General features: G+C 32.7%; 1 non-coding gene across 1 annotated transcript; it reads left to right on the forward strand.

Moving 5' to 3' along the window:
- The first annotated feature begins 54080 nt into the window (after nt 1-54080).
- LOC139865207 (small nucleolar RNA R71) lies at nt 54081-54187 on the forward strand. Its single transcript, XR_011764725.1, has one exon. It is a non-coding gene; the product is annotated as a small nucleolar RNA R71 (small nucleolar RNA).
- The last annotated feature ends 89992 nt before the right edge of the window (nt 54188-144179 follow it).

Here is a 144179-nt window from a genome sequence, read left to right on the forward strand (position 1 = left end):
ATAATATTAATACTTATTTTAGTAATAAAATGGTAAAGATTATAATTTAAATATTGATAATATTAATTATAAGTAAGTTAATGATACTAATGTTTGTGAATGATACTAATACTCATATTAATCATAAAATCTATTATTTCTTAATAATAATATTAATCATAATAATAATAATGATAACAATACTTAAATGATAAAATTATTAATGATAAACTCATTATGAATACTTAATTATAATAATAATCATAATAATCTTAGTAATAATAATAATAATAATAATACTAATACTAATAATAATAATAATATATTTATCGTAATTATATTAAATTTACATATACATAATAATCGTACTTGTAATCATTTTATAATCTTAATTTAGTTATTATTATCTTTAACATTCATACCAAATTATATCTGTAAATAAAATCTATAATAGCTTATATCATAATCATATTAATAATAATAATACTTATATTAATAAAAATGATATTTCTAAAATTTTTATAATAATACTTTTAATGATAATGATAAGGATAACAATAATAATAAAAATAATTATTTATAATAATAATAATAATAATAATAGAAATAAAAATAAAACTTTATATACCTTTTAAAAAGCTTTTTCAAAAAGAATTGCCCGAGACCGGGCTCGAACCCTCGACCTCTCGCCCACCCAAAACATCCCCTAACCGTTCGTCCATCATTGTTTTTCTGATATTAACCTCAACTTAAATTTACAAAACCCGTTAGTGTTTTATTCCTTCTTCATCCTCTTCAAAACTCAAAGCAATCAGAGGTAGTTTAAATCCAAAACAACAACTTATAGTTTTGTTTTAATTCCAAATTGAAACCAAAACAATCAGTGATTGATTGAATTGAAAAAAAATATATATAAATAAAAGAAGTGAAACAGACCCGTCAAGAACCCATGAAACTCCAAACTTGATTTTAAGATTCAGACACGTTTAGATGATAACTATAATACGAAATGTGTTCTAAACTCTAAATAGAAGCTTAATAAATCATTAATTTCAACTGAAACAACCTATAAATCTTTAATTTAATCTTTGAACAATCGTTTGACTTTTTACTCGAAAACTTTGACTCTAAAACTGGAATTCGTTAGAAAGAATTGGGAGTTGAGATTTTGCATATAGTTTGAGTAAAAGGATCCTAACAAGACTGCATTAACACAATTTGAAATGGGTTTCGAATTAGAGGTGTGGATAAAAAGTTATAAGAACAGGGAACGGTTTACTCTTTTTGTTTTAATTATTTGTTTTTTTGTTTGATTTCCTTTTCTACATTGCAGCATCAATTATATAGAGTGTAAGTGTTATTAGACAGCCATAAGATTCGATTAGCAATTTGTTTTGTAGTTAAACTAAATCGACAGATTGTACAATCAATACAGGAGATGAAGAAAAACACGAGCAGATATAATTTTCTATTTATTTCGTACAATTCAAAGATCTTAAAATCAAATAAATAATTTGAATATGATTGTGATATCTAACAGAATACGTAGTATCTATATAAATATGTATATAACCGTATATATAAATAGTTGTATATATAATTGTATTATATTTATGTATATCTCATTTTATATAACTATTTATATATTTGTTTATATATATATATATATATATATATATATATATATATATATATATATATTTGTATTTATATAAATCTATATTTGTATAACTATATTTATTTATCTGTTATATATTTATATCAGTCCTTATAAAGTATATAATCAATATTAATATCCATTATATATATAAGTAATAATAATTCTAATAATACTAATAATACAATATTTTATTACTACTACTAATATTAATATTTAATATCATTAATAATAATAATAATAAAAATAATAATGATAATATTATTAATGATAATAATAAAAATAATGATTTTTAATGATAATAATATCTAATGATAATACAAATAATAATTATGATATAACAAGTTACCAGTTTCAACTTTTATATTTATATATAATACATATATTAATATTGGTATTAACATTAATAATAACAATGAAAGTAATACTAATAATATTGATATAACAGCTTATGCTTATCAAATCTCATATATATATATATATATATATATATATATATATATATATATATATATATATATATATATATATATATATATATATATACTAATCTAATAATATTAATAATACTAATATCTTTATTAATAATGTAAGTGATATTTATTAATATAATAACTATATTTTAACTTGTAATTAAATTTAATATATATATATATTACACATTATTAATTATGTAATACTTATATTATATAATAACTTATTTAATATTTATATAGTTTATATATATTACAATATAATATTTATTGTATACATGAATCATATATATATAGACTCATTTTTATAACAACTTGATTATTTTGTATACTACTTTACATATTCAATTCTAATGATAAATTTGTATTTTATTATTTCAAAACATTATATATACTTTATATATATATATATATATATATATATATACACATATTTATTTACACATAATTGTTCGTGAATCGTCGAGAGCAGTCGAAGGGTAAATGAATACATGAACACAGTTCAAGGTTTTTGAGATTTCAATATTATAGACTTTGCTTATTGTGTCGGAAACATATAAAGATTAAGTTTAAATTTAGTCGGAAATTTTCGGGTTGTCACAGTACCTACCCGTTAAAGAAATTTCGTCCCCGAAATTTGATCTAGGTCGTCATGGATAACAATAAGAATGTTTTCATGACGTATGAGTTGTATAATAGAGTTTTATCATCATCGAGTAATTTAGACAAAACAATTCGATTTTGTGAGGAGTACGAGTGAAGTTATCATAAAAGTGTGAAACGAATAAATGTAGATTCGTCATATCTTTTGACGTATATAGGATTGATTTCTGGAGTTCAAGGGATTTAGAGAAAATCTTCGTAATAAGATGTGATTCATCGGTAATTAAGGAAATTAGATCATCTTTGGTTAAATGCGGTAATCTATCTTGATTGCTCTGTCGGATATTTCACTATAAATCCACTCTCTTCATTTCCTTGTTTCCACACTCCTATCTTCTATACTTTCTTTCTTAATTCATACTTCTAAAACATTTGTCAGTATGCTCCATCCGGTTTTAATTCTGGATATATTCCTAACTTTCATATCCGTCATTCTTCTTTTTCATCTGCCGTCGGAGGAATCTATTTACTTCTACTATACTTTTGGGTTTATAGTGTTTTTAGTTCTCCCGTATCTTTATATTGCTATTTGTATTAATATCCACGATTTATAACCTCCGTGTTGTTATTGGGCTTTATATTTTCTCTTATATTTTGGAGCTCTTTGCCTTTTTATTCTCTTCTCGACCTCTAGTAAGGCAAGTAATGGTCCAAAATTCGTAGGTATAGAGTTTCGAATGACTATAATATTCTATGCAGAGAGGAACGTATTAGCATGATTAGATTTGTCAAATTACCAGAATATCCGGGAAAGATAGAACTATCAGGAAGATATGTTCTTGATATGCTTAGAGATTAGGTAGAATGTAAGAGTTGTGTAAAATGGCACATGATGACGTTATGATCTATGAATCATCACGTTTCATTAGAAATTAAGCATGACTTACTGTAATATAATCACGTTGATCAAGTGTCATTATATTATACTAACTCATGCTTCAATTCCCAACACTACTTCAAAAACATTCATAATTTAAACTCGAAGGTTTACAGAATATAGAAACTATACAGTTTCCTTTATGATGTAATACTGATAACGCGAGAAAATAGATGATTTCGGATAAGAATATTTATGAAGATATCTTCAGAAATATTGAGGATATTAATATTGAAAGATACGATAATATCTTAGAATTTTAGAATCAAATTGTGATAAAGAAATTTATTCACGATGATTTAGAGCGATTAAGGAGCAAGATATTCGCTAAAGATTTCATCAGAAACAGAATCATCAGGATTCTTTATGTACAAGTTTAGTCCTTGTGATTTGTGCAGAGTTTCAAAATGCTAGATCATAATTCTAAGAGATAAATGTTATATGTATATATAACTTTTGATGTAGAAACGCTGTGAAATTCAAAATACTGATTGCTGATTTCCCGATACTTGGTATGGCAATTCTCGTTACAAGATATGGATGAGTATATGCTAAGGATTCGATAAAGATAATGATTTTTCGGAAAATTAAGGATCAACAAAATTGTTGGTAAGTTTACTGCTAATGTAGTGGGACATAAACAGTTCTCCGATAACGATGATGAAGGGACAAACGTATATATCAAAGTTATAATAAGACTTATTCGAATGAAAAATTGAAGTTAATTTGTTGGAGCTGTGACAAAATTGGCTAATTTGAAAAAGAATTGCAATGTTATTTTTGGTAATAACAACGCCAAAGGAGCTAGCACAGATACTGTTAAACGTTTACTCAGTTTCTGAGTGTTTTTCAGGTGCATAACTATATGCATCAATCTTTTCTTCCGTAGATGAAATGCGGTTGATTCGTCCTCTCGATTGAGGTGTTTTCAAGATTCATGAAAGGTTTGAACACAAATTATAATCGTCAAGATACAAATGAGGTTTAAGAAGAAATCAAGTGGCAAACTTGAAGAAAGGTTTAGTTTCATATGTTATAATCAATATTTTAATTCATTTTAATTGTACAATGTCATTAATCCATAGTTAGGAGTCCACAATTAGTAGTTCAACAATTCATATATAGTTTAATATATAATATTTGAATTAATTAATACATGTCGTGACCCGTTATATACATGTCTCAGACTCGATCACAACTCAAAGTATATATATTATTGTAGAATCAACCTCAACCCTGTATAACTAACTCGAACATTACTGTATATCGAGTGTCTATGGTTATTCCAAATAATATATATAGATGCGTCGATATGATATGTCAAATCCTTGTATACGTGTCCCGATATTTAAAGTGCGTAAAATAAATAACAGAAATTAAATGACGATAAATAAATTTGCGAGAATTAAAATTGTGATAATTAAATTGCGATAAATAAATTGCGATAAATAAATGTAATAAGGGATTAACAGTTAGCTAGGAACAGTTAGCTAGGATTTTGTTAACTTGGATTCTTAACAAGATCTATCATAGTTAATTTGTTTGTTTCTAACAAATTTTATTTTTGTCAATTGTTTTCTTCATTATGCCACTTGTAGGATTCTGATAGGTCAAAATCCAAATATGAAATTGAATGAAAATGGTTATTCTGCGGTGAACGGATACGTATGTTGGTGGATGTAAGTAGGATAGTAAATGAATATTGAATCAGATTCGAAGAATGTACAATGTAACTTATTAATGTGAAATCTAAATATTCCTAGGGTATTACCTACCCGTTAAAATATTTTCACCATTAACAGTTTGTACGAAAGAATTTTTAATTACAATCTTTATGAAAATATACTTACATATATATTTTCTTCAGATGTAATCATAGATTTAATGAGTTAATATAATATTAAACTCATTTGATTTACCGTTAGAACTAGAATACATAATCTCTAAAACATTAGAGATTACATAATCGCCATGAAGAACGAAGATAATTGATGTAGAACGATACGTAGAACGATGATTATACTCGAGGTACAGAATGAGATGTTGAGGCTTGGATTGTTAATGGTACTGGTGCTGTTTATTGATGGTACTGTTGGTGCCGATGATGTTGCTGAAGCTGGTAAATTTTGCACCATATTCTCCAAATTGATTACTCGAGTGCGAAGTTCGTTGACTTCTTCTATTATTCCGGGATGATTGTCGGTCAGAACGAGCGGATGAATAAGGTTTAGAATTTTAGATAGAATATAATCGTGGTGAGATATTCGGGAAATGAGGGTGAAAATGGTGTTTCGGATTAGTTCACCGGTAAGTGCTTCAGGTTTTTCACTGAGAGGGCAATAAGGTGGATGGAAGGGATCGCCTTCTTCTTGTCTCCAATGATTAAGTAGGCTACGAACCCATCCCCAATTCATCCAGAATAGATGATGGCTAATTGGTTGATCCATTCCGGTCACACTGCTTTTGGAGCTCGAGTGAGATTCCATTTCAGAATCTGAGGGACTTGAACTAATGACGAATTCCATTTCGTATGATTGAATAAAGGATTTTTCGATATGAAATTATTTTCCGGCTATCGGGTGGTATTCTAATTACGTAGAATATCTATATATATATATAGAGCAAAAGATTTCGTAGATTACGGAGGAATTTACGGAATATGTCAGGCAAAGTTTACAGTAACAGATATGCTAAGATATGAATTAGCAGATTCGCTAAGATATGAATTTTGTCTATACACTATTCATGCAATCAATGTAATAAGATGTGTCTAGACTAAGAATGATAAGCAGGCAATTTCCAACAAAAATGATAAGTAAAACTTTTAACATGCAGACACAGTCGAAGTCCAGACTCACTAATGCATCTAAAGAACTATCAGTTAGACACACTAATGCAAGACCTGGTTCGCTAAGACCACCGCTCTGATACCACATGTAAATAGTGGGGATGCATCCCACTCAGTGCCTTCCCAGCTAACATCCTGGTGACAACTGAGCGTACCTCAGACACTGATTTTACAGTCCTGCCTCTCGGCAAAGCCAACCATATTCGGAACGCGAGGAGTAAGAGCCAATGCTTCGTCACAGGTAACACTATGAGAACCTCCTCTATAATTAAGCCGATGACACAGCTTAAACCAGCTCTGATACCACATGAGATGACCCGTCCTAATCTATAAGGACGAATACAATAACATAGGGTTACATTGCGAGGTATTTGATGAAAGGACCCGTTCATATACATTATAAACGATTCACAATAGTTGATTACATTGTGAGGTATTTGACCTCTATATGATACATTTTACAAACATTGCATTCGTTTTTAAAAGACAAACTTTCTTTACATCGAAAATTGACAGGCATGCATACCATTTCATAATATCCACTATCCAACTATAAATTGATTTAATAATAATCTTTGATGAACTCAATGACTCGAATGCAACGTTCTTTGAAATATGCTATGAAAGACTCCAAGTAATATCTTTCAAATGAGCAAATGCACAGCGGAAGATTTCTTTAACACCTGAGAATAAACATGCTTTAAAGTGTCAACCAAAAGGTTGGTGAGTTCATTAGTTTATCATAATCATTTTTTTCAATCATTTTAATAGACCACAAGAATTTCATTTTCAGTTCTCATAAATATACGTCCCATGCATAGAGACAAAAATAATCATTCATATGGTGAACACCTGGTAACCGACATTAACTAGATACATATAAGAATATCCCCTATCATTCCGGGATCCTCCTTCGGACATGATATAAATTTCGAAGTACTAAAGCATCCGGTACTTTGGATGGGGTTTGTTAGGCCCAATAGATCTATCTTTAAGATTCGCATCAATTAGGGTATCTGTTCCCTAATTCTTAGATTACCAGACTTAATAAAAAGGAGCATATTCGATTTCGATAATTCAACCATAGGATGTAGTTTCACGTACTTGTGTCTATTTCGTAAAATATTTATAAAAGTTGCGCATGTATTCTCAGCCCAAAAATATAAAGGGTAAAAAGACAAATGAAACTCACCATACTGTATTTCGTAGTAAAAATGCATATAACGTCATTGAACAAGTGTAAGGTTGGCCTCGGATTCACGAACCTAAATTAATTATATATATTTATATATTGGTCAATATTTGTCTAACAAATTAGGTCAAGTCATAGTGTACCAAAATCCTAATGCTCGAGACTAATATGCAAAAGTCAACAAAAGTAAATTTGACTCAAAATAATTTCCAAAAATCTATACATAATTAATATATAGTTTAAATATCGTCATTTTATATTTTTAAATATTTTTAAAAGATTTATTAGAGTAAATAATATAATTTATTTATTAATAAATAAAATTTTATATTAAATTTATATAATAAAATATATTTTTATATATATTAAGTAATAAAATTTATAGGGTTCATTTAATATCATAAAGATAATATGATAGGTATTATTAAAGTAAGTTATTACACGTAGTAAAATATGTTTGTATCACATATTTATTTGATAAAATAATATCTATAATGATAGTAAGTAAAAGTTGTATTATTTTGTAATAATAATTATTATTATAAAAATATCAATATTTATAATTACTAAGATGACATTATGATAAAACGATAATTCTAATTATGATAACTTAATATTTACGATAATTTTTAATATTATCTTTAAAATAATAATTCTATTTAAAATAATAATAATAATAATGATATTTTATAGTAACAATGACATTTCTATTAAAATGATAATTTTTGTTAAAATGATAGTTTTAATACTAACGATACTTTTAATAATAATAGTAATGATAAAAATAATAAGAACGATAATTTTATCTAAATTAATATCTTATAATATTTTAATTTCATCATGATACTCTTACTCATTATTTCCTAATCGTTTTGTTTAATAGCTTTTAATCGTCTTTTATATCGTGTTCATAATAATGATAATAATAGTAATCAAAATATTTAGGTGTTACAATTATTTGTTTTAATTACACTAATATTAATAATGATAATTACTATAATATTATTAACGATAATACTAATAATTATCTTAATGATAATATAGTAATAATAATAATAACAATAACAATAACCATTTTTAAATAATGATATATATATATATATATATATATATATATATATATATATATATATATATATATAATAATGATAATAATAATAATACTAATAATAATAATAATAATGATAATTGGATAATAATAATAATAATACTAATTATAACTTTAACGATAATAACGATAGTAATAAAAAAAATAATTTTAATGATAAATCCCTTTTATTGATAAAGATAATAATAATGATAATAATAAGATAAAACTAGAACGACGATAAAAACGACGATAATAATAATCATTTTTAATAAAAATATCTAAAATTCAATTGATTATAACTTCTAATCCGTTCATCGAAACCATTCGATATCTAAAGGAAAAGTTCTTAATTTTTCGCTAGCTTTCCAAGGACATGCATATCTTATACCTTATCTCAACCGCAAGTGTAACTAATTCAAGATTCAACCTAACCTGTCTAAGGGCAATATCAAAAGTACAAGCATGCATAATCCTAAATACTCGAGCACTAGTCAGGGATACACTATTAGTATGTAAAAGTTAAATTATGAGTACTCACGTATCAATATTGAGATTCAATATTGCAGGAAAGGTACGTAGACGCAACGGAAATGATAAACACTATATTGACCTCACAAGCATACCCATGAACCATACTCAATCACCTCCATAGCTATAACCCATAATTTCCTTAATCCTATCCTACTCGAAAAATAATTTCGAAATCACTCGGACAGCACTCCGTCGTAATATTTTATGTATACTAATAATATCTTGAAATAATACGGAGTAAATATATATATGTAAATCGATTGAGAGAGTTTAGAGAAAAATATTTTCAAGTTTCTATGAAATAATGAAAGCTATTGAATTCTATTTATAATAGATTTTTGAATTATTAAAGTGAATTATTAAAGTATGAATTATTAAAGTGAATTATTAAAGTATGAATTATTAAAGTGAATTATTAAAGTATGAATTATTAAAGTGAATTATTAAAGTATGAATTATTAAAGTATGAATTATTAAAGTGAATTATTAAAGTTAAAGTAAAGTAAAAATAAAGTAAAGGTAAAGTTTAAGTATAGTAAAAGTATAAAACTATGTACGTATTATATGCGTATAAATATATATAATATTAATTTAAATCGTTATATATATTTAATAAAATAAAATATAAATATCGTTATCTTTATCATACTAGTTAAATAATGAGTTGTCAAAAGTGGTTCTAGATATTTATAAAAGTTATATACGTTTTAATAATAAAGTTCTTTTTAAACTGAAAATGTTTTTGTACGTTTGAAACTAAATAGATCAATCGAGTCTTTATGAGATTCAATCTTCCACTATCCATTGTCTAGTTCTCAATGATTGACAATTTGTTCTTATTTATAAATTACTTTACCATTTTCCGAATATTGTTAAAATGGAAAGATTTCTCAAATCAACGTGGGCCTTTCAACAGAGACTTGTAATCATAATTTAATATATCTGATAATTCAATCATTTGATCTTATCTTCTAATTCCATTGATAAACATTTTGAAACAGATACAATCATATAAAGTATTTAATCTAATATTTTGTTTACATTTCAAGTTATAATATATATACACATATACATATATAATCATATTCGTTTAATGGTTCGTGAATCGTTGGAACTTGGTCGAGGTTGAATGAATGTATGAACATAGTTTAAAATTCTTGAAATTTAACTTAACAAATATTGCTTATTGTGTCGGAAACATATAAAGATTAAAGTTTAAATTTGGTTGGAAATTTCCGGGTTGTCACAGTACCTACCCGTTAAAGAAATTTCGTCCCGAAATTTAAGTGGAAAGGTCGTGAATGATAATAAGTATGTTTTCATGATACATACGGGCTGAAAATTAGAGTTTTATCATCAGCGAATAATTTGGATAAACAATCCATTTATATGAAGAGTACGAATGAAGCTAACATAGAAGAGTGAAATGAGTAAGTGTAGATTCATCTTATCATTTGACGTAGATATGATTGATTCCCAGATTTCAAGGGATTTGAAGAAAATCTTCTTAATAAGATTTGACTCTCCGGTAATCAAGGGAATTATGATCCGCTTTAAATGCGATCGTCCATTTTAATTATTCTGTCGGAGATTTTCTTATAAATTCACCTCCTTCGTTTCCTTACAACTCACACCTTCTGTTGATGCATTTTATGCAAGTCCCTAGACATCTACCCACGTCAATTGCAGGTACAACAGTTACAGGCCACCATGATTGCTCATTATTATCCTATCCGTGTTTGTATGTGGTTACAGGAACTGCAGGAACGAGATTTAGATGTTTGACTATGTTAGACTTAGTTAGACGTACGAGTGAAGCCTCACTAGTACGGCTGACAGGCTCATACGCACGGTTGATGCTGAGCTAAGTCACAATTACAACCTAAATGAGAAGACACGAGTGAGTGATCACCCGTACAACTGATGGAGCCAACTCGTACGTGTGATGAATGAATCGTATGGGTAAGTCAACAGCAGGGGTATATAAAGTCTTATGTTCTTCATTTTAGGTTAAGCCTCTTATTTGTTACACACACACAGATCTAGTGAGCTCCTTCGATTCTCTCTCAGTCCAAATCACCCAGGTGGTGAATAATAGCTCTAGGTGTTGATCTAATCACACTTGATTTAGTTGTGGTTTGACTAAATTAATCAAAAAAAAACTTAACCTATTCACTAGAGGGTTTGATTCACTTATTCTGCCATTGTGTGAGTTAAATCTGTTGATTTCTAAGTTCCTAGTCATGTTTCATCACCTTCTATTCTTTCCCCCTCAACTCATATTTTAAAGTATTCATCAATATGCTCCATCCAGCTCTGATTCTCGATATACTTCTAACTTTCATATCGGTCATTCTTCTTTTTCATCTACCGCCGGAAGAATCTATTTACTTCTACTATACTCTTGGGTTTATAGTGTTTCTAGTTCTCCCGTGTGTTTATATTGCTATATGCATCGATATATGGTTTATAATTTCTGGTTTGTCGTTGGGCTTTATATGTTCCCTTATATTTCAAAGTCTCTGCTTCTGTCTTCTATAATCATTATTATTCACAGTTAATGCTCTCTTTTATTTGCTGCAATTTATACCCCAATTTCTATTTCGGAGTTTTGTCCTTTCGTTTCTTCTTCTTGCGATTAAGCACCGCTTGTAATGGTCCAGAATCACAGATATGAATTTCGGAATGAACATTGTTAATGTTCTAGGAAGGAAATTGTGATGGCACGATCTTGACTTGTCAAATTACTAGAATACCTTGGAAAAGGCCGAATCATCAAGAAATATTTTCTTGATATTTTAGAGGTTAAATAGAATACAAGAGTCGTATAACATGGCACATGATGATGTTATGATCTGTGAATCATCACATTCCATTTAGAAACTCAGCATGACTTACTGTAATATAATCACATTGATCAAGTGTCATTATATTATACTAATTCATGCTTCAGTTCTCAACACTACTTCAAAATATTCCTATTTTAAACTTGAATCTTTCAGAATTTAGAAACTAAAATAGTTTCTTTTATGATGTAATACAGATAGCGCGAAGAGGTAAATGATTTCAAATAAGAAAAATTAAGAAAATATCTTCAGAAATATGGAGGATATTTATAATGAAAGATATGATGATATTTTAGAATTTCTAATATCAGAGGATGATGAAGAATATTGTCCGCAGGGGTTTAGAGTCAGGAGCAAGGTATTCGTTAATGACTTCAGCAGCTACTGAATCATTTGGATCCTTTGAAGTCAGGTTCAGTCTTTGAAATTTTTCCACAGCCTCCTTCCTACTTTGCTCAATCCATTTTCCAGTTCTAAAACTTCTCTTTTTCTGCGCTTTGCCAGCACACTTCATCATTATCATCCAGCTTTTACCATTTAAAGTCGTTTATAGTTTTTGCTGCTTCATCAGCATTTTTTCCATTTTCAAAGAACCAATTCGTAGTTCGGAGTGTTTTTCAGAAACTTCACATTCAAATTAAGTCCAAAAGATAGACGTTATATATACACATATAACTGTTGGCGCAGACATGCTGCAAGATTTCAAAATACTGATTGCTAATTCCCAATGATTCGTATGGAAATTCTCATTACAAGATGCGAATGAGAAAATGATGGGGTTTTAATGAATAATTATGATGACTTTTTGGAGAGGCTAAAGTCAAAGGGTAATGAAGTTGTTGGTACATCTGCTAATAATATGGTGGAATGTAAAAGGTTCCCTGGTAACGATGGTGTATATCTCAAGGTTATAATAAGGTTAGTCTGACTGAAAAGTCGAAGTTGACTTGCTGGAGCTGTGACAAAACTGGCTACTTTGAATAGGAGTCGCAAAGTTATTTTTGCTAATAAATGCCAAAGAATCTGACGCGGATACGTTGTTTAAACTTTTACTTTGGTTTCAAGAGTTTTTCAGGTACATAACTGTGGGTAACATGTGGTTGGATCATCATCTCGATTGCTCATCATTCGAAGTGTCTTCAAAAATTTTCGAAGGGTTTGAACACAGATTGTAATCGTTAATATACATTTGATGTTCTAACACAGTTTTGAAGTCAAAATATAGATTGTGAAAGATGTAAGGATCTAAGAGTGATGATTTTGGTCATATCTCAAGTTAAATTTTGAGATTTCAAAATCAGAATATGTAATTAAATTTTGAATGAGTATGGTTGTTTTGATTTCTATAAAAGAATGTATATTGTTGTGAAAGTAGGGAGTATAATGGATGATTTGCTGAATCAGATTCAAAGAATGTAACATATTAATTGTGAATTTATATATCTCTCGGATATTACCTACCCGTTAAAAAAAATTTTCACAATTAATATTTTGTACAAAAGAATTTTATTACAGTCTTTATGAAAATATATATATGTATATTTTCTTCAGATGTAACATAGATTTAATGAGTTAATGTTAAATTAAACTCATTTGATTTACAGTTGAAACTAGAATTGAATAATCCCTAAAGGCTTTAAAAAGTACATAACTTTTACGCAGTATTTCTTTAATGACATTGAAATTATGAATCAATACTTCGTTATTTGTTGATGTATGGTGTTCGGTTCGTGGAATTCTTGTGAATTTCGCAAAGTACGAATGATGTTATCTGAAAAGTTTCGGGTACATTAATGATGAAAGTGTAAAATCAAATATATACTTGATTTATTATGAATTGGAATTTGTTGAATTGCGACAGAGATTGTAGTTAACGCTGGTTAAGTTGCGGCCGAAGGACGTACATTATTGCATATTTGTAATATGAATTGACCGAGTAGTTAAGATTCACACACAATAGCTTAGCACTGAAAGATTTATTTCAATATATATATATATATATATATATATATATATATATATATATATATATATATATACATATAATTTCTTCAGAGGAAATGAGTTAATTCTTCATAACTCGTTGATACAATATAAACGTTATTGATTCGTAATGATGTACACAGTGATTCTTGAACTGACGGAGTTTGTGATGTTATCGGTGTTGTTGATTCGGATGTTGACTGTACTGACGATGCTGGTAACGCTGACGGTACTATTGATGTTGTTGTTAAAGCAAGTTTAGCTTGTTAATCACACACCATTTTTGTCAGGGTTTCTACTCTTCCTTCCATCATTTTGGTTCGCTTAACTGATTTATGGTTAGGGCTGGATTAGATAATCTCTAAGACTTTAGAGATTACATAATCGCCGTGGAATGTTTCTCCAATGAAGTTATGAATTAATACTTCGTCAGTTATTGTTGTTGGTACTCCTTGGTATCTATGGTGCGTATGACGTTGATGCTCGTGGGACAGATTGTGAAGTTGAGGTTTACGACGCGGTTGTGGTTGGAGGTGGTAATGGTACTGTTGGCGTTGATGATGGTGGTGCTGGTTATGCTGCTGATGCTGCTGCTGGTGTTTGTAATCTCTGCACCATATTCTCCAAAGCCACTACCCGAGCTTGAAGCTCGTTGACTTCTTCTATTACACCGGGGTGATTGTCGGTTTGGACGAGCGGATAAATAAAATCTAAAATTTGATGTAATATATAATCGTGACGAGATACTCTGGAAATGAGCGAGAAAATGGTGTTTCAGACAGGTTCGCCGGTAAGTGCTTCACGTTCTTCATCAAGAGGGCAATGTGGTGGATGGAAGGGATCACCTTCTTCTTGTCTCCAATGATTGAGGAGGCTACGAACCCATCCCCAATTCATCCAGAATAGGTGATGACTGATTGGTTGATCTATTCCGGTCACACTGCTTTCGGAGCTTGAATGGGATTCCATTTCGGAATCTGAGTGACTTGAACTGATGACGAATTCCATTTCGTACGATTGGATAAAGGATTTTTTTTTTCGATATGAAATGATTTTGGCTAAAGGATGGTATTCTAATTACATAGAATATATATATATATATATATATATATATATATATATATATATATATATATATATATATATATATATATATATATATATATAGATCAAAAGATTTCGTAGATTACGGAGGATTTTGCGGGATATGTCAGGCAAAGTTTAAAGTAACAGATATGATAAGATATGATTTAGCAGATATGCTAAGATATGAATTTTTGTCTATACACTATTCATGCAATCAATGCAGCAAGACGTGTCTTAGACTAAAAATGATAAGCAGGTAATTTCCTGAGGATGATAAGTAGTTAATTTTCGACACAAAATGATAAGCAAAACTTTTGACATGCAGACACGGTCGAAGTCCAGACTCACTAATGCATCCTATCGACTTATCAGTTAGACACACTAATGCAGACCTGGTTCGCTAAGACCACCGCTCTGATACCAACTGAAAGGACCCGTTCATATACATTATAAACGATTCACAATAGTTGATTACATTGCGAGGTATTTGACCTCTATATGATACATTTTACAAACATTGCATTCGTTTTTAAAAGACAAACTTTCTTTACATCGAAAATTGACAGGCATGCATACCATTTCATAATATCCACTATCCAACTATAAATTGATTTAATAATAATCTTTGATGAACTCAATGACTCGAATGCAACGTTCTTCAAAATATGCTATGAAAGACTCCAAGTAATATCTTTAAAATGAGCAAATGCACAGCGAAAGATTTCTTTAACACCTGAGAATAAACATGCTTTAAAGTGTCAACCAAAAGGTTGGTGAGTTCATTAGTTTATCATAATCATTTATTTTCATCATTTTAATGGACCACAAGAATTTCATTTTCAGTTCTCATAAATATACGTCCCATGCATAGAGACAAAAATAATCATTCATATGGTGAACACTTGGTAACCGACATTAACTAGATACATATAAGAATATCCCCTATCATTCCGGGATCCTCCTTCGGACATGATATAAATTTCGAAGTACTAAAGCATCCGGTACTTTGGATGGGGTTTGTTAGGCCCAATAGATCTATCTTTAGGATTCGCGTCAATTAGGGTGTCTGTTCCCTAATTCTTAGATTCCTAGACTTAATAAAAAGGGGCATATTCGATTTCGATAATTCAACCATAGAATGTAGTTTCACGTACTTGTGTCTATTTCGTAAAACATTTATAAAAGTTGCGCATGTATTCTCAGCCCAAAAATATAAAGGGTAAAAAGGCAAATGAAACTCACCATACTGTATTTCGTAGTAAAAATACATATAACATCATTGAACAAGTGCAAGGTTGGCCTCGGATTCACGAACCTAAATTAATTATATATATTTATATGTTGGTCAATATTTGTCTAACAAATTAGGTCAAGTCATAGTGTACCACAAACCTAATGCTCGAGACTAATATACAAAAGTCAACAAAAGTAAATTTGACTCAAAATAATTTCCAAAAATCTATACATGATTAATATATAGTTTAAATATCGTCGTTTTACATTTTTGAATATTTTTAAAAGATTTATTAGAGTAAATAATATAATTTATTTATTAATAAATAAAATTTTATATTAAATTTATATAATAAAATATACTTTTATATATATTAAGTAATAAAATTTATAGGGTTCATTTAATATCATAAAGATAATATGATAGGTATTATTAAAGTAAGTTATTACACGTAGTAAAATATGTTTGTATCACATATTTATTTGATAAAATAATATCTATAATGATAGTAAGTAAAAGTTGTATTATTTTGTAATAATAATTATTATTATAAAAATATCAATATTTATAATTACTAAGATGACATTATGATAAAACGATAATTCTAATTATGATAACTTTAATATTTACGATAATTTTTAATATTATCTTTAAAATAATAATTCTATTTAAAATAATAATAATAATGATATTTTATAGTAACAATGACATTTCTATTAAAATGATAATTTTTATTAAAATGATAGTTTTAATACTAACGATACTTTTAATAATAATAGTAATGATAAAAATAATAAGAACGATAATTTTATCTAAATTAATATCTTATAATATTTTAATTTCATCATGATACTCTTACTCATTATTTCCTAATCGTTTCGTTTAATAGCTTTTAATCGTCTTTTATATCGTGTTCATAATAATGATAATAACAGTAATCAAAATATTTAAGTGTTACAATTATTTGTTTTAATTACACTAATATTAATAATGATAATTACTATAATATTATTAACGATAATACTAATAATTATCTTAATGGTAATATAGTAATAATAATAATAACAATAACAATAACCATTTTTAGATAATGATATATATATATATATATATATATATATATATATATATATATATATATATATATATATATATATATATATATTAATAATGATAATAATAATAATAATAATAATAATAATAATAATAATAATGATAATTGGATAATAATAATAATAATAATACAAATTATAACTTTAACGATAATAACGATAGTAATAAAAAAAACAATTTTTAATGATAAATCCCTTTTATTGATAAAGATAATAATAATGAAAATAATAAGATAAAACTAGAACGACGATAAAAACGACGATAATAATAATCATTTTTAATAAAAATATCGAAAATTCAATTGATTATAACTTCTAATCCGTTCATCGAAACCATTCGATATCTAAAGGAAAAGTTCTTAATTTTTCGCTAGCTTTCCAAGGACATGCATATCTTATACCTTATCTCAACCGCAAGTGTAACTAATTCAAGATTCAACCTAACCTGTCTAAGGGCAATATCAAAAGTACAAGCATGCATAATCCTAAATACTCGAGCACTAGTCAGGGATACACTATTAGTATGTAAAAGTTAAATTATGAGTACTCACGTATCAATATTGAGATTCAATATTGCAGGAAAGGTATGTAGACGCAACGGAAATGATAAACACTATATTGACCTCACGAGCATACCCATGAACCATACTCAATCACCTCCATAGCTATAACCCATAATTTCCTTAATCCTATCATACTCGAAAAACAATTTCGAAATCACTCGGACAGCACTCCGTCGTAATATTTTATGTATACTAATAATATCTTGAAATAATACGGAGTAAATATATATATGTAAATCGACTGAGAGAGTTTAGAGAAAAATATTTTCAAGTTTCTATGAAATAATGAAACCTATTGAATTCTATTTATAATAGATTTTTGAATTATTAAAGTGAATTATTAAAGTATGAATTATTAAAGTGAATTATTAAAGTATGAATTATTAAAGTGAATTATTAAAGTATGAATTATTAAAGTGAATTATTAAAGTATGAATTATTAAAGTATGAATTATTAAAGTGAATTATTAAAGTTAAAGTAAAGTAAAAATAAAGTAAAGGTAAAGTTTAAGTATAGTAAAAGTATAAAACTATGTACGTATTATACGCGTATAAATATATATAATATTAATTTAAATCGTTATATATATTTAATAAAATAAAATATAAATATCGTTATCTTTATCATATTAGTTAAGTAATGAGTTGTCAAAAGTGGTTCTAGATATTTATAAAATTTATATACGTTTTAATAATAAAGTTCTTTTTAAACTGAAAACATTTTTGTACGTTTGAAACTAAATAGATCAATCGAGTCTTTATGAGATTCAATCTTCCACTATCCTTTGTCTAGTTCTCAATGATTAACAATTTGTTCTTATTTATAAATTACTTTACCATTTTCCGAATATTGTTAAAATGGAAAGATTTCTCAAATCAACGTGGGCCTTTCAACAGAGACTTGTAATCATAATTTAATATATCTGATAATTCAATCATTTGATCTTATCTTCTAATTCCATTGATAAACATTTTGAAATAGATACAATCATATAAAGTATTTAATCTAATATTTTGTTTACGTTTCAAGTTATAATATATATACACATATACATATATAATCATATTCGTTTAATGGTTCGTGAATTGTTGGAACTTGGTCGAGGTTGAATGAATGTATGAACATAGTTTAAAATTCTTGAAATTTAACTTAACAAATATTGCTTATTGTGTCGGAAACATATAAAGAATAAAGTTTAAATTTGGTTGGAAATTTCCGGGTTGTCACATTTGACCTCTATATGATACATTTTACAAACATTGCATTCATTTTTTAAAACACAAAATTTCATCACATCGAAAGTTGACAGGCATGCATACCATTTCATAATATATCCAACCATAATTGACTTAATAATAATCTTGATGAACTCAACGACTCGAATGCAACATCTTTTGAAATATGTCATGAATGACTCCAAGTAATATCCTTAAAATGAGCAAATGCACAGCGGAAGATTTATTTCATACCTGAGAATAAACATGCTTTAAAGTGTCAACCAAAAGGTTTGTAAGTTCATAGGTTTATCATAAACAATCATTTTCATTATTTTAATAGACCACAATATTTTCATTTCTATTTCTCATAAACATCATCTCATATCAGGCATTTGGCACTGCATAGAGATAAAAATCATTCATATGGTGAACACCTGGTAACCGACATTAACAAGATGCATATAGAATATCCCCAAAACATAATCCTCTCGTCTGTATAATAATAAATCGAAGTACTAAAGCATCCGTACCTCGGATTGGGTTTGTTAGGCCCATAGATCTATCTTTAGGATTCGCGTCAATTAGGGGTACTGTTTCCTAATTCTTAGGCTACCAAGCAAAAGGGGCATATTCGGCTTCGATCATTCAACCATAGAATGTAGTTTCGATTACTTGTGTCTATTTTGTAAAACATTTATAAAAATGCATGTATTCTCAGTCTCAAAAATATATATTGCAAAAGCATTTAAAAAGGGAGCAAATGAAACTCACAATACTGTATTTCGTAGTAAAAATACATATGATGTCATTGAACAAGTGCAAGGTTAACCTCGAATTCACGAACCTATATCATTCATATATGTATAAAAACATATTCTTGTAATCGAATAAATCTATGTATTTTTATTAATGATGTAATTGTTATATTTAATAATTTATAAATTTTATTATTTATTTATATATTTTCATTTTGTACATAATAATTTTAATATAGTTAAGTTATGTATAATAAATATATCTTTATATATAATCTTCAATTTTTATAATTATTATCTTAACCTAGTCTTTTAAATTTTTATTTTTATATTTATAATTATATTAATAATAATAATATAAATATTACTGATAATAATAATGATTACAAAAAGGTAATTTTTGTAATAATAAAATTAATGATAATAACTTCTAATAATTAAAAATTCATATTAATGATAATATTTATAATAATAATATTAATACTTATTTTAGTAATAAAATGGTAAAGATTATAATTTAAATATTGATAATATTAATTATAAGTAAGTTAATAATACTAATGTTTGTGAATGATACTAATACTCATATTAATCATAAATTCTATTATTTCTTAATAATAATATTAATCATAATAATAATAATGATACCAATACTTAAATGATAAAATTATTAATGATAAACTCATTATCAATACTTAATTATAATAATAATCATAATCTTAGTAATAATAATAATAATAATACTAATACTAATAATAATAATATATTTATCGTAATTATATTAAATTTACATATACATAATAATCATACTTGTAATCAATTTATAATCGTAATTTAGTTATTATTATCTTTAACATTCATACCAAATTATATTTGTAAATAAAATCTATAATAGCTTATATCATAATCATATTAATAATAACAATACTTATATTAATAAAAAAGATAATTCTAAAATTTTTATAATAATACTTTTAATGATAATGATAAGGATAACAACAATAATAACAATAACTATTTACAATAATAATAATAGCAATAAAAATAAAAGTTTATATACCCTTTAAAAAGCCTTTTCAAAAAGAATTACCCGAGACTGGGCTCGAACCCTAGACCTCTCGCCCACCCAAAAAATCCCCTAACTGTTCGTAACCTCAACTTAAATTTATAAAACCCATTACTGTTTTATTCCTTCTTCATCCTCTTCAAAACTCAAATCGATCAGAGGTAGTTTAAATCCAAAACAACAACTTATAGTTTTGTTTTAATTCCAAATTGAAACTGAAACAATCAGTGATTGATTGAATTGAAAAAAAAATATATAAATAAAAGAAGTGAAACAGACCCGTCAAGAACCCATGAAACTCCAAACTTGATTTTAAGATTCAGACACGTTTAGATGATAACTATAAAACGAAATGTGTTCTAAATTCTAAATAGAAGCTTAATAAATCATTAATTTCAACTGAAACAAACTATAAATCTTTAATTCGATCTTTGAACAATCGTTTAACTTTTTACTCGAAAACTTTGACACTAAAATTGGAATTCGTTAGAAAGAATTGGGAGTTGAGATTTTGCATATAGTTTGAGTAAAAGGATCCTAACAAGACTGCATTAACACAATTTGAAATGGGTTTCGAATTAGAGGTGTGGATAAAAAGTTATAAGAACAGGGACAGTTTACTCTTTTTGTTTTAATTTTCTGTTTTCTGTTTGATTTCCTTTTCTACATTGCAGCATCAATTATATAGAGTGTAAGTGTTATTAGACAGCCATAAGATTCGATTAGCAATTTGTTTTGTAGTTAAACTAAATCGACAGATTGTACAATCAATACAGGAGATGAAGAAAAACACGAGTAGATATAATTTTCTATTTATTACGTACAATTCAAAGATCCTAAAATCAGATAAATAATTTGAATGTGATTGTGATATCTAACAGAATACGTACTATCTGTATAAATATGTATACAACCGTATATATAAATAGCTATATATATATAATTGTATTATATTTATGTACATCTGATTTTATATATCTATTTATATATTTGTTTATATATATATATATATATATATATATATATATATATATATATATGTATGTATGTATTTATATAAATCTGTATTTGTATAACTGTATTTATTTATTTATCTGTTATATATTTATATCAGTACTTATAAAGTATATAATCAATATTAGTAACCATTATATATATAAGTAATAATAATTCTAATAATACTAATAATACAATAATTTTATTACTACTACTAATATTAATATCATTAATAATAATAATAATAAAAATAATAATGATAATATTATTAATGATAATAATAAAAATAATGATTTTTAATGATAATAATATCTAATGATAATACAAATAATAATACGATATAACAAGTTACCAGTTTCAACTTTTATATTTATATATAATACATATATTAATATTGTTATTAACATTAATATTAATAATAATGAAAGTAATACTAATAATATCGATATAACAGCTTATGCTTATCAAATCTCATATATATATATATATATATATATATATATATATATATATATATATATATATATATATATATATATATATATATATATATATATATTATATACTAATCTAATAATATTAATAATACTAATATCTTTATTAATAACGTAAGTGATATTTATTAATATAATAACTATATTTTAACTTGTAATTAAATATATATATATATATATATATATATATATATATATATATATTATACATTATTAATTATGTAATACTTATATTATATAATAACTTATTTAATATTTATATAGTTTATATATATTACAATATAATATTTATTGTATACAGGAATCATATATATATAGACTCATTTTTATAACAACTTGATTATTTTGTATACTATTTTACATATTCAATTCTAATGATAAATTTGTATTTTATTATTTCAAAACATTATATATATATATATATATATATATATATATATATATATATATATATATATATATATAAATATATATATATATATATATATATATATATATATATATATATATATATATATATATATATGTGTGTGTGTGTGTGTGTATGTGTGTATATGTATATATATATATGTATATATATATATATACATATTTATTTACACATAATTGTCCGTGAATCGTCGAGAGCAGTCGAAGGGTAAATGAATACATGAACACAGTTCAAAGTTTTTGAGATTTCAATATTACAGACTTTGCTTATCGTGTCGGAAACATATAAAGATTAAGTTTAAATTTAGTTGGAAATTTTCGGGTTGTCACACACGATAACCCCATAAACGCTTCACCACCAACAATATCAATTTTACCATCCAACCAATCCTTCGCCCTACCCTGCAACAAGCTAGTAGCGAGTCTTGTCCTCTTCTTGGGAGGGCATTCAATAGTGCGAAAACACCCTTCGACATCTGAGATCCATGTTGTGCTTATCAGAGGATCCGATTTCCCGTCATACATCGGGGGTTTAGTGCTCATGAAGCTCTTAAGACAACGCACCATTTCACTACTACTTCAAAATTCGGAATACTTCCTATCCATTTCTTCTCGTAACGCACCCATTTGCTCTACCACGATGGCCGCAACTTTAGTGTTAAACTCATCGATGTTCGTCTCGATCCCGTTTCTCGTCACCATTCTAAAGAATGCAAAACGATTAGATCATGAACGTATAAAACCACACGCACAACACCGCCCCATCTTGCTCAATATTCGTCGTACATCACTTGTTAGACATGATTTGTACTCGTAACAATGGTAGCTAGTCATTATTACGTGCACACGCCGTCTCAACTCATTAGTACAATGACTATCTCGCTCAATGATATAAACCAATACAAACAAAATTCTACGCGATATAAACACACGCAAGAATTACATCACAATACAAGCCACAATCCTAGTTAGTTCACCTACACGCTAAGGTACTAACCAAGTTCGGTCCGACCCGAAATCCTACAAGTCCCACATAAAACGCATACACAATAAAGTCTAAGTCTAGGCACCTATCTCAAGTCGCCTAAATCCCTTAGACCATGCTCTGATACTACTTGAAACAACCAAATCCATATTTAAACCGGCCCATGTTTTTTTAATACATTAATATCGTTAACATTTAGGTCCCAATTAGGTTTCCAAAAACATCTTTAATACAATAGTAAGTTTAATAAACTTTAAAACATTTATTACATAAGTTGAAACACAAACGGGCATACAACCCGAGACCTGTTTGACATAACCAAAAGATACTAGTAAGTTTTCCAACAAAAGACCGAGCATGGTGATTGGGAACGCTACTCAATCCTAATCAAAAGTCTAGAGCACAATTATAACGACCCGCCAAAATCCCTATTGACGCAGTACGTTATTCACCGGTGTCATTGTGAGGTATTGACCTCTATATGATATGTTTTGTAAACATTGCATTCTTTTGAAAAGGCACACCATAAATGAATATCTAAATCCAAGGTTTTCGACATCTAAGGATTTCTACATATAGACAATCACCGTAAATAATAGTTTACAATAATACACCCGTTGACAATGCAGTTAAAATAAGATACATGGTGATGATTTTGTGAATGCAAAGTTTTCTTGAATAAAGCATGTATGACTCCATGCACATAACTTGTATAACGTATAAGCAAACAGCGGAAGACTTCTAGGGACCTAAGAATAAACATGCTAAAAGTGTCAACACAAAGGTTAGTGAGTTCATAGTTTTAATATTGCGCATAATCTGTATATAAAGGTGGACCACAAGATTTCTGTTGTTTCATCCAAAACGTTTATCAAAATATTCTACGAAATTGAGCACCCTGGTAACTAAACTTAATGTATATATAATAAGTACCCCTGTTTTATCATACATGCAACCAACATGTACAATACACGCAAACCAAGGTGTACTAAACTCAAATAGCATACGTCCGCTTTATAGTTCAGGATAGGGTCTCTATACCTGAAACGGACGGGGATTTCAAGCCCTATGGATCCATATACAACTATTCGCGCCCACCAGTTCTTATAACCGGCAGCTACTAGTTACCAAAGCTAATGGATTTTCTGTTCAAACTCAGTGTAGAATTAAATATGTACTTGTGTCCATTGCGTTTAAAATAAAGTGTATGTATTCTCAGCCCAAAAATATAGATTGCAAAAGCAATTAAAAAGGGATCTATAAACTCACCTGAAATGCATAAAGCAAATCACATAGATGTGACCAAAACTCAGAATGCAAGTAATCGTAGACCTCAACCTAAAGAACATATGTTGGTCAATAAATTTCTAACAAGCTAGATTAGGTCATAGGGTTCGTATAGTCCTATTGCTCAAGTCCGACTCATAAATTTAGCAAAATTTAGCAAAAGTCAACAAAAGTCAACAAAAGTCCAAGTAAGTCAATTGTAAGTCAAACACAGCCAACATAGTCAACACAAGTCAACAATCTAATAATATTACTTAAGTTGGTCAAGTAGTCAAACATTGGTCAAATTTAAGTTATCCATTTCTATATAGCAAAATAATATTTTTTTACATATACGTATTTTTTAGGTATTTTGCAGCTGATTTCGGGTCCTACCAACTTCAAAATAATACATTTGGTCTTGACCAATGGAAAGTATATCATCCCAGCTTTCTTTAGCCAGTTTATTTGACAAAAACAGATTTACGGTTGAAAAGTTATGACGTTCTGAAAACTGACTCAGGAAACTTAAATGTTGTTAACAACTTTTTTTTTAAACTAGAAACGCAGCAGAAAGATCCCATTTTCACGTTCGTTTTAAACATGTTTAGACTCAACAGAAACATAGATATAATATATCATTTTAAAGCTTGTCGTAAAGACTTTCAATACTAACTAATAGTTTTAATCCAAACTTAACCGATTTCAACTTACGAGTCCTCAAAGTAGGCTCGAGAGTCATTTTGACAATTTTGTTAAAATACTAAAATTTTTCCATTGAAAACTCAAATTCTAAACCCTAATACTTGAGCATGTAAAAATCATGTCACAAGTCCAAAATGATATTTTAGACGTGTTACATACTTTTGTTTCTCAAAATTTCGCATATAGGTCAAAGTAGACGCGTATGACCCAAATGGGTCATAAATACCCATTTTGACCAAAACATGGGAAAACTCATTTTTAAAACATTACAACCTTTAAACTTACTTAAATTGATATATCAGACATGTCCACGGTGCCCGTTACCCATTTTGACACTTTAAACCCATTTGGTCAAACAAAGTCAACTACACATAATATTTGATTTAAACAACGCAGTCAAATTGTAGAATTTTTATAAAAATAAGTACATGTCCATTTGACTTGAAATACACGCCAAAATCTCCGTAACTCAAAGTCCTAAAACATATCTGGAGATCAAACTCTAATCCTAAGAGAAAAATTGCAGCAGTCTCAAATGCGCCCGATAGTTTTTCAGAAAATGTTTAGCGCGCGCCAGTTATGTAAATTCTACCATTTATTCTAGAAAGATGAAAACGACGAACGGCCAATTAGAGATGGCCACAAACATCTCAAAAAATCATTGTTAAATAAATCTAAGCAATTCATATATCCGATTCATATAGTTTTACAAAATACTATGGACTTCCTGATTTGGACAGAATCTAGACATGTTGTTTTGTAACACATATAACGCATAGCAAAAAATGGTTTCAGAAGCTAACATACAAATGACATATATGAAACAACATGTAAATAACAACATACTAGAAGCACAAGTCCTAAGTCCATCTATAAATCAAGTTATGTCATTCGGTGCAAATTTTTGGACAGATTCAATTCGTTTCAGGAGGTCATATTTGAACGCATATAACCGAACATCTAGGAACAATTAGCATGCATATGCATAATCTACATGAAAAGTGAAGTACTAATCATATACTTTTCAAAAATATTCAGCTCATAATCCAGAAATCAATTAAATGGCCTTTTTCATCTATTTAAAACGTTGATCAACAAAAGTCGGGTCTAATAATCAATTAAGCATAACGGGAGTTTTAAAAATCCAATTAAAATGATATTTGAGTCTACCTTGGGTGCTTTTCACTTATCTTTCCAACCATGTAACATACATAAACCAATTCATCACCAATCAATAACAGTTTTCAGATTAATGCATAAAACACAACGATAAGTCAATTGATCATAACTTGAGCTATACATAACGAAAACATACGATTCAAAAGAGCAAACTTATTAATTTTTCACAAGAATTTCATTTATAAACATTTCATAAACTGAAAATATCATGTTCATATCAGTAGCATATTAATGAAAAACGTGATCATTCATAAAAACGAGTTAAAACTTCAATTAAGCATAACATGAGCATACGGTAATGAAAATTCGAAATTCTAAAGCCCAAACTTATTAGTTTTTCAAGAGGGTTCTGATTATCTCATAATATTATACATTCAACAAGTTCAAGTGTCAGACCTCATACAAAACAAATTCGTAATTCATCAAAAAGTAATCAAACGATCAAATTAACGAATACTATCATGCATACATACAAGGACTTGAGCACTAGACACTATATCTACCCTAAAATGTAACAAAAATATGAAAACCCAAAAATAAGAGTTTTTGAAACTTACCCTAATCAAGAAATTGTTGGTATAGATGTGTAGAGCTCTTCGAGAGGAGTCTGAATATGTAAACGATTTTATGATTATTGAAGGTGTTCTTGAGGTTCGAAGATCGATGATGATGATGAATCGTATATGGGTGTTCTTGTGGTTTGAAGTGTCTGTGTGTGTGATGAAAAATGAAATGAAATGAATTGGATCAGGATACAATATAGATAAGATAGAGTCACGGGTTTAAGTTAGGTAAACACGGATATTAGTGTGTAGTCACGGGTATAGATATATCACGGGTGTAATAATTAAATAAACACGGGTTATAATTCTTAGTAGTCATGGGTTTAATAGTAAAAAGTATAGATATAATATATAGTCACATGTGATAAATATATTTTTTTCCCGTTAGCTAAAACTCGATGTATTTTATCTTAACATGTTTCACTAATTAATAAATTTTATATTTATAAAAAATACATCTATATATATTACTTGAAACCTTTTATATTTAATTTCAATAAATTATTAAAATTATATTTAAATATCATTTTTATATTTAAATTATATAATAAATTATTATAATGTTTATAAATCATGTGTTACGTAATTTATAGGAGTAGTTGGCAAGTGAATCACGAATTTTGTATCTATTATCCAATATATAATAATATAATAATAAACTGAATTATTAGTTTGAATTATTAAGCCAAATTATTAATTTGAATTATTAACTCAATTATTAGTTTGAACTATTAGTGTATAAAACTATGTACATCTAGAAACGATCGTATAATACGCTTATAAATACTTGTTGAATAAAAATATAAGTATTATCATCCTACTCAATTAAAATGATTTTTAAAACTCAATTATTATATAACATAATTTATTTAAATTAATAATCATACATTTTGTTGTCTTAAAATATATTTTTCTCGTTTTCACTAATCGTAGTGTTTTCAAAAAAAAAAAAAAAAAATGTAGCCAATATTAATAGTAATATTTTTAAACAAAAAAACAATTTACATATAAATTTGTTGATTTTAAGTAACGGTTGTTAAGTTTTTAATGGAAAGTTAATGGAAAAAGTCGGGTTATTACAACAATCTTATAAAGCAACCCGCAAGCACTAGTCCCCATGCTTACCCAAGCCGTCAACTCGCGAACCTATAAAAATGTAAACAACGAGAGGGTAAGCTATGAAAGCTTAGTGAGTATAAACATACTATATACATACATATGCATAAAATGAATACGCACAACAAAACACATAAAGTACATACATACCGCAATCCAAGTATAACTAGCAAGCGATACCTAACATACCACCGAGCCAAATCCGCAAGATTAGCTACAGCATATAATAAGTATATATACGCATATACAATAGATAACCAAGACACCAAGGTTAACCCCTTAACCTCATACATATGAAGGTTGGCCGAACTACCCGGACCTTAGTGAATTCGCACTACCCGAGATTCACTTCCTTCACCTCTTCAACGACCGAGGTTGGCCGAACTACCCGAGCCTTAGTGAATTCGCACTACCCGAGATTCACCACCTCATCACTAAGATGACCGAACTACCCGAGTCATCATGAATCCGCACTACCCGAGATTCATCTCCTCAATATCATCAACAACGACGGGGTTGGCCCGACATGCCAACGTGAATCCATATACGCCAAAAATTCACTACCCCAAGGGTGGTAACCCAAAACGCATAAGCGTACAACATGGACTCGAACTCCAAGAGTCCATTCTCCCATCACATGTAGAGTGACTCCGAGCAAGGATCACTCTACCAACCCGCACCCATCCTATGCATATATACGCATATAATATATTTACACTCACCTTGAAGTCTTGATGGATGCCAAACCAAAATTTGCAATCGCCAATGGAATGTACCTATTCCATTATCACATAACAAATAACATAATTAGGGTGGATTTACAAACAAACCCAAATTGACAACTAGTGCAATTTCAACCCAATTGCACTTCCAAGCTCAAACCACGCCCAAACTAACCAATAATCACTAGCACAAGTGAGAATGATCCTAATACGCCAATTAAACCAATCGTAAGTGTTAAACACTTATCTTGCCCAGTTGACACTTAAACCCTAATTTTGACCCATTTCAAAATTAGTCAACCCAAATACACCCAAATAGGTTCCAACACTTCCATAATCACTAACACTAGTGATTATAAACCACTTACAAGTGTTAAACATGGTTAAATCATCAACCAATCCAAAACCCGCCAAGTATCAAAAATAACAAGTTTCCATAAACCCTCTTCATCATCTAAATGGGTTTTAGAACTAACAATCTCAAAACCCTAACTTGAATATCAAATCATAAAGATGAAATTCGGAGTTGAGACTTACCAATACCACCAAAATGATGCCGTTGACGAGTAGAACAACTTTAACACTTGAGACTTGACCCGAATCAACCTTCTTCTTCTCCGAATGGAGCTCTCTCTCGCTCTCTCTCTAAACTCTCTTCCTCTCTCTAGGGTTTGAAGATGAGAGTGTTTGTGTGTGAAAATGAAGATGAGATAAGGTTTGGAACTGATTTGGGGTATAAAACTAGTCCACAATGCGAAATTACCAAAACTCCCTCAAAATACCCTTTAAAACGAGTTATTTTGGTCAGTTCTGCGATACTGTCACATTTCACGATAGTCTATCGCATCACGCGACAACCAAGACGCGACACACACCACTCAAACACGGTAGGTTAATCAGGAGCTGGGATTTTCATTGCGTCGCGTTTCAACCTTCCCCGTCGCGTTACGCGACCAACCCAAACGCGATACAACCTATTAAAACACGACAGGTTACCTGATCGTATCCAAATTCCACTGTTAATAACATCCAAAGTCAAACGTGGTCACTTAAATGCGTCCTAAAGATTTAAACACCTACCTTGGACTCCGTATGATGCCCAGAGCGACATGTTTAGAAAAAAGGGGTGTTACAAAATTTCTACAAATCGTTGCACTCTGGACTGTTCATCAGGTATCCACTGATGTACGAACCTTAACTTGTCCGTAAACTAATCAAATGCTTCATCGACTGTCATGTCTTCAGTCATCGTCATTTGCATGAACTCTTGCTTCAATCGATTGATATCAAATGCAGTGCAGTACTGTTCCTGGACCTTTACAGCAAATTGTTCTCACGTGACCTGATTGAGTTGCTCTTCGGACAACGGAGCAGTAATCGTATCCCACCAAACCATAGCTCGATTCTTTAACAGTCGGCTGACATAAGTTACCCACAATTCTGGTTCACATTGACAGGCTTTCAGTGCCCGTTCAACTTCCCTTAGCCAATTCATTGTCACAATCGGATCGCGATGACTCGAATACTCAGAGGGCTTGCAGTCCATAAACTGCTTGAAAGTACACTTTTTCTTCTCCTTCACCACTTGCTGAAACAAAGGAGTTTCAAATGGATTCGTTGTTGCGTACTGATATTGAAGAGGGTATTGGTATTGTTGGGAAGATTGATATGGCATTTGAGGTTAAACTTGAGGTTGAGACTGAGGCGGTTGAGAAGTACTACCCGATGGCCCAGATATATACTGAGTACCAGTAAACCCTGGAGGTATCGGTGGATCATTAGCTTCGGATACCACAGTTGAATGCCTGATGTGGGCCTCCAATTCCTTTACCCTTTCTCGTGTTTCCTGTAACTGGCTTTCTAACTAATGAACATACTCATCTGGATAACTTTTTGTACTATGTTCCACTGATGGCACTCTAAATATTCCGGGTCCGGGAGTCACAGGGGCATCGTTATTTTTGGTCTAGTCAGTCATACCTATCCGCAAATACATCATCTCACAAAAGCTTAGTTGATAACCTGTTATCACCTATCACTAAGCACAATCACCTAGGCACATATCTCTACATTCACTTATTCTCCACTCGGATGTTTGACACGACACATTCATAAGTTTAGGAGTACGTCACTTACACAGTGAGCATACTTCCAAACCTATGCTCTGATACCAACTTGTAACACCGTACTTTTTACATACATTTTTTTTGGACACACAGCGGAATATTTCATAATTTACACATCATATATTAATTACATAATCATATGATTACACAATTCACTGGTGTTACGTTATTAATACAAACCGTTTGAAATATATATTATTTATTACAAAACATCAGAGTACAGGGTGTCAAACATCTGCAGCTGCCCAACAATACCCACCAAAAGCTGTTAATATACACCTGCAGGGAAAAAAACTGTGGGGGAATTAGCATGACGCTAAGTGAATGGAAATATCTAGGTGGACATCACTACAAGCATCAAGCACAGCTTTAAGGCACTGGTCACTAATCACTTAAAGCCGTACACAAGAGGACCGGCAACCCATAGTTGATCAAGCTAGAATATACCGATAGTCCACACTACTGAATCACTGGTATAGTTTTCCAGACGTGACGCACTCGTCATTTATACTATACCACTAATCAGTAACACTTGGACCCAATACTATCACCCTAAATACACAAGGTAAATAGCATTGACTCTTACGTCGAAATTCACCATCGACGTTCACTGGTGCGCACATAATCACATATAGTCACAATACTGGTCACAGACTCATTACACAGTCTAATTATAAGCATGGAATGGATCACTATACTTGTCACTATATAATCACATCCATAAAGATAATCCCACTCACCTGGAAGCACAAGCACTCAGTTGTCTTATATCACTGAGTCTTTTCCGTTCCTTTATCACCTGAGAATATCATATCTCAAGTTAGCACATATCCAATCAATAATATTATCAATTCATACTCTAAACAACATCATATAGCCTAATATATCAATATATGACAAGTTTACATGGTTCCCTATTCATCTGCAACTATTACACGCGTATAAAACGAGGCATAAATGTCATTCCATCATTTTGACAAAAATTAAAGTTTGAATCAGTGTTTTAAAACTTTACCATTGGAAAGTAGACCTCATTACATTTCCAACGGTAGTATATTCATCAAAAACGGAGTTACAGTTTGCAAGTTACGGCCAAAACAAGTTTTCCAAAATGCTGACAGACTGCAACTGGGCGGGAGCACCTGCAACCTCCCGGTTGCACCCAAAATGGTCCAGATACACCCTGTAACCGTACAGATGCATCCTGCAACCGTACGGGAGCTGTTCATCAGCACCAGGTCGCTATTTTCGCCATTTTAAGCTCCAAATCTCGTTTTTGCACTGTTTTGACTCTAAAAATCACTTAGAGAACATACATAACTCATATACAAACGTTTTCTAACATCTATGGGTGTTTATAACACCTCAAAATACCATTTTGATTTCAAAACCCATTTTCTATAAAACTTGAACAAAATCATCAAATTCAATTCGATTTGGACATGAAATCGTCTGTAATTACCTTGTTTAAGCTACTGAAATCACAAGGAATGATTTCCCAACTTCAATTTGACACAAAAACGAGAATCAAAGATTAGGGTTTGTGAGAATTGGTGTGTGTATGTTCGGTGTGTAGTTATTTCCAAAAATGGAAATAAAGAAGAAATATAAACATATAAGGCAGGTGGGTTTCCTTCATGTGAGGGAAACCTACACTGTGTACCACACTGGTATTTACCAGTTATCTGAAATACGAAATTCTTAATAACTCATTCATTTTGAGTCCAATTCAAAAAAGGAAATATGTTCTGTGACCCTTGTCATAAAGCGGATATTATCCCATACACAATAATTATAAAACACATAATTATTAAAATCACTATATTAGCACAGAAGGGTAAATAGGTCATTACCTACTAGGGCCAAAGCTAGGCTATTACATATGTTAAATCAAATGATTATGACATGTGGAGAATCATCAAGGGAGGAAACCTTATTTCTCAAGAATCTTCAAACATGGTGAAATCAACATTCCAAAGTGATGAAGTAGTGAACAAAGTGTTAAAGCAAATTGATGCTATATCACAACTTCATAGAGATCTTCCTAGTGAAGAAAGGGTTAGAATGCTTTTATGTGAAAGTGCAAAGGAATATTGGGATACACTATGTCCTTAAGATGAAGGAGCCTTTAGTTGCATGATGAAGAATGAGTTTGAGGAAAAGGTAATAAGACTTGAATGTCTTGGTAGAAATTGGTTGGTTGATTAAGATGGAGATGAAATGAAGACTTTTTTTTCATGGGTTCAAGATACTCTCCAAGTCAAGATGCTCGTAGTGAAGATGAGGTTGATTCGTGTTATCAAGAAGAAGAAGTCGAAAGCTCAAGCGTTCAAAGCGATGAGGTACATGTATTCTATCCTTCTAATTATGAAAATTTGCTAGATGAGTACAAAGGGGTAAAATCTGTGTATACTAGAAGTTGTGACAAAGTAAAATTGTTGGAAAAAGAATTACAAAAGCTAAATCAACCTAACAAAATTTGAAGTGATGAAAACATATTTGAAAAGATCTTTAAATGACAAAAATTGTTTTAAAGATGAAATTGTTTTAAAAACTAGTTACAATTCTAGTAAACACAATCAAAGTACTCTAAGTCCAAGGTTAATCATTAAGAAAGTTGAAAACCTAGGAAGGAATAACAAATCTAGCAAATCTATAGGAGGGATAAGTCAAAGGTTGGGTAATCTTAGGATAAATGAGAATCAATGATCAAACATTAAGAAAAGAGGATTGTGCATTTAAAAACTTAAAGTGTTTTAAGTCAATGTGTCACGATTTCAAAATTGCACATCCTCTAAATAATTAAAAGGATTTCTCAATAAGATTATGCTTAACTTAGGAATAAATGCCTACTTGAATAGATTGCATGCTAGTTGTAGGACAATGTGTCTTATGTGTATTATATATATATATATATATATATATATATATATATATATATATATATATATATATATATATATATATATATATATATATACACACACACACACACACACACACACACACACATATACACACATGCCTACATATGTGTCATTGTTGATGAAACATCGGTTGGACATGATCATATAATGTTAAGCAAAGAAAACTTGTCCTCAAATATTCTATTAAATGACAAAATGGCCAAAACGCGCTCGACATGAAGAAATGGACAAAAGGTCACTATTCCAAGCTGCACGGTTGAACCACGGTAGACCGCAGGATAATCCGCAGTCAAAATTCACGGCTTAACCCACGGTCGACCGCAGATCGACCGCACGTGTTCTGACGAGCTTTTTAATCTAATTCTTGACTCCTTTCCTCATTCTATTCAAAATCATTTTTCTTTCCCTCTTATCCACGGCTCAAGATCTCTAACCGCACACATACGAATTTACTCATTCTCATCCTGAATCTTCAATCTCGGTAAGATTAATCTATGAATTCTCTTCATTCAATTGTGTTGGTATGATGAATTCTTCAAACATTGCTTGAAGAAACCCTAATTAGACAATTCTACTCAAATTGATGCTAATAATCAAATTATGCTCTTGAAATCTTCTAAAACCTTGAAATCATGATTAACAATGCATCAATTTAAGATTGTGAATTCTAAGGTTCATCATACAACTAGATTAGGTTTTCATAAGTTCATTGTTCACATGATTTAATCACATTGTCACTAATGAATGTAGAAATTGGTAACATCAAAACACTTGTGTTGATTTACACGAATCCATGTGAACATTATGAAAACCACTAATAATCTAAAGTGCAAATGCATTGTCACTAAAAGAGGGTGAAAATGTGAAGAACGTTAACATCAAAACACTAGGTATTGATGATAACCAAGTTCGCACATCATTGTCATATATAAATATTGTGAAAACATGTGTTCATGTATTTGCAAACGCATTCTAACCAAAAGAGGGTAAGAATGTGAAGAAAGTTAACACTAGAACACACTTGTGCTTATGTTAGCTAAGTTTGCAAAAGCTTTAATTACACAATTGAGTCATTTGTACAATCACTTTGATTTAAATTAAAGTGTTATTGCACAGGAAATGGCAAGGACCAAAGATGCGGAATCAAGAGGAAAGAAAGCTTACGATCCTCCAAGGATGCTAAATGTCAAGATCAAATACAATGTGCAATTCCTTAGCGATAGGAAGATTGCTAAAGGAAGAAAAGTTACCTATGCTCAACTACCTGATTTTATGACGGCTTTCTCCGCACTTATGTGGGAGTCTTTTCTTACTCTTGATGGACTAATCTATCCTACCCTCATCCAGGAATTCTACACCAATTTTACCTTCGAGAATGGCATAATCTCCTTCTATCTCCTCAATAAAAATTACTGCTTCTCCCTCAAGGACTTCAGTGAAATAATGACAGTTCCATCAGTGGGTGAAGAATTCTACAGCCGTTATCATGACATCAGCAATCTTCCAAACTTTCTCTCAAATGCAGGGGAAGTAATTGATCTATTGTGTAAAGAAGAAGTCCCACAAGAAGAAATTGTCCTAAAGGGTGTGTTGGGAAGACATCTAAAGTCCAAGTACGATCTATGGAGTAGTGTTATTGGTTTCAATGTGTATTGTAAAGGAGGAAATTGAAGGGACCCGTCCTAATCCATCTAGACGAAGTCCATATCGATTATAAACGATACACAACAGTTGATTACATCGCGAGGTACTTGACCTCTATATGTTACATTTTACAAACATTGCATTCGTTTTGAAAAGACAATCTTTCATTTCATCTAAAGTTGGCAGACATGGATACCATTTCATAATATATCCAACTATAATTGACTTAATAATGATCTTAGATAAACTCAACTACTTGAATGCAACGTCGTTTGAAATATGTCATGAATGACTCCAAGTAATATCTTTAGAATGATCAAATGCACAGCGGAATATTTCTTTCGTACCTGAGAATAAACATGCTTTCAAGTGTCAACCAAAAGGTTGGTGAGTTCATTAGTTTAGCATAAATAATCATTTCATAATGTTAATAGACCACAAGATTTCATATTTCCATTTCTCATAAATAAACGTCCCATGCATAGAGACAAAAATATCATTCATATGGATTGAACACCTGGTAACCGACATTAACAATATGCATATAGAATATCCCCATCATTCCGGGATCCTCCTTCAGACATGATATAAATTTCGAAGTACTAAAGCATCCGGTACTTTGGATGGGGCTTGTTGGGCCCGATAGATCTATCTTTAGGATTCGCGTCAATTAGGGTGTCTGTTCCCTAATTCTTAGATTACCAGACTAAATAAAAAGGGGCATATTCGATTTTGATAATTCAACCATAGAATGTAGTTTAACGTACTTGTGTCTATTTTGTAAATCATTTATAAAAATTGCGCATGTATTCTCAGTCCCAAAAATGTAATGAGTAAAAAGGGAGCAAATGAACTCACCTAATGTATTTTGTAGTAAAAATACATATGACTATATTGAACAATGCAGGGTTGGCCTCGGATTCACGAACCTATATCATTTGTATATTTATTAATATTAATAGTTGTAATTGAACACATATATATATATATAAATGTATTAGTTATATCATTTTTATGTTAATATATATATATATATATATATATATATATATATATATATATATATATATATATATATATATATATATATATATATATATATATATATATATATATATATATATATATATTTTATATGTTCATTTTAAATATATATAAATATATTAAATTTTGTTATGTTATATGTGTTAAATATATATATTTATGTATGTATTAATTTGTTTATCAAAACAGTAGTTCTATTATACTAAGTTAATATTAGTAAAAATACATAATGATAATAACATTAATAATATGCATATGTTAATAATAATCCTATTAGTGATAATAACAATGATATTAATAATAGTACTTGTAACAATATTAATGTTACTATTTATGGTAGTTATGATATTAATGATTTAATAATAATAATAATAATTTTATTAAAAATGATAATATTAATAAAGATATTGTTAATAATGATACATTTGTTTAATAATAATAATAATAATACTAAAAGTTACAAAAGTGATACTAGTGCTAATATTAATGAGTAAAATGATAACTTGTATTATATTCCATAATAATAATAATAACCCTAATCATAATAATATTAATACATATATTAGTAACAATATCTATATTTCATAAATGATACAATTTAACAATAATTAACTTATTAATAATACTTATAGTAATAATAAAGATAATACTAATAATTTCTAATTAATAATGCTAATAATAATAATAATAATAATAACACTAATACTTCATAGTAATATTAGTAATAACAATCATGAATGTGTAATAATAACAATAATAATCATAATAACAATAACAATACTAGTAATAATAATAATAATAATAATAATAATAATAATAATAATAATAATAATAATAATAATAATAATAATAATAATAATAATAATAATAATAATAATAATAATAATAATAAAGAAAGAAAGACTACCTCATATATAGCAGGCTTTAAAAAGAAAGGAAAGGCACCAGCAGGAATCGAACCTAAGACCTCTCGATTACCCAAACAACACACAACCACTTGTCCATCTAATTTTCTGAATATAATCCCATCCTAATTTAGTTAACCCGTAAATTTTCCCTTAGACCCAATCAATTTAAAATAAGCCCAACCATGTATCTGCTTATTCTCGGCCCAAGTAACAATTCACAGCCCAACAGCAATACCCAAGCCCCATTACGATTTTAATTGGCCCAATCTAATAAGTATGTAAATGGCCTGATATTGCTGTTTAATAAAAAGGAAAAAAAACTGCAGCAGGCTGGGATTGAACTCAGGACCTTTTATTCCCCAACCATCCTCTAAACCATCTGATCTGTTTCGTTTTTCTAAAATTAGTATACCTAATATTTATTTAACTATTAACTGTTTTTATCTTCTTCTTCACAAACAAGACCCAGAACTATTCATCATCATCAAAAATCATCTTCTACTTCATAATCAACACCTTCCTCATCACTCGGTTTCTTCCTTCTTTGTCTTCATAATCATATTCACAGAATCATTATCAACCCACTTCATGTTTATAATCATTCGCTCACTATTCATCGTCACCTTCATCATTTCATGTTACCGTTAATCACCATTATTATTTCTCGTTACTTCATTATCAAAGTTCATCATTCATCGTAAAACATAATCTATAGCAGCAGTAAATCAATGAGGGAAAAGAAAAAAAAATAATAATAATAATCAGCGACGGCAGGTTTTTTTTTTTTTTTCCGATGGTGGTTATGGCTTAATGGTGTTGGTGGTGTTGTTCTTCAGTAACTGCAGTAGCAACAAGAATATTCAGGAGGCTCGACGAGGTTGTTGGTGTCGGCCAAAACAGTAGCGACAGTAAAAAAAATAAAAAGGGTTCAAGGTGGTTTTTCGAATAGGAATACAGTAGCAACAAACCAACAACAACAATATCATTGAATCTCTATCGTGACTGTTTAACAAATCCCAAATGTTTATGTAGCAGTGGTTATCGGATAAAAACAAATAGCTGCAAGTATAGGTGTGTGGTTGTTTTTTGTGGCGGTTTATTTCGGTCAATTCAACAGCAATAACATATTAACGATGGGATGGGAATAAGGTTCAGTGCTAATTGGGTTTGACTCGAATAGAATGTGATCATGGGTTGTGGTGGTTGTTATGGTGGTTCAGTGATGTGGTCTCCAATGGGAGAGATAGTAGCTCGATAGTGTTCTTGGGTGGTAATAAGAGAGTAAAGGATGGATGGGGTGGTAAAAGGTGATGATGTTTTGGTGATCAATGATGTTTATAATGGTGATGGATGTTTTCATGAAGTAAACAAAAGAAGAAGAAGGCTGGAGTATATCTATATATCTCTATCTAGTATGCCTTTATAATGTATATATAAATCATGGAAAGTTTTGAACAGTGTGATAACATTGGATTCCTTCATATTGAAAAACCAATACAATTACATTCGTCGATATTTCCTGTAACACAATTCAAAAGTGGGACACAAACAAGAAGATAAACATTATAATAATAAATATAGTATCATTCTAAAACAAAAACATGTGATTCTTAAAGACACAGTAATCTCAAATGATATTTCCAATTGTCATGGGTACATAACTATTACACTGTCGACAGTTTTCGCGGACTGTATTTCGTGCGAAATCAGTGTCGGGTAAAAGTGTTCAGAAAAAAATCCCATATCTTTAAATTAACTATATTTATTTATTTTGATCATTATGGTATAAAATTCGATCATTAATTTAGTAAATAAAAATTACATCAACTGTCCCTCTCATTTATGGGTGAAATATAAAAAGTGTTAAAATTTGTTAATTGGCTTCTAAATATATTTTTAATAAGCCTAAACTTTATATAACTCACTTTCGGATTACCATTTATTTTAAAATCACATAAGTTCCTTCTTAACTCATTTACAATTCATTTAATAACAATTGAGCGTTACCATATTCGAAATCACAAAATATATATTTAATATACTTTATTTATGTACATAGATTAATTATCATAATATCATATTTTTATTTTATTTTATATACTTAGCTTTAATAACAACCACATATAATACTTCAAATATTATTTCAAATTATTATTTATATATACAAACAAACATATCTATTTACAATTAATTGTTCGTGAATCGTCGAGAGCAGTCGAAGGTCAATTGAATATATGAAACAGTTCAAACTTTTTGAGACTCAACCTTACAGACTTTTCTTATCGTGTCGAGATCATATAATAATAAAGTTTAAATTTGGTCGAAAATTCTCGGGTCATCACAGAAATCATTCCAACATTCATGCCACTCAGCTTGCTTTGCTATGGTGTCTAGAAAAGAAGAAACCTGTCAACACTGCATTTCTCATGGCCTCAAGAATGAGCAATCTCATCACCGAAACCACTCGAGGACTCCCCTATGGAATGCATCTCAACAAAATGTTCGAGCACCTTGAAATCACTCACCCTAATTCTCATCGACCCACTCTTGATCCCATTAAGAGGTTGGGAATCTCGAAAACACCATCTACGAAAAAGAGGAAAAATGACGATGAAGTAGGACCGAGTGAGTCAAGCAAATGGACAATTGAAATCTTGGACAGTGATGAGGAAGCAACAACAGATCCCATGAGAAACTTGGATTTTGATGGAAAGCTTGATCACATCTACAAAAATCAAATCAAGAGCACGAAGAAACAATCCACCGTGAAGAAGCTATTGAAGGGGATGTTGAGGTAACTTACTTATAGACCAAGTGGAAACGTTGATGATGAGAGTGATTGAGAGAATTGATGTGTGTTAAAAACATGGTTTAATTATGAGGGTAATTTGTACTATCTTTGTTTGAACAATGTCTTGAATGTATGATGTTTTCATTTTTAAAATCTGCCCACAGACCCCACACGGTCGAATCACGGTCGACCGTGGTAAGAACCGCATGGTCTTTGACTTTTCTCTTTGATGTTTTTCATTAAATATAGAACAACTTCCAATGAATGTTGTATCTTTGCCTACAATGACCAAATACAATCATAATTAATTTTGTTGAGAATTCTTGGATGAATCAATCACCCAAGATGATGAAAAGTCATTCATATCTCCATTCCTTTTAAAGTAATATTGATGTTATGCGAGGCGTATATGAAATAGCTTATATTTTACTAGGAAATACTATTAAATATGATACAATTTTACACAAGATATTTATTTATTTATAGAATGGATATACCTAAACCTTGCTACAACACTTATAGGCAGTGTACCTAATCGTACAGTAGTGTAGTTTTTAGTAAGTCCGGTTCGTTCCACAGGGAAATCTTTTGAACAAAGCTTAACGCTATATTAGTTTTAATTAATAAAAATACAAATATATATAAGTAATATTATTATTATAAAAAGGGGGGTTTTTACCGTTTAATGACCGGTTTGTCGATTTTTAAAACTTTTAGTCGCAGTTAAAACCTAATGTAAAATATTAAATAAATAAAAGACTTAATTTAAAGCGTAAAGTAAATAACGATAATGAAATTACGATAAACAAAAGTGCGATAAAATAACTTGCGATAATTAAATAGTACGATAATTAAAAGTGCAATTAAATACAATGACAATAAATAAAAGTGCGATAATTAGAAGTGCAATTAAATATGAAAATAAAGGAATTATGCTTATTTAAACTTCCATAATCATGATGTTTGACGTGTTGATTTTAGTTTATTCCCATGGGTTAATTGTTCTTTGTCCTGGATTATTCAATATGTCAGTCTGGTTTTTGTCCATAACAGTCCATCAGTCATAAATATAAAGTGCGACTGTCCTCGTTAAATTATCCTTATACCCGAAGTTAAATATTCCAACTAATTGGGGACTTAAACTGTAACAAGGTCTTAATACTTTGTTTAATAATTACACCAGGATATCGACTGCGTGTAATCCAAGGTTTTAATACTTTGTTATCAATTATGCCAAGTGTCCTTGTACATAATTTCACCCCTGTTTTAATAATTCCATAGACTATTAATCCATTCCCGTGTCCGGTTAAATGAACGATTATTCGTACATATAAATATCCCGCCCATCGTGTCCGATCGAGTGTATATGGTTATTTATAGGGACGTCCAATTGTAAATCTTTATATTAAAATTAACAAACTATCATTTAGTTAAACAAATATAAAGCCCATTAATAGCCCATAGTCTAATTTCCACAAGTGTCGTTCTTTTGTCCAAACCCCAATTATGGTACAAAGCCCAATTACCCAATTTTAATATTTTTAGTCAAACATCACGATTACTTCGGCATTAAATAAGCATAATAATAACTTAGCTACGAGACATTAATGAAAATAACATAAACATAACTTACAGTGGGTGTTATTAGCGTAGTGGTACACGGACAGAGTTTCGACTTACAAAACCTTAAAACATTCGACTAATCGATCCTTATTATTATCACTAACTTAAAATTAAAATTACAAATTGAGATTACGATTTGGAGTGATACTTGATACATAAAAATGGGGAAAGAAAAATATCTATAAAATATAAAAGGTATATATAAATTGTCGAAATGCATGTTCTTTTATAGGCAGAGAGTGCTCCGCGAGTGCGGCCTTTTTGGGCTTTCAAACTCCGCGAGTCCGGAGGTCGTGATTCCAGCTCATCCAAGTTTGGATCTTAGTTTGCCGACGGATTTTATTATAAATATAATATAAATATATAATTTATATAATTAATTATATATTATATTATATTTATATACATAATTAATTTATAATTTCCGATCCGTTGCGTCGTACGTTGAAAGCTGTTCATGTCTCGGTTCCGGATTTTCGAACGTCCTTTCGTATAATTTAATATCTTGTACTTTGCATTTTGCGGCTTGTACTCTTGTAATTTTGAGACGTTTCTCATCAATAATTGGAACCACTTTGATTGTACTTTGTACTTTTGAGCTTTTTGGTCGTTTGCGTCTTCAATTCATCGCATCTGCCTTTTGTCTTCACTTTTTATTATTTAAACGAATATCACTAGTAAATAGAACAATTGCAACTAAAAGCTTGTCTTTCTTGAGGGATAATGCTATGAAATATATGTTCGTTTTTAGCATTATCAAATATTCCCACACTTGAGCGTTGCTTGTCCTCAAGCAGTATAGTCTTGAAATATACTAGAATCACTTCTTTATTCTTCACACTTTGTACATCAGTGATTTCTATACGGCGGTATAAACAATGGTAGTAACGATGTGGTTTACAGTCCCACATGACTATAAAAGTTTAGATCCATTAAGGAAATTGAATCTTTATGAAAACATTTGATCTTTTGAAAATTAAATCTAGCTTTTACCCTAGATAAGTTTTCCGGGATAACCCTTCACCGGTGTTTGCAAATTCTTTTTGTGGGTTTGGTGGGTTTCATATTTGAAATTTTTAGCTCAAAACTTATGATTTTGTGTCACCCACTTGCTAACCTTGTATTGGGAAAGCAACACGTCCAGTATACTTGCTCCGTATATTACCTTTCGGTAAACTACCGTTCGGTTGTAAAGAAAAGCGTTGAACAAGCAACTGTTAAGGCAATGTCCCCTGACATGCTTTTAATTATGGTCTATAACATATCAGATGCAATTACTATCCTTTGTAGGAGCAATAGTAAAGCTCACCCTTATAATTTTTCGGTCTGGCACAAGGTCCTGTCTTTGACCATGCTATGCAACCACCGTTCTTACGGTTGACACCCGATTTAGTTCAGGTGACCTAATGAATTCCAGGTGAATTCCTAGGATTTTACGTTCAATGGTAATGAACGCATTGAAAATGGGTTTTCAAAAAACAAATCGGTTTATAATTTTGATCAAAATATTTTCTCGTTCAAGCTCGAGTTTAGATATCATCGAATTCCATGAGTTTGTAATTCTCAATCTTTAAGGTCCATCTCTAGGATTGAGTAATATCAGGCTTAAAAGCTAATTTTTGATATTTTAAGGAGATTATCCTTTCTGGGGATCTGATTCATTAGTCTTATCCAGTTAATTTGCACGGCGTCCTCCCCATTTTACAAGACAGATCCTCTCATGGTTAGGATAAGTCTGACCACTTGGCGACCCTGTTTTATGCTGAGGTCCGTGGATTTCCTGCTGATTTTAGTGATGATTTTTCTAGATTTTTCGTCAACCTACAGCTGGTCTGGACGACAACTTCATGACCTAAATCAAGAAGAGCGTTTCTTTTTCGGAAGACTTTACTTCCTTTTAATGATGGAATTGATTCATCGTGTAGATCCATCTTTCTTTCAAATATATTACAGTAAATCGGGTAAAACTGATTAAAATCGTCCAAAACAAAAGTATCTTCAGTTATTTGTTACAAAAATATGTGACTTATGTTTTAAATAACTTGGATAATTTTCCCACACTTGGCTTTTATTTTCTTTTATTTGCTTTTTTATTGTCCTCTATTCCATTTTAAATGAATTTTAACATTTTGGTTTGTTTCTCAATTTATGTCGTTTCCGAGGTAACAATAATTTCAGTGTTAACACCTAGTTTTATCGTTCATAAATATGTATAAACATGATTTCGAATTCATTTAATGGAAAATTTTGAAAAATTTTACTAGAAGTGGGTAGTCAGTATATAAGACTAGGGCTGTTCTTTGTTATCAGAGAGCACTAGATTCTAATACAACTACTGCGTTACTAGTATTTTTAATGGTAACCAAGTGTATAAGTTAAAAATATCCGAAAGAATTTAACCCCTTCCCACACTTAAGATCTTGCAATGTCCTCATTTGCAAGAAATCAGTAACAATTTAAATTATTGAGGGTGATTAGCGTAGAAAAATAATTAAATTTTACCAAAATTTCCAAACATATTGGCGTTTGTTTGCTGAATGATAAATGGTGCACATCATTTGTTCATTCCGTCTGTTGGTACATCACATTTGTTTTTTCGTTTCGTCGTCAAAATTAATAGCTTTTGCCGAACTTAATGCCAGTCTTTGAAAATGCGCTGTTTTACCCTGTTTTGTACATGAGATAAACTACAAACACATATATACATATTTTTGAAGTTGGGTTTTCACACCACATTCAAAAATTATTAAAATCTAATAAAGTTAGAAAATTATAAAAGCTATTATAATAATAAAATAAGAAATAAGAAATAAGAAAATTAAGAATTAGCAACATTACAATAAAATAAACAAAAATAGAAAATTACGGATGAGGAGGATGGTTCCAGTATGGGTCCCAAGCGTATCCATAGATGCTGTAAAATGCTTGGGCCGGGTCATATGTAGGATATGGTGGTCGGCTCTCTAATGTCCAAGGAGCAAATTCGGGCATAACGGTAGGAATGTAGTTTCTACCTACGTGTGTACAATGACTTATGATTTGGCTTTGATGATACTGCCAATCTTGAAATGCTTTTTGTCTAGCCATTTCATACTCGTGTCGAGACATAAAAATTTGCATTTTCGTCATTGGATTACCCCCTCCCGGTTGACCTTGCTGTTGATCTCTCTCAACCTGTGGATGCCTGCCATCATAATGTGCTGCCGCGTTGTTTCGTTTTTTTTATGACCTTAGCACCAAGATAAACACGCAAATCTATTCTATCGCGAGGTTCTGGTTCTGCCATTAATATTCCCCCCGACTTCTATCCACACCGAGATATTCAGCAATTAAAGTAATAAATATACCACCTCCTATTATGCTACCACGCCTCATACCCCTAACCATAGTCAATAAATAATAACCCAAAAAAGGTATACTTACAGTGCTCTGTGGGTCTCGAATACACATGTGGTAAAACAAATGCTGTTCATTTACCTTTTCCTTATTCTTACCTCGTCGTGTAATCGAATTGGCTAAAAACCTATGGATTACTCTCAATTCAGCTCTATCAATATCAAGATAAGAGTATAATCCCCCCTGGAATCGGCGATGGCTAGTCATCATACTCCATACGTCATTCGTATCAAAATTCTCATCCACCCTCCTACCATAAACTATTAACCTCTGACAATCATAAGATGCTAGCTCCTTGGGCGTATATATACATAAAGCCCGAGCCATATCTAGTAAAGACATATGGCGCATCTCCCCTCCTAATAAAAATCTAAGAAAACTACGATCGGTTAAAGTATCTACCCGATCATTTATTTCAATAGTACATAATAACTTTATACACCATTCTCTATACACAGGTCTACGCATGTTGAATAAACGTACCCAATCACTAAAAGTAGAATTACCATACCTTTGAGTAAGTAATTCCCTGATTGGCTCGGCCAATTCCACTACCTCTAATGGTTCCCAATCTATAACTCTGGGTACCTCAACATTATTAGACACATGGTTGTGCAGGTTCTTTTGATATTTTGGATAGTCTATCCAATATCTATCAAATCTCAAATTCGGATGTAAATCTGCCTCATGAATGTTTGATTATGAAATAATTTGGTGAGGCATATCTTGTTGGTATTGGTTATTAATTTCCTGTTGATCTGCATCTTCCGGAGGAGCATTGCGAGCCTGGGATGAAGATTCACCCCTTTCAGTCTGCAAAATATATCAAACACAATTTTTGTGCATCTAAATATGCATTAGTTTTAGCAAAGTCATAAATCTTAAACAATTACAATGACATGTTTAATCCATATTAAACTCTATACACATTTTCAAAATATTAACAATTCTACACTTTTACAAATATACTTTTACAAAAATGTATACAAAGTTCCTTCGCATTTATCTTTTAAAACATGTCAAAAACAATCATTATAACAATTAAATAAGTTCCTCATGGCATTCATATCAATTAAATCAAGTTCATGCAATTTTGGTTCAAAAAGTCCACTTTAATCTTCATAAATCATGTTTAGGATCAAAGTTTTGATCATTTAGCAACCTAAACATATTACACTACTTAATTTAGCATAAACTAACAACAAAATTCGGCCATAACCTGTTTATATCAAAAAGCCCTAATTTTGCTCAAGAACACAAACCCTAGATTATTCAAAAATTGAAGTTCAAAGCTTCTAATCATGTTAAATAGCATCAATCTAGGTTATACAAGCATAATACACAAACAATTGAAGCATTATTACACTAGAAAGCATCAAAATCGAATTAGGTATAAAATTGTTCAAGAACACTAAAAATTCGGATTAAATGGTGTTTAGGTGTAGAAATTTACCGATTTTCTTGAGTAATTCCTTGATAATAGTCTCCTCATTGTGATTTTATGAAAGATTTGATGAAAAATGGTGAAAAATCACGAATTTGGGCAATTTTTTTGTGTGTGTTTTTCGCAGAAAATGGGTGAGGGTGGTGTACAAACTGGTCTGTTCGACCAGTTATATTTTTTTTCTGGATTTTATAAGCTCCGCGAGTGCGGTGGTGGTCCCACTAAAACCTCCGCGAGTCGCGGCTATTTTATTTTTTTTTATTTTTTTTATATAAAACCTTATACTAACAAAACATAAATTAAATTTAAAATTTTGTTTTTCTTTTTATTTAGGACGAGGTTGTTTCGGAACGATGTCCTAGTCCGTCCCTAGACAAAATTTTAAAATTTCATCATTTCAAAACATTGTTTTAAAAGCAAAGATTTTTGAGTTTTTTTAAATGTTTTTGGCATACTTTAGTTCAATAAGATTAAAAATAATAATAATAAAATTTCTCGTCCCTCCCTCGGGTAAAGCAATTTCGGTTCAACGACCTAGTCTTCAAATCACGACGAATTTTAAAAATCATATTTTTAACTTAGCAAAATAAAGTAAATTTTTGTTTTTAAATTTACACCAAACTTAAATTTAAAATGCATAAAATTAAAAATTCATATTAAAAATTCACACCAAACTTAAATTTTATTTTTGTTTTCATACATTTATATTAAAAATATTAATTTTTCAAATATTTACAATTTTAAATATATATTAATTTTAACAAGTTTACAATATTATTTTAATATTAATTTTAAACACAAAGTAAAAATAAAATTAAAAATCTTTTTGGTCTTTTATCCCACTTTAATCAATCAAATATTATCAAAAATATACGCCCCTCTTTTCGGTAAAGTAATTTCACTTCAAATACCTAATTTAACTCATGATGAATTTTTGAAATATTTTGGGTTGATTGATTAAAGATATTTATACATTAAGAATAAACGGTAAATTTCGCAGTGATGTAATAAATTTTTGTATGATATCAATAATTTCGGTCGCAAGACCTAATTTTATCGAATACCAATTTAATAATTTATAGCGAACAAATTAGCGTTTATTATCAAAAGGTTAAAAATAAAAATAAAAATAAAAACTGTACAAACTTACCTGTGAGATAGTATTCTTAGTGATATGCTCTAGCCCACTCATAAGATAGTCGGACTAATTGATTTTCCATAGCTACATAGGCGTAACCTCGAGCATTTAGTGTTTTTTCTTCTAAACATATGAACGGTCCATCTCTGCATAAAGTAACAAATTCGGTGTTTGAATAGGTTTGATTATTTGAACATTTACCTTCGTGTAACCATTTTCCGCATTTGTGACATCTTTCAAGGTGTCGTGCTCTTCTTTTTGCTGCGGATTTTGATTTTCCTTTACCAAATTGTAACTTATTATTTTCGCATCTGGATTCTTTTCTTACTCCGTCCAATTTACCTCTGATTAATGATACTATTTCACTTGGAAGCGTGTCATTATTACGTTTAGTGATCAAAGCGTGTAGAAATAGACCATGGTTTAGTTCACAGGAAGTCTTCATTTCGTCAAACCTAAAAAAATAAAAATTCAGAATGGGGGGAAGAAGACTAGTTCTTTAGGGTCTGCTAGGGAAAGACCATTCGGGTTCCATTTTCGAGAACTACACGAAAACAGAAAATATAACTCTAACAGAAATACATATTATCCTTTAAAAGACTTGATTCTCCCCACACTTAGTTAGCTGTGGTATCGAAATTGTGATTAACTTCGTTGTCAACTTCTATCGGACTATCTATGTAATGTTTAACTCTGTGACCATTAACCTTAAATTCAATCCCATTTGAATTTATTAATTCTACAGTTTCGTATGGGAAAACTCTTTTGACTATGAATGGTCCAGACCATCTTGATTTCAATTTTCCAGGAAATAGCTTGAATCGTGAATTGAAAAGAAGAACTCTGTCTCCTTCCTTAAATTCTTTTGAACTTCTGATTCTTTTATCATGCCATTTCTTCGTTCTTTCTTTATAGATTAACGAATTTTCGTATGCTTCATGTCTCAATTCTTCTAATTCGTTTAATTGACTTAACCGTAGACGTCCAGCTTCATGTAAATCAAGATTACATGTCTTCAAAGCCCAAAATGCTTTGTGTTCAATTTCTACTGGAAGATGACATGCTTTTATGGAAACGAGTTTAAAAGGTGTGGTTCCAATTGGAGTTTTGTAGGCTGTTCTAAAAGCCCAGAGTGCATCCTCCAATTTTAAGGACCATTCCTTCGGATTTGATCCTGCGGTTTTCTCTCCAGAATGCGTTTTAAAGCTCGGTTGGTATTTTCAACTTGTCCACTTGTTTGTGGATGATATGCGGTGGAGATTTTATGAGTTACTCCATATCTTTTGAGAACTTTCTCAAGTTGATTATTACAAAAATGAGTTCCCCGATCACTTATTAAAGCTTTCGGTGTTCCAAACCTTGCAAAAAGACGTTTTAAAAAGTTGACTACAACTCGTGCATCGTTAGTTGGGAGAGCTTGTGCTTCCGCCCATTTAGATACATAATCAATGGCTACGAGAATATATAGATTATTATGAGATTTTGGAAATGGACCCATAAATTCAATACCCTAAATGTCAAATACTTCACATACTTGAATGACATTTTGTGGCATTTCATCACGTTGACTTATTTTTCCGGCCCTTTGACAAGCATAACAGGATTTGCAAAGAAGGTGTGCGTCTTTGAAAATTGTAGGCCAATAGAATCCAGCATCATAAACTTTTCTTGCTGTGAGCTGAGGCCCATAATGCCCTCATGTTGGTCCTGTGTGACAATGGTTTAAGATTTTACTAGCTTCATCTCCGAATACACATCGGCGTATTATTCCATCGGGACAACTTTTAAACAAATGTGGATCTTCCTAGAAATAGTGTTTTATATCACTAAAGAATTTCTTTCGTTTTTGGTACGACAATCCTTTTTCAAGGAATCCACATACTAAGTAGTTTGCATAGTCTGCAAACTATGGAATTTCATTATAATCTATCTTCAATAGATATTCATCAGGAAAGTTGTCTTGTATGGCTGATTCATTTAGAACTTCTAATTCAAGATTTTCAAGACGAGAAAGATGATCAGCGGCGAGATTTTCTGCTCCCTTTTTGTCTCGGATTTCAATATCGAACTCTTGTAAGAGTAAGATCCAACGGATTAATCTTGATTTGGCATCTTGTTTCGAAAATAGGTATCTAAGAGCAGAATGGTCGGTATAGACCACCGTTTTAGCTAGAACGATATATGAACGAAATTTGTCAAAAGCAAAGACAATAGCAAGGAGTTCTTTTTCAGTAGTTTTGTAATTTGTTTATGCTCCTTGTAATGTCTTACTAGCATAATAAATAGGTTGAAATCGTTTTTCAATCCTTTGTCCTAAAACGGCTCCCATTGCAAAATCACTTGCATCGCACATAAGTTCAAACGGTAAATTCCAATTTGGTGTTATCATGATCGGCGCATTAGTGAGTTTTTCTTTAAGAATATTAAAAGATTTGATACATTCATCTGAAAAGATGAATGGAGCATCCTTTTCTAGGAGTTTATTCATAAGAGTGGCAATTTTAGAAAAATCTTTTATGAAACGTCGGTAAAAACAGGCATGCCCTAGAAAACTCCTAACTCCTCTAACATTGGTGGGATGTGGAAGTTTAGCAATTACATCTACTTTAGCTCTATCCACTTCAATTCCTTCCTTTGAAATTTTATGTCCAAGAATGATGCCTTCTTTAACCATGAAATGGCATTTCTCCCAATTAAGAACTAGATTTGATTGTTCACATCTAATAAGCATTCGTTCAAGATTAACTAAACATGATTCAAAAGTATCACCGAAGACTGAAAAGTCATCCATGAAAACTTCCATGCATTCTTCTATCATGTCGTGAAAAATCGTCATCATGCACCTTTAAAAGGTTGCAGGGGCTTTGCAAAGTCCAAATGGCATGCGTTTGTAAGCAAAAGTACCATAAGGGCACGTGAATGTGGTTTTCTCTTGGTCTTCGCGTGCTATTGGAATTTGAAAATATCCGGAAAAACCATCAAGAAAACAATAGTAACTGTTTCCGACTAATCTTTCCAACATTTGATCAATGAAAGGTAAGGGAAAGTGATCTTTTCTGGTGGCGTCATTTAATTTTCTATAATCTATACAAACACGCCATCCTGTTACAGTCCTAGTAGGAATAACCTCATTTTTCTCATTTGTGAAGACAGTCATACCACCTTTCTTAGGCAGGCATTGAACTGGGCTTACCCATGGACTATCAAAAATTGGATAAATTAAACCTGCATCAAGCAGTTTTATAATTTCTTTCTTAACAACATCTTGCATATTAGGATTTAGTCTTCGTTGGCGTTGCACATACGTTTTATGACCTTCTTCCATAAGGATTTTATGTGTGCAATACGAAGGACTTATTCCTTTAATATCATGAATTTTCCATGCAATAGCTGGTTTATGAGCTTTTAGCACAGAAATGAGTTGAGGATTTTCATTTTCAGTAAGAGAAGACAATATTATTACAGGTAATTTAGATTCACCATGTAAATAAGCATATTCCAAATGGTTTGGAAGTGGCTTTAACTCTAATGTTGGTGGTTCTTCTATCGATGATTTATATCGATATCTGTCTTCTTCTTTTAGCATTTGAATTTCTTCTGTTGTTGGTTCATATCCATTAGCCATAAGTGTAGCTAACATATCAGTTTCATCAATTGGTTTAGTTCCTTCTCCTAAAGAACATTCTCCTGTTCCTTGTAATTCTGGAAATTCTTCTAACAATTCTGCATGTGAATCTATAGTTTCAATATAATAGCATGTATCATCTGCAGATTGCGGTTGTTGCATTGCTCTATCAACTGAAAAGGTAACACTCTTGTCCTCTATACTTAGGGTTAGTTTCTTACCAAACACGTCTATCATTGCTTTAGCCGTGTTTAAGAATGGTCTTCCTAATATGAGAGGAACTTGAGAATCTTCTTCCATGTCCAGAACAACAAAATCTACTGGAAATACTAAAGTACCAACTTTAACTAGCATGTTCTCCATTATCCCTCTAGGATATTTTACTGATCTATCGGCTAGTTTTATGCTTATTCGTGTTGGTTTCAATTCTCCAAGGTCTAGTTTAGCGTAGAGTGAATACGGCATTAAATTTATACTAGCACCTAAGTCTGCCAATGCTTCTATTGAACTAAGACTACCCAGAAAACATGGAATTGTGAAACTTCCTGGATCAGATAATTTTTCTGGTATCTTATTCAACAGCACTGCAGAACAATTAGCATTCATAGTAACAGCCGAGAGTTCTTCCATTTTCTTTCTATTTGTGATTAGATCTTTCAGAAATTTAGCATATCTAGGCATTCCTGAAATCACATCAATGAAAGGAAGATTTACATTTATCTATTTAAACATATCCAAGAATTTGGATTACTCAACTTCGAGTCTTTCTTTTCTCATTTTACTCGGGTAAGGAAGTGGTGGTTGGTATGGTTTAACATAAGGTTTAGCCTTAACTGTGTTATCTTCATTAACCTTTTCAACTACCGGTTCTTTTTCCTTATCTTGCTCAGATTATGGTTCTTGTGGAGTAGGAATAGCTTCATCAGAAATTACAGGTATTTCAGGTGGTTTAAGTGTAATACCACTTCTTGTGGTAATGGCTTTAGCTGTTTCATTCCGGGGGTTAGCATTTGTATCACTAGGTAAACTTCCCGGTTTTCTTTCACCTATTAACCTTGCTAGGTTGCTCACTTCTTGTTCTAGATTTTGAATAGAACCTTGTTGATTTCTAAATGCTTGAGCATTTTGTTCATTGGTTTATTTCTGAGATGTGAAAAACTGTGTTTGAGATTCAACTAGCTTCGTCATCATATCTTCTAAATTTAGCTTTTTATCATCGGTTTGTGGTGGTTTGTTTTGAAAATTAGTTCTTTGCTGATTGTAAGTATTATTGGATACTTGTTGATTACTAGGACCTTGTTGATTGTTGTATGGAACATTTCGGTTATAATTCTGGTTTTGATTGTAAATTGGTCTTGGCGGTTGATAATTATTCTGATAATTATTTCCAGGCCTTTGGTTTATGTATGAAACATTCTCTCTTTGTTCCATTGTTAGTTCAATACTGAGACAATCTTTGGTCAAATGTGGTCCTCCACACTGCTCACAACTAATTCGTATTGAGTGAATATCCTTAGTCATCTTTTCCATTCGTCTCTCGACAGCATCTATCTTTGCAGAAATGGAATCTAAGTCATGGCTAGAATCGACTCTAGCTGCTTTATATGATCTAACGATATCTTTTTCTTGGTGCCACTCATGTGAGTGGGAAGCAGTGTTATCAATAATTTTATAAGCATCAGTTGCTGTTTTCTTCATAATGGAACCACCAGCTGCTATATCGATGTCTTTTCTTGTAGTGATGTCGCATCCTTGGTAGAATATTTGTACTATTTGACAGGTGTCTAAACCATGTTGCGGACATCCTCTCAATAACTTTCCAAATCTGGTCCATGCTTCATATAGAGTTTCATTTGGCTTCTGTGTGAACGTAACAATTTCTCCTTGAAGTCTTACGGCTTTAGATGCCGGAAAGAATTGTTTAAGAAATTTTTCAACTAAAACGTCCATGTATCAATCGCCCCTTCAGGTAATGATTCCAACCAATCTTTGGCTTCTCCCTTTAAAGTCCAGGGAAATAACATGAGATATATCTGTTCATCCTCAACTTCTCGAATTTTAAATAGAGTGCAGATCCTATTAAAGGTACGAAAATGTTCGTTTGGATCTTCCTTCGGCGCACCACTAAATTGGCATTGATTAGTCACCATGTGTAGAATTTGTCCTTTGATTTCATAATCTGGCGCATTAATGTCTGGTTGAGTAATTGCGTGACCTTGGCCAGTGCGTTTAGCTCTCATTCGGTCTTCCATACTTAAAGGTTCCAGATTTTCCATGATTGAATTTGTTGAATCTGAATCACTAGAGGATTCTGATTTAATGGTTGGTTCCTCAACAATCTCTGTTTGAATGATTGGTGGTTCCGGACGAAAGATTAATGGTTCAGGATCTATGAATTGTCCCTGAATATTTTCCGGATTCTCAATTGTGAGGTCGGGTTCAAAAAATGGATTATCGGAAATTTGAATTGGAGTACTTGGTCGACTGGATGACGATTCTAAAGAAAAATCAACGGCGACAATATTTGCTAGATGTCTTGATCGAGTTACAGGTGGTGAACGTTTTGCTCGGTGCATTCACTGAATATCCTATTAGTTTTTAAAAAGAAAGAAAAATTATATAAGTTATCAAATTAATAGATTTTTCTGATTTTGCCCACGTTTTGAATAGCCAAAAGATGCAGCAGAGGGGCAGGATTCGTTTGGTCTCAATATAATTGAGTACTGTTTGGCTCCAATAACCCGGTCCACGTACAAATCCAACTATTACTACGAACTAGAAAATTTTGATGTCTATCAATTTAACCACTTAAAACAATTTTTCGTTTGAAATTTAAAGAAATATTAGATAAGAAATAGAGAAAATTGTAAGTCCTAAAAACAAGAATGGCGAGAAATAAGAGAGAAAAAGAGCGCGTCGAAAAACGTCAAAAAATAAAAAATTGAAAAATAATAGGCGTTGAAAAATAAAAATAAGAAAGTAGCGCGTCGAAACATAAAAAGGCACTAAAAACTAAAAATTAAAAGTTGCGTCTAAAAATATTAAAGCTTAAAAGAAATACTATATCCCAAATGGCAATAACTTAAAAAGGAACTAAAAACGGCGTCGCAAAATTCTAAAGCACCTAGATCTTAGTCTAAAGAAAAAGCACTTAAGGGATTTTACGGCAAAGCCTAAAAATCTAGAAATAAAAATAACTATGGCAAATACTATATTTAAAACTAAGTACGAACGATAAAAAAAATACAAATTATGCTAAAACAAATAAAAAGATACAAAATATAAAAATAAACTTAAAGTTTATAAAATTATAATTTTTATAAAAATATTATTTTTATATTATTTATTTTATAAAAGTATTAATTTTATAAATTAATAAAACTAATTAAACTAAATAAACAAATTAATTAAAACTAAAACAAATTAATTAAATATTTAAAACCTAATTAGGGTTAATAATAATTATTATTATTAATAAAACCCTAAACTGTAATTAATGCGTACTATGTTGACCTGTCAGAGGACCTCCGCGAGTGCGGTTAGTCCCAGTTCAAAAGCTCCGCGAGTCGTGGAGGGTTCAGTTTCAGCTGAGAAAAGTTCGATTTTTATGCAGAATCAGATTTTTTGTTTTTTTTTTTTTACTTTTTCTGTTTTTCTGTTTTATAAAATATAAAAAAATATAAATATAACTTAAATAAAAATTTTATTTTAAAACTAAAATAAAAATACTTATTTACTTTATAAATATTATAAACTCTTAAAAATATAAATATATTATTTTTTTTTTCTTTTTGTATTTTTATATTTTTATTATTTTTAAAACTTATATTTTTATAAAAAGAACTTAACAAAAACTTTTATAAAAACTTTTTTTTCTTATTTTTAGCGTTGTGCTTTCGGCGTTTAAGTTCCCCGGCAGCGGCGCCAAAAATATACTTGATGTTATGCGAGGCGTATATGAAATAGCTTATATTTTACTAGGAAATACTATTAAATATGATACAATTTTACACAAGATATTTATTTATTTATAGAATGGATATACCTAAACCTTGCTACAACACTTATAGGCAGTGTACCTAATCGTACAGTAGTGTAGTTTTTAGTAAGTCCGGTTCGTTCTACAGGGAAATCTTTTGAACAAAGCTTAACGCTATATTAGTTTCAATTAATAAAAATACAAATATATATAAGTAATATTATTATTATAAAAATGGGGGTTTTTACCATTTAATGACCCGTTTGTCGATTTTTAAAACTTTTAGTCGCAGTTAAAACCTAATGTAAAATATTAAATAAATAAAAGACTTAATTTAAAGCGTAAAGTAAATAACGATAATGAAATTGTGATAAATAAAAGTGCGATAAAATAACTTGCGATAATTAAATAGTACGATAATTAAAAGTGCAATTAAATACAATGACAATAAATAAAAGTGCGATAATTAGAAGTGCAATTAAATATGAAAATAAAGGAATTATGCTTATTTAAACTTCCATAATCATGATGTTCGACGTGTTGATTTTAGTTTATTCCCATGGGTTAATTGTTCTTTGTCCTGGATTATTCAATATGTCCGTCTGGTTTTTGTTCATAACAGTCCATCAGTCATAAATATAAAGTGCGAGTGTCCTCGTCAAATTATCTTTATACCCGAAGTTAAATATTCTAACTAATTGGGGACTTAAACTGTAACAAGGTCTTAATACTTTGTTTAATAATTACACCAGGATATCGACTGTGTGTAATCCAAGGTTTTAATACTTTGTTATCAATTATGCCAAGTTTCCTTGTACATAATTTCACCCCTGTTTTAATAATTTCATAGACTATTAATCCATTCCCGTGTCCGGTTAAATGAACGATAATTCGTACATATAAATATCCCGCCCATCGTGTCTGATCGAGTGTATATGGTTATTTATAGGGACGTCCAATTGTAAATCTTTATATAAAAATTAGCAAACTATCATTTAGTTAAACAAATATAAAGCCCATTAATAGGCCATAGTCTAATTTCCACAAGTGTCGTTCTTTTGTCCAAACCCCAATTATGGTACAAAACCCAATTACCCAATTTTAATATTTTTAGTCAAACATCACGATTACTTCGGCATTAAATAAGCATAATAATAACTTAGCTACGAGACATTAATGAAAATAACATAAACATAACTTACAGTGGGTGTTATTAGCGTAGTGGTACACGGACAGAGTTTCGACTTACAAAACCTTAAAACATTCGAGTAATCGATCCTTATTATTATCACTAACTTAAAATTAAAATTACAAATTGAGATTACGATTTGGAGTGATACTTGATACATAAAAATGGGAAAAGAAAAATATCTATAAAATATAAAAGGTATATATAAATCGTCGAAATGCATGTTCTTTTATAGGCAGAGAGTGCTCCGCGAGTGCGGCCTTTTTGGGCTTTCAAACTCCGCGAGTGCGGAGGTCGTGATTCCATCTCTTCCAAATTTGGATCTTAGTCTGCCGATGGATTTTATTATAAATATAATATAAATATATAATTTATATAATTAATTATATATTATATTATATTTATATACATAATTAATTTATAATTTCCGATCCGTTGCGTCATACGTTGAAAGCTGGTTCATGTCTCGGTTTCGGATTTTCGAACGTCCTTTCGGATAATTTAATATCTTGTACTTTGCGTTTTACGGCTTGTACTCTTGTAATTTTGAGACGTTTCTCATCAATAATTGGAACCACTTTGATTGTACTTTGTACTTTTGAGCTTTTTGGTCGTTTGCATCTTCAATTTATCGCATCTGTCTTTTGTCTTCACCTTTTATTATTTAAACGAATATCACTAGTAAATAGAACAATTGCAACTAAAAGCTTGTCTTTCTTGAGGGATAATGCTATGAAATATATGTTCGTTTTTAGCATTATCAAATATCACCAAAGAACTTCATGCACCCCAATGCAATGAGTTCCTCTAAACCATTCCTATTCTCCAACTCTAAGCATCACTCAAATTTGAAAGTCTCTTGAGTCTTCAATAAAGCCTCTAATGACATGAAGAAAATATTTTGTAATGACTCAAGACTCATATAAGAAGAATGTGAAGTATTCTTCTATGACTATTCTACTACTCAAAAGGAGTTTGTTAAAGTAGGATTGGAGTCATTTCTCATTCTTGAGACTCATGTCTTTCCCTCACTTGTCAAAGAATTCTACTCAAACTTTGAATTCACCTCTAATCGTATAGTGAAATTTAAAATGTTTGATCAAGAATATCTTTTGACACTTAAACAATTTAGGAAGATTCTCAAAGTGCCTTCTAGAGGTGTGGAATTCTATACTACCCAAAATTGTATACAACTCCTACCTCGCTTCATTCCATGAATGGCACTCACGTCTCTCTTTCTCAATCCAAATCTCAAACTAAGTACAATTTGTAAGGGGGCCTTCTTGACAGTGATTTTCGAATTGAACATGAGTCATGGAAGGCAATCATTCTCCACAACATCTTCTTTCGCAAAGATGATGATAATCACCTATCCGTGATTGAATTAGGACTTATGTAGTGTCTAAAGCAGTCAATACCAGTCAGCATTGCCTTCCTAATGGCTTCCTGAATGAATGATCTGAAGCAAGATCCATCTCAACCACTTCCCTATAGGGCACGTCTCACACGCATCTTCAAGTATCTTGATCTACTTGTCAACTACTCCTCTTCGTTTGGTACTCCTAGTAATCCACACAAGGCGATATCCTCGACAACCTGAAATCATGAAAGTGAAGCACATGACATATGTCATAGTCATGATTTCTTGCTGATGCGTGCGTTATAATACATCTTTTTACCCTCTAAATTTATATTTGACTTAAACACTACAATCAAGCATGCAAAACTAACGAGCACTTAAACCCGGTTTTTATAGCACTTTAATGCAAGTATTCTTATCAAGTTCGTTTCAAGGGAAGCGGTGTAAGTTGGTTATTTGAAACTAATAATTGTCCTAATGTTTGTTTGATTGGGGGGTTTTGATTGATATTAACTAACAACTAAAACTTATGCAATTAAACAAACCTAAATTAACAAACTAATAAGATGCGAGAAACAAGTAGTAAAGTATTAAAGACTTAAATCAATTAACTAAGACGTGTTCACTTATCTAATCCTTTCTATGCTTGGTTTGCCCCGTTTTGCCTATTTTGTTATCGCCTAAGTTGTTGAACTATTAAATGTTAGAATCACTTCTAAACCTCAAATCAAATGATATGCCACGAATTCACATAAGCTTTATATCTTAAGATCGAGTTAAGCATGATTTGGTCATTAAGATTGAGCTTGAGTTAAAATCACTTAAAACCCCCAACTATCGAAATCACTTAAGATAATCGGCACTACTATGTTGACTAAAGGCCAATTGAAAACCAACTTAGATCAATAACACAATCACTTGTAATTCTCTAGCTAGTTTTCTAGATCACCTAAGGTGTTGAAGCACATATTGATTCACTTCTCAAATCACTAAGAGAGCTACTCAACATATGTAATCAAAGTCAAGCCTAAAATAAACTCATAGCAATGGTTCTTTAGCCAATTTCAACAACACATGATCATGTAATTCATTCAAACAACAATATTCAATTGATTTGGGGTAAACATTAGCATTAGAGATTCATAGATAAGCAAACATAAGAGATTTAGCCAATCATGGCTAAAACCAAACTAATAATAAGCATAGAAATGTAAATCATCATCATATTCAAGCTATTACAAGTAATTAAAGCAAGTATTAAGATTAAAGTAATGATTACAACTAAATATTGCAAAGTAATTAAAGCAAAGTAAAGATTACAACCCAAATGGTAAAGAAGATGAAGATATAAGCTAAGTGATGATGAATCTTGAACAATCTCCCTTGAATCCTCCCTTAATCTCAAATGGATGATGAAATTAGGGTTTTATGAGTGAAATTCGGACCCTAGGCAGCTGCTCCAAAAGATGCATATGAAAAATGACCTAATCTCGTTCCTTTTATAGTGCTGAAAATCTGGGCTGAAACAGCGACAGGAGCGCCGCTTTTACTTCAGGAGCGGCGCTTTTGGCTAACTTCAGGAGTGGCTCATTTGTTGAATAGCGACGCTTTTGACCCTGTTCAGGAACGACGCTTTTAGCTTGAAGAATGGCGCTTCTGCTCACTGATGAGAAATGGAGACAAATCGTGCATAATAGCGGCGCTTTAAGACCAGGAACGACGCTTTTGATCCTGTAGGAGCGGCGCTTTTAATGAGAAGCGTCGCTTTTGGAGCTGTTCCCTGCACTTGTCATTTTCTAAGCCAATTTTGCTCAAGATTTGGTCAATTTTACACCAAATCAACTCCTTAGCTCAATATTTACCAATTAGCTCAATAACACACTAAATAGGCCCTGAGATAGTAAAAAACCGAGCAAAGTGAGGTAGATATCGCGAGATAAACATATATAATTTGAGCGATATCAAACTCCCTACATTTAAACTTTGCTTGTCCTCAAGCAAGCAATCACAAAACAAGCTTTGGAGGTAGAGAACGAAAAAGTGAACACTGCCAAAGTGCAAAAAAGTTTAGGCTCAAATTGATACCTTTCATGAATAAGCACTTGATGGCTAGAGTGTTCTCCAAAGACTTGCACTTGCTAGGACCAAGCATAATCATCCTCTCCTTCCACTAGACAAATGATTAGCTCAAGATCCAATTAATCTCTTCAATATCATAGCTTCACATCTTTAATCCTTAAACAAAATCAGGAACATAATTCAAGCCTAAGTCTACCCGAACCAATCATGCCCCCGGTCAAAGTCAATTTCATCTACGAGAAGGCCATCAATCATCAATCAATAAGCATCAAATCTATACAAACTCAAACTTGACCTCCTTGACCTTAAGCAAATATGTAGGATTCACGGGATAGCCATAAACTCATCAAACAAATCAATCTCAATCTAGCATCAACTAACTCAGACAAGCTCAAAATGTACTCAAAAATGTAAAATGCACCCCGAAATGAACAAGGGCCATGAAACTCGTACACATCATCACTAATCATGAAATAATGCATCGTGTAAAGGATATCCATCCCAAAAAGAATTTCATCTAACGCCCGTCTTTTTCTTTATATAATATTTTTCGTTATCAAAATTCGTATCTCCCGTTAATTAGCATTTTCAATATTTCTTGTTATTTAATTATAACATCTCTCGTTTACCCTAGCGTATTTAAAATAATTCGTTTGGTTAATTCAAGCACCCGCTTTTAAACTCGAGGGACTACCTTTGCCATTTGATCAAAGATGTAACTAGTGTTGACTAGTCAATCACCTCCTTACCACTCATTCATTTTTCACCTCCCATCTCCATTTTAATACTTTCATTTTCCTCTCAAACCCCAACATCAAAGAATCATCATTCAAATTCGATCTAGCAAGCCTACAACAAAACAAGTTACATATTTGTGATTCTTGCATCATCCTCTTAAATTTGGTACCAATTTCATAGCTTGGGGTAAGCTTTTCAAAATCTCTAATTTTCATAAATTTGACCTTTAAACTTGAAATGGTATTAGTTAGTGTCTATGGCTCATTAGGTTGATGTATATGTAATTTGGTTGCTTGATTTGCTTGTATGAGTAACTAGCTTGAATATAAAAAATGGGTTAGTTTAATATTTGATTTTGGTTGATTAAATATTGATTAAATATTAAAGTTCATGTATTAAATGTGTTACTAGCATCACTAGCTTCGTTTTGGTATGTAGGTTGATTTAGAAAAACTTCATTAATAAAAATGTTGAATTCATGATTTTTGGTTAGGGTTTAGTAACCTTGAATATGAATTTTGATGCATTGAATGCTATGAAATGTTGTTAGTAAGTTTTAGTTGCAATGTATGTTTAATTACCTTCAAAACGGCATATCGTATATGTAAATTGGATTCCCGAATCACCATTTGCATTTTTGAGCTTGAAACGTTAAATAATGATCATTCGACGAGGTTTTTGTTGTTGTTAATGATGGATTTGATTGATGATATGTGTTTAGTTGTATTCCTCGTTAAATTGCCTTTTCAATGATATAAGATACGTGTTTTGAGTATTTACGGTTCATAAATTGTGTTTGAATGAAGTTTGGTTCGAGTTGAACACTTGAAAACAGCCCCAAAATTTTGTCAAGCATACGGAGCGGCGTGCTAATTCCTAAGCGGAGCGACGAATGCCAACAAAGTGGCACCAAGGCTTTGCCATTTGCCTGCTGTCCAAAAAGTCTCATTTTCTTTAAATTCTAACTATGCTACGCACCTCCGATTAACATGAAACTTGTTCTGACATGCTCATATATGATTATGAAACTCAGAAAAATTGTCCGAGAACCGACCCGAACACGTTGACTTTTTCGTTGACTTTGACTTAACCAAAGTTGACTTTTAGTCAAACTTAACCAATACTTCGTTTAATCGTTATAACCTCTCTTTTGTACTTATATCTTGCATGAAACTTGACAACTTGATTCACATACTATATAATCGAGTCGTAACGAGCCATAGGACTAATTGAACAACTTTAACCGACTTCATACTTTACCGATATTGATACAATCTATTGTTTAGGTCGATACTAGCATTCGTTATGGCACACGTTTACTTTGTAAAGTACATTTATATTCGTGCACTCAAGGTGAGATCATAGTCCCACCTTTTCAACAACTTTTACTCTTTAAACTATGGGATGAGAAACATATACGTATCATATTTTTATGCTTTGAACACAAGTACGAAAACAAACATTCCACGTGCGAGTTAGAAAAAAAGGCGTCAATTAAATTATCATTAGTTACACTTGCAGGGTGTAAACGTGAACTTATGTTGTGTGGATCCATACGGGCTTGACAAGCCCTCATTCGGACGGTTCTCTACCGTTAGCGGATGAAATATATTTTCGAGTATATAGTGTAGGTTCTAACACTATGATAACGGGGTACGTGAACAGTTAAGTCTTGATATTTGGGTGCTCCACAAATGAATAACAACTTTGGAATGTAAACGATTTGGATAATCAACATTATGGAAATACAAAATCTTATAGTTCAAAAACAACGTTTACTAACACACCTATGATTTCACCAATGTTTTTCGTTGACATTTTTCTATATGTTTTCTCATATCCTTGAATGCTAGGTGATACATGCTTCCGCACATTATTTTGATACTTGCTTGGATGTCGAGTATACATGCATACATGGAGCGTCTTTTGACTTTACTTTAAATTGTGTCGCATAGGTTTCATTTGTACTTAAAACGTTGTAACATGTTTAGTCGTTGAACTACTTTGTAAACATTGAAACATCTTTACATTTGAAATGAATGCGACATATTTTGGTCAAACGTCGTTTTAAAGACTTATGACCACGTAACGGGACCTAAGTAGACGACGCCGTCAATGACGATTTTGTTGTAGTGACCCGAACTTCTCCATGTTTATATATATAGTAAATGAAATTGTTATTTACATGATTAAGTGTTTCCAACATGTTAAGCAATCAAACTTGTTAAGACTTGATTAATTGAAATAGGTTTCATATAGACAATTGACCACCCAAGTTGACCGGTGATTCACGAACGTTAAAACTTGTAAAAACTATACGATGACATATATATGGTTATATATATAGTTAACATGATTTTATTATAAGTATGTATCTCATTAGAGATTTTAACAATGAGTTATTTACATAAAAATGAGACTATTAATTTAAGAAACTCGAAAACGATATATATAACGATTATCGTTATAACAACGTCTTACTAGGTACATATGAATCATATTAAGATATTAATACACTTGGTTAATTATGTTAAATGATAAGTAAATATATTATTAAGTGTATTAACAATGAAATACATATGTAAAAATAAGACTACTAACTTAATGATTTCGAAACGAGACATATATGTAACGATTATCGTTGTAACGACATTTAACTGTATATATATCATACTAAGATATATTATATATCATAATATCATGATAATATAACAATTTAACATCTCATTTGTTATAATAAACAATGGGTTAACAACATTCAACAAGATCGTTAACCTAAAGGTTTCAAAACAACATTTACATGTAACGACTAACGATGACTTAACGACTCAGTTAAAATGTATATACATGTAGTGTTTTAATATGTATTCATACACTTTTAAAAGACTTCAAGACACATATCAAAATACTTCTACTTAACAAAAATGCTTACAATTACATCCTCGTTCAGTTTCATCAACAATTCTACTCGTATGCACCCGTATTCGTACTCGTACAATACACAGCTTTTAGATGTATGTACTATTGGTATATACACTCCAATGATCAGCTCTTAGCAGCCCATGTGAGTCACCTAACACATGTGGGAACCATCATTTGGTAACTAGCATGAAATATCTCATAAAATTACAAAAATATGAGTAATCATTCATGACTTATTTACATGAAAACAAAATTACATATCCTTTATATCTAATCCATACACCAACGACCAAAAACACCTATAAACACTTTCATTCTTCAATTTTCTTCATCTAATTGATCTCTCTCAAGTTCTATCTTCAAGTTCTAAGTGTTCTTCATAAATTCCAAAAGTTCTAGTTTCATAAAATCAAGAATACTTCCAAGATTGCAAGTTTACTTCCAAGTTTTCTAAATCTATTCCAAGTAATCATCCAAGATCAAGAAACCTTTGTTACTTACAGTAGGTTATCTTTATAATACAAGGTAATAATCATATTCAAACTTTAATTCAATTTCTATAACTATAACAATCTTATTTCGAGTGGAAATCTTACTTGAAATTGTTTTCGTGTCATGATTCTGCTTCAAAAACTTTCAAGCCATCCAAGGATCCTTTGAAGCTAGATCTATTTTTCTCATTTCCAGTAGGTTTATCCAAGGAACTTGAGGTAGTAATGATGTTCATAACATCATTCGATTCATACATATAAAGCTATCTTATTCGAAGGTTTAAACTTGTAATCACTAGAACATAGTTTAGTTAATTCTAAACTTGTTCGCAAATAAAAGTTAATCCTTCTAACTTGAGTTTTAAAATCAACTAAACACATGTTCTATATCTATATGATATGCTAACTTAATGATTTAAAACCTGGAAACACGAAAAACACCGTAAAACCGGATTTACGCCGTCGTAGTAACACCGCGGGCTGTTTTGGGTTAGTTAATTAAAAACTATGATAAACTTTGATTTAAAATTTGTTATTATGGGAAAATGATTTTTATTATGAACATGAAACTATATCCAAAAATTATGGTTAAACTCAAAGTGGAAGTATGTTTTCTAAAATGGTCATCTAGACGTCGTTCTTTCGACTGAAATGACTACCTTTACAAAAACGACTTGTAACTTATTTTTCCGATTATAAACATATACTTTTTCTGTTTAGATTCATAAAATAGAGTTCAATATGAAACCATAGCAATTTGATTCACTCAAAACGGATTTAAAATGAAGAAGTTATGGGTAAAACAAGATTGGATAATTTTTCTCATTTTAGCTACGTGAAAATTGGTAACAAATCTATTCCAACCATAACTTAATCAACTTGTATTGTATATTATGTAATCTTGAGATACCATAGACACGTATACAATATTTCGACCTATCATGTCGACACATCTATATATATTTCGGAACAACCATAGACACTCTATATGTGAATGTTGGAGTTAGCTATACAGGGTTGAGGTTGATTCCAAAATATATATAGTTTGAGTTGTGATCAATACTGAGATACGTATACACTTGGTCATGGATTGATTCAAGATAATATTTATCGATTTATTTCTGTACATCTAACTGTGGACAACTAGTTGTAGGTTACTAACGAGGACAGCTGACTTAATAAACTTAAAACATCAAAATATACTAAAAGTGTTGTAAATATATTTTGAACATACTTTGATATATATGTATATATTGTTATAGGTTCGTGAATCAACCAGTGGCCAAGTCTTACTTCCTGACGAAGTAAAAATCTGTGAAAGTGAGTTATAATCCCACTTTTAAAATCTAATATTTTTGGGATGAGAATACATGCAGGTTTTATAAATGATTTACAAAATAGACACAAGTACGTGAAACTACATTCTATGGTTGAATTATCGAAATCGAATATGCCCCTTTTTATTAAGTCTGGTAATCTAAGAATTAGGGAACATACACCCTAATTGACGCGAATCCTAAAGATAGATCTATTGGGCCTAACAAACCCCATCCAAAGTACCGGATGCTTTAGTACTTCGAAATTTATATCATATCCGAAGGGTGTCCCGGAATGATGGGGATATTCTTATATATGCATCTTGTTAATGTCGGTTACCAGGTGTTCACCATATGAATGATTTTTATCTCTATGTATAGGATGTGTATTGAAATATGAAATCTTGTGGTCTATTGTTACGATTTGATATATAGGTTAAACTTATAACTCACCAACATTTTTATTGACGTTTAAAGCATGTTTATTCTTAGGTGAATACTAAGAGCTTCCAATGTTGCATACTAAAATAAGGACAAGATTTGGAGTCCATGTTTGTATGATATTGTGTAAAAACTGCATTCAAGAAACTGATTTCGATGTAACATATTTGTATTGTAAACCATTATGTAATGGTCGTGTGTAAACAGGATATTTTAGATTATCATTATTTGATAATCTACGTAAAGCTTTTTAAACCTTTATTTATGAAATAAAGGTTATGGTTTGTTTTAAAAATGAATGCAATCTTTGAAAAACGTCTCATATAGAGGTCAAAACCTCGCAACGAAATCAATTAATATGGAACGTTTTTAATCAATAAGAACGGGACATTTCAGTTGGTATCAGAGCGTTGGTCTTAGAGAACCATAAATTTGCGTTAGTGTGTCTTATCGAGTTTGTTAGGATGCATTAGTGAGTCTGGACTTCGACCGTGTTTTCTTTAAAAATGATTGCTTAACATTTTTGTTGGAAACTATATATTATTAACATGTATATATTATGTGATATATTAATCTCTTAACATGTTTGATATTGTGTGATAGATGTCTACCTCTAGCACAAATCCCATTGACTCACCTAATAATAATGAAGAGGCGAATATATATTGGACTGATTCACAAGTTCCCGAAGAAGAACCGGAAGAAGAATCAGAACCGGAAGAAGAATCAGAACCGGAAGAGGAGGAACCGTAGGAGGAAATAGAACTGGTGGGGGAAATAATAAAATGGTTAAGTAAAAGAAAATCCTCAACTAACCGACCAAGGTTAATTATGGTCAATGGTGTTTCCGCCAAGGAAGCAAAATATTGGGAGGATTACCAATTCTCCGATGAATCGGATTCCGACGAGAATTCCGATGATGTTATAGAAATTACCCCAACTGAATTTAAAAAGGCAAAAGAAAATAATAAGGGAAAGGGCATAAAAATAGAGAAATCTAATTCCAACCCCGATGAACTTTATATGTATCGTCAACCCCCGAAGCCCTTAAGTTGTAACAATGACCCGGGAACCTCTAAACCACCAGGTTTTTCTAAACTGTTGTGGAAAACGACAGCTCGTATTAGGGGAACATCATATATCCCTAGAAACTTGGCAAAACGAACCAAAACCGAAGAAGAAGAAACGCGCGAGTCGGAATAAGATAGTTGTATTCGTGTGGTGTAATATATGTAATATAGTGTGCTTATGCTTTATGATATATGTAAAAATTACTTGTATTAATAAGTATTTTTTTTATGAATCTAACTCTTGTCTATTTTACAGTATAAAAACACAAAATGGATAGACAACCCAATATTTTAAGAGACCTACCCGGAGACATGATTGATGAAATCTTGTCTACAGTCGGTCAGAATTCTTCGGCACAACTATTTACGGTGAAATCAGTTTGTAAGACATTCGAAGAACGTTCCAAGAATGTCTTGGTTTATAAGAGACTTTCGTTTGAAAGATGGGAGATATCACATTAGGAAACCCATAAGTTACGATGTGTTTACTTTGACGCATATATTGCGGGGAACCCAAATGCTATTTTACGCAACGGGTTAAGAAATTATTTTGACTCAATGTATCCGAATATAGGACTTCATGATTTAGAAAAAGCGGCTAACATGCAACATAAAGAAGCATGCTATGCTTACGTGTTAGTAATGTTCGCTTCTCACCAAAGTGAGAAAAAGAACATCGGGCTACAACTATTAAACAAAAAGTTCCCACAAGTGACGGAGTCGGTAATTAGGGTAAGAAATGAGGTTTTTAGGTTATTACGAGACTGTTGGTCATTACGTAACCCTCGTCCCTTTGACGACGTTACAACACGCTGTCTTATCAACGGCCATAACGGTTATGTTCCACAAGACCAAGGATGGGAAGTAGTCCTAGTAAAACCAGAATGCATGACTTGTTTCTGGACGTATGAATTACGTGTCTTTATTGCCTTTGCTGAACGACTTGTGTACTAGCTAGAATCATCTTCACAACTATCTTGTATCAAAGTTATTGTGTGCTATATTTCATGCTTTATGTAAAATAAGCGGTATTGTAAGTTTGTAAAATATTGTATAAAAGATTGAACGCGAAATATTATTATAATCAGTTTTTCATATAGAATTGTAGTAGTTGAATTGTATATTAGCTACTAAGTATGAACTTAACGGGTAGGTACTACCCGAATTTAAACTTATAAAACGCTAATATGAAGAAAAAGCTTTTATAAATGAGTTCATATTATGCTACGAAATACTATTAACTACTCTTAATATTCTGTATGATTAACTTGTTCCATTTGACTATTTTGAAGGAAATGGCACCGACTACTCGACACACCGTGAATATGAATGAAGAGGAATTCCGTACTTTTCTAGCTTCAAACATAGCCGCAGTACAGGCTGCGCTACATACCAACAATAACCTTGGATCTAGCAGTACAGGAAATCGTGTAGGATGCACCTACAAAGAATTCACTGCCTGCAAACCTTTGGAATTTGATGGAACCGAAGGACCGATTGGATTGAAACGGTGGACCGAGAAGGTCGAATCGGTGTTTGCCATAAGTAAGTGTACTGAAGAGGACAAATTGAAGTACGCTACGCATACCTTCACAGGTTCTGCGTTAATATGGTGGAATACCTATCTAGAGCAAGTGGGACAAGATGATGCATACGCACTACCGTGGTCAGCATTCAAGCTCTTGATGAACGAGAAGTACCGTCCCAGAACCGAGGTCAATAAGCTCAAGATAGAACTTAGAGGGTTACGAACCCAAGGATTTGATATTACCACGTACGAAAGACGATTCACAGAATTGTGCCTATTGTGTCCGGGAGCGTTCGAAGATGAGGAAGAGAAGATCGACGCATTTGTGAAAGGATTACCGGAAAGAATCCAAGAAGATATAAGTTCACACGAACCCACCTCCATACAACAAGCATGTAGAATGGCTCACAAACTAGTGAACTAGATTGAGAAAAGAATTAAAGAATAGACGGCTGAAGAGGCCAATGTGAAGCAAGTCAAAAGAAAGTGGGAGGAAAACGGTGATAAGAATCACCAATACAACAACAACAGCAATTACAATAATAATCGCAACAATTATCCCAACAATCGCAACATCAATCGCAACTACAACAAATGGCCCAACAACAACAACAACTACAACAATCATCCCAACAACAATAATAACTGCAACAACAACAACAATCAGAAGCAGCTATGCCAAAGGTGTGAAAAGTATCACTCGGGGTTCTGCACCAAATTTTGCAACAAGTGTAAAAGAAATGGTCATAGCGCGGCGAAGTGTGAGGTCTACGGACCAGGGGTTAACAGAACGAAAGGAACAAATTTTGTCGGAACGAGTAATGGTAGAGCAAGTAGTGTCGGAGCAAGTTATGCCAATGTAGTTTGTTATAAATGTGGAAATCCGGGCCACATTATTAGAAATTGCCCGAACCAGGAGAACACGAATGGACAAGGTCGCGGAAGAGTTTTCAATATTAATGCGGCAGAGGCACAGGAAGACCCGGAGCTTGTTACAGGTACGTTTCTTATTGAAAATAAATCTGCTTACGTTTTATTTGATTCGGGTGCGGATAGAAGCTATATGAGTAGAGATTTTTGTGCTAAATTAAGTTGTCCATTGACGCCGTTGGATAGTAAATTTTTACTCGAATTAGCAAACGGTAAATTAATTTCAGCAGATAATATATGCCGGAATCGAGAAATTAAACTCGGTAGCGAAATATTTAAGATTGATTTGATACCAGTAGAGTTAGGGAGTTTTGATGTAATAGTTGGCATGGACTGGCTGAAGAAGGTGAAAGCAGAGATCGTATGTTATAAAAATGCAATTCGCATTGTACGAGAAGAAGGAGAACCCTTAATGGTGTACGGAGAAAAGGGCAACATGAAGCTACATCTTATTAGTAATTTGAAGGCACAAAAACTAATAAGAAAAGGTTGCTATGCTATTCTAGCACACGTTGAGAAAGTACAAACTGAAGAAAAGAGCATCAATGATGTTCCCATCGCAAAAGAATTTCCCGATGTATTTCCGAAAGAATTACCGGGACTACCTCCACATCGATCTGTTGAATTACAAATAGATCTTGTACCAGGAGCGGCACCAATAGCTCGTGCTCCTTATAGACTCGCACCCAGCGAGATGAAAGAACTGCAAAGCCAACTGCAAGAACTATTAGAACGTGGTTTCATTCGACCAAGCACATCACCATGGGGAGCTCCTGTTTTGTTTGTCAAGAAGAAGGATGGTACATTTAGGTTGTGTATTGACTACAGAGAGTTGAACAAACTTACCATCAAAAACCGTTATCCACTGCCGAGAATTGACGACTTATTTGATCAACTACAAGGCTTGTCGGTTTATTCGAAGATCGATTTACGTTATGGATATCATCAAATGCGAGTAAAGGAGGATGATATTCCAAAAACTGATTTTAGGACGCGTTATGGTCATTACGAGTTTATGGTTATGCCGTTTGGATTGACTAACGCACCAGCTGTGTTCATGGACCTTATGAACCGAGTGTGTGGGCCATATCTTGATAAGTATGTCATTGTTTTCATCGATGACATACTTATTTACTCAAAGAATGATCAAGAGCACGAAGAACATTTGAGAAAAGTGCTAGAAGTATTGAGGAAAGAAAAACTGTACGCTAAGTTTTCAAAGTGGGCATTTTGGTTGGAAGAAGTTCAATTCCTCGGTCACATAGTGAACAAAGAAGGTATCCAGGTGGACCCGACAAAGATCGAAACCGTTGTAAAGTGGGAAACCCCAAAAACTCCAAAGCATATACGTAAATTTTTAGGATTGGTTGGTTACTATAGAAGATTCATCCAAGGTTTCTCCAAAATAGCAAATCCCTTGACTGCATTAACGCATAAAGGGAAGAAATTTGAATGGAAGGATGAACAAGAGAAGGCGTTTCAATTATTGAAGAAAAAGCTAACTACGGCACCTATATTGTCATTGCCTGAAGGGAATGATGATTTTCTGATTTATTGTGACGCATCAAAGCAAGGTCTCGGTTGTGTATTAATGCAACGGACGAAGGTGATTGCTTATGCGTCTAGACAATTGAAGATTCACGAGCAAAATTATACGACGCATGATTTGGAATTAGGTGCGGTTGTTTTTGCATTAAAGACTTGGAGGCACTACTTATATGGGGTCAAAAGTATTATATATACCGACCACAAAAGTCTTCAACACATATTTAATCAGAAACAACTGAATATGAGGCAGCGTAGGTGGATTGAATTGTTGAATGATTACGACTTTGAGATTCGTTACCACCCGGGGAAGGCAAATGTGGTAGCCGACGCCTTGAGCAGAAAGGACAGAGAACCCATTCGAGTAAAATCTATGAATATAATGATTCACACTAACCTTACTACTCAAATAAAGGAGGCGCAACAAGGAATTTTAAAAGAGGGAAATTTAAAGGATGAAATACCCAAAGAATCGGAGAAGCATCTTAATATTCGGGAAGATGGAACCCGGTATAGGGCTGAAAGAATTTGGGTACCAAAATTTGGAGATATGAGAGAAATGGTACTTAGAGAAGCTCATAAAACTAGATACTCAATACATCCTGGAACGGGGAAGATGTACAAGGATCTTAAGAAACATTTTTGGTGGCCAGGTATGAAAGCCGATATTGCTAAATATGTAGGAGAATGTTTGACGTGTTCTAAGGTCAAAGCTGAACATCAGAAACCATCAGGTCTACTACAACAACCTGAAATCCCGGAATGGAAATGGGAAAACATTACCATGGATTTCATTACTAAATTGCCAAGGACTGCAAGTGGTTATGATACTATTTGGGTAATAGTTGATCGTCTCACCAAGTCAGTACACTTCCTGCCAATAAGAGAAGATGACAAAATGGAGAAGTTAGCACGACTGTATTTGAAGGAATTTGTCTCCAGACATGGAATACCAATCTCTATTATCTCTGATAGGGATGGCAGATTTATTTCAAGATTCTGGCAGACATTACAGCAAGCATTGGGAACTCGTCTAGACATGAGTACTGCCTATCATCCACAAACTGATGGGCAGAGCGAAAGGAAGATACAAACGCTTGAAGACATGCTACGAGCTTGTGTTATTGATTTCGGAAACAGTTAGGATCGACATCTACCGTTAGCAGAATTTTCCTACAACAACAACTACCATTTAAGCATTGAGATGGCGCCGTTTGAAGCACTTTATGGTAGAAAGTGCAGGTCTCCGATTTGTTGGAGTGAAGTGGGGGATGGACAGATTACGGGTCCGGAGATAATACAAGAAACTGCCGAAAAAATATCCAAATTCAACAAAGATTGAAAACCGCCCAGAGTCGACAAAAGAGCTACGCGGACAGTAAAAGAAAAGATATAGAGTTTAAAATTAGAGAAATGGTCATGCTTAAGGTTTCACCTTGGAAAGGCGTTGTTCGATTTGGTAAACGGGGGAAACTAAATCCAAGGTACATTGGACCATTCAAGATTATAGATCGTGTCGGACCAGTAGCTTACCAACTGGAGCTACCTCAACAACTCGCGGCTGTACATAACACTTTCCACGTCTCAAATTTGAAGAAATGTTTTGCTAAAGAAGATCTCACTATTCCGTTGGACGAAATCCAAATCAATGAAAAACTTCAATTCATTGAAGAACCCGTCGAAATAATGGATCGTGAGGTTAAGAGACTTAAACAAAACAAGATACCGATTGTTAAGATTCGATGGAATGCTCGTAGAGGACCGAGTTCACCTGGGAGCGTGAAGATCAGATGAAGAAGAAATACCCGCATTTATTTCCAGAAGATACGTCAACACCTCCAACTGCTTAAAATTTCGGGATGAAATTTATTTAACGTGTAGGTACTGTAGTGATCCAAACTTTTCCATGTTTATATATATATTAAATGAAATTGTTATTTACATGATTAAGTTTTTCCAACATGTTAAGCAATCAAACTTGTTAAGACTTGATTAATTGAAATAGGTTTCATATAGACAATTGACCACCCAAGTTGACCGGTGATTCACGAACGTTAAAACTTGTAAAAACTATACGATGACATATATATGGTTATATATATAGTTAACATGATTTTATTATAAGTATGTATCTCATTAGGTATTTTAACAATGAGTTATTTACATAAAAATGAGACTATTAATTTAAGAAACTCGAAAACGATATATATAACGATTATCGTTATAACAACGTCTTACTAGGTACATATGAATCATATTAAGATATTGATACACTTGGTTAATTATGTTAAATGATAAGTAAATATATTATTAAGTGTATTAACAATGAAATACATATGTAAAAATAAGACTACTAACTTAATGATTTCGAAACGAGACATATATGTAACGATTATCGTTGTAACGACATTTAACTGTATATATATCATACTAAGATATATTATATATCATAATATCATGATAATATAACAATTTAACATCTCATTTGTTATAATAAACAATGGGTTAACAACATTCAACAAGATCGTTAACCTAAAGGTTTCAAAACAACATTTACATGTAACGACTAACGATGACTTAACGACTCAGTTAAAATGTATATACATGTAGTGTTTTAATATGTATTCATACACTTTTGAAAGACTTCAAGACACTTATCAAAATACTTCTACTTAACAAAAATGCTTACAATTACATCCTCGTTCAGTTTCATCAACAATTCTACTCGTATGCACCCGTATTCGTACTCGTACAATACACAGCTTTTAGATGTATGTACTATTGGTATATACAATCCAATGATCAGCTCTTAGCAGCCCATGTGAGTCACATAACACATGTGGGAACCATCAATTGGCAACTAGCATGAAATATCTCATAAAATTACAAAAATATGAGTAATCATTCATGACTTATTTACATGAAAACAAAATTACATATCCTTTATATCTAATCCATAAACCAACGACCAAAAACACCTACAGACACTTTCATTCTTCAATTTTCTTCATCTAATTGATCTCTCTCAAGTTCTATCTTCAAGTTCTAAGTGTTCTTCATAAATTCCAAAAGTTCTAGTTTCATAAAATCAAGAATACTTCCAAGATTGCAAGTTTACTTCCAAGTTTTCTAAATCTATTCCAAGTAATCATCCAAGATCAAGAAACCTTTGTTACTTACAGTAGGTTATATTTCTAATACAAAATAATAATCATATCCAAACTTTAATTCAATTTCTATAACTATAACAATCTTATTTCGAGTGGAAATCTTACTTGAAATTGTTTTCGTGTCATGATTCTGCTTCAAAAACTTTCAAGCCATCCAAGGATCCTTTGAAGCTAGATCTATTTTTCTCATTTCCAGTAGGTTTATCCAAGGAACTTGAGGTAGTAATGATGTTCATAACATCATTCGATTCATACATATAAAGCTATCTTATTCGAAGGTTTAAACTTGTAATCACTAGAACATAGTTTAGTTAATTCTAAACTTGTTCGCAAATAAAAGTTAATCCTTCTAACTTGACTTTTAAAATAAACTAAACACATGTTCTATATCTATATGATATGCTAACTTAATAATTTAAAACCTGGAAACACGAAAAACACCGTAAAACCGGATTTACGCCGTCGTAGTAACACCGCGGGCTGTTTTGGTTTAGTTAATTAAAAACTATGATAAACTTTGATTTAAAAGTTGTTATTATGGGAAAATGATTTTTATTATGAACATGAAACTATATCCAAAAATTATGGTTAAACTCAAAGTGGAAGTATGTTTTCTAAAATGGTCATCTAGACGTCGTTATTTCGACTGAAATGACTACCTTTACAAAAATGACTTGTAACTTATTTTTCCGACTATAAACCTATAATTTTTCTGTTTAGATTCATAAAATAGAGTTCAATATGAAACCATAGCAATTTGATTCACTCAAAACGGATTTAAAATGAAGAAGTTATGGGTAAAACAAGATTGGATAATTTTTCTCATTTTAGCTACGTGAAAATTGGTAACAAATCTATTCCAACCATAACTTAATCAACTTGTATTGTATATTATGTAATCTTGAGATACCATAGACACGTATACAATGTTTTGACCTATCATGTCGACACATCTATATATATTTCGGAACAACCATAGACATTCTATATGTGAATATTGGAGTTAGCTATACAGGGTTGAGGTTGATTCCAAAATATATATAGTTTGAGTTGTGATCAATACTGAGATACGTATACACTGGGTCATGGATTGATTCAAGATAATATTTATCGATTTATTTCTGTACATCTAACTGTGGACAACTAGTTGTAGGTTACTAACGAGGACAGCTGACTTAATAAACTTAAAACATCAAAATATATTAAAAATGTTGTAAATATATTTTGAACATACTTTGATATATATGTATATATTGTTATAGGTTCGTGAATCAACTAGTGGCCAAGTCTTACTTCTCGACGAAGTAAAAATCTGTGAAAGTGAGTTATAGTCCCACTTTTAAAATCTAATATTTTTGGGATGAGAATACATACAGGTTTTATAAATGATTTACAAAATAGACACAAGTACGTGAAACTACATTCTATGGTTGAATTATCAAAATCGAATATGCCCCTTTTTATTAAGTCTGATAATCTAAGAATTAGGGAACAGACACCCTAATTGACGCGAATCCTAAAGATAGATCTATTGGGCCTAACAAACCCCATCCAAAGTACCGGATGCTTTAGTACTTCGAAATTTATATCATATCCGAAGGGTGTCCCGGAATGATGGGGATATTCTTATATATGCATCTTGTTAATGTCGGTTACCAGGTGTTCACCATATGAATGATTTTTATCTCTATGTATAGGATGTGTATTGAAATATGAAATCTTGTGGTCTATTGTTACGATTTGATATATATAGGTTAAACCTATAACTCACCAACATTTTTGTTGACGTTTAAAGCATGTTTATTCTCAGGTGAATACTAAGAGCTTCCGCTGTTGCATACTAAAATAAGGACAAGATTTGGAGTCCATGTTTGTATGATATTGTGTAAAAACTGCATTCAAGAAACTGATTTCGATGTAACATATTTGTATTGTAAACCATTATGTAATGGTCGTGTGTAAACAGGATATTTTAGATTATCATTATTTGATAATCTACGTAAAGCTTTTTAAACCTTTATTTATGAAATAAAGGTTATGGTTTGTTTTAAAAATGAATGCAGTCTTTGAAAAACGTCTCATATAGAGGTCAAAACCTCGCAACGAAATCAATTAACATGGAACATTTTTAATCAATAAGAACGGGACATTTCATTTGTAGGGTCGCCACAGATGGTATCAGAGTGTTGGTTGTAGGGATTTAGAGTTCATTGGTGTCAACCCCGAGTCATAAGGTGCATTAGTAAGTCTAGACTACAACCGGCATATAGAATTGAAGTAGGACTTGCTTGACTACTTGTGCATTTATACTTGAACTCTTTTATTCATATCTAACTTCTATTTCATCTTAATCTCACGTTGTTAAATTGGTTGACACGCCATCTTAACTTTATGAGATAATGTCAAATGCACATATGATTTAGGGTAATAAAATTGTCGGGATTATATTACGGTGATTCATGTGGACATTCCGACATTATAGCATAATGAATTGTGGGCGGGTCAAGGAAAATTTTCTCTCTATCTTTATTCCATATCACGATTAGTATTATTGAGAATACTAATCAACGATATTCTTTCATTTTCAAGGAACAATGGCTCGCCGAGGTCAACACAATACTCTCCCGAAACTCTCGAACAAGCTCTTCAACGAATGATAGCCACCGCCGTAGATGCGGCCATGGCCGGTCACTCCTCCAACAACAATAACCATAACAACAACCACAACAACAACAACCATAGAGCCAATAATTCAAACGAGGGGTGCTCCTACAAGAACTTCATGGGGTGCAAACCTCACACTTTCGATGGGACCGGGGGACCGGTTGCTCTCACCCGATGGTTTGAGCAAATGGAAGTCATTTTTAGCATAAGCGGATGCCGGGACCAAGATAGGGTCAAGTATTCCACCCACACTTTCGCCGGTATTGCTCTCTCATGGTGGAACACGTATGTGTAATCGGTGGGTACCGATGAAGCCCAGGCACTCTCTTGGACCGAATTAAGAGAAAAGATTATCACCGAATACTTCCCGCGCGAAGAGACTCGAAGGCTCGAACAGGGGCTAAGAAATTTAAAAGCAGTCCGGAATGACCTCGAAGCTTATAATCAACGATTTGCCGAACTAGCCTTAATATGTCCAAACCTCATGACTCCCAAGTCCCTAAGAGTTGAACTTTACATGGATGACCTCTCTAAGAGCATTCAACACGGGGCAATGTCATCAAAACCCGCCAACCTACAAGAGGCTTTAACGATGGCTCGTCAATTGATGGAAACGGTTGATGTAATTGAAGTGCCGGCACCAAAGGCCGAGGATAAATTGTAAAGACCCGTCCTAATCCATAAGAACGAATACAATAACATATGATTACATCGCAAGGTATTTGACCTCTATATGATACATTTTACAAACATTGCATTCGTTTTTTAAAAGACAAACTTTCTTTACATCGAAAATTGACAGGCATGCATACCATTTCATAATATCCACTATCCAACTATAAATTGACTTAATAATAATCTTTAATGAACTCAATGACTTGAATGCAACGTTCTTCAAAATATGCCATGAAAGACTCCAAGTAATATCTTTAAAATGAGCAAAGGCACAGCGGAAGATTTCTTTAATACCTGAGAATAAACATGCTTTAAAGTGTCAACTAAAAGGTTGGTGAGTTCATTAGTTTAACATAATCATTCATTTTCATTATTTTAATAGACCACAAGAATTTCATTTCTAGTTCTCATAAATATACGTCCCATGCATAGAGACAAAAATCATTCATATGGTGAACACCTGGTAACCGACATTAACAAGATGCATATAAGAATATCCCCTATCATTTCGGGAAATCCTTCGGACATGATAAAAACAACATCGAAGTACTAAAGCATCCGGTACTTTGGATGGGGTTCGTTAGGCCCAATAGATCTATCTTTAGGATTCGCGTCAATTAGTAGATCGGTTTACTAATTCTTAGGTTACCAAGCAAAAGGGGCATATTCGGCTTCGATCATTCACCCATATAATGTAGTTTCAATTACTTGTGTCTATTTCGTAAAACATTTATAAAAATTGCGCATGTTTTCTCAGCCCAAAAATATAAAGGGTAAAAAGGCAAATGAAACTCACCAAACTGTATTTCGTAGCAATAATGCATATGACGGCACTGAACAAGTGCAAGGTTGGCCTCAGATTCACGAACCTAAATTAAGTGTATATATATATATATATATATTTTTATATATATATATATATATATATATATATATATATATATATATATATATATATATATATATATATGTTGGTCAATATTTGTCTTAACAAATTAGGTCAAGTCATAGTGTACCACAATCCTAATGCTCGAGACTAATATGCAAAAGTTAACAAAAGTTAATTTGACTCAAAATGATTTCCAAAATTTATACATGATTATTATATAGTTTAAATATCGTCGTTATATATTTTTAAATATTTTTAAAAGATTTATTAGAGTAAATAATACAATTCATTTATTGATAAATAAAACTTTATATAAAAATATACTTGTATATATCTTAAGTAATAAAATTTATAAAGTTCATTTAATATCATAATATATTATGATAGGTTTTATTAAGGTAATTATATTATTTGTATTACATATTACATATTTATTTGATAAAATAATATTGATAATAATAATAATAAGTAAAGGTTGTATTATTTTGTAATAATAATTATTATTATTCTATTAATAAGAATATCAATATTTACTAAAAAGGATATTATGATAAAATGATAATTCTAATTATGATAACTTTAATATTTACGATACTTTTTAATATTGACTTTAAAATAATAATTTTATTTAAACTAATAATAATAATAACAATGATATTTCTATTAAAATGATAATTTTTATTAAAATGATAGTTTTAATACTAACGATACTTTTAATAATAATAGTAATGATAAAAATAATAAGAACGATAATTTTATCTAATTTCATATCCTACAATATTTTAATTTCATCATGATACTCATACTCATTGTTTCCTAATTGATTCATTTAATAACTTTTAATCGTCTTGTATTTTGTGTTCATATTAACGATAATAATAGTAATTAGGTGTTAATAATATTAATTTCTAGTTATAATAGTACTAATGGTAATAAATATTACGATGATAATACTAATTATAAATTTAATGATAATAACGATAGTAATAATAATAAAATAACAACTTTTTTTAATGATAATACTTTTTATTGATAGTGATAATAATAATAATAATAATAATATTAATGATAATAATAATAACAATAATAATTAAATAAAAATTATAACGACGATAATAACGATGATAATAATAATCATTTTTAATAATAATACAAAGATTCAGTTGACTATAACTTCTAATTCGTTCATCGAAACCATTTGATATTTAAATGAAAAGTTCTTAATTTTTCGCTAGCTTTCCAACGACATGCATATCTTATACCTTATCTCAACCGCATATGTAACTAATTCAGGATTCAACATAACCTAACTAATGGCAATATCAAAAGTACAAGCATGCATAATCCTATATACTCGAGCACTAGTCAGGGATACACTATTAGTATGTAAAAGTTAAATTATGAGTACTCACGTATCAATATTGAGATTCAATATTGCAGGAAAGGTACGTAGACGCAACGGAGATGGTAAACACTAGATTGACTTCACGAGCATACCCATGAACCATACCCATCACCTCCATAGCTATAACCTATAATTTCCTTAGTCCTATCCCACTCATAAAACTCATTTTTAAATTAATCAATCAACACTCTGTCGTAGTATTTTAGGTATAAATACTAATAATATCGCTCCTAATAATACTAATACTAATAATAATAAGATTAATATTCATAATCTTAATAATAATAATAATAATAATAATAATAATAATAATAATTATAAATATAAGTATAGAGAGATCGAGAGATTGAAATGAAATGAAAACTGAACCCGAAATCGTGAAATTTAAAGGATGTAAACCCACCTACCACCTCATGCGATCGCATGAGGTTTGTGAGATGGACTCATGCGATCACATGAGCCTCTCTTTCATCTCATTATCGTTCAACAAAGTGTGTCTGCCGACACTTTTTTTTTTACTTACATTACATGATACGTAAAATTATATATTATTTAATATATATTATATTTAATCTTTAGAATTAATTAAATATTATATTATATTTACGTGCGTAGTAAAAATGTAATTTTTACTAAAATGACTCATACATTGTCACTCAACTCATGTACCACTTTCGATTTTTCGAGCGCACTTTCGTACGTTTAGAAAACTAGCCTTTTACGTTACGCGACGTGTACCTTTAATAATAATTTGACTTATTTATCAAAAATTTACTTTATGAAAAAGTATCTTATAAAATTTGAGCGTCATTGCCATTTGCTTCTATAAATCAGTGACTCGTTGTTTACCAAAATATATTATTTTAAATTGGGACATTTTATGACTAAGTTAAAATATATATATTTTTGTTTAGAATCGTAAATTTGTACATAATAAATATATTTGAATTATTTTAACTAATGATATAATATTTTTAGTCTTTCAAAACCAAATATATTTCAAAGTTCGTTTTATGTAATTTAACTCGTTTTATATAATAGTAGTTATTTTACCAATAATGTTTTTAATATGAAAACTAAATAGTCGGTTTATCGAGGGACACGAGTTAATCAAAGTAAGTACACTTTTGAAATTTCAACAGAAATGATTACTAACTTTTGACTAACTCTCGTTAATGACATTTTTGTAAATCACTTTTACCAAATATTCCGAATGCCGTTAAAAAGGAATGGTTTTCTAAATCAAAGTGGACATCTTAACAGAGACTCGTAATCATAATTCAATGTAACTGTTAAATCAATCATTTGATAACATCTTCTAATTCCATCAATAACTATTTGAATATATATTTTGAAACAATTACGTTTATGTAAAGTATTATACGTTTAATACTTTGTTGACGTTTTCAAGTTATAATATTTGCACATATACATACCTAATCATATACGCTCATTTAGTGGTTCGTGAATCATTGAAATTTGGTCGAGGTTAAATGAATGTATGAACACAATTTCAAATTCTTGTGATTTAATTTAACAAACTTTGTTTATCATGTCGGAATAATATAAAGATAAAGTTTAAATTTGGTCGGAAATTCCCGGGTCGTCACATAAATCGGGTGGCAACAAAAGGAAATGGGAAGCCTCTCCATCAAGCAACTACAATAACAACAACTTCGCCAAGAATCCTTTCACCTCCGGCAGCAAGAAAGGGTATGTCGGATACCTACCTTTTTATAACAAGTGCCACAAACATCATCTTGGTGAATGTGGCAAACCATTTTGCAACAAGTGTCAAAGAAGTGGCCATGTGGCCCACGATTGTAGAAATACCACTCATGTCGCTCAAAAGGGGCCCAATGCACCAAAAACGGTTGTTTGTTTCAAATGTGGCCAGCCGGGTCATTATAGAAATACATGCCCAAGGAATAAAGCTAACTCCAATGCACGCGATCGAACTTTCGACATTTACGCCAAGGATGCCCGAGATGACAATGAACTAGTCACGAGTACGTTTCTCCTCAACAACTCTTATATTTCTTGTTTATTCGATTCGGGTGTTGATAAAAGTTTCGTATCCAAGACTTTGACTCACGCTTTTTTTTGCGCTCCACCACTTCCCCTAGATACTACTTATACCATTAAAGTGGCCAACGGAAAACTATTACGTGCTTATAAATTTTATCGGGGATGTACGTTAAACTTATTGGGTAAAGAGTTTGAATTTGACTTGATACCTATAGAAATAAGGAGCTCCAATCCTATTCGTTAAGAAGAAAATGATTTCCTACAAATGTGTATCGATTATCGTGAACTAATCAAATTACCGGTTGAGAACCGATATCTTTTTCCCTCATATCGATAACCTCTTGATCAATTACAAGGATCTCGTGTATATTCCAAAATCGACCTCCAATCCGTTATCATATTCATAGATGATGTCTTAATCTATTCAAGCGAAAAAGAAAACGGACAACATCTCCGTCTTACGCTCGAACTCTTGAGAAAAGAACAACTTTATGCCAAATTCTCCAAGTGTGAATTTTGGTTAAACGAAGCCCATATTCTAGACCATGTTATTAATAGGCAATGTATTAAAATCGATCCCGCAGAAATCGAAGCCATACGTAATTGGGAAACCCCAAAGACTCTGACTCATATTTGTAAATTTTTGGATCTCGCCAGTTATACCGAAGATTCATTTCCGACTTTTCCAGTATTGCTCATCATTTAACCTCGTTAACTCACAAAGGAAAGAAATTCGTTTGGTCCGCCGAACAAGAGTCGGCATTTCAAATCTTGAGGAAAAAGTTGACCACCGCTCCTATCTTATCTCTTTCTGAAGGCGATGATGATTTATTGTATATTTTGTGATGCCTCCAAAACAAGGTTTTGGGTGTGTGTTCATACAATGAAAGAAGGTTATCGCTTACGTTTCCCGACAATTGAAATTTACGAACAAAGCTACACAACACACGATCTTGAACTTGGAGCCGTTGTCTTTGCACTTAAATTGTAGAGACACTAACCTTATGGAACCAAAAGTACCGTTTCCACCGACCACAAAAGCCTCCAACATATTTTCGATCAAAAACAACTCAACACGAGACAACGACGGTGGACTGAAACATTAAATAATTATGATTGTGAACTTCATTACCATCCGGGAAAGGCAAACATTGTAGCCTATACCTTAAGCCGAAGGGAAAGAATTAAACCTCTCCGTGTCTGAACCTTAAACGTGATTATCCACACCGACCTCGCTAGCCAAATTCGTGCATCCCCAAAATAGAACTCAAATATGAAAATATTCCTAAGTGAACACCTGAAAGGCAACCTCTCTCGACTCGAAGTCAAGGAAACTAAAATTCGTTAATCCTCTGCCTGAAGAAATTTAGATACCTAATTATGGGGCTCGATCAACTTTCTCATCACCACGTACCACGTTACATAACTCTCTTATTTCACTATTGCCGTCTGATATTACCAGAACCCAAGATAACACACAATCCAAGGATACCTCATTTTTCATCGACTTATCGTCCTTATGCTTATGATAAATGGCCAGCTACTACTCAACTCCAAAACACATATAACTACGTGTACTATCTCATTTCTACCAAGTCTCACCATTTGACCACAAGATGCGCGATGTGAAAAAAAAAAAAGAAAAAAAAGAAAATGAAAACTCCTCCTATAATTACGCTCATACTTCCGTATAAGGAAATCTTATCATCCGATCTCTCAATGGAGAGAGGCCCCACACACTATACCAGTATTCGCCACAAGGATGAATAGCCCTAACGAATGTTTTCAGAAATCGATAAGAAACTTGCTCTAACAAACGTTATTTAGGAACCGACAAGATAGGAAAACTTGCACAACTATACATTATAGGAATTCTATCTCAACACGGTGTGCCTTTGTCAATTGCCTCAAATCGAGATGCTCGTTTCACTTGTAAATTTGCAAGAAACCTTGGGAACACGTTTAGACATGAGTACCGCGTATCATCCATAACCCGATGGACCAAAAAAAACATACGATTCAAACCTTGAAAAACATATCGCGAACTTGTATTGTTGCCTTTAGTTGATTTCCTCTTACAATGATAGCTATCATTCGAGTATTAACACCGCACCTTTTGAAACTTTGTATGGCCGCAAAATGTCATTTTCCTATTAGTTGGGATGCCAAAAGAGGACTCGAGTTACGTGGGGAAAGACAAGGTCTAATGAAAAAGGAAGTACCCTCACTTATTTGTAGATTTAGCAACGTAAGGTCTCTAGGAAGAAACAACGACTACTACTTCCAACTAAATTTCGGGACGAAATTTCTTTTAATGTGTAGGTAATGTAGTGACCCACCTTTTTCCGTTAATTTATTTTAACGCCCGTCTTTTTCTTTATATAATATCTTTCGTTATCTAAATTTGTATCTCCCGTTAATTAGCGTTTTCAATATTTCCCGTTATTTAATTATAACATCTCTCGTTTATCCTAGCGTATTTAAAATAATTTGTTTGGTTAATTCACGCACCCGCTTTTAAACTCGATGGACTAACTTTGCCATTTGATCAAAGATGTAACTAGTGTTGACTAGTCAATCACCTCCCCACCACTCATTCATTTTTCACCTCCCATCTCCATTTTGATACTTTCATTTTTCTCTCAAACCCAAAATCAAAGAATCATCATCCAAATTCGATCTAGCAAGCCTACAACAAAACAAATTACATATTTGTGATCCTTGCATCATCCTCTTCAATTTAGTACCAATTTCATAGCTTGGGGTAAGCTTTTCAAAATCTCTAATTTTCATAAATTAGACCTTTAAACTTGAAATGGTATTAGTTAGTGTCTATGGCTCATTAGGTTGATGTATATGTAATTTGGTTGCTTGATTTACTTGTATGAGTAACTAGCTTGAATATGAAAAATGGGTTAGTTTAATCTTTGATTTTAGTTGATTAAATATTGATTAAATGTTAAAGTTCATGTATTAAATGTGTTACTTGCATCACTAGCTTCGTTTTGGTATGTAGGTTGATTTAGAAAAACTTCATTAATAAAATTGTTGAATTCATGCTTTTTGGTTAGGGTTTAGTAACCTTGAATATGAATTTTGATGCATTGAATGCTATGAAGTGTTGTTAGTAAGTGTTTAGTTGCAATGTATGTTTAATTACCTGCGAAACGGCATATTCTATATGTAAATTGGATTCCCGAATCACCATTTACATTTTTGAGCTTGAAACGTTAAATAATGATCATTCGACGAGGTTTTCATTGTTTTTAATGATGGATTTAATTGATGATATGTGTTTAGTTGTATTCCTCATTAAATTACCTTTCCAACGATATAAGATACGTGTTTTGAGTATTTACGGTTCATAAATTGTGTTTGAATAAAGTTTGGTTCGAGTTGAACACTTGAAAACAGCCCAAAATTTCTGTCAGGCATACGGAGCGGCGCGCCGAGTCCTAAGCAAAGCGCCGAATGCCTACAAAGTGGCACCGAGGCTTTGCCTTGATACCGAATGACGCGCCACGAATCTGAGGGGCGCGCCATTTGCCTGTTGTCCAAAAAGTCTCATTTTCTTTAAATTCTAACTATGATACGCACCTCCGATTAACATGAAACTTGTTCTGACATGCTCATATATGATTATGAAACTCAGAAAAATTGTCCGAGAACCGACCCGAACATGTTGACTTTTTCGTTGACTTTGACTTGACCAAAGTTGACTTTTAGTCAAACTTAACCAATACTTCATTTAATCGTTATAACCTCTCTTTTGTACTTATATCTTGCATGAAACTTGATAACTTGATTCACATGCTATATAATCGAGTCGTAACGAGCCATAGGACTAATTGAACAACTTTGACCGACTTCATACTTTACTGATATTGATACAACCTATTGTTTAGGTCGAGACTAGCATTCGTTCTGGCACACGTTTACTTTGTGAAGTACATTTATATTCGTGCACTCAAGGTGAGATCATAGTCCCACCTTTTCAACAACTTTTACTCTTTAAACTATGGGATGAGAAACATATACGTATCACATTTATATGCTTTGAACACAAGTACGAAAACAAACATTCCACGTGCGAGTAGAACAAAAAGGCCTCAATTCAATTATCATTAGTTACACTTGCAGGGTGTAAACGTGAACTTATGTTGTGTGGATCCATACGGGCTTGACAAGCCCTCATTCGGACGATTCGCTACCGTCAGCGGATGAAATATTTTTTCGAGTATATAGTGTAGGTTCTAACACTATGATAACGAGGTACATGAATAGTTAAGTCTTGATAATTGGGTGCTCCACAAATGAATAACAACTTTGGAATGTAAACGATTTGGATAATCAACGTTATGGAAATACAAAATCTTGTGGTTCAAAAACAACGTTTACTAACACACCTATGATTTCACCAACGTTTTTCGTTGACAGTTTTATATATGTTTTCTCATGTCCTTGAATGCTAGGTGATACATGCTTCCACACATTATTTTGATACTTGCTTGGATGTCGAGTATACATGCATACATGGAGCGTCTTTTGACTTTACTTTAAATTGTGTCGTATAGGTTTCATTTGTACTTAAAACGTTGTAACATGTTTAGTCGTTGAACTACTTTGTAAACTTTGAAACATCTTTACATTTGAAATGAATGCCACATATTTTGATCAAACGTCGTTTTAAAGACTTATGACCACGTAACGGTACCTAAGAAGATGGTGCCGTCAATGGCGATTTTGTCGGGTCGCCACAATCAAACCGCGTTGGCTATCCCTCTTTCACCTCCATGCCCCCAAAATGCCTATTTTTCGTCAATCCCAAGAATGATTGTCAATTCCAATTATAAACCGTTAATTCCAAGTATAGGGTTAAGGTGGTTGTGCCAAAGGTAAGGGAATGGTTACCCCACCTTTATTTGTCAACCCGGGCTCGGGCCAACCAGCACTCATCAAGCTTTCTATCACAACTCTATGGTTTCTCTCATAGTAGGGCGAAAGCATTGACGGAGGTTCGTGGAATTAGGGCCCCACTTGGCTAAATAAGAGAGTCCGACAATTCCAAGTTTTTGAAGCATTAGGAGGACTTTAACCTCCTTTCAAGTGGTTTAGCTTGACTTGGGAGACTTTACTCCCAAGTTTGGAACACACGCACCTTGGAAGACTTTACTTCCAAGTTAGAACAATGGGAGGACTTTAACCTCCCGGAAATGTCAAAGCTCAAAGCTTTGATACACTCTTCTACTTCCTACATAACAAGCTTTTATACTTATTTTAAGAAAAGGTAGGAAGTAGGCACTACCTTTCCGTTAGTTGAAAGATCAACGGGGTGCCATAGCTTTTGGCTATGGGTTGTGTTTTCTAGCAACACTAGCACGAAGCCATTGCTCCTCATCAAGAAGATAGCACACGTTGAAGCTTAGTGGCTCCTCTTCCCTCGGTATGATACATCGGTTGAAACATCGTGAAATAATGAGACAACCAATGTCAATATGAAATGGTGTGGATTAGGAAGTCTCCTACACCAAGTAAAACGATATTCGGGAGACTTGACTCCCTTTAATGGATGGACTCGACTCATCCGGAAGTGTTAAAGCATAGAGCTTTAAACACTTGGTTTTGTTGCACGTGCATTGAAAGACTTTAACTTTCAAGCACAAACTTGATTTTTCTCAAAAAATTTATCAATAAACGCAAAATCACATAGAAAGTGAAAGACTTTACTTTCACTTGGTGGAATACAACCATGAAACAAGGAAAAGACTTTATTTTTCCAAAAAGTTTGAAAATTTTACAAGTTTTAACCATTTTTTGATGTTTATGATATGAATTAGTGTAATAGTTAAAAATTTGTTCCAAAAATTAATCGACATTGCAAGCTTCAAACTTTGTAGCATATGTGATATATATACGCGAAAAAGTTTAAAAATGGCCCGAAGTTTTAACTCTCCCCCCTACATTTAGCGTATTCAATGTCCACATTGCATTAAAGCGATAGAGTAAGTGAAAATGAGGGACATTTTGAAATCAAAAAGTGATTAGGGAAAAGAAAATAAAAACCGGCTAAGATCAAACGATCTTTGTAGTCACCATTCAAGTAATATGTAGTCACCAAAGTCGCTTGTATGTCGTTGTACCACTTGATGAGCCAAAAGAAGGGGCCAAAAGCATATGGCGTTCCCTACAATTGAAGTATGCTCACAAGGTACAAAATGTGTGGGGCCATACTTGGGAGATTTTGTGTGCCCACAATAAAGTCATAACGTTCTAAATATATCAACCAATTCATACAAACATTCATCAACGTGATAAGATATTCAAACCAAATTACTCAACAAACAAGATCACAAACAAGATAGTATCCCATGATTCAACCAAACTAGCATAATCTATCAAATATCAACCTCACAAATGCAATATCCAACGAATTCATCAACCAACAAGCAAATCGACATTAAACACACACAATCAACATTAAAAACATCACAATCCTAAATTGTTCTTACGTTATTACATGCCATTAACCAAATTCAAATTTTTTTAATCCGGGAACTACAAACCTTCCGGATTCTACCATCAACAAACAAACATAACCTAAATTGTTTCAAACACACGATCATCGTTACCAAATTGTTCACATCTTCCCAAACCAACCGCCCTAAAATGTTACATGCCAGCAAATTCGAATAAAGTGTTTCACAAATCAACCATCATAAAATTAACAAGATCAACAAGCATAAGAGAGTGAGAATGTAACCATAGGAATCACCACCAATTGTACCCTCCATAATATGAGCTCGCGCTCCCGTATTATTGGTCTTGATCGGGGTGTTGGTCATAATTGGGTGGACTATTCCATGTGTTTGACTCCTACAGTTGTTGGTTCCTCAAATTTTCAAAGTTCGCAAACTCCTCGGCTCTCCTATTCGCTTCATTCACATCGTACTCAATTAAAGGTTTGGTTCTAGGGTGTGTGTAATCATACGGGTTAAAGGTGGGAGCAAATGGCCTGGGAGAAGTTGGGTCCACATGATAAAGTTGGTTACAATGAGCTTCTCATTGAGAATGTGCCCGTAGGCCCGAGAAGTTGTAGCGCGCTTCATACTCTTGGTTTGCTTGGTTAATGTTAATTTGATTAAATCGACCTTCGAGCCAAGCTTGATCATAACCGCTCGGAGCATCACTACTACTACCTCCCGCACCTTGTGCTCCTGCACTACCCGTTTCATATTCATGCCTCACCCTTTCTTCTTCTTCTTCTTCTTCTTCTTCTTCTTCTTCTTCTTCTTCTTCTTCTTCTTCTTCTTCTTCTTCTTCTTCTTCATTTCTCCCAATTGCATTAAGATCAAACCACCTCCTCATTCGTTTGTTCATGTCTTTTCTCAAAATCTTACCACCCTTAAAGTCAACATACCCAAAAGTTGCCATTTCTTCGGCCCTGAACCTCGAAAGATCAATTCTCAAATAGTTTGCTATGCTTGTCACAAACACACCATCCACAGTACCTCTCTTCCCTTTTGTTCTGGTCTTGTCAAAAAGATAGTCATCAATAAGATGAGGGACATGGATATTCACTTGATTTTTAATTCAATCAGTGAGCCAAATGTCAAAGTAGGACATCTTCTCATTGCTATGGAAATGGTAGTTGACCGTATTAGCAATGAATCGGGCTATGATTCGAAGTTCATGTGTCCGAAGGGTGTTGGCCACGGTTTTTCCTGGGCAAAAAACCCGGTGCTCATTTCACGCCAAGCGGCTGGAAAGTTAAACTCGTCAGTGTTGGTGGTGGGGATTCGGCAAGTCAAGAGATAAGCCCAATGGGCATCGGTGTTGCTCCTAAACTCTGTATAGATCCCCAAGGCTCTTATAAACTGAAGCATGCTCATTTTTCTTTGTTGGCCACCCAGGTAAAAGGTCATGTATTCTGGATCAGTAATTGTTTCTACCCTTAAATTGACAATAAGGGTGGAAGTGAACTCCAATGTTGGGACCGTGTAAATGGGCTCATTATACCTAAAGATTGGAACCCAAGGGTTGATTTGCCTATTCTTATTAAAAAGGGCCTCAGCCACAACAGTCATACCGGCCTCCTCAAGAAGAGACCAGTCAATGCTTTTCCCCAGATAGAAACTGTCCGTAAGTCTAAGCGTTAAACCATCTCTAAAGCGTGGGTTCATTAAAATCTATTGTAACCATGGGTCTTCTGAAAGTCTTTGGATGTCATCAGGGATTTGTTGTGTTTCCTCGCCCTCAACCTCAGGCTCATTGTCAGCAACACCCCTTACCCTTGATTCCAATACTTTTTTTAGCGTTTTGATCTAGTTGATGGGCCACCATGTGACTTTGTTGGTTGGTTAGTCTACAAAATAAGACAACAAGAGACAAACATTGTGGAGAGATTAAAGTGAGCACATAAACGATTTGATTCAAAGTCCAATCATAATTTACAAGTTGATTTCAAAAATTCACAATAAATTTCATCATGCAATTCACGTCAACATTTAGCATACATGACTAGAACAAATGTGATTAAAGCATTATAAAGCATGAAATCAAACAAGTTAAACAACTTAGTGAAACTTCAAACTTACAAAAAGTTGCAACATTTAGCTCTTGCAATCAATTGTCAGTCATATGTAGTATCATAAGCTAAACATGCATTGTATTAAACTATTAAGCTCATCTTGGTCAAACATGGTCAACATGATCCAATTGCAAAAAGTCAACCCTAGTCAAAGCTTAATTTGTGCAAAATTTGGCTAAGCCAAGAGTAATCATCAAATCATATCAATCCTTCATGTTATAACATAAATATACCGCAAACAAGCACATTATCACTAATCACATTCCCAAATTGGTCAAACCAAGTCAAATCCCTAGGTTATGAACCCTAATTAGCAATTTCAATTCATACAGGCATGAAAGATGGATTCAAAGCAAGATAATCATGGTAGCCTAACAATTAAGCATTAACAACATCAATTAACACTCCAATTTGGCTTAAATTCGAAAACTCTCAAATTGGATGAACCCTAGAATTTCAAAGTTGAAATCGATGTAACTAATCATGCAAATCATGTTAATAATCAACAATGTAGTCTAGAATCATCAATAATTTGACCAATAACATCACAAATCAAGAAAAATCTACTAATCAAGCATAAAGAGAAAAAGAGTAAAAATCATCCAAATCATGTTAAAGAACGAATTAAAATGATAGATTCTTACTTTTCCCATGTTACGTGATGAAGATTTGCAAGAAAAGTGATGAAATTTGAAGTATTGGGTGGATCTAGGTCGATTAGGGTTGTGGATGCGCCGCTATTAGAGAGAAAATTGAAATTGGGTGTGAAAAAATGAGGTTTGGGTCGTGCAGAATTGTTTAAGTAAAAGCGCCACTTTTCAACAAGAAGCGCCGCTTTTGACAAAGTCAGAAGCGTCGCTTTTGAAGGCAAAGCGTCGCTCTTGGCGATTTAATAGCGCCGCTTTTGAACACAAAAGCATCGCTCTTGGCTACTGACCAAATTTGTGTAACATCCCAAATATTTAAGGTATTATTTTATGTAAATTTTATTTGCTAAGAAATTATATGGTAAAGGTTGTTTTATGTTAAATGGATAAAAGTTAAGTTTATTGGTTAAGTTAAGAAGGACTAATGGTGCAAAGTTAGAATTAAGGACTTCCCTAACTATAGATGTGATGGGGAGGGTTGAAATTGCTAATAGACCAAAGTTATATTAAATAAAAGAAATTAGAAATGCTGGAAATTGAATTTATTCACAAAAAAATAAAGAAACCTCCTGGTTGTATGTGTGTGTGTCGACTTGGAGGAGGAAGAAGAAGGAGATCACCAATTGATGAAATTAAACTCATGCAAGCTTGAATTTAGTGAAATCTAACACACCTTAATCACTCTAGCAAGCTTTAATCTTCCAATTTCACTCTCTTGGTGCACAATTAGGGTTCTTAAACTCTAAAAGACAAGGTATGGATTTTGTGTCTAGGTATTGCTTGTATTGTGTGTTAATGATGAGATTATGCTTAAGAAAGTTGCTATTTGTTAAATTGTGCACATTTGAATAAATTAGAATGGAATTGTTGATGATTTTGGAAGTAATTACATGTATGAACTTGCATTATAGATTTATGGCATGATTATGATGAGATTGATGATGTTCTAGTTAGATTTCTAGTCATGCACACCAAGTGTTTGTTAAAATGTCTCAATGAGAAGTTTATGTGTTCTAGCTAGAAATTGTGATGAAGGATGTTCATGTATGAACTATGGTTATTGTTGAAGGTTATAGAAATTGATTATTTGATAATTTAAGGGTGTTAGTAATGAAATTGGATTGTATGCACATTTCTTAAATAATGAAAGGATTAAAGGAAAAGTTGCATGTATTGCTAAGAAATGAACTAGTAAATGTACTTGATTAAAGTTATGAAGTTTAATTGGTAATATTCTTGTTTTAGAAAAGATGAGATCAAGGCTAGAATGTATGTATGTTGTGATTAGGGGGTTAAGTAAATGTGAAAGTATATGATAGTGTATTAATACATGAAAGTTGTGATTTTCGATTGAGTGATGATTAATGAGATTAGCTCATGTATAGGTGCTAATCAAGGAAAATAGGTTACAAGTGATCAAGGAAATTCAATTAAGCAAGGTGAGTTCATAGGGGTAATATGGGCGGGTCAAGAGTGGCTTAGTGTTCTCGGATTGCATCCGTGCAAGAGAGAAATGACTAAGTGCACTAGTTATGTAGCTTAGATAGAACTATTGGGTTAACCTAATAGTTGTATCTATGGTTGATGTTTAGCTTAGGCAAGGTTATTACATTGCTAGTAATCTTGCCTATGGTTTGTGTTAGCTTAGACACATTAAGTGTCTATGTATGAGATGATGATAGCTTAGGCATATTTAGTATGTCTATGGTTAGCTTAGGCATGATTACTAGGTTCGGCCTAGTACGTCATGTCTATGGTATGAATGAATTGGATCCGAATGTATGCAAGCAACCAATGGGTTGAAGGATAAGTGTTATGATTTATGCCCACATGATTTGTGTTTTGTGTTTTATTACTTTCCTATAACTCACTAAGTGCAAAAGCTTACCCCTATGATGTTTTATGTTTTAGGTGCTAAGGTCCATCGTGAAGGTAAGGAGCCCGTGTAAAGCGCTAGAGGAGCATTGGCATAGCGTAAGTGGTATTGCAAGTCCCTTTTTGTAATCACGCTCTACGGTTACCGCTTATTAAACGCCAAGGGCTTTGAATGAGTCATGTTTGTTATTGTTGAACTTGGGACCAAATGATGGTTTTGATTCATGAAAACACGTTTTGTTGTCTAAATGTTGTTTATAGATGGTTCACGATGTTAGAAACTGATTTCTGATGTTTGTGTATGAATGATGCAGTTTTAAATATGTTTGAGTATGATGAAAAGTGAAAAAGTTTGGTTTAAGTGAAATGTTGCAGATCAGCCCCCGGATTAGTGTTATGTCGCGCCGCGGCCAAGGGCTCCGCGCCGCGGCATATAACTGATGTTGGGAACAGAAGCAAGGCTAAGAAGTATAAATTTTCCTGTGTATTGTCGCGCCGCGACAAGGCTGGCCGCGCCGCGGCATAAGCCTTGTCCAGGCAGTAACCTTGTTTTTCAAAAAAAAAAAAAAAAAAAAAAAAAATTTACTCGATTCAAGGCGTTAAAAGTTGGTATCAGAGCTGTGGTTTAAGGGACTTGGATAACCCACGATAGGGATTATCTAGGCTTAAACCATTGTTGCGAAAGGATAAGCGGTTTAGGACTTGCATAAGTGTTAAAGTCGTATAGTTGTGCCATGCTCCATAGGGTAGAGTCATTGACAAGACCCATAGTATAATGAATAAGATTACGAATTGGTTTATGTAAGGAGTTTGATACTCGCTAGCCATGATGTCGTGGTAGACTAGATGTGTAATGAAATGGTGTAATAACAACAGGCCATTGCTATTACTTCATTTTAGTACACATGGACGTCTACTATGGTCATGGTGAATCGAGTTAGGAATTCTTTCGGATTGTTTGGTTTTGATGAATAATGGTGTTACCGGTATTTGAACTAATGGGTTGAATGTAATTTTCAGAATGGCTATTGTATCGCCAAACCGAGGTCAAGATGAGGATGATGAGTACGTCCGCACCCCATCCACGGAGTCTATAGAAGACTCTCAAAACGAATCGGAAGAAGTTAACATGCCAAATGACATTTCGGGGCAAATAGGGCAAGCCTTGATACGTTATACCCCAACCTTGTTAGAAAAGATCAAGACGTTGATCAATGATCAATTAGATGAGAAGTTAAAGACTTTTGTTGCCAATAACCCTACCTTAAGAGGTGAAGGGGGAAGTGGGGTAAGGCAAGAAGAGGTAGAAGCCCCTAAAAGAAAGGATGATCGTTTTGAATATAAGAACTTTGCAAATTGCCATCCCCCTGAGTTTCATGGTAAGGTTGACCCTATTGTTAGTCAAAGATGGATTGATGAGATTGAAGAACTTTTATGCTATGTGAATGCCCCGAGCATTTAAAGGTAATTTACGCGGCACATCAAATGAAGGGTAGTGGTTATGAGTGGTGGAATTTTATAGTTAAGTCTCATGGGCGAGACGTGGCTACAAGTTTCTCATGGGACAAGTTCCGTGAAATGTTTATGACTCAATTTGCTCCACCCGCTGAGGTTAGTAGGTTGAAATCCGAGTTTATGAATATAGAGCATGGAAGTAAGTCGGTGACCGAGTTTAATGCCGAGTTCAATGATAAGTCTCGATTTTGTCCGGACTTTGTGTCAAGTCCCAAGTTGATGATGGATAATTATCATGAAAAGTTGAATCCCGAGATAAGTGAGTTTATTGACAAGAGCACGTATAAGACTTTGGCCGAAATGATGAATAGAGCACTTGTTAGAGAACACGAACTTAGGAAGAAGGCGGCGTTTAAGCGAAAGTTAGATCAAGACTCCAAGGCAATGCAAAATGTTAGTCCGAAGAAGGGTAAGTTTGGTTCCGAATCCCTGCACAAGTCAAAAGGGGGTTTTGTGTCGGGTAAGAGCGGTGGGAAAGAAGCCAAGTTGTGTACTAGATGTGGTAAAAATCATACGGGTGAATGTAAAGCGGGTACCTCCGATTGTTACTCTTGTGGAAAGCCGGGACATAGGGCCGCCGAATGTCCTAAGAAAGGTAAGCAATGTTATTATTGTTTTGAGAAAGGTCACTTTCAAGCCGAATGTCCGGAATACAAGAAGGATTTAGCTAGTGGTAGTGTTAAGAAAGAGGTTAAGACGGAACCGAAGACTAGTGATAACCGACCAAGGGCCCGAGCTCATCAGATTACCGCACCCGAAGCGAAGGAGTCCCAAAATGTGGTGTCAGGTACCTTTATTGTAAACTCTTTACCTGCGCATGTTTTGTTTGATTCCGGTGCTACGCGGTCGTTCGCATCATATTCTTTTTGTAAGCATTTTAATATGACCCCTAGTATGTTAGAACACCCATTAGAGGTTGAAATAGCGGATAATAAGACTGTGATGGTGTATAGTATCATTAAAGGATGTGAAATTATTTTGGATGATGAAAAGTTTGTCATTGATTTAATACCCATGCATATGGGGGAATTTCAAGTAATTGTGGGCATGGATTGGCTAGATGACAATGAAGGGATAATTTTGTGTCGTAAGAAAATTGTGTTAGTTCAATCACCTAGTGGAAAGGTTATATGGATTTATGGGGAACGAGCTAGGCGTGCTATCCCTATATGCACGTATGCTAAGGCTAAAAGGTTTTTGTCTCATGGGTGTTGTGCGTTTTTGGCACATGTTGTTGATAATTCGAGAAAGATTGTTGAATTAGATGATGTACCAATAGTTAACGAGTTTCCGGATGTGTTTCCAAGTGAATTGCCCGGTGTACCTCCCGAGCGTGAGGTAGAATTTAGAATAGATTTGATACCCGGGGCCACGCCAATTGCCAAAGCTCCATATCGATTAGCCCCATCGGAAATGAGAGAAATGATGACTCAATTGCAAGATTTGATAGATAAAAGTTTTATACGTCCTAGTAGTTCACCATGGGGAGCTCCGGTTTTATTTGTGAAAAAGAAGGATGGGACTATGAGAATGTGTATTGATTATCGAGAATTGAATAAAGTCACTATTAAGAATAAGTATCCGTTGCCAAGGATAGATGATTTGTTCGACCAATTACAAGGTGCAAGTTTCTTTTCAAAGATAGATTTAAGGTCGGGTTACCATCAATTGAAAGTGAGGGAAGAAGATGTCCCTAAAACGGCTTTTCGAACGAGGTATGGTCATTATGAGTTTGTGGTTATGCCGTTTGGATTAACAAATGCTCCGGCCGCATTTATGGATTTGATGAATAGGGTTTGTCGACCGATGCTTGATAGGTTTGTAATTGTATTTATAGATGATATCTTGGTATATTCTAAGAATGAAGAGGAACATGCGGTGCATTTAAGACAAGTGTTAGAGACTTTAAGAAGAGAAAGATTGTTTGCTAAGTTCTCTAAGTGTGAATTTTGGCTTCGTGAAGTTCAATTTTTGGGCCATGTCATTAATAAGAAGGGTATTTGTGTTGATCCGGTAAAGATAGAGGCAATTATGAGATGGGAACCACCTACTAATCCTACCGAGGTTAGGAGTTTTCTAGGTTTAGCGGGGTATTATCGACGGTTTATACAAGATTTCTCTAGAATAGCCACCCCACTCACCAAGTTGACTCGTAAAAGTGTGCCATGGAGATGGGAAGAAAAGCAAGAACAAGCGTTTCAACTCCTTAAGGAGAAGCTTGTTCAAGCTCCCATATTGGTTTTACCGGAAGGGAATGAGAACATGACGGTTTATTGTGATGCTTCTAAGAAAGGCTTAGGGTGTGTATTGATGCAAAATGGAAAGGTCATAGCTTATGCTTCCCGGCAATTGAAGGAACACGAGAAACGTTACCCTACGCATGATTTAGAATTGACGGCCGTTGTTTTTGCTTTAAAGATTTGGCGTCATTATCTTTATGGTGTTAAGTTTTCCATTTATACCGATCATAAGAACTTAAAGTATTTGTTTGATCAAAGGGATTTGAATGATAGGCAAAGGAGAGGTCTCGATTTGGTGAAAGATTATGATTGTGAGATTTTATATCATCCCGGAAAAGCGAATGTGGTGGCGGATGCTCTTAGTAGGAAGTCGAGTCATCAACCAATTAAGATAACAAGTTTGGCTATGGTAATATCGCCTCGAATATTTGATGATATTCATGTTGCACAAGGTGAAGCGTTATCGCCCGAAAACGTGAGAAAAGAAAGGATCAAGGGGCAAGTTGATAATTTTGTGGTAGATTCCCGTGGTTTAAGGCTTAGATATGGGAGGATTTGGGTACCTTTGCAAAGTGGCGTTAGAAGTGAGCTCCTAGACTTAGCTCACAAGTCTAAGTATTCGATTCACCCCGGTGCTACGAAAATGTATAGAGATTTAAGGAAAGACTATTGGTGGCCGGGAATGAAGAGGGATATAGTTAAGTATGTACACAAGTGTCTTACTTGTCTTCAAGTGAAAGCCGATCATCAAATGCCTTATGGTAAGATGCAACCTTTAGAGGTACCGGTTTGGAAATGGGAGCATATTACAATGGATTTAGTGACTAAGTTGCCTAAGACCCCTAGACAACACGATGCAATTTGGGTTATTGTTGATAGATTGACTAAGAGTGCATTATTTTTGGCAATAAGAGAAGCTTCTTCATCGGAAGCAATGTCTAAGTTGTATATGAAGGAAGTTGTTGCAAGGCATGGAGTACCGGTTTCCATAGTTTCGGATCGAGACACTCGATTTACATCTCGATATTGGAGAAAGTTTCAAGAGGAAATGGGTACTAAGTTACATATAAGTACCGCGTTTCACCCACAAACGGATGGTCAAAGTGAATGGACTATACAAACTCTCGAGGATATGTTAAGAGCATGCGTCATCGATTTTGGTGGTAGTTGGGATACTCACTTACCTTTAGTTGAATTTTCGTACAACAATAGTTATCATTCTACAATCGGAATGGCGCCTTATGAGATGTTGTATGGAAGGAGGTGTAGAACCCCGATATGTTGGGGCGAAGTAGGTCAACGGGAATTAGGAAGCACGGAAATAGTACAACAAACCACCGAGATGATTGACCAAATTCGTGAAAGAATGAAGGCGGCGCAAGATCGACAAAAGTCTTATGTTGATAAAAGGAGAAAACCGATAGAATTTCAAGTAGGTGATAAAGTGATGTTAAAAGTTTCTCCATGGAAAGGCATCATTCGTTTTAGAAAGAGGGGAAAATTGGGTCCAAGGTTCGTGGGACCATTTGAGATAGTGGCGAAAGTTGGGAAGGTAGCCTACCGTTTGGCTTTACCCGATGAATTGAGTAATATTCACGACACGTTTCACGTGTCACAATTGAGAAAGTGTTTGGCGGATGAATCAACTTATGTTCCTTTGAATGAAATTGAGGTTGAAAATAAGTTAAGATATGCGGAGAAGCCAATAAAGATATTGGAGCAAAAGGTTAAGCGCTTGAGAAATAAGTCGGTTACATTGTTGAAGGTATTATGGCAATTTAGAAAAGGTTCCGAATGTACATGGGAACCCGAAGAATGGCTCATGAAGTATTATCCGTCATTGCATCAAGAGTGGTTCGCGAGGACGCGAACGATCCAAGAGGGGGAGAGTTGTAACATCCCAAATATTTAAGGTATTATTTTATGTAAATTTTATTTGCTAAGAAATTATATGGTAAAGGTTGTTTTATGTTAAATGGATAAAAGTTAAGTTTATTGGTTAAGTTAAGAAGGACTAATGGTGCAAAGTTAGAATTAAGGACTTCCCTAACTATAGATGTGATGGGGAGGGTTGAAATTGCTAATAGACCAAAGTTATATTAAATAAAAGAAATTAGAAATGCTGGAAATTGAATTTATTCACAAAAAAATAAAGAAACCTCCTGGTTGTATGTGTGTGTGTCGACTTGGAGGAGGAAGAAGAAGGAGATCACCAATTGATGAAATTAAACTCATGCAAGCTTGAATTTAGTGAAATCTAACACACCTTAATCACTCTAGCAAGCTTTAATCTTCCAATTTCACTCTCTTGGTGCACAATTAGGGTTCTTAAACTCTAAAAGACAAGGTATGGATTTTGTGTCTAGGTATTGCTTGTATTGTGTGTTAATGATGAGATTATGCTTAAGAAAGTTGCTATTTGTTAAATTGTGCACATTTGAATAAATTAGAATGGAATTGTTGATGATTTTGGAAGTAATTACATGTATGAACTTGCATTATAGATTTATGGCATGATTATGATGAGATTGATGATGTTCTAGTTAGATTTCTAGTCATGCACACCAAGTGTTTGTTAAAATGTCTCAATGAGAAGTTTATGTGTTCTAGCTAGAAATTGTGATGAAGGATGTTCATGTATGAACTATGGTTATTGTTGAAGGTTATAGAAATTGATTATTTGATAATTTAAGGTTGTTAGTAATGAAATTGGATTGTATGCACATTTCTTAAATAATGAAAGGATTAAAGAAAAAGTTGCATGTATTGCTAAGAAATGAACTAGTAAATGTACTTGATTAAAGTTATGAAGTTTAATTAGTAATATTCTTGTTTTAGAAAAGATGAGATCAAGGCTAGAATGTATGTATGTTGTGATTAGGGGGTTAAGTAAATGTGAAAGTATATGATAGTGTATTAATACATGAAAGTTGTGATTTTCAATTGAGTGATGATTAATGAGATTAGCTCATGTATAGGTGCTAATCAAGGAAAAGAGGTTACAAGTGATCAAGGAAATTCAATTAAGCAAGGTGAGTTCATAGGGGGTAATATGGGCGGGTCAAGAGTGGCTTAGTGTTCTCGGATTGCATCCGTGCAAGAGAGAAATGACTAAGTGCACTAGTTATGTAGCTTAGATAGAACTATTGGGTTAACCTAATAGTTGTATCTATGGTTGATGTTTAGCTTAGGCAAGGTTATTACATTGCTAGTAATCTTGCCTATGGTTTGTGTTAGCTTAGACACATTAAGTGTCTATGTATGAGATGATGATAGCTTAGGCATATTTAGTATGTCTATGGTTAGCTTAGGCATGATTACTAGGTTCTGCCTAGTACGTCATGTCTATGGTATGAATGAATTGGATCCGAATGTATGCAAGCAACCAATGGGTTGAAGGATAAGTGTTATGATTTATGCCCACATGATTTGTGTTTTGTGTTTTATTACTTTCCTATAACTCACTAAGTGCAAAAGCTTACCCCTATGATGTTTTATGTTTTAGGTGCTAAGGTCCATCGTGAAGGTAAGGAGCCCGTGTAAAGCGCTAGAGGAGCATTGGCATAGCGTAAGTGGTATTGCAAGTCCCTTTTTGTAATCACGCTCTACGGTTACCGCTTATTAAACGCCAAGGGCTTTGAATGAGTCATGTTTGTTATTGTTGAACTTGGGACCAAATGATGGTTTTGATTCATGAAAACACGTTTTGTTGTCTAAATGTTGTTTATAGATGGTTCACGATGTTAGAAACTGATTTCTGATGTTTGTGTATGAATGATGCAGTTTTAAATATGTTTGAGTATGATGAAAAGTGAAAAAGTTTGGTTTAAGTGAAATGTTGCAGATCAGCCCCCGGATTAGTGTTATGTCGCGCCGCGGCCAAGGGCTCCGCGCCGCGGCATATAACTGATGTTGGGAACAGAAGCAAGGCTAAGAAGTATAAATTTTCCTGTGTATTGTCGCGCCGCGACAAGGCTGGCCGCGCCGCGGCATAAGCCTTGTCCAGGCAGTAACCTTGTTTTTCAAAAAAAAAAAAAAAAAAAAAAAATTTACTCGATTCAAGGCGTTAAAATTTGGTTCCAAAACACAGGCAAAAGCGCCGCTCCTAAAGCAAAAGCGCCGCTTTTGTACCTGATTGCAGTTTTCTCATTTTAAAGTCCATTTTGACCAAGTAACAAACTATTTTTGGTATTTTTCAATTTTACTCATATGCATGCAATACAAAAACATAAAAATGCAACTAAGAAAAGGAATATCATACAATTCTAACAAAATGTAACTAAAAGTGACTATCTACACAATTGTGGAAAGATTTTAAGGATCTATCACCCGAATCCCATCCCCTTGAGGTTTCAACTGATCCTGGGGTGATAAACTTCCCTTCCCTTTGAACTTAGGGAAACATTTTCATTACCACCATTATTCAACATTGACATTAACCAATTATTCATTATCTTGTTTTCGTTAATTAACTCTTTATTTTTGACTTTCTCATGTTTTGACAAGTTTGACACTAGGCGTTTTCTCAAGTGTTCATCCTTTTTGGATGAAGCCCTATGAACCCGCCCAAATAACTTTCGTATGGACTTGTCAACTATATCATTTTGATCCTTTGGTTTACCTTGAATTCCCTTGGTCAAACCCCCACTACCTTTTGTTAGTGAACCAACTTGTCTTGTGCTTGTGATGCATTGCACACTAGCAAAAACTTGTGGTGTAGTCAATGGTATTGGTGGTGTCTTAACAAATTTTGTTCTTATGCTCATGCATTTCCCTTTATCCCGAAGGGTCAATTTCCCAGTTCTAAAGTCAAAGAAAGAACCCGCGGTTGCTAAGAGTGGTCTTCCTAAAACAAGGGGTACAACCGGGTCTTCCTTTATGTCAACAATAACAAAGTCAATGGGAAATTCCATGTCCCCTACCTTAACAATTAAATCTTCGACAATCCCCACACTAGAGTTAATTGATTGATCAATTAGTTTAAATCCCATTGTGGTGGGTGAAAGATCACCTAGGCCTAACCTGTTGTAACGGAGTAGGGCACGAAATTAATAATTGCCCCCGAGTCGACTAAAGGTGTAAGCATCTCTAACCCGTTCACATTGCATGGAATAAGGAAAGGTCCCCGATCATCCATTTTTGGTGGTAGGTTACATTTCTTTAAAATACCATCACACTCTTTTTTCAAGAAAGCGGTGGATGCTTGTTTAACATCTCCCTTTTTGACCATGAGAGTCTTTAAAAATTTCCCATAGTTGGGCATATTCTCAAGCACCTCCCCCAAAAGGAGTTTAACATAAATATTTTCATTTTCGTTTAAAGTTGACTTACAATCCACATCATTTAGATGTGTAGGAGGCGATGATTGAAGATTTGAGACCAGTTTCTCATTTTTTCTCCTTGGTTGATGTAGCAAGAACCTCGACTTCATTCTTTTGCTCTTTTTCATTCAATAAATTTTCAATCTTTTGCTCTTTCTCAACCTTTCCCAACTTAATTTGCCCAAATTCATCCTTTAACTCTTCACATGTTGACTCGGTAGCCTCCTTGGACATTACACTTCTAACTTGATAGGGAATGAATGTTGCATCGCTCGAATCTTCTAAAAACTTGAATACCCCATAATCGATAGTATCAATTTCTAGTGTGTCATCAAAATGAAACTCATCTCCTTTGATGTCGAGCTTGAAGACTTGAGGATATTCGGGTTTATCTTCTATGATTGAATCAATTGAGTTCACTTAAGCATAAGTATTGGTATGATTCGATGAACTCGCTTGACCTTGGTTCGGATTGGTAATGTTACTCTCAATAGAAATAACTCTCGTGTTAGTTTGGTGATTTTGTTGGTTGTGTTGGTTGTTTCGGTTATTGTTGTAATTATTCGGGTTAACTTGGGTGTTTAAAGGTAAAGTTCCTTGTGGTCTTTCGGTAACTTGATTTGAAATTCTTCCAACGGTGCTCTCAAGGTTTTGGAATGAGGCTTGTTGGTTTCGGAGTTGTTGCTTCAAGAGCTCATTTTCTTTTATTAGGAAAGCTTCTGTTGATTCTACCTTCTTGATGTAGTTTTGCATTATTTCTTCTAAGCTTTTCGAAGGTTAGGATTGTTGAATGTTTTGTTGAGGTTGTTTATTGTAACCTTGGTTATTTTATTTTTGACTATAACCTTGGTTGTTTTGATAATTTGAATTGCTTTGGTTGTTGTAAGGTTGGTTGTTGTAAGGTTGTTGGTTTTGGTATTGGGAATTGTTGTTTCGTTTTTGGTTATAGTTGTTGTTATAACTTTGGTTTCGGTTTTGGTTTGTGAATCCGGGTGGTGTATTGGTTTGGTTGTTGAATGACACTTGTTTTTTGTTAGGATTATAGTAGCTTTGATTAGATGATCCTCCCCGTTGGTAATTTTGATTACTCACGTAGTTCACATGAGCATCCGAATTCATGGAATTGTCATCTAGATCAACATGATTGCATTGAGTAATTTGAGGACAATTCTTTGTGAGATGTGGACCCTCACATCTTTGACAACCAACTTGCATTGCAACTACCGTTTGTTGAATCTTTTTCAACTCCTTCCCAAATGTTTGAAATTGATTGTTCAAGCTTGCAAGCGTCACTTGCCCATTTTCACTCTCGACTTGTGCTACATTCGTTCTTGCTAAATCTCGTGGTGAAGGTGCCCATTCATATGTATTGACCGAGATATCTTCTAACATAACTTCGGCCTTATTTTGGTGATTTGTACATAAATACCCCACCGGAAGAAGAATCAAGATGTCGCTTTGTTTGCATATTACAACCGTGATAGAATGTGTTTAGATATTCCTTCTTTGTCAAACCATGCGGTGGACAAGCTCTTAGTAACTTCTTGAATCTAACCCATGCATCATATAAACTCTCATCACCTCGTTGGGTGAACCCATTAATCTCCATTCTTAACCGCTCTACCTAGGACGGTGGAAAGAAATGATTGATAAACTCGTTTGTTAGCTCTTAAAAAGTTCTTATGGAATCGGATGGTAAATTTCGCATCCAAGCTTTTGCGTCTCCTTGAAGTGTAAAGGTGAATGCCCTTAACTTAAAAGCGTCATTAGTGACGTTTTTGGTTTTGTAAATATCACAAAGCTCATTAAAGTGTTGAATATGCTCGAACGGATTTTCATCTATCAACCCATGAATATAATTATCCTTGATCAACGTGAAAAAGTTACCCTCGATCTTCCAATTGTCCGCTTCAATTGGTGGTTTGGTTATAGCCGGTGCTATCAATGTTAGTGCAACCAATCTAGCGTTCCACATTGGAGTATCGTTTGGATCATTCAAAGCTTCTTGATTAATCGGAGGACCATTAGGATCTCCCTCTTCATTAACAATTGGATTACCATTTGGATCCATCTCTTCTAAACAAAATGCCAAAGCTTCAAAGTTTTTCCTTAATACCCTTGCTTCTCTACGATTATAAACCCCGTGCACGTATCATTTCGGATCGGAGAATGGATGTGTGAACTCTTGATCTTTGTGAGATCTTGTTTTCATACACCAAAGGCACCTATCCTTCAATCACAACACAAACACAATGGTTTTTCCAAACAAAAATAATATATAAAATGCGAAAAGTAACTTCCGCAAGGGCAAGACCTTACGAAAGGATCGAACAATTAAAAGTTTAAACCAAATAACCCATTAGGCTAACCGTATCCCCAGAAGCGGCGCCAAGAAAGTGTTGATGCGTGCGTTACAATACATCTTTTTACCCACTAAATTTATATTTGACTTAAACACTACAATCAAGCACGCAAAACTAACGAGCACTTAAACCCGATTGTTATAGCACTTTAATGCAAGTATTCTTATCAAGTTCGTCCCAAGGGAAGCGGTGTAAGTTGGTTATTTGAAACTAATAATTGTCCTAGGGTTTGTTTGATTGGGGGATTTTGATTGATATTAACTAACAACTAAAACTTATGCAATTAAACAAACCTAAACCAACAAACTAATAAGATGCGAGAAACAAATAGTAAAGTATTAAAGACTTAAATCAATTAACTAAGACGTGTTCACTTATCTAATCATCTCTATGCTTGGTTTACCCCATTTTTCCTATTTTGTTATCTCCTAAGTTGTTGAACTATTAAATGTTAAATCACTTCTAAACCTCAAATCAAATTATACGCCACGAATTCACATAAGCTTTGTATCTTAAGATCGATTTAAGCATGATTTGGTCATTAAGATTGAGCTTGAGTTAAACTCACTTAAAACTCCCAACTATCGAAATCACTTAAGATAATCGGCACTACTATGTTGACTAAAGGCCAATTGAAAACCAACTTAGATCAAGAACACAATAACTTGCAATTCTCTAGCTAGTTGTCTAGATCACCTAATGTGTTGAAGCACACATTGATTCACTTCTCAAATCACTAAGAGAGCTACTCAACATATGTAATCAAAGTCAAGCCTAAAACAAACTCATAGCAACGGTTCTTTAGCCAATTTCAACAACACATGATCATGTAATTCATTGAAACAATAATATTCAATTGATTTAGGGCAAACACTAGCATTAGAGATTCATAGACAAGCAAACACAAGAGATTTAGCCAATCATGGCTAAAACCAAACTAATAATAAGCATAGAAATGTAAATCATCATCATATTCAAGCTAATACAAGTAATCAAAGCAATTATTAAGATTAAAGTAATGGTTACAATTAAATATTGCAAAGTAATTAAAGCAAAGTAAAGATTACAACCCAAATGGTAAAGAAGATGAAGATCTAAGCTAAGTGATGATAAATCTTGAGCAATCTCCCTTGAATGCTCCCTTAATCTCCAATGGATGATGAAATTAGGGTTTTATGAGTGAAATTCGGACTCTAGGCAGCTGCTCCAAAAGATGCATATGAAAAATGACCTAATCTCGTTCCTTTTATAGTGCTAAAAATCTAGGCTAAAACAGCGACAGGAGCGCCGCTTTTACTTCAGGAGCGGCGCTTTTGGCTAACTTCAGGAGCGGCGCTTTTGTTGAATAGCGATGCTTTTGACCCTGTTCAGGAACGACGCTTTTAGCTTGAAGAACGGCGCTTCTGCTCACTGACGAGAAATGGAGACAAATAGTACATAATAGCGGTGCTTTAAGACCAGGAACGGCGCTTTTGATCCTGTAGGAGCAGCGCTTTTAATGAGAAGCGACGCTTTTGGAGCTGTTCCCTGCACTTGTCATTTTCTAAGCTAATTTTGCCCAAGATTTGGTCAATTTTACACCAAATCAACTCCTTAGCCCAATATTTACCAATTAGCTCAATAACACACTAAATAGGCCCCGAGATAGTCAAAAACCGAGCAAAGTGAGGTAGATATCGCGAGATAAACATATATAAATTGAGTGATATCACTTGCTATCTCTTATCGGATACCTTGCATGTTGTTTTCTTATGTTGTCTTGAATAAGAGCACTTTCTCTATGTGTGTTTCTTTATTTGTTCCGGCCATATTTTTTGCTTGTGTGTGCACTTTTATTTAGGAATAAATAAAATGTGTGTTGTGTGTTTTGATATGGTGTGGTTGTAATTTTCCATAGTGTACGGTTCAAGGGAGAGCATTTGTCTTAGGGCGAGCTTATTTCCAGGGGAAGCTAACTTTTTTTCTTCGATAAAAGGGGGAGAAAGTTGGATAAGTGATGTTAACACTTGAGCATATTTATAGATAAATGTCCACCATTACTTATGTGTTCGTCATCATCAAAACCGGGGAGAATGTTGGGGGAGAATGTGGGTTAATATGAGATTATACTTAATGACTATACCAATCTTAACCCATAACAATAAGTGTTTTGATGATGACATATGCACATAAGTAAAGGTGATGGTAGACATCTTGACATAAATATACAAGTTCACTAATCCACACTTACTCTAGCAAAAGACCAAAACGAAATAAAGCTTAAAATGAAACTGAGCTACATGGTTAGGACCACGGTAGACCCCAGGTCAGACCGTGGAGAATTGTACCCAGATTTATGAAATCAGTGTTGCACGGTCGACTCCACGGCCGACCATGGATCGACCGTAGAAGCTTCTGTCCAAAATTCTATCAATTTTAGTTCGACTACTTCGGGGCATCTATAATTCATGAAACCTATTCAAACATGCTTAGAATAGTTGCCTCCTTCATACCCAAAGGAGTTTTGGTCACTAGAACACTAATCTTGGTTAATCACACCTAATGACATCTTAATGATGATTAAGCCTTGATTAAGGATAACACATAAGTGTTTTAGGAAAACATGTACATCTAAAATGTATCTAGACATTCTTAGGATGGTCACCAAGTCTCAACCAAGAATTTCTCCTTCCTTGTACATGTTTTGGATATTAATGTATCCTTATACATTAATTTTTCAAATGCCACCTTGCAAGTAAAACTTACATAGCCTTAGCTTAATGCTATGTTATCACTATATGTTTAATTCTAAATTATTTAGTGATCTCTTCCTAGTCATTACATGAATATTACTTGACTACTTGCAATTAATACATGTGTATAATTTGGCTATGTGCTAAGTGCTAAATGCTAAGTTGTTATTTAATATGTGTATGTGTGAACCATGTCTTGCTATGTGTTATAATTTGAATTTCACCAACTAGTATTTGGACTACTTAAATATATGCTTGTGATACTTGGATAATGCTTAAAATCTAGTGATCTTAAAAGACAATGAATAGTTAACACACATAGGTTTGCCTAAATCTAAAATTAAGTTTATGAATAAGTTTAAACTTGATTTAACTTGATGTCTTGCAACATGCTTAATTGTTATTATTTGCTTAAATTGTCAAGACATCATTAACACACTTAATTAATTGCAAACAAGTTCAAATTTGAATACTAGCATGCCTTGTGATTAAAGTGGGTTTGTGTCATTAATGAGATGTTGACCAACCAATAGAGATTTAGCAAATGTATTAATTACAAATAAAGGACTATGACAAAACTGAGATTGCCTCAAATGATTATCATGACTTGTATCCAAGAATGTTAGACTATCCACTTTGAGCATGATAAGTCACTATCAAGGCAATACATCCAAGGTAAATGGACATTTAATGCATATAGTACTTGTATAGGTTTTTGGGTATCTTTTGCAGCTGTTAAATAAAGTAAAGTGTTCAAGGAGTGATGTCCAAACTGATTCAAACGGCTATACAATGGATACATATCTTGGACTGGACCGCGGGCAATTGACCCACGGTCAACCATGGTCTAAGCCGCGGTGATGGCTGACATGTTTATCTCTCCATATAAATATCAAAGCTTGGAGAATTTTGAAGACTTGGACCTCTTGCATGCTACGAAGCAAAATCTTTAGAGAATCACAAGAACATAACACTTCTACATATGTTTGTGATTAGTAAGAGAATTTTTATAATCTCATAGATTATAAAAGGGGTGTTTGTGTGACAACCCGAAAATTTTTGACCAAATTTAAACTTAATCTTTATATGTTTCCGACACGATAAAAAAAGTCTGTAATGTTGAATCTCAAAATTTTGGAACTACATTCATGTAATCAATTACCCTTTGACCGTGCTCGACGATTCACGAACAATATATATACAACTGGATGTGCATATATGATTGTATATATATATATATATATATATTTATATATATATATATATATATTATAACTTGAAAATGTTAACAAAGTATTAGGTGTATAATACTTTACATAAACGTAATTGTTGAAATATATGTTTATCGAAGGAATTAAAAGATAATATCAAATGATTTAATTATCAGATACATTGTGTTATGATTACAGGTCTCTGTTATGAGGTCAACTATGATTTAAGAAATCTTTTCTTTTTTAACAACTTTCGGAAAATGGTATAGTGATTTTTCAAGTAAGAAAAAATATGTCAATTAACGAGAGTTAGACAAATATTAGTGGAGATTCCTGTTGATTTCCAATTCATGCTTTACAATAATTTCCTTGTGACTTTTGTTACGATAATCATTAGCTTTCATATTAGTTAATGCGAAAGTGAAATTATGGAATATAGATAACTTAGACAATAGATATCTACAAGTTGAGTAAATCGACGTTTTACCATTGGACTTTACCCCACGTTTCATCAACAAACAGTAATTTAAAACCTATTATGAGTATATGTAATTGTACCTTTCTAAAACGTTTTATGATATAACGATTTCTATTTTTTAACCTTTTAACAAAATAATTCTTAAATATAATTTGGAAAACAAATTATCATTTTTATTTGATTTAGTTTCAAATGTACCAAAACGTTTTCAGTTTAAAAAGAACCTTATTATTAAAAATATTTTATAATATACTTTGTCATTGAACTTTGAAGAAATTAATCAAAAGCTTTGTATTATAATTTTTCAAATATATTATTACTAAATAATGATTTCGAAACGATTTTAAATGATATAATGAACTTTGAAATATAATTAGTTTTGAAAAACTAAATATTATATTATTAAATAAATATTTTAATATGTACGAATTTATATTTTTAAATAAAGATATAAATATATATGTTTTACAAAGTAATTAAATATAATATTAACTAGATACAAAACGTTTTGATCTAAAATAATACTATTGTATATATATAACGAGACGTCAATTTCTAGAAGCAAATGATCAAAACGCTCGAACTTTCAAGTTGCATTTAGAGTGATATAGTTAATTGGCAATTTAAGTCTATTTATTAATAAAGGTACACGTCGCGTATCGTTTGGGTACAAGTTTTCTAAGCGTAAGTAAAGGCGATCGAGAAATCGGAACTGGGACATAAGTCGAGCGTTAACGTACGAGTCATTGGAACTAAAATTACAAATTTACTATGCACGTAAATATAATATAATATATAATTAATTATATAAATTAAATATATTATATATAATATTATAAAACCACTGGCCGCCCACGTTTTTAAACAAAATGAACTGGTGACAGGTGGCCATGCGATCGCATGGCCATTACCTTCCTGACCCATACGATCGTATGGCTAGGTTGGTGAGGCCAAGTCTGTAAATATCGAACGTTTCTGGTTCACGAAGTCATTCCATCTCAATCTCTCTACTCTCTTTATTTATATATAATATTATTATTATTATTATTATTATTATTATTATTATTATTATTATTATTATTATTATTATTATTATTATTATTATTATTATTATTATTATTATTATTAAGATTAATATTATTATTAATCGTATTATCATTATTAGTAGTATTATTATGTAGTATACATAAAATATTACGACGAGGTCATGAGCGAGTTAATACAAAACGGCTTCTTCGAGCGGGATAAAGCTAAGGAAATTATGGGTTATAGCTATGGAGGTTATGGGTAATGTTCGGGGGTATGCTCGTGAGGCCGATCTAGTGTTTATCATCTCCGTTGCGTCAACGTACCTTTCCTGCAGTATTGAATCTCAATATTGACACGTGAGCATTCATACCTTATTGTTATATATTAATAGTGTATCCCTGACTAGTGATCGAGTGTATATATGATTATGCATGCTTGTATGCTTAGTTTCATCGTTAAATAGTTTATGATAAATCATGAATTTAGTACCTATGTTATTGAGATAAGGTATATGATATGCATGTCGTTGGAAAGCTGGCGAAAAATTAATAACTTTTCATTTAGAAAGCGTATGGTTTCGATGAACAGATTAAAAGATATAGTCAACTGAATTATCATTAATTTTAGTATTATTATTGAAATGATTATTATTATTACAATCGTCGTTATCGTTATCGTTATCGTTATTGTCGTTATTATCGTCATTAATATTATTATCTAATAATTAATATTATTATTATCATTATCGTTATTAATGTAAGTATTATCATTAAAAATTGTTAGTGTTATTATTATTACTATCGTTGTTATCATTAAGGTTATTATTAATATTATCAATATTATTATTATTATTATTATTATTATTATTATTATTATTATTATTATTATTATTAAAATAATTAATATTTTTATCAAAGCTATCATTTTATTATTTTTATCGTTATTATTATTATTAAAAGTATCATTAATATTAAAACTATCATTTTTATTAAAATTATGATTTTAATAGAAATATCATTGTTATTATTAAATATAATTATTATTATCATCTTAGTATTATTATTATTAAAAATTATCATTTTGAATAGAATTATTATTTTTATAAAATATTATTATTATTACATTTAATAATAAAAAGTATCGTTATTATTAAAAGTATCATGATTAGAATAATTATTTTATTATAATTAATATCATCATCAGTAAATATAAATATTTGTTATTATTAGTAGAATAATAATAACTATTATTATTGTTACAAAATAATACAACTTTTACTTATTATTATTATCAATATTATTTTATTAAATACATATGCGATACAAAGATATTGTTATCACACGTAACATAATTACATTAATAATACATACCACTATATTTTTATGATATTAAATTAACTATATAAATTTTATTATTTGAGATATATAAAAGTATATTTTTTATCATATATAAAGTTTAATATAAATTTTTATTAATAAATGACTTATATTATGTACTCTAATAAAATCTGATAAATATATTTAAATTTATAAAACGACTATATTTAAGTTATATATTAAACATGTATAGATTTTGAAAGTCATTTTTGGATTAAAAGACTCTTGTTAATTTCTGCATGATAATCTCGAGCATTAGGATTGTGATACACTATGACCTAACCTAAATTGTTAGACAGATTTTGACCGATATATATTATATATAACTAATATAGGTTCGTGAATCCGAGGCCAACCCTGCACTTGTTCAGTGTCGTCATTTGCATTATTGCTACGAAATACAATATTGTGAGTTTCATTTGCTCCCTTTTTAAATGCTTTTGCAATATATATTTTTGGGACTGAGAATATGTAACAACCCAAACCAATAACCAACTGAATATGCGAAGCAAAAAAAAAAAAAAAAATTTACAGTAGAGTGGCGGCGCACGCACCACCTCAGGGTGCGCGGCGCGCACAGGCCCAAATTCAGTTCTGTCCGGTTTTGTCAATTTTCAATTAAAGATCTCCCACTTCCGGACATATTTAGACGAAACGCTTTTCACTACATGTAATAATGGTTAATACTCACACGATTCAATAATAAAATGAGTTTTACAAAACGGGGCCCACATCGGCCGTTTTACAAGTTTCATACAAAAGTTCGAGTTTCGACCACACTAGTTTAAATTCCAAACGACACTATAAGCATGGTGTTTGGGGTTAAACTACCCAAATATCGGTCAAACTCCAAAAGCTATCACATCCCAAAAGCGTCCCCTAAACAACAAACGGGATCTCTAATCCAATCGAAGGCCCTTACCCTTGTCAACGCCGGAGCCTATAAAAAAAGAAAAACAATGAGAGGGTAAGCAAAGCTTAGTGAATGCAATAATTATACCCATATATATATAATATACATACTTGCAATCACTTACACATTTACCGCATACACGCTAGCAATACAATTAGCATACCATCACAAGTACAAAGCTAATATTCTCCAACAAACCCCTACTAGCGTAATCAATAACATATAATCGACATAATATAATATGCTACAAAACAATACACAACCATGGTTAACCATTCTCGCGTCATGGTGCTACCGGCTCTTTGGTTCACACCATATGCATTTGTCATGATGCTACCGGCTCTTTGGTTCACATCACAACTCGAGTCATACTCACGCTAGAGTGCTACCGGCTCTTTGGTTCACACTCTAACAACGCTAAGGTGCTACCGGCTCTTTGGTTCACACCCTAACAAATCGTGCTATAGCGCTACCGGCTCTTTGGTTCACACTATAACACACGTACTATGACGCTACCGGCTCTTTGGTTCACATCATAGCACGCTCGCACATACTATGGCACTACCAGCTCTTTGGTTCATACCATAGCATACAAATAAATACATTACATACATATGCATATAATCATTCCACTCACCTTTAACGATTTGGTGACGGTTTTATACTTCCGCAAGCTTCAAAGCAAAGTACCTAATATAATAAGTACTTCAATCAACCCACATAACTAGTTGGACTAAATACCATCAATTTCACTTATGTGCATTTAATGACTTAAATGCATTAAATGCCCCATTTTTACCAAAACCGCCCTTTAAGGGTCAAGACCATCATTAATCACTTAAAAGCTAGTGATTAAGGTCCAACAATACTAACCATTACACAATTAGGGTATTTCATACCCATATTTCCAAATTAGGTCAATCATTAGCCCTTTGACTAATTTAAAGTCAACACATCCATTTCGAGTTATCTACTAACCCATCTAACACCCATTTACTAATTAACTAGGTGTGCTAGTGATTGACTAATCAATTAGAACTCATAAACATCAATTAACATTTTGAAACCCTAGGTTAGTCACCATTGAGTCTTCATGACCCCCTCTTACCCAAGAACACCCAAAATCATCAAATATGGGTTTTATGTTCATCACTTACCCAAACCCTAACCCATACATAATTCAAAGTAAGGAAATCAAAGTTAGAACATACCACTACAACCAAAACGTAGCTAGAGAGGAGATGGACAACTTTAGAACTCGAGCTAAGACCCAAAACTAGCTCCTCCTTCCTTGGCTTGAGCTTTCTCACACAAGAATCACATTCTCTCTCTAAAATTGAAGTGGAAAAGGATAAGGTTGTTGGAAATGGAGTGAATGACTCCCCAAGATCTGACCTACTGGCCTCAAACTCGTCCACAAGTGAAATTACCAAAAAGCCCATCAAAATATCTGATTAAAATAAGCAGAACCCGGCTACAGTAATAGTGCGTTGCGCGCACCCTTAGGTGTGCGCTGAGCGCACCTTGCCCAGTTCAGCTTCTTACCTCCGTTTAAATACACAAGGTCACCCACACTTCATGTACTCTATATACGCTTATGTACAATAAATAATTGGGTCTTACAACTCTCCCCTACTTAGATTGGATCACATCCTCGTGATCCGCACCAATTACTAGAAGTTAAGCACTTCTACCTTGAACATTTCCGTCTCCAATGCGGAATTACACATGAAGTAATCACCCATCCAGGTTCTCACTTCGTACACTAACGCATCATATTACAACGAGCAAGGGTAATCATCCCTCGAGACAAAACAACCGCAACCGCTCGCTCCTATACCTAGTATTTAACTCGTACCATATATTCACAATAAATCCAAAGGTGGAATAATCCCCTAACGACCTCCGTCATCACGCCTTCCCACCATAGAATACTCGGGAATCATCCCAACACCTTCCTAAAACCACCCGCAAAGATCATCGGAAAACTCGCCACTTTGACTCGTGTCACTAAATACCTTCACAATTCATTCCAAAGTTCAACTTGGGACTTTTTCGAAGACCACTAAAGTCTTTCTTTCCTATATAAGCGACACTCGTTCGCTCATCACATCTACTAGTTTGGGACTTTTTCCGCATTCTCTGGTATTTAACTCCCCCATTTAGGGTCTTAACCCCCTACTTTCACCGTCAAGGTGATAACGCCCCGCGGAATTCCGACATTCCACAACGCCCATTACATTTTTCGGCGTTGGTCATACTCAATGGTCCTTTCAAGGACTCACTATAAGATATTCGAACCTCGATCTTTCAAATCAGTTAAGTGTTAACGCCCGCTAAACACCACAATATACCACAGTTGTAACTTCGAGTTTCTCACCGGTACCCGAATCCAAAGTAATCATACCATCGGAGTCAAAAGTTACACTATCAGGTATAAGGAGGCACCTGACGCAGTGTTATCCAACTCCAATTTCTAACACCGAGTCTCCAAAGACTCGACCCTTACGGGGTCTACTCCCGGCGTCACACGTCACCTGACTACACGTGGTCACCTAAATCTAACGAACCTTACGGCTCAACGCCCATGACTTCCTAGCGACACCCGTTAGTCACTACCCACTTAGGCCGCATAGCTAGTCTATTTATCTTTCAACTCAACACTAAGGAGGCGCTTGGAACACCAAGGCTTACACCTTTCTAACTTCGTCATAACCATTAACCCTGTTACCTACATACATAAGAATACTTAACCACCATGACTCTACCCGCAACCGAACGTGGTTAATGGAAATGCCTCTCGAACGGCATACTGCGTACACACCCAAAAATCATAAAAGGAAAGAGTGGCCATCAAGAGTGTACGACGCTCGCCACACAATCACAAAACCGCCATCGAAATCGAACCGCCAATTAACATGTGTATATACATCATAGTATGTTATTATCGTCAAGCGTACTACCACACTCTGGTTACGGCCTAATTAGTTTTACCATAAGTTCAACACAACAATTGGGACTACGCCCTACACGGTCTCATCACTATAAACTCGGTTAAGCTCTAGCGGCTACACCAAATCAAAACACAACACTCTCTCGATAAGACGATTACACGTCACGTACTCTCACATGGTGATATAACACCCGGTGCATACTAACCCAATAACACGCGCACACAAGCAATTAGTTGTTAAACTCACATACGAGCAACAACACACACACAATCTACAAAGCCTACGGGTCTCACTCGAACGAGCTTAACGACCCAAAACCACAACCATCTCTTAAAAGAGAGACGAGGTTCACCCGTCTTGCATCTCATAACACACATATCACCAAACTTTGCGCCATCCTTGAGCATACGAAGGATTTCGGATTATCCTTTGCTACTTAATCGAAGCACTTACCTAACCGTACGAGTATTACTCTAGCAATCATCGAGTTGCTATCACTTGTAACTGCCACACCGCCACTAGAACGCCTATGGGTTTCTTGCCAATACCCTATGTTCGATGTAACCGTAACACTATCGGAGTCGAATACCACGCTAGTAGGTATGAAAGAGACACCTAACGTTGGGTCCCATAGACTCCATTACCAACATTCGTCTAGATCAACACCTTGTCTTAACGGTTTCATCAACTTCCACACGAAAGCGAACACGCTCAACATCCGAAAACTAAAGCCCGTCTCCATGGCTTGGTAGAAACATTTTACCAAACACTAAGGAATGCTTGGTTGCACCAAGTCTTATGCCCTGCAATCGTCAATCCAACTCCAACGTAGGGTAATTCCATTAGGAATGCTACCCGTAACAATACCACATATTTACACTAATGCATTCGCCCCCAAGTCGCATTCTCATGAGTCAATGACTCAAGTGCTACCCTAGTGCACCGTCATCGTAATTAATAACCCCACACTTATATGGGTACTATTAAAATATACGTTCACTCGAGACTAATTAGGTTTCGTAATGAGACTTAAGTCTCAACTTCATAACTGAATACATCGGCATACAACAAATAATAATACGGCATATTTGCATCGAAAACGAAAGTACCTGAAGCAGTATCGCTGGACTTCTGTGCTTCACTACCCATCAAGTAGTCGCGCTCTAATCTCTTAACCCGATCAGCAAATGATTCGGAACACTCCGACCTTTTGTGTCCCTCCGCCTGGCATATAAAGCACCTGATCGTGCTCACAATACACCCGTACAATCCCGTGCCAAATGGTCTCGTTGCAGACAATTATAACATTTAGGCACAAAACCTCCTAACTTCTTAGTCTAATTACTAGCCCAATCGGGACACTCAGACCTTTGGTGCCCTTCCTTCCGACAATAAAAACATACAGTTTTGCCCGACGGACATTCACAAGACTTATGTCCCCGTTGCCCACAATTGTAACACTTCAACCCACCGGAGCCTGACGCTCCCTTCCTCATTGATGTCAAGCGAGGTGTATATAAAATAGTATTAATTTTAGTGCGAAAATACTATTAAATACGATACAATTTTACACAAGATATTTATTTATTATTAGAATGGATATACTTAAACCTTGCTACAACACTTATAGGCAGTGTACCTAATCGTACAGTAGTGTAGTTTTTAGTAAGTCCGGTTCGTTCCACAGGGAAATCTTTAAACAAAGCTCAACGCTATATTAGTTCACTTTTATAAAAATACAAATATATATATAAGTAATATTATTATTATAAAGGGGGGTTTTTACCGTTTAATGACCGGTTTGTCGATTTTAAGACTTTAGTCGCAGTTAAAACCTAATGTAAAATATAAAATAAATACAAGACTTAAATTAAAGCGTAAAGTAAATAATGATAATGAAATTGCGAATAATAAAAGTGCGATAAAATAAACTTGCGATAATTAAAAAGTACGATAATTAAAAGTGCGATAAAATAAAATAAATAAAAGTGCGATAATTAGAAGTGCAATTAAATATAAAATAAAGGAAATTAAATATGAAATAAAAGAATTATGCTTATTTAAACTTCCGTAATCATGATGTTTGACGTGTTGATTTTAGTTTTATGCCCATGGGTTAATTGTCCTTTGTCCTGGATTATTCAATATGTCCGTCTGGTTTTTGTCCATAACAGTCCATCAGTCATAAATATAAATTGCAAGTGTCCTTGTCAAATTATTATTATACCCGAAGATAAATATTCCAACTAATTGGGGATTCGAATTGTAACAAGGTTTTAATACTTTGTTTAATGAATACACCAGGTTATCGACTGCGTGTAAACCAAGGTTTTACTACTTTGTTAATAATTACACCAATTACCCTTGAATGTAATTTCACCCCTGTTTTAATTATTCTAGTGGCTATTAATCCATTCCCGTGTCCGGTTAAATGAACGATTATTCGTACATATAAATACCCCGCCCATCGTGTCCGATCGAGTGTATATGGTAATTTATAGGGACGCCCAATTGTAAATCTTTATATTAACATTAACAAACTTTCATTTAGTTAAACAAATATAAAGCCCATTAATAGCCCATAGTCTAATTTCCACAAGTGTCGTTCTTTTGTCCAAACCCCAATTATGGTACAAAGCCCAATTACCCAATTTTAGTAATTAGCCCAACATCATGATTACTTCGTTTTAAATAAGCATAATAATAACTTAGCTACGAGACATTAATGTAAAAAGGTTGAACATAACTTACAATGATTAAAAATAGCGTAGCGTTACACGGACAGAATTTCGACTTACACCCTTACAACATTCGCTAACATACCCTTATTATTAGAATTATAATTAAAATTAAAATATAAATTATAAATATAAATATAAATTTTACGTATGAAGAGGAAGAAAAAGATGATGAAATTTGATCAGAATTCGGTTGGCTTTATAGCCAGAGTTGAAAATTGGGGCTCCGCGACTCGCGGCAAAAGCCTCTCCAAACTCCGCGAGTCGCGGAGATAGAAATTACAGCTCAGTCCTTGGAGTTTTCTCTGCCGACGGTTTTATATATATAAATATAATATATATATATAATTAATATAATTAATTATATATTATATTATATTTATATACATAGTTAACTTGTAATTTTTAGTCCGTTGCGTCGAGCGTTAAGAGTTGACTTTGGTCCCGGTTCCGGATTTTCGAACGTCCTTGCGTACAATTTAATATCTTGTACTTTGCGTTTTGAATCTTGTACTTTTGTAATTTCGAGATGTTTCTTATCAATAATTGGAACCTTTTTGATTGTCTTTTGTTCTTTTGAGCTTTTTGGTCGTTTGCGTCTTCAATTCGTCGAATCTGTCTTTTGTCTTCACCTTTTATTATTTAAACGAATATCACTTGTAAATAGAACAATTGCAACTAAAAGCTTGTCTTTCTTGAGGAATAATGCTATGAAATATATGTTCGTTTTTAGCATTATCAAATATTCCCACACTTGAGCGTTGCTTGTCCTCAAGCAATATTGTCTTGAAATACTAGAATCACTTCTTTATTCTTCACACTTTGTACATCAGTGATTTCTATACGGCGGTATAAACAATGGTAGTAACGATATGGTTTACAGTCCCACATGACTATAAAAATTTAGATCCATTAAGGAAATTGGATCTTTATGAAAACATTTGATCTTTTGAAAATTAAATCTAGTTTTTACCCTAGATAAGTTTTCCGGAATAACCCTTTACCGGTGTTTGCAAAATATTTTTGTGGGTTTGGTGGGTTTCAGATTTGAAAATTTTAGCTCAAAACTTGCGGTTTTGTGTCACCCACTTGCTAACCTTGTATTAGGAAAGCAACACGTCCAGTTTACTTGTCCCGTATATTACCTTTCGGCAAACTACCGTCCGGTTGTAAAGGAAAGCGTTGAACAAGCAACTGTTAAGGCAATGTCCCGTGACATGCTTTTGATTATGGTCTATAACGTGTCGGACGCAATTACTATCCTTGGTAGGAGCAATAGTAAAGCTCACCCTTATAATTTTTCGGTATGGCACAAGGTCCTGTCTTTGACCACTATGCAACCACCGTTCTTACGGTTGACACCCGATTTAGTTCAGGTGACCTAATGAATTCCAGGTGAATTCCTAGGATTTTACATTCAATGGTAATGAACGCATTGAAAATAGGGTTTTCAGAAAACAAATCGGTTTATAATTTTGATCAAAATATTTTCTCGTTTAAGCTCGAGTTTAGATATCATTGAATTCCATGAGTTTGAATTCTCAATCTTTAAGGTCAATCTCTAGGATTGAGTAATATCAGTCTTAAAAGCTGATTTTTAATCTTTAAGGAGATTATCCTTTCGGGGGATCTGATTCATTAGTCTTATCCAGCTAATTTGCATGGTGCCCCCCCATTGTACGAGATAAATCCTTCTCACGGTTAGGATAAATCTGACCACTTGGCGACCCTGTTTAATGCTGAGGTCCGTGGATTTCCAGCCGATTTTAGAGATGACTTTTCTAGATTTTTCGTCAACCTACAGCTGGTCTGGACGACAACTTCATGACCTAAATCAAGAAGCGCGTGTCTTTTTCGGAAGACTTTACTTCCTTTTAATGATGGAATTGATTCATCGTGTAGATCCATCTCTTCTTTTCTTTCATCGGGTAAAACAGTTTAGTTTAGTTCAAAGCAAAAGTATTTTCAGTTCTTTGTTACAGATATATGTGACATATGTTTAAAATAACTTGGTGAATTTTCCCACACTTGGCTTTTATTTTCCTTTTTATCGTCCTCTATTCCATTTTAAATGAATTTTAACATTTTAATTTGTTTCTCAATTTATGTCCTTTCCGAGGTAACAATAATTTCGGTGTTAAAACCTAGTTTTATCGTTCATAAATATGTATAAACATGATTTTGAGTTCATTTAATTGAAAATTTTGAAAAATTTTACTAGAATTGGGTAGTCAGTATATAAGACTAGGGCTGTTCTTTTTTATCAGAGAGCACTAGATTCTAATACAACTACTGCTTTACTAGTATTTTTAATGGTAACCAAGTGTTTAATATAAAAATTTTAAAATCCGAAAGAATTTAATCCCTTCCCACACTTAAGATCATGCAATGCCCTCATTTGCAAGAAATCAGTAACAATTTAAATTATTGAGGGTGATTTGTGTGAAAATGATTAAATTTTTACCAAAGTTTCCAAATATATTGGCGTTTGTTTGCTGAATGATAAATGGTGCACATCATTTGTTCATTCCGTCTTGTTGTTATTTCACATATATTTTGCATCTTGTCGTCAAAATTAGTTGCTTTTGCTGAACTTAATGCCAGTCTTTGAAAATGCGTTGTTTTACCCTGTTGTGTACATAAGATAAACTGCAAACATATATACATATTTTTGAAGTTTGGTATATTACCCCACGTTCAAAAATTATTAAAGTCTAAGAATAAAAGTTAGACAATTATAAAAATGATTACAATATTAACAAAAATATTAAACGTATCAATAATTACAAATTACAAAATAAAAAAATAATAAGTAAACTAAGGATGATATTGGTACCAATAGGGGTTCCACGCATAACCATAAGTGCTATAGAATGCTTCGGCAGGGTCATACGTAGGATATGGTGGCTGCATCTCTATCGACCAAGGAGGGAAGACGGGTTTCGGTGTAGGAATATAGTTTCTACCTATATGTTGGCAATGCGCTATGATCTGGTTCTGATGAACTTGCCAATCTTCAAATGCTCTCTGTCTAGCATTTTCGTATTCCTGAGAAGCTATAAACCTATGCATTTCTTGCATCTCATTCCCCCCTCCTACATTACCTTGTTCCTGGTTTCTCTCCACCTGTGGATGTCTACCATGGTATCGTACTGCGGCATTATTTCGCCGCTTCAAAACTTTCGCACCATGGTATACATTTAAACCTATAGTATCGCGGGGTTCCGGCTCTTCTAGTAATAATCCCCCCCGACTTATATCCACACCGAGATATTCACCAATCAAAGTAATAAAAATACCACCTCCTATTATGCTATGTGGTCGCATCCCCCGAACCATAGCTGATAAATAATAACCCACACAATATGGTATACTTACAGCGCTCTGTGGGTCTCGAATACACATATGGTAAAACAAATCTTGTTCATTTACCTTTTCTTTGTTTTTACCCCTTTGTGTAATCGAATTAGCTAAAAACCTATGTATTACTCTTAATTCGACTCTATCTATATCCAAATAAGAGTAGTTTCCCCCTTTGAAACGGTGATGGCTTGTCATTTGACTCCACACACCGTGTGTATCAAAATTCTCATCTATCCTTCTACCGTTTAGTATCAATCCTCTACAATCGGCAGACGCTAACTCCTCAGGCGTATATATACGTAAAGCCTGAGCCATGTCCAGTAAAGACATGTGGCGCATCGAACCGCCTAACAAAAATCTAATAAAAGAACGATCGGTTAAACTAGCTAGCCGATCATTCAACTCTATACTACATAACAACTCTTCACACCATACTTTATATACAGGTCTGCGTATGGTGAATAAACATATCCAGTCATTAAAAGAAGAATTACCATACCTCTGTACAAGTAATTCCCTAATTGGCCCGGCCAATTCTACAGCTTCTAAGGGTCCCCATTCTATGACCCTCGGTACCTCAACAACCTTGGAATGAAGAGTATGCAAACCCCATTGATATTTTGGATAATCTATCCAAAGTCTGTCAAATCTCAGGTTCGGGTGCAATTCTTCCAAATGCATATCGGAAAAGGTCATGACTGGATGAGGTACATCCTGCTTGTAGTAGTTATCCACCTCCTGTTGTTCCAAATTCTCAGCAGGAGCATGGCGGGCTTGGGATGAAGATTCACCCCTTTCATTCTGCAAAACACATCAAACACAAATTTTGTGCATCCAAATATGCATTAGTGTCAGCAAAATCATCAATCAAAATAATTACAATGACATTATCAATTTATATCAAACTTAAGCTTATTTTCACATTTTTATCAAATCTACACTTTTTCAAATAAGCATATACGAAAATTTTCGCCAAGTTCATAAGCATTCAACTCAAATAACATGTCAAAATAATTATTACTAGCAATTAAACAAGTCTCAAATGGCATTATCTTTCAAAAATCAAGTTCATGAATTTTGGACTTGAAAAAGTCCACTTTAATTCTCAAAATCATGTTTAGGCTCAAAGTTTGGATCATTTAACTACCTAGACATGTTACACTACTCAATTTAGCAACAATTCATGACAAAAATCGGCCATAACCTGTTTATATCAAAAAGCCCCAAATTGCTCAAGAACACAAACCCTAGATTATTCAAAATTTGAAGTTTAAGGCTTCTAATCATGTTAAACAGCATCAATCTAGGTTATACAAGCATAATACATAAACAATTTAAGTCTAATTACACTAAAAAGCATCAAAATCAAATTGGGAAAAAAATAGCTCAAGAACACCTAATTTCGAATTAATGGTGTTTAGGTGTAGAAATTTACCGTTTTTCTTGAGAAATTCTTAGATAGCATCCTTCTTAACATGATTTTAGCAAAAAATTTGGTGATTAACGGTTAAAAACTGGGATTTTTGGGGGTGATTTTCGGGTTTTTTTTCGGGTGCAGTTTCGCAGTATTTTTTGCTGTGTTTTGTGTGGGAGAGTGAACTGATCGTTCAGCTCTTTATATTTTTTTTCTGTAATCCGGTCTCTCCGCGAGTCGCGGAGGTTTTGCACCTCAAACTCCGCGAGTCGCGGAGTTTGCTCTTTTTTTTTAATTTTTTTTTTTTTTATATAATCTTTAACTTCTTAAAATAATTTAGTAATTAATTTTAAAATTTTGTTTCCCTTGTTATTTAGGACGAGGTCGTTTCGGATCGATGTCCTAGTCCGTCCTTCGACAAAATTTTAAAATTTGTCTTTTTGTAGCGATTGTTTTAAAAGCTAAGATTTTTGGGGTTTTTTCAATGTTTTTGGCATACTTTAAATCAATAAGATTAAAAATAATGATAATAAAAGTTCTCGTCCCTCCCTCGGGTAAAGCAATTTCGGTTCAAAGACCTAGTCTTCAACTTACGACGAATTTTTAAAAATCATATTTTTAACTTAATGAGATAAAGTAAATTTTTGTTTTTAAATTCACACAACTTAAATATAAAATTCAAAATTAATATTAAAAATTCACACCAAACTTAAAATTTGAAATGCATAAAATTAAAAATTCATATTTTAAAAATTAAAAGTTCACACCAAACTTAATTTAAAAATTTATAAATTCATATCAAACTTATATTAATTTTTCAAATATTTACAATTTTAAATATATTGTTTTTACAAAGTTTACAATATTAATTTAAGATTTAAATATTAATTTTAAAAACATGGTAAAAATAAAATTAAAAATCTTTTTGTCTTTTTATCCCACTTTAATCAATCAAATATTATCAAAAATATGCGCCCCTCTTTTCGGTAAAGTAATTTCGGTTCCAAGACCTAATTTAACTCATGACGAATTTTTGAAATATTTTGGGTTGATTGATTAAAGATATTTATACCTTAAGAATAAACGTTAAATTTCGCAGTGATGTAATAAATTTTTGAATGATATCAATAATTTCGGTCGCCAAACCTAATTTTATTCAATACCAATTTAATACTTTTTAGCGAACAAATTAGCGTTTATTATCAAAAGGTTAAAAATAAAAAAAAATAAAAACTGTACATACATACCTGTGAAATAGATTTCTTAGTTATATGATCTATTCCATTCATAAGATAGTCGGTTTAATTGGTTTTCCATGGCTCCAAAGGCGTAACCTCGAGCATTCAGTGTCTTTTCTTCTAAACATATGAACGGTCCGTCTCTGCATAAAGTAACAAATTCGGTATTTGAATAGGTTTGATTATTTGAACATTTACCTCCATGTGACCATTTTCCGCATTTGTGACATCGTTCTAGGTGTCGTGCTCTTCTTTTCGCTGCGGATTTTGATTTTCCTTTACCAAATTGTAACTTATTATCTTCGCATCTGGATCCTTTTCTAACTCCGTCCATTCTTTCTCTGATTACTGATACTAATTCACTCGGTAGTATGTCATTATTACGTTTAGTGATCAAAGCGTGTAGCATTAGACCATGGTTTAGTTCACAGGCAGTCTTCATTTCGTAAAAACCTAAAAATAAAAATTCAGAATGGGGGGAGAAGACTAGTTCTTTAGGGTCTGCTAGGGAAAGACCATACGTGTTCCATTTTCGAGAACTACACGAAAACAGACAATCTAACTCTAACAGAAATACATATTATCCTTTAAAGACTTGATTCTCCCCACACTTAGTTAGCTGTGGTATCGAAATTGTGATTAACTTCGTTGTCGACTTCCATCGGACCATGTATGTAATGTTTAACTCTGTGACCATTAACTTTAAATTCTATCCCATTTGAATTTATTAATTCTATCGTTCCGTATGGGAAAACTCTTTTGACTATGAATGGTCCAAACCATCTTGATTTCAATTTTCCAGGAAATAGCTTGAATCGTGAATTGAAAAGAAGAACTCTGTCTCCTTCTTTAAATTCTTTTGAACTTCTGATTCTTTTATCATGCCATTTCTTCGTTCTTTCTTTATAGATTAACGAATTTTCGTATGCTTCATGTCTTAATTCTTCTAATTCGTTTAGTTGACTTAATCGTAGACGTCCAGCTTCATGTAAATCAAGATTACATGTCTTCAAAGCCCAAAATGCTTTGTGTTCAATTTCTACTGGAAGATGACATGCTTTTCCATAAACAAGTCTAAAAGGTGTGGTTCCAATTGGAGTTTTGTAGGCTGTTCTAAAAGCCCAGAGTGTATCCTCCAATTTAATGGACCATTCCTTCGGATTTGATCCTACGGTTTTCTCTAGAATACGTTTTAAAGCTCGGTTGGTATTTTCAACTTGTCCACTTGTTTGTGGATGATATGCGGTGGAGATTTTATGAGTTACTCCATATCTTTTAAGAACTTTCTCAAGTTGATTATTACAGAAATGAGTACCCCGATCACTTATTAAAGCTTTCGGTGTTCCAAACCTTGCAAAAAGACGTTTTAAAAAGTTGACTACAACTCGTGCATCGTTAGTTGGGAGAGCTTGTGCTTCCGCCTATTTAGATACATAATCAATGGCTACGAGTATATATAAATTATTATGAGATTTTGGAAATGGACCCATAAAGTCAATACCCCAAATGTCAAATACTTCACATACTTGGATGACATTTTGTGGCATTTCATCACGTTGACTTATTTTTCCGGCCCTTTGACATGCATCACAGGATTTGCAAAGAAGGTGTGCGTCTTTGTAAATTGTAGGCCAATAGAATCCAGCTTCATAAACTTTTCTTGCTGTTAGTTGAGGCCCATAATGCCCTCCTGTTGGTCCTGTGTGACAATGGTTTAAAATTTTATTAGCTTCATCTCCAAATACACATCGGCGTATTATTCCATTGGGACAACTTTTAAACAGATGTGGATCTTCCCAGAAATAGTGTTTTATATCACTGAAGAATTTCTTTCGTCTTTGGTACGATAATCCTTTTTCAAGGAATCCACAAACTAAGTAGTTTGCATAGTCTGCAAACCATGGGATTTCTTTATAATCTATCTTCAATAGATATTCATCAGGAAAGTTGTCTTGTATGGCTGATTCATTTAGAACTTCTAATTCGGGATTTTCAAGACGAGAAAGATGATCAGCGGCGAGATTTTCTGCTCCTCTTTTATCTCGGATTTCAATATCAAACTCTTGTAAGAGTAAGATCCAACGGATTAATCTTGGTTTAGCATCTTGTTTTGAAAATAGGTATCTAAGAGCAGAATGGTCGGTATAGACCACCGTTTTTGCTAGAACGAGATATGATCGAAATTTGTCAAAAGCAAAGACAATAGCAAGGAGTTCTTTTTCAGTAGTTGTATAGTTCGTTTGTGCTCCTTGTAATGTCTTACTAGCATAATATATAGGTTGAAATCGTTTTTCAATCCTTTGTCCTAAAACGGCTCCCATTGCAAAATCACTTGCATCGCACATTAGTTCAAATGGTAGATTCCAATTTGGTGTTATCATGATCGGTACATTAGTGAGTTTTTCTTTAAGAATATTAAAAGATTTGATACATTCATCTGAAAAGATGAATGGCGCATCCTTTTCTAGGAGTTTATTCATAGGAGTGGCAATTTTAGAAAAATCTTTTATGAAACGTCGGTAAAAACCGGCATGCCCTAGAAAACTCCTAACTCCTCTAACATTGGTGGGATGTGGAAGTTTAGCAATTACATCTACTTTAGCTCTATCCACTTCAATCCCTTCTTTTGAAATTTTATGTCCAAGAACGATGCCTTCTTTAACCATGAAATGGCATTTCTCCCAATTAAGTACTAGATTTGATTTTTCGCATCTAATTAGCATTCATTCCAGATTAACTAGACATGATTTAAATGTATCACCGAAGACTGAAAAGTCATCCATGAATACTTCCATGCATTCTTCTATCATGTCATGAAAAATCGCCATCATACACCTTTGAAAGGTTGCAGGGGCGTTGCAAAGTCCAAATGGCATGCGTTTGTAAGCAAAAGTACCATAAGGGCACGTGAATGTGGTTTTCTCTTGATCTTCGGGTGCTATTGGAATTTGAAAATATCCGGAAAATCCATCTAGAAAACAATAGTAACTATTTCCGGCTAATCTTTCCAACATTTGATCTATGAAAGGTAAGGGAAAGTGATCTTTTCTGGTGGCGTCATTTAATTTTCTATAATCAATACATACACGCCATCCTGTTACAGTCCTAGTAGGAATAAGCTCATTTTTCTCATTTGTAATGACAGTCATGCCACCCTTCTTAGGCACGCATTGAACTGGGCTTACCCATGGACTATCAGAGATTGGATATATCAAACCTGCATCTAGCAGTTTAATAATCTCTTTCTTAACTACATCTTGCATATTAGGATTTAGTCTTCGTTGGCGTTGCACATACGTTTTATGACCTTCTTCCATAAGGATTTTATGTGTGCAATACGAAGGACTTATTCCTTTAATATCATGAATCTTCCATGCAATGGCTGGTTTATGAGCTTTCAACACAGAAATGAGTTGTGATTTTTCATTTTCAGTAAGAGAAGACGATATTATTACAGGTAATTCAGATTCACCATGTAAATAAGCGTATTCCAAATGGTTTGGAAGTGGCTTTAACTCTAATTTCGGAGGTTCTTCTATCGATGATTTATATCGATATCTGTCTTCTTCTTTTAGCATTTGAATTTCTTCTGTTGTTGGTTCATATCCATTAGCTATAAGTGTAGCTAACATTTCAGCTTCATCAATTGGTTCATTACCTTCTCCTAAAGAACATTCTCCTGTTCCTTGTAATTCTAAAAATTCTTCTAATAATTCTGCATGTGCATCTATAGTTTGAATATAATAACATGTATCATCTGCAGATTGTGGTTGTTGCATTGCTCTATCAACTGAAAAGGTAACACTCTCATCCTCTATACTTAGGGTCAGTTTCTTACCAAACACGTCTATCATTGCTTTAGCCGTGTTTAAGAATGGTCTTCCTAATATGAGAGGAACTTGAGAATCTTCTTCCATGTCCAAAACAACAAAATCTACTGGAAATACTAAAGTACCAACTTTAACTAGCATGTTCTCCATTATCCCTCTAGGATATTTTATTGATCGGTCGGCTAGTTGTATACTTATTCTTGTTGGTTTCAATTCTCCAAGGTCTAGTTTAGCGTATAGTGAATACGGCATTAGATTTATACTAGCACCTAAGTCTGCCAATGCTTCTATTGAACTAAGACTACCCAGAAAACATGGAATTGTGAAACTTCCTGGATCAGATAATTTTTCTGGTATCTTATTCAACAGCACTGCTGAACAATTAGCATTCATAGTGACAGCCGAGAGTTCTTCCATTTTCTTTCTATTCGTGATTAGATCTTTCAAGAATTTAGCATATCTTGGCATTCCTGAAATCACATCAATGAAAGGAAGATTTACATTTATCTGTTTAAACATATCCAAGAATTTAGATTGCTCGGCTTCAAGTTTTTCTTTCTTCATTTTACTCGGGTAAGGAAGTGGTGGTTGATATGGTTTAACATAAGGTTTAGCCTTAACTGTGTTATCTTCATTAACCTTTTCAACTACCGGTTCTTTTTCCTTATCTTGATCAGGTTGTAGTTCTTGTGGAGTAGGAATAGTTTCATCAGAAGTTACAGGTATTTCAGGTGATTTAAGTGTTGTACCACTTCTTGTGGTAATAGCTTTAGCTGTTTCATTTCGTGGGTTAGCATTTGTATCACTAGGTAGACTTCCCGGTTTTCTTTCACCTATTAATCTTGCTAGGTTACTTACTTCTTGTTCCAGATTTTGAATAGAAGCTTGTTGATTTCTAAATGCTTGAGCATTTTGTTCATTGGTTTGTTTTTGAGATGTGAAAAACTGCGTTTGAGTTTCAACTAGCTTCGTCATCATATCTTCTAAATTCGGCTTTTTATCATCGGTTTGTTGTGGTGGTTTGTTTTGAAAATTCGGTCTTTGCTGGTTGTAAGTATTATTGGATACTTGTTGATTGCTAGGACCTTGTTGGTTGTTGTATGGAATATTTCGGTTATAATTCTGGTTTTGATTGTAAATCGGTCTTGGCGGTTGATAATTATTCTGATAATTATTTCCAGGCCTTTGGTTTATGTATGAAATATTCTCTCTTTGTTCCATTGTTAATTCAATACTGAGACAATCTTTTGTCAAATGTGGTCCTCCACACTGCTCACAACTAATTCGTATAGCATGAATATCTTTAGTCATCTTTTCCATTCGTCTCTCGAAAGCATCTATCTTTGCCGAAATGGAATCTAAGTCATGGCTAGAATCGGCTCTAGCTGCTTTAGATGATCTAATGATATCTTTTTCTTGGTGCCACTCATGTGAGTGGGAAGCAGTGTTATCAATAATTTTGTAAGCATCAGTTTCGGTTTTCTTCATAATAGAACCACCAGCTGCTATATCTATATCTTTCCTTGTAGTGATGTCGCATCCTTGGTAGAATATTTGTACTATTTGACAGGTGTCTAAACCATGTTGCGGACATCCTCTTAACAACTTTCCATATCTTGTCCACGCCTCATATAGAGTTTCATTTGGTTTCTGTGTGAACGTAACAATTTCTGCTTGAAGTCTTACGGCTTTAGATGCAGGAAAGAATTGTTTAAGAAATTTGTCAATTAAAACATCCCATGTATCAATCGCCCCTTCAGGTAACGATTCCAACCAATCTTTGGCTTCTCCCTTTAAAGTCCAGGGAAATAACATGAGATATATTTGTTCATCCTCCACTTCTCGGATTTTAAATAGTGTGCAGATCCTATTAAAGGTACGTAGATGTTCATTTGGATCTTCCTTCGGCGCACCACTAAATTGGCATTGATTAGTCACCATGTGTAGAATTTGTCCTTTGATTTCATAATCTGGCGCATTAATATCTGGATGAGTAATTGCGTGACCTTGGCCAGTGCGTTTAGCTCTCATTCGGTCTTCCATACTTAGAGGTTCTAGATTCTCCATAATTGAATTTGTTGAATCGGTATCACTAGATGATTCTGTTTTAATGGTTCGTTCCTCAACAATCTCTGTTTGAATGATTGGTGGTTCCGGAGGAAAGTTTAATGGTTCAGGATCTATGAACCGTTCCTGAATATTCTCTGGATTCTCAATTCTGAGGTTGGGTTCAAAAAATGGATTATCGGAAATTTGAACTGAAGTACTTGGTTGACTGGATGACGATTCTAAAGAAAAATCAATGGCGGTTATATTTGTTAAACGATGTCTTGATCGAGTTACAGGTGGTGAACGTACAAAAGGTGATGAACGTCTTACTCGGTGCATTCACTGAATATCCTATTAGTTTTTAAAAGGAAAGAAAAATTATAATAAGTTATCCAATCAATAGACTTTTCTGATTTTGCCCACGTTTCGAATAGCCAAAAGATGCAGCAGAGGGGCAGGATTCGTTTGGTCTCAATATAATTGAGGACTGTTTGGCTCCAATAACCCGGTCCACGTACAAATCCAACTATTACTACGAACCAGAAAATTTTGATGTCTATTAATTTAACCACTTAAAATAAATTTTCGTAATTTTAAGAAATTTAGATAAGAAGTAGAAAAAATTCTAAGTCCTAAAAACTAGAATGGCGAGAAATAAGAGAGAAAAAGAGTTCGTCGCAAAAGGTCGAAAAAGAAAAAATGGTTGAAAAATAAAAGATGACGGAAAAATAAAAGAAACTTATAAAAACTTAAAAATACTTAACTAACCTAACCTTATTACTACAACTAACTTAAAATTATAATCGCAAATTGAAATTACTAATTGGAATGATAATTGGTACATAGTAAAAGTTGTCTAAAAATATTAAAGCTTACAAGGAAAAACTAAATCCCAAATGGAAATAACTTAAAAAGAAACTAAAACTTAAAAAGGCGTCGCAAAATTCTAAAGCACCTAAATCTTAGTCTAAAGAAAAAGCACTTAAGGAATTCTACGGCAAAGCCTAAAAATATAGGAGTAAAAATAACTATAGCAAAAACTAAGTTTAAAATTAAATATGAGCTAAAAATACAAATATTACGCTACAACGATTAAAAAGGTACAAAATATAAAAATATACAAAAAGTTGTAAAAAGTACAATTTTTATAAAAATATTATTTTTATATTATTTATTTTATTAAACTATTAATTTTACAATTTAATTAAACTTATTTAAACTAAATATATAATAAAAAGTAAAAGTAAAAATAAAACTAAAAATAATAATAATAATAATAATAATAAGGGTTAAATAATAATAATAATTAATTAAATCCCGTAATAAATGCTGAATTAGGGCATCTGTTCGCGTGTCAGATGATCTCCGCGAGTTGCGGTGATTAATGAGGAAAACCCCGCGAGTCGCGGGGTTCAGAATTTCAGCTGACAGGGTTGAAATTTTTACGCGTTTTTCTTTATTTATTTTTTTTTATTTTTATTTTCTGTTTTCTGTTTTTTTTTTTAAATAAATAAAAGATTTTAAAATAAAACTTATATTTTTATAAACTAAAATAGAAATAAAGAAACTTATAAAACTTAAATATTTAAAAAAATCTTAAAAATACTTATATTTTTGTTTTTCTTTTTATATTTTTAAAACGTATTTTTACAAAAACGAATTTTAATAAAAGTAAACTAAAAATTTTTTTTATATTAGCGTTGCGCTTCCGGCTTTTAAGATAATTCCCCGGCAGCGGCGCCAAAAATACTTGATGTCAAGCGAGGTGTATATAAAATAGTATTAATTTTAGTGCGAAAATACTATTAAATACGATACAATTTTACACAAGATATTTATTTATTATTAGAATGGATATACTTAAACCTTGCTACAACACTTATAGGCAGTGTACCTAATCGTACAGTAGTGTAGTTTTTAGTAAGTCCGGTTCGTTCCACAGGGAAATCTTTAAACAAAGCTCAACGCTATATTAGTTCACTTTTATAAAAATACAAATATATATATAAGTAATATTATTATTATAAAGGGGGGTTTTTACCGTTTAATGACCGGTTTGTCGATTTTAAGACTTTAGTCGCAGTTAAAACCTAATGTAAAATATAAAATAAATACAAGACTTAAATTAAAGCGTAAAGTAAATAATGATAATGAAATTGCGAATAATAAAAGTGCGATAAAATAAACTTGCGATAATTAAAAAGTACGATAATTAAAAGTGCGATAAAATAAAATAAATAAAAGTGCGATAATTAGAAGTGCAATTAAATATAAAATAAAGGAAATTAAATATGAAATAAAAGAATTATGCTTATTTAAACTTCCGTAATCATGATGTTTGACGTGTTGATTTTAGTTTTATGCCCATGGGTTAATTGTCCTTTGTCCTGGATTATTCAATATGTCCGTCTGGTTTTTGTCCATAACAGTCCATCAGTCATAAATATAAATTGCAAGTGTCCTTGTCAAATTATTATTATACCCGAAGATAAATATTCCAACTAATTGGGGATTCGAATTGTAACAAGGTTTTAATACTTTGTTTAATGAATACACCAGGTTATCGACTGCGTGTAAACCAAGGTTTTACTACTTTGTTAATAATTACACCAATTACCCTTGAATGTAATTTCACCCCTGTTTTAATTATTCTAGTGGCTATTAATCCATTCCCGTGTCCGGTTAAATGAACGATTATTCGTACATATAAATACCCCGCCCATCGTGTCCGATCGAGTGTATATGGTAATTTATAGGGACGCCCAATTGTAAATCTTTATATTAACATTAACAAACTTTCATTTAGTTAAACAAATATAAAGCCCATTAATAGCCCATAGTCTAATTTCCACAAGTGTCGTTCTTTTGTCCAAACCCCAATTATGGTACAAAGCCCAATTACCCAATTTTAGTAATTAGCCCAACATCATGATTACTTCGTTTTAAATAAGCATAATAATAACTTAGCTACGAGACATTAATGTAAAAAGGTTGAACATAACTTACAATGATTAAAAATAGCGTAGCGTTACACGGACATAATTTCTACTTACACCCTTACAACATTCGCTAACATACCCTTATTATTAGAATTATAATTAAAATTAAAATATAAATTATAAATATAAATATAAATTTTACGTATGAAGAGGAAGAAAAAGATGATGAAATTTGATCAGAATTCGGTTGGCTTTATAGCCAGAGTTGAAAATTGGGGCTCCGCGACTCGCGGCAAAAGCCTCTCCAAACTCCGCGAGTCGCGGAGATAGAAATTACAGCTCAGTCCTTGGAGTTTTCTCTGCCGACGGTTTTATATATATAAATATAATATATATATAATTAATATAATTAATTATATATTATATTATATTTATATACATAGTTAACTTGTAATTTTTAGTCCGTTGCGTCGAGCGTTAAGAGTTGACTTTGGTCCCGGTTCCGGATTTTCGAACGTCCTTGCGTACAATTTAATATCTTGTACTTTGCGTTTTGAATCTTGTACTTTTGTAATTTCGAGATGTTTCTTATCAATAATTGGAACCTTTTTGATTGTCTTTTGTTCTTTTGAGCTTTTTGGTCGTTTGCGTCTTCAATTCGTCGAATCTGTCTTTTGTCTTCACCTTTTATTATTTAAACGAATATCACTTGTAAATAGAACAATTGCAACTAAAAGCTTGTCTTTCTTGAGGAATAATGCTATGAAATATATGTTCGTTTTTAGCATTATCACTCATGCTACTAGCTGCCTCAATTACACCTCTACTTTGAACAATAAACAATTCGGGACACTCTGACCTTCGGTGCCCCTCTTTATGACAATGGTAGCACATTCCGTTATCACTTCTCGGCAACGTGCACTCCCATATCTTGTGGCCCCTAACACCACAATTGAAACATTTAGATGTGAAACCTCCCTTACTCTTCTTTTTCACATTCCCGCCGCCTTCAGACGTACCTCTCTTCCTATTGTACGGAGCACCATGTGGCTCTAGCCTTGCAAGTACTTCTTCTTCACCACTACCTTGAGGGTTGGAGAACCTCTTCTCGAACTCTTCCCTTACAACCTTATTCACTTGGTCTCGAACCATCTCGGTTACTCGTCCTTCGATTGACTCCTTGACTACTTGACTAACTCCATTGGCGAAACCCGAGATGCATTGTTCAATCGCGGCTTCAACCATTACCGTTAACTCATTCCTCTTTTCATGAGTAGGCTCTTCCGTTCCGTACCCATCTTCCGTCTTCATTCTTAAGAAATGAAATAGATTAAATAATGAAACGAAAAGACATAACACGTATGTATATATACATATACACCACACTACCCCATCTTGCTCAACAATCGTCGTACATTGCTTGTTTGACACGATTTGAACCCGTAACAATGGTAGCTAATCATTGTTACGCGAGCACGTCGCATTAACTTGCTAGTACAACGTCTATCTTGCTTGATGATTACTAACACAACACAAAACAATTAGCGCAAGGTTAGTTCACATAAACCTAAGCACTAACCAACTCCCGGTCCGACCCGTCTCCTACAAATCCTGCATAAAGCGCATACACAAATAAATGTAAGTCTAGGAACCTATCTCAAGTCGCCTAAATCCCTTAGACCATGCTCTGCTACCACTTGTAACAACCCAAACCAATAACCAACCGAATACGTGAAGCAAAAATTTTTTTTTTTTACAGTAGAGTGCGCCACGCGCACCACCTCAGTTTAACAATCCGTCCTAATCCATCCGGACGAAGTCCATATTGATTATAGACGATTCGTAATAGTTGATTACATCGCGAGGTACTTGACCTCTATATGATACATTTTACAAACATTACATTCGTTTTTAAAAGACAAACTTGCTTTACATCGAAAGTTGACGGCATACATATCATTTTATAATATATCCAACTATAATTGACTTAATAATAATCTTGACGAACTCAATGACTCGAATGCAACGTCTTTTGAAATATGTCATGAATGACTCCAAGTAATATCTCTAAAATGAGCAAATGCACAGCGGAAGATTTCTTTCATACCTGAGAATAAACATGCTTTAAAGTGTCAACCAAAAGGTTGGTGAGTTCATTAGTTTAACATAAATAATCATTTCCATTATTTTAATAGACCACAAGATTTTCATATTTCATAAACATCATTCTCATATCAGGCATTTCGAAAACTGCATAGAGATAAAAATCATTCATACGGATTGAACACCTGGTAACCGACGTTAACTTAATGCATAGAATATCCCCAAAACAGAACCTCTCGTCTGTATAATAATCTTGAAGTACTAAAGCATTCGTACCCCGAATGGGACTTGTCAAGGTCTATAGATCTATCTTTAGGATTCGCGTCAATCAGGGGCCATTTCCCTAAATTCTTAGGTTACCAGACTTGAAGGGCGATATTCGGTTAATAATCCAGCCATAGAATGTAATTTTAAGTACTTGTGTCGATTTCGTAAAACATTTATAAAAGCAGCGCATGTATTCTCAGTCCCAAAAATATATATTGCAAAAGCATTTAAAAAGGGAGCAAATGAAACTCACAAAATGTATTTTGTAGTAAAAATACATATGACTATATTGAACAATGCAGGGTTGGCCTTGGATTCACGAACCTATATCAATTGTATATTTATTAACATACGTAATTGTAATTGAACAAGTAAATATATATATATATATATATATATATATATATATATATATATATATATATATATATATATATATATATATATATATATTTAATATATTTTAATTTATATATTTTTTATCTAACTAATATTTATCATTCATCATACATATTAATAATAATAATTTATATTAAAGTTTATATATGATAAGATATATCTTTATATTAGTTGTTATATTTGATATATAGCTTAGTTAATATCATTTTAACATTAGCAATATGGTGATACTAGCTTTAATAGCCCGTGCGTTGCACGGTGGCTAAAAAAGTTGGTATAGTAATACGTTAATATTCGTACATATTGTATGTGTTATACATTAAGTACATGCTGTATCTGCAACTAATAATATGTTATATCATGCATGTTACATCTACATGGTTAATGATAAAAAAAAAGGATCAAATACATGTAAACGTCATTTTAGGTCACGCATGTTCTATCTACATGCTTAATGATAAAAGAAAACGATCAAATACAAGTTAGAACCACATATACACAATGTTAGTTGGACAAATATAAACAAATATTAGCTGCAACAAAAATAAACTTAAGAATGAACTTGAGTATGTTGGACAAATACACACATATATAATAAGGTGCAAAAAATGACCTCAAATTGTACATGTGCATTGGGAATGCACGACTTTTGTCAAACATTACTACTTAACAGTGGGTATTACAAATAGAATCACGTATACACAATGTAAGTTTGAGAAATACACACAAATATAAGAATTTAAGAATGAGTACATAACAATGTACTTCTCGACACTTTTTCAAAATTTTGTATGTTTTAAATATTAATTTTATTTTGCAATAATAACAGATAGATAGATATGTACCAACATATAGTTATATGCCTCCAATCGATCATCATCTAATTGAAGCTTCCCCTTGAAACCTCATGTCATACTTTTCAAATTTCAATCAAGAATTTTAACAAACACCTTGAATACTTAACCACGACAAAAAGCACCATAACAAAGGCTTTCAATCACAACATGAACAGTCAATTCAATTCCACATAATTAATGCGCACATAAATACGAACCGTGTTCAAGCACTAATGAGTCGATTTCGGTTATGATTAAATGAAATGGGTCAGATTGTACTACTGAACTAAAATGGAAACAGAACAAAAAGTTTAAACGACACCGTGTGATGACTTAGTATTGAAAATTATGGACAATTGATAGTAGTGCTGTTTGTCAATCGTAGTTATAAAGTAACTTGTTTATCAAGAAGACAAAAAAAGGATGGGGATCAAAGCAGGTAATTTTACCTATTAAATTGAACCCTGTTAAACCTGGACCCATTCTCCAACCATCTGACCCGCCCATCTCATCCTCAGTTGCTTAAAATACCAAGTCAAAATCAAAGTGAAAAGGCTTAACCAACACATCAAAAGTTAAAGAAAGAGGTTAAATGTTAAACTTACAGACAACATATGCAGAATCTTTCTGGAGCGCGACGGGTTCATTTTTGGCCGTTGGAGCAAACACCACATACACCACACTTTCATAATCGTACAGAATTGAATTTTGCCCCACATTATTTAGCTTAATACCCACCAATAGACATAAATCATTTTCCATTGCCACATCATCACAAAGAGCCGGTCTATATCGTCAAACATACATTGAAGCACCTCACTGAAAAAGGTTGGAGAGGACTGCATGTATATAATTGATTCAATTGATCAGTCCACGATATAAAACTATATATCTAATGTGAAACATAATGATCAGTATTGATTCTTGGCCAATCGAGTTCTTACCCTTTACCTAGTTTGTCCCACATATGCATTTTTGTAACTTTAGTGAAGACATTAGTAAAAATCATACAATTCTTATTCCATGTAAGATCAAGAATAACGTGGCGGAGTTGTGAAAGTTAAATACATTTTTAAAAGAGGTTCAACTGTTCCAGAATTACCGTTATAGACTTATGTTTCTCAATGGGCTTCAACGCTTGTACGTACATCAACATGAAGCTTAAAATTAGAATGATCATTATCGTAACCAACAAAAAAACATAAGAAATCTACACGGAATAGATAATAATGTCTTATTATTACCTTTAAGATTAAGATAAGACTTCAAGAGGATGACACATGAAAGTGTTAACAAATCCAGCACCACCACCTCCAAAAGCGAACATGAGTGTCCACTCTTTAGCTTTGGTTAATGGTATATCAAACAGCAAAGATACATGATTACGTACAGTAAAACCATTTTGTAATGAAATAAGATATGAAAAGCAGAAAACCTTGAGCCATTCTAGCTTCCTCACAGCTCTAATACACTCCTATTATTATAACAGCGTAAATGAATGAAAATACTAATCACGAGTATAATTGTATAAGATAGTGTGTCACTGACAACTAATAACATGTATAATTGTAGAATACATGGTTAACAACGAACTAATGAAACTACTTATGCTATACAACGAACTAATGACACTACTAATTGGCACTTTGGCCACTTTATCTTAATTATTTTAAAAATTACCACATAACCTGATTTCATACTTAGAACAATAACTTCAACATTGTGTAGACAAAAAGGTGTGAGCATATATGCATACCCATCGACAATCTAAGTTTATAGTGTATACAACAAAACAATTAGGAGTCGTACCAACCCACCATCTAAGATGTGAATGTATACAACTTAGTTCAAAGACTTTCCTTTTTAATGCAATATTCAAAGACTTTCCTTTGTTGGTACTCCTTGGTATCTATGGTGCGTATGACGTTGATGTTCGTGTGACAGATTGTGAAGTTGAGGTTTGCGATGTGGTTGTTATTGGTGGTGGTGATACTGGTTATGCTGCTGGTGCTGCTGCTGGTGTTTGTAACCTTTGCACCATATTCTCCAAAGCCATTACCCGAGCGCGAAGCTCGTTGACTTCTTCTATTACACCGGGGTGATTGTCGGTTCGGACGAGCGGATAAATATGATCTAGAATTTGGTATAGTATATAATCGTGACGAGATACCCTGGAAATGAGAGAGAAAATGGTGTTTCAGACAGGTTCGCCGGTAAGTGCTTCATGTTCTTCGTCAAGAGGGCAATGTGGTGGATGGAAATGATCGCCTTCTTCTTGTCTCCAATGATTGAGGAGGCTACGAACCCATCCCCAATTCATCCAGAATAGATGATGACTGATTGGTTGATCCATTCTGGTCACACTGCTTTCGGAGCTTGAGTAGGATTCCATTTCGGAATCCGAGGGACTTGAACTGATGACAAATTCCATTTCATACGATTGGATAAAGGATTTTTCGATATAAAATGATTTTCCGGCTATCGGGTGGTATTCTATTTACATAGGATATATATATATATATATATATATATATATATATATATATATATATATATATATATATATATATATATATATATATATATATATATAGATATATATATAGATCAAAAGATTTTGTAGATTACAGAGGAATTTGCGGGATATGTCAAGTAAAGTTTAAAGTAACAGATACGATAAGATATGATTTAGCAGATACGCTAAGATATGAATTTTGTCTATACACTACTCATGCAATTAATGTAGCAAGACGTGTCTAGACTAATAATGATAAGCAGGTAATTTTCTAAGGATGATAAGCAGATGATTTTCGACTAGAAATGATAAGCAAAACTTTTGACATGCAGACACAGTTGAAGTCCAGACTCACTAATGCATCCTATCGACTTATCAGTTAGATACACAAATGCAGACCTGGTTTGCTAAGACCACCGCTCTGATACCAACTTTAACAACCCGTCCGAATCCATCCGGACGAAGTCCATATTGATTATAGACAATTCGTAATAGTTGATTACATCGCGAGGTACTTGACCTCTATATGATACATTTTACAAACATTACATTCGTTTTTAAAAGATAAACTTGCTTTACATCGAAAGTTGACGGTATGCATATCATTTCATAATATATCCAACTATAACTGACTTAATAATAATCTTGACGAACTCAATGACTCGAATGTAACGTCTTTTGAAATATGTCATGAATGACTCCAAGTAATATCTCTAAAATGAGCAAATGCACAGCGGAAGATTTCTTTCATACCTGAGAATAAACATGCTTTAAAGTGTCAACCAAAAGGTTGGTGAGTTCATTAGTTTAACATAAATAATCATTTCCATCATTTTAATAGACCACAAGATTTTCATATTTCATAAACATCATTCTCATGTCAGGCATTTCGCAAACTGCATAGAGATAAAAATCATTCATATGGATTGAACACCTGGTAACCGACGTTAACTTAATGCATAGAATATCCCCAAAACAGAATCTCTCGTCTGTATAATAATCTCGAAGTACTAAAGCATTCGTACCCATAATGGGACTTGTCAAGGTCCATAGATCTATCTTTAGGATTCGCGCAATCAGGGGCCATTTCCCTAAATTCTTAGGTTACCAGACTTTAAAGGCGATATTCGGTTAATAATCCAGCCATAGAATGTAATTTTAAGTACTTGTGTCTATTTCGTAAAACATTTATAAAAGCAGCGCATGTATTCTCAGTCCCAAAAATATATATAGCAAAAGCATTTAAAAGGGGAGCAAATGAAACTCACAAAATGTATTTTGTAGTAAAAATACATATGACTGTATTGAACATTGCAGGGTTGGCCTTGGATTCACGAACCTATATCAATTGTATATTTATTAACATACGTAATTGTAATCGAACAAGTATATATATATATATATATATATATATATATATATATATATATATATATATATATATATATATATATATATATTTAATATATTTTAATTTATATATTTTTTATCTAACTAATATTTATAATTCATTATACATATTAATAATAATAATTTATATTAAAGTTTATATATGATAAGATATATCTTTATATTAGTTGTTATATTTGATATATAGCTTAATTAATATCATTTTAAAATTAGCAATATGGTGATATGGAATATTAATATTTTTGCAATGTATTTTTATGTAAAAGTATTTATTTGTAATATTACTAATAATGATAATAATAACAATAATAATTATAACTTGATATTAATACACTTTAAGAGATAATAATATTAATGATAATAATAATGATACTAATTATAATAATTATCTTAATAATAATAGTGGTAATATAACAATACTTACAATAATGATAATAATAATACTAACAATTGTAATTATAACGATATTACTAATATTTAATAGATTTTAGTATGTTAGTAATCATAATATTTAACTTAACATTACTAATAATAATATTCAAATTTGTAATTATAATTACAATGATAAATAAGGATAATTAATACTTGTATTTGTAATAATAATAACAATATTAATGATTATAATATTAATAATAATAATAACTAATGATAGCAATACTAATAATAATAATAGTAATACTTACTAATAATAACATTAATAACTAATAACAATAACAATAACAATAACAATAACAATAATAATAATAATAATAATAATAATAATAATAATAGTAATAATAATAATAATAATAATAATAATAATAATAATAATAATAATAATAATAATACAAGAAAACTACCTCAAAAATAGTTTTCTAAAAAGAAATGCCTCAGGTCGGAATCGAACCCAAGACCCCTCGCTAACCCGTCACACCATCAAACCGCTGCACCATAACTGTCTTTCTGTTATAAACCCATTTGAATTAAATATAAACCGTTTGCTATTCTGTTTCCTATCTCCTTCTTCCTCCTAGACTTCAATTTCCTTCGACCCACATCCTAATTCCTAATCTTTACTAATTATCTGTTGTAACACATAGTCGATGTCTAATGGTGATATCAATTAATAGAAAAAAAATTTTAAAAAGAGAAGCACAGCAGCCTGTCTGCTCGTCGAGTATAGAAGACAAAAAAATTGATTTTTGATTTTTAGGAGTTTTCATGAAATGATTTCTTCACGAACTATTTTCCAAATCACCTTTATAAACTATTGAAATTATCAATTGATTCAGAAAATTTAACACGCACTCGAATTTTACCAAAATTGATTCGTTTGACTTTTGAATATAAAAGTTTGACTGCAAAATTTGATTTCGATAGAACAAATTGGTGTTTGAAATTTAGCAGGTAGTTTGAGTATGGGATTTCTAACGAAACTACAATAATAGATTTTAAAATTTGATTCAAAACCTGATTTTGGCGAAAAAGTTAAGAAGCAGAAAAAAATAGGTTCAATTAAATCGATTTCTATTTTTTTTCCTTACAAATTCGCAGATGCTGAATTATATAAGTGTTTTTCATATGATGCAGCATTTATAATTAATTTAATTTGCTTCATGAAGTGGACGTTCAACTAACCCAAGACAAGAATAAAAGTCACGAGCAGGATAAGGAAGAAAAATTTGCACAGACAGTGATGTCACAAAAATCGTACAATCTAAAGATTTCCATATCAGTTTAATAGTTTAAAAGTGACTATGATATCTAACCAACTGCGTATAATCTGAATATATATCCATATAACTGTATATGTATATAATAGTTGTATATTTAATTGTATTATATATATATATATATATATGTTTTTTTATATATTTAATTTTATAAACCATTTATATATCTGTTTATATATATATTTATATATATATATATGTAGCTAAAATTTATATATATATGTTTGTATTTATATATATTTGTATTTGTATAACTATATTTATATCGACTATATACATATATATATGTATTTTAGTTATATAAGAAAACATAATAACCTTTATTATACAACTATTAATTTGAAACTAATGATAATAATAATAATAGGAATGATAATAATGATAATAATATCAATAATATTAATAATGTTTGTACATATCAAATTGTATATATATATATATATATATATATATATATATATATATATATATATATATATATATATATATATATATATATATATATATATATATATATATTATATTAAGAATAAAAATTTTATAACAATTTACATATATCGAATTCGTATCTATAGATTATATATTCAAAGTAATATTAATATCACTAGTATTGACATTAATATTAGAAGTAGTAACAATATTATTTTAACAACTATAGTTAGACTTGTATTACATATATGTATTATTACTTACGTAATCTTTATTGTTCATATAATATATCATTTAATAACTTTTATTGATTTACTAATATTTCTAAGATATATATATATTACTATATACATTTAATTATAGTTATACATAGAATTTATATCTATTTATATATAAACTCATTTCAAATTACAACATATTTATTTTGTATTTCGTTTTTACATTTTTAATTATATTTTATTATTTTCAATTATCATATATCCTTACATTTATATATATATATTTTTATATATACAACAATTGTTCGTGAATCGTCGGGAATAGTCACAGGGTAAATGCATTCATGAAAAATAGTTCAAACATCTTGAGACTCGGTTTATTAATTTAGCTTATCGGGACAAAATCATTTACAGATTAGGTTTAAATTTGGTCAGAAATTTTCGGGTCGTCACACTCCGGGTACGCGGCGCGCACATGCCCAAATTCAGTTCTGTCCGGTTTTGTCAATTTTCAATTAAAGATCTCCCACTTCTCGACATATTTAGACGAAACGCTTTTCACTACATGTTATAGTGGTTAAAACTCACACGATTCAATAATAAAATGAGTTTTACAAAATGGCGCCCACATCGGCTGTTTTACGAGTTTCATACAAAAGTTCGAGTTTCGACCACACTAGTTTAAATTCCAAACGACACTATGAGCATGGTGTTTGGGGTTAAACTACCCAAATCTCGGTCAAACTCCAAAAGCTATCACATCCC

This window comes from Rutidosis leptorrhynchoides, chromosome 8, assembly GCF_046630445.1.
Source record: "Rutidosis leptorrhynchoides isolate AG116_Rl617_1_P2 chromosome 8, CSIRO_AGI_Rlap_v1, whole genome shotgun sequence".
In the NCBI taxonomy this organism is placed as follows: Eukaryota; Viridiplantae; Streptophyta; class Magnoliopsida; order Asterales; family Asteraceae; genus Rutidosis; species Rutidosis leptorrhynchoides.